The sequence below is a fragment of the Abrus precatorius genome, unplaced genomic scaffold, assembly GCF_003935025.1.
Source record: "Abrus precatorius isolate BTA unplaced genomic scaffold, Abrus_2018 Scaffold2, whole genome shotgun sequence".
Lineage (NCBI taxonomy): Eukaryota > Viridiplantae > Streptophyta > Magnoliopsida > Fabales > Fabaceae > Abrus > Abrus precatorius.
Window position 1 is genome coordinate 38,519,692 of NW_020874362.1, and position 123,926 is coordinate 38,643,617.

A 123,926-nucleotide genomic window follows, 5' to 3' on the forward strand; every position below is an offset into this window, starting at 1 on the left:
TTATCTTGTTCTCTCTTGACTCTTTCATGTTTCATTTCAGAACAATAAAATTTGTCCTTTTAGTTGTTTTGTCACTAGTAAAAAATAGTGATATTTTCGTGAAACGCGAATTAGTAAAATTCAAGGAATAAACCTTCGATCCAACCCTTGATGTTATGTAAGTTGAATATTTTAGTTGAAGGCTACGATCAGATCAGCTAGTGGCAAACGTGACGTATGCGTGAGTTAATTGACTAGTTAATAAGGACTTGATTGAATTATTATTATTAAGTTACTGTAACTTTTAAAAAGTATATTTTTTTAATGGCAAATGAATCATCACGTTCCACTTTTTTAATGAGATTGTTAGTAAAGGAATTTCCTCTTTGTATGGTGCATTGGTGCATATCGGTAGTTAGGTAAGGTTAACAGTAGATACGATACGGATCTTGATTGTCTCTAATTTGCAATTGAACGTTCAATCTATTTTTTGCTTAAATAATTTTGATTTGCTTAAATGAATATAGGTTAATTTTGATTAAACTCATCACAAGATAGCTTGAGCCAATTTTTTTAAAACTAATTCCTTAAAAAAAAAAAAGAGTTAAACAAAACTTAGCTTAAGTGAAAATAATAATTTAAGAAAAAAATAGATAGAGAATTTTAATTTTCAGACATACATAATGTTTAAGCAAATAAAAATAACTTAAATAAATCCTGAAAATATATAAATAGTTTAAGCAAAAAAAAGACAGAAAGCACTTATTTTTAGAGTTTAAAATTGCTTAAACTACCAAAAATAACTTAAGTGAATAATGAATAGTTTAAGTAAATCTATATTAGTTTAAATAAATAGTTTATTAGCTGAAGCGATTATAAATAGTTTAAGCGAAAAATACAGATTTTGAAGAAAAAAACATATCAGAAACTGGTTATCAAAGCCATAATATTATAGGAGTAAATGTAATCAAATTTAAGAGATAATGATATTTTTATATTATAAATAAAAATTTCTAACATTAGGTTGTTCACATTAGATGGCTTGAAACAAAAAAAAAATTGGGAAAGAAACTAAATTAAACATCAAGTTAAATATTCCTAATGAAATAAGGAAAATAGAAAACAAAATAAATGTTTATTCTTCAACAACAACATCATCATGCATTTGATCTCCTTGCTCTATGCTATGGTGCTCTTGATGACCTTTTACCTCTTGACCTTGTTCCTCCTCTTGAGACTCTTGTTTGACCCCTTCGTCAACTGGTTGCCCTTGTTCATGCGCAAGAGACACTTCACATTGGTTGGGTTGATTTGGGAATGGAGGGGTGTCTCCAGGCCATGAGACATGTGTTGCAACTCTTTAAGTGTTACAACTATATCTACGTCCTCTTGCATAGAATCCAATGTATGCTCGATAGTTTGCTGCTAGCTTGTGGTGGATATAGGTATAAGCTTGATGATTGACTTCCATATGATATTGTATTTCAGTTAGATGTTGTGTGAGGTGACACTCCATGGGTGTCATGTTATGAATGGGCAGTGATACTATTGGTGGTGCTGATGAGGAAGGTTGAGAAGCTACATTTCTCTCTTCTAATTAGTTGATGCAATAATTGTTAATGAAATGGACTTTTTTCAATTAAGGGCTCAATGAAGTCTGGTTTGGTATCTCGCACTCGGTCTGATCCTTTTTATTGATGTTCCTCACAGACCCATTATGTAACCTGATCTTATTATGACCTTTCTTTCTTGATTGAAACAATCATGCAAGAGGTCTGCTACATCAATTGAGACTACAATTTGGTAAATCTCATCAAATATAATTGTGGCAATATCCATGGTGATCCTTTCCATGATGTTGTATATAAGGTAGGCCTAAGGCATGCAGAAGTCTGACGTGTGAGTGATAGGGATAATGTTGGTAAACAGAAATGAGGTCCAAATCTGTGCTAAGGTCTTCAAACTTTGTTATATGATGAGACGGTTGAATCTTTTAAATGGCTGTTTGATACTTTCTTAAAAGCGCATAATAAAAAAAAGTCATTAGCAATATTTATTGACCAAGATCAAGTGATGGCTAAAATTGTTGTGGAAATGATGCCTGAGACACATCATGTTTTGTGCACATGACACCTGATGCAAAATGGAATCAAATACCTTAGTAATTTGACGAAAGGCATAAGTCATTTTTTAAGAAATTTCAAAAGATGCATATATGACATTAACACATTAATTTGAGCAAGCTTGGACAAGTATCCTTGAGGAATACAATGTTCCTGAGAATAATTAGATCAAATCAATATATGGAATAAAGGAAAAACGGGTAGCCTGCTACATGAAGGAAGTGTTCACACTTGGGATGCGAAGTACTCAACTAAGTAAGAGTGTAAATTATATTTTAAGGCTTGTATGAAGTCTGGTGTTGACATTAAACAGCTCTTTGCATATTTTGAACATGTGGTAGAAGATAAACATTACAATGATCTAGTTTGTGAGTATGAGTCTCGCTATAAACTAGTAATGTTGAGATATAAGATATCTCTCATCCTATTACAAATGGGTAAAATTTACATACATACTATTTTTAACATATTCCGACAAGAGTTTGCTTCATTATTTGCATGTTGCATGTAAAAAAGGAATGAATCTTCCCCTTTGTTTGAATATGTCATTACTACAGTCAACGGAAATGGATCATGGACAGTATCATTTGATCATACCTCAAATTCTATATCTTGCACTTGTAGAAAATTTGAAACATTTGGCATCCTTTGTTCCTATGCATTAAAGGTTTTTGAAGTGAAAGATGTCAAGGTTGTGCCAAAAAAAATACATCATTAAAAGATGGACAAGAAAGGATCATTCTGGAATTATACACAATATAAAAGGAATAGAGGATTAGGGAGATCCTAAACTAGCTATTACAAGACGATACCAACAACTAGCTTCTAAAATAATTAGACACACATCTGAGGTATCTAATTTAGAACAATACTCTCATTTGGTGGATGAATGTATAAATGCGGTGTCTCATCAAATCACACAACTTCAATTAAAAGAACAACATAGTGAAAGTCACATTGATGAGGTCCCTACATCAGTCATAAATGATGGTCCAAAAGGTTTCAAGCACCATCCAAGCATAAAGAGGAATAGGTATAAATGATTCAAAAGTTGGATTGAGTTACAAGGAAAAAGGAAAAAAATTGGTCCATTAAGAAGTCAATCTCAAAGGCAAAATTTTGAGGTACAAATATTAATGCATCTATCAAAATTTAAAACTTCTCCATTATTATTTATCTTGTGTGTAATAATTTGTTTATGTTTTTAAAAATATCAACCCACCTCTTCTGAACCTTGTGATGTTCATTGTTCGGCACTTCCATCTTATTATTCTCCTCACACTTTCAACAATAATCTCAATTTTACTACATTGTTAACGATATATTAAAAAACATATAAATCCAAAAATTACCTAAATTACATACTTATTTTTCTTACTAAGATGATTGATATTTTATCCAAATTTATTTCTTCTTACATGAACCTTTGGTTGACACAACTCGCTCAATCCTTGATCAACTATAAAGAATTTTGTAGCTTTTTTGTATTATGTACAATGTTCATTGTAATCATGTGTAATTTTCCTTGTAAATGCAATTTTTAACATTATCTGATGAATATAATATATTGCATTTGCTTCTGTTAAGTTCTGATATGCTTTTTTTTTTGGGCAATATTTGCTTAAGCCTTCCAAATTTCACTTAAGCTATCCATATTCGCTTAAACTATTTTGCGTTCGCTTAAGCTATTTTCATCCCGCTTAAACGAATATGAACTTTAAAAACTGGCACTCTCTATCCAAATTTTGCTTAAGCTATTTATAATCGTTTAAACTAATAAACCATTCGCTTAAGCCATTTTTGGTGACTTAAACAATTCCAAACTTTGAAAATGGGTGCTCTTTGTTTCTTTTTTGCTTAAGCTATTTATAATAGCTTAAGCGATTTTTAGGATTTGCTTAAGCTATTTTTATTCGCTTAAGCGTGATGCATGTCTGAAAATTAAAACTCTCTGTATATTTTTCGTTTAAACCTATCATTTTTGTAATATCCTTATTTCAAAATTTGTACAATGTATAAAATATTCTTAATCGTTTAAAACAAAACATCATGTTGCATAATTTAACGGACTAATTATTTCAAATTAATGAAATTTTCTACTGAATTCAGTGGGGTTCACAAATGCAGCAACAAGTTAATTACATGGAGAAATTTTGATTGTAAAATAAGTACATAAGTGGCAGTAAATAAAAAGAAAAATGCAGAAGGGGACTCCCTGAGTGGTGGAGCAATATGAGGCTTGAAACTTGCCTCTGCTCCTTTGTTAAAGCTCATAGACAGATCTAAAAATAGAAAAAAAATAGAGCATCAAATATATAAAAGACTGGAAATTAATAATTTGTTCATGGGCAGCAAGGTGCCTCAAAAGAAGAAACAAAAGTTCAGACTTTTAAACATGAAAAATAAAGATAACAATGAAATAAAGTGAACAATCAAAAGGAACATGAAACAAAAACAACAGCAAGGTCAAATTTCTTCATCCTCTGCAGCATCCTCATCTTCCACTGGGTTTTCATCATTTAGCAACTGCAGCAATTCAGCATAGGAGTGGCCCTCTGGTTCTTCATCATTAACTTGTAGATCTTGGGCAATGCGATCCACTTTTGCCTCCAGCCGCATCATACCTTGCATAAGAAGCTGGGCTTGTTTAGTTGTTGACTTCTGCAGCTGCTCTTGTGATTTTTGAAGTTTAGAAACACTGCTGAGGACCAAGTTTAATTGCTGCTTGCTTGTCATGGTGGATGAAGAAGAGGCTGTAACAGCAAGGTTAATGGAGGGTCTTTCTGGTCGCCTGTGAGAGCTCTCAACAAAAGAGAAAAGGGTGGCTGCAATGATCCACTTTGGCTTTTGGACAGGAACATAATTAGGATCAATGGGGACCCCAACATCTTCACATAATAAAGTGATCAATGAGGAGTAGGCCAATAACTTTTGGCTATCATTGTCCATAATCTGCCTCATTTCTTGATGGATAATCTTGCCCACATTAATTTCCTTACCCATGATAATGTAGTAGAAGAGTTGTGCACGTCGTGTCATGAAGGATAGGCGTGAGAGACCCTATAATGAATTGAAACCATGCTCTTGGGATGGGCAGTAAATCAGGGACGAGTAAACTCCGTGGTTCAGCACTTCCCAGGGGTCTCCATTCAGATCCTAGCTTACAAAGAGTACGGGTGATTGCTTCATAATTTGGAGCTTGTTCTAAAAGTTTACCATAATCATCCCTTGTCGGTTCAACAGTGGCACGGGAAATCTGTAGCACCCTGTTAATGACTCCAAGGGTAAATGAAACTTTTGTGCCCCTTATCATGGTGTGGTAGTGGGAAAGCTTACTGCTAGCTTGAGGGTCAACTTTGTCATTGGCATAGAACTCCATCACTAGGTTTTGAAACCCTTTGCCGATCAAGCCACAGAAAAATTCTCATTTCCTTACTTGAATATTGAGCTGGATAGCATCAGCTTCCCCTTCATTGAATTTGAAACCCTTATTTTCAATTATTTTTTGAAGTTTAATGCTGGTATTGTGAAAATGCTCATGAAACCCTTCATTGATATTGTGAAAAATATATCAATATGAAGTTATCATATCAATAACAGAGGTGCTTATATTCCCAAGTTTAGTGAGTATTCATTCAATGAATGCAACAAGCATGAATCAAATTTGAAGACCAAAAGAGTATATTCAGATTTAATCAATAAAATTTGTGCAGTAAAAGGAATGAAGAATGCATATGTTCACTGTGTACAAACCAGAATTTTGAACATTCAAGACTAAAAATAAATAAATTTGATAGTACTGCATAAGCTAATGTAAAATTCGCAAGGCAAGGTAAAACACAACACCAAAAATTAATAACAGTGAGAAATATTGAGGGAACTGCACTCAAACAAAAATTTAGAATAAATTCAAAGTACAAGTCAAGAAAGGGGAATTTCATAAATTGCTTCCGTTTCAAGTGCAGTAACAAGGTGTAGACAAAAATTTTGGCCCATGTTTGAGTCAATAGTGCTTAGCCCCATTCTCAAAATATAATAATCATGAAATGGACACTTGACAGAGACCCAATCTATGCAAGTCTGACTAATCAATTGCATACAAGAATATTGACAATTATATTGCGATTCACAGTACCCAACTCTTGCTTAACAAATAATGTAATTGACACCTAAAAATTTAGAATGCACAAAATATTTCAGTCAATTTACACACTGGGAAAGTGCACAGCAAAAAGACACAATCGCACAAAAGTGAAGCTTGCCTATGAACACAATGAATAATGAACTTGTTATTGCACAACATATCCAAAAACAAAATCTGCAGTGAAAGGGTTACAAGCAACATGGTGAAGCATCATAAAAGTTTCAAATGACACTTGGGTTACTCAATGAGCTTTGCAGCCATGCAGTGAACACAACAACTAAGGAAACAATGAATTACTTTTATCCCCAAGTGTAATAAAAAGCTTCAACAGAGAATGTAACTAAGGTTCTAAAATATTGGAAAGTTGCAACAGAAGAAGTAATTCATTGATGAAAATATTCTAATTTATCACAGAATTTGGGCAAAATTCACAGAGGCAATAATATGGAACATTGAGAAATTACCCAGTACACCCATAGTGCCTAACCTCATTCACAAAGCACGTAACAGAGACTAAAACTCTGCACTTTACTATGAAAAGCTTCAATCCCACAAACAACAAAATTTTGAAAAACACCATGGAAAGGGGACACCAGAATGTGAAACACAATAGCAAAGCACTCAAGGGGTTAAAATATAAAATGACAATAATAGTTTAAGAACGAAATGGAAGAGGGGAAACAAGAAAAATTGAAAACACCAATGATTTGAAATTGAAATATTTACAGAAAATAAAATGAAAAATTGGAAATACACAAATAAAATTTACCCTACAAGGTGTGAAATGTGCATGTAAAATTGAAAAGAACTATGCCCTAAAGTGCTTAAAACTCACAGCAATCATAAAGAAAGAGACTTTCATCTTCCTAAATTAAACCGTGAAGGGCGTTGTGGTATAAAATGCATAAAAATAGAGCAAAGTATTAAACTTACCCATGTTAACTTGAAAACTGCGTGTACCTAGTTTCTGAAGGTTATCAATATGAATAATAGTAGAGAAACATATACACACAAATTCTATAATGAAGAGGAAGGAACAAGAACTTGCAGCAATTAATAAGAATATTCAGAGAAGAGAATGCAAAACACATACTACAGCCCCAGTGTGGGTAACGAGATAGAAGAAAATTTAAATTTAACAAGAACATAAAAAATCAGAAAAAAAAAATGAAAGCTTGTGAGAAAAATTAATAGGAAAATGAAAATGCACTAATAATTTTACTTTACAAAGACACAAATAGCAAAAACACAGAACAATGGATCTGTTCCCTAGAATGCTCAAATGCACAATAATCATAAAGAAGGAACTTTCAACATTTGTAAACCAAAAGGTAAATTTATAAAAATGGAGAAAGCAAATAAAAGATTTAGGCCAAATGATATGTTTATGTGCAGAACTGGCCATTAAAAGAGAGAAAAATGTAGTATTTAGTGCAAAAATTATGGATGAAGATGAAGATAAGGGTAGAAGAATCACATAGAAAAAATAGAAATGAAAATTGTAAAGGAACATACCTTAGGAAGCTTGAAACTTTTGATTTTAGGGTTCGAAAGAGGAAAATGAAGGCACAGAGAGAAACCAGGGTGGTGAGGGATAGGAAAATGAAAAGTAAAGTGAATGAGTGCTGAAGATTAATGAAGAAACATTAAAATGACAATCCACCTTGGAAGGGAAGGAAGAGCAACTTTTCAAATTTTTGAACATTTTCATAAAGCTGCACATAAATATACCATTTGCAGAAGCGCTAAAACAAATGTCTTTGTATGCCAAGTTCATGAAGGACTTGCTTTCAAAGAAGAGGAAGTTGAAGGAAGATGCTACAATAGCTTTAATCGAAAAATGCAGTGCAATATTGCAGCAAAAGTTGCCTCCTAAGTTGAAAGATCTAGGAAGCTTCACAATCCCCTGCACTATAGGGAATGTGACCATTGGGAAGGCCTTATGCGACTTGGGGGCTAGCATCAACTTGATGCCGCTCTCCATTCTGAAGAAATTGAGAGTGGGAGAAGTTAAAAGTACAAGAATGGCTCTCGCATCCTCTTTTCTGATATGCTTGCCTGAGCGAGATGGTATGCAGAGATCATGATATTTTTGCTGTGGGTCTTCGCCTGAGCGACCCACCTTGCCTAGATGAAAACCCTAGCTCGCCTAAGCGAGACCACTCTCGCCTGGGTCAGGTGACAATTGGGCAACATTTACCTTGCCTAAGCTAGATATCTTGCACCAAACTCCTCTAAAATCCTCCATTTCTCTTTTAAATGCATTTTAATATTACTTAACACTAATCAAAGCATAATTTACTGAAAAATGAAAAGAGGATGTCACAATTTTTGCTTAAGCTAAATTTCGCTTAAAATTTTTTTTCTCTTTTTCTCTTAAATGATTAGTTTTATAAAAATTGACTCAAACTATTTTGTGACGAGCTTAACTGAAATTAACTTATATTCACTTAAGCGAATTAGAATTGTTTAAGCGAAAAATGGATTGGACGTTTAGTTTCCGTGCAAATTGGATCCTATTCAAGTAGATACATGTTATCTTTAACTTTCTAAAAATCTTTCAAGATCGTGTACAAGGTGTTTGATGAAATGTCTGTGCTTGAGAAATGATGGAAACAATAAATGAATTTTCTATCTTGGACATCTATAAGTTATTCACTTTTTTTTTTCTACGAATAAATGTTTAGCCATTATACTCTTAAGAGTAACGGATGTATTGTTCGTCATCTTTGAATAAAAAAAATGAGGGAAAAGAAAGCTAGGTGAACCTTTTGTGGTGTTTGAGAGCCAGGGCATTGCAAAGATAAAATGTTAGGATTCTTGCTGACATTGGATATGCAGTTTCGAATCGTTAAGATTCTCGCTGATTCCTTATTGTTGTGCAGGTATATAACGTTCTAGTCTTTAGGACCAAATAACAATTATTGTGTTAATTAGAATTATATTAAAACACACAAAAAAAACTATAATTTATATATATATATATATATATATATATATATTATAATTGACTTAAAAAAAAAACACAATCAACAAATACTTAAAATGAGATTTTTTACGTGGGAATGCAAAAATGAAATTTAATTATTAAATATTACTTAGAATGATTAAAACACATATAATCATGTGTTTTACATTTGTAATTTTTATTTTAAAATATGTTTTTATTGGATATATATATGTTTCTTACGCATACATTAACCTATTTAATAAAAATAAATTTCAATTATAAGGTTATGAAAAATTTAAATCTTACTGTATAATTATGGATAAACGATTAATGCTAGAAGTTTATTAATAATGAGATAATTACTTAAAAATGCAATGCATTCTTTTTTAATATTAACTTCAAATAAAATATAATTGATATGTTTATTATCATTGCTTTTTTAGGTGACTTTAGTTTAAAATATTATTTTTCTCAATTTGTAGAAATTAGAATTACGAAAAAAACAATGAATATAATTATAATACTCTTAAAATCTAATAGTCTATTTTCATTATTCTTGCTCTTACGATGACCAAATCATTTTTTTTAAATATATATTTCATCCGATAACTATTTATAAATATTAAATTTAATTTATTTAACCAGTGAATAACATTATATATTTATGTTATTCATATAATTTTTTAATTTTAAATTATCAAATATTATAATAATTATTATACTATTTAATTTAGTTTTATGTTAAATTTTGTACACCATAGCTGATATGAAGAGATATTCAGAAAAAAATTTATGAAATTATTTTGGATTCATAAAAGTAATTTATATAAATTATTTTTTAATAAAAAATTTAATTTTTTCAAAAAATAATTTGAAACTTGTTTTCGTAAGTTGTTTTCAATGAGACAATGAATATTAACACTTGAAAAATAAAAAGCCATTTTTCTAACATTTTTTCAAAAACGGAAATAAAATCGCCGCCACAACGAAGTAGGAGCAGTAGGAGAAGAAGAAAGAGTAACAACGCCCACACACACAAAAGCAGAAGCGCAGCCACCGGTGGCGCCACCGTTGCTTTCAATGTCGACCACTCTAACTCCAATCCAAACGCTCAAGTTCTATTCTCCTCATTCCACAACTCTCTTTTCATCCAGTCCAAAACCACCTTCCATCTCACTACCTCACCCCTTCCGAGCCGACAAACTCATCCTCTCCGCCGCAACTTCCGCCGACACCGCCGTCTCTTCGAACGGGCCCCCCTCTCAACCTCCCCCCTCTCGATCCAAGCACGTCCTAGTTTTCCGTTTCCTCTTATTCATTCTATTAGTCAGTCTTTTGATTCGTCACTAATAGTGATTTATTGTTAACAAATAACAATGCAGGGTTCGGCGACACACGGTTTCGGTGTTCGTCGGCGATGAGAGTGGAATGATTAACCGGATTGCGGGAGTGTTCGCGAGAAGAGGATACAACATTGAATCGCTCGCTGTTGGTCTCAATGAGGATAAGGCTCTCTTCACCATTGTTGTGTCAGGAACCGATAAGGTGCTGCGCCAAGTTATGGAGCAGCTTCAGAAGCTCGTCAACGTCTTAAAGGTTCACCGTTCATGACATGCACCTTCTGTAATTAGTGTTTTTCTTATGCTTTTGTGAGGTGCTTTTTATATACATGTAATTTGAGTTTTCATGTTGGGAAAACAACGTTTAACAGTAGAAATGCTGAGATAATTAATCTCTCGGGGAATCGTTCACTTACGGGTTTATGCTGCTCGTGTCATTTGCTGAACAGGTAGAAGATATTTCTAGTGAACCCCAGGTTGAACGTGAACTAATGCTCATAAAAGTACATGCAGATACAAAGGACCGTGCTGAGGTACCTGTTATGCATACATCCGTTACGAGTGTATGTATGTGGATTATTTCCTTGCTTGATTACTTCTCTTTGTTTATTTGTTTCTGCCTGGAATTTCTTAGATAAAGTGGTTGGTGGACATCTTCAGAGCTAAGATCGTGGATATCTCGGAACATTCAGTGACAATTGAGGTTATAGCTGGATAGCTTTGGATGTGCTTTAATCTTTATTTTCCATGTTTTAGTGCGTGTTCTCTTATGCATCTTGTAAAAGTAGTAGTAATTGAAGGGTATGCTCTGTTTGCATTATCATCTATCTCTTTTACCCATCTGTCTTGATGAAGTTTTCTTTCTGGTTTTATTTGTCTCCTTATCATAACAAATTGATTTTTTTATGTATTTATTTATAGAGTTCTTCCAGAGTCTTTAAATTATATAAGGAATAACCATCACAATCATTACTTGTAATTTATCATTAGATATTCTTGGCGATACAATCAGGTCATAATTTCTGGTGAATTGTTCTGCAAATGTTACAGGTAACTGGAGATCCAGGGAAGATGGTTGCAGTTCAAAGAAATTTAAGCAAGTTTGGAATTAAAGAAATAGCCAGAACTGGAAAGGTTGGAAAGTTCAATTGAGTACCAAGGAAATTTCCTTAACTTTTGTATCTTGTCCACTTTCTGAAGCATTATTTTGTAAGATTGTACAAAATTTACTGATTCATTTCTGATGATGTAACTGTACTTAGATTGCATTAAGAAGGGAAAAGATTGGTGCGTCTGCTCCATTTTGGCGGTATTCAGCTGCTTCTTATCCAGATCTTGAAGGAAAAACGGCTGTTAATGCCCTCGTGGGAGCAAAAAGCATGAATTCTGTCGCCAAAAATGATATGCCTGTGGGGGTAAGATCTTATATACTCGTCAGACATACCGTTTCTGTTTCTAACACATGTTTGAACGCTGCAAATTTAAAATCAAAATATTAACTTGAAATTAAATAATTGACATACCTATCAAAAGTGTTTGATTTAGAAATCATGCACAAGCTTAGTTTCCTGAAGTAAAATTACATCAGACTAATTTTGCAAAATGGTTTCAACTCATATACTCATCTTAAACACTATTGACATTCCAGCTAACAACTTTTACAATTGAACAACTTTTGTCCTAAATGCCTTGGAAGAGATTTTAATCTTTTGTTAGAGAGGTTTTGGTAAACACACACAGGTTGAAGTTTTATGGCAGTTTTGGTGTTTTGCAATTCTTTTGTACATGTGGCTGGAGTATAATGGCTCACCTTTAACAATGTAGCTTTTCCCTTAAGCTTGGTATGGAACAGGATTGTGTTTGTCTTCTCTTTGGTATTCTGCTCATTTCCATTTTAATTGAGTGCTCATTTCTGAAATGCACTAGGGTAGTCTCTCTGCATTCTCTCTCTCTCTCTCTCTCTCTTTTTTTTTTTCATATTTCTTATACTTTTCCCTCCTATTTTGGAGAATATTTTAATCTCCACATAGTTGTACTTCTTCTTTTCCTTTCTCATTGTTATTCTAAGAGGCCTTTGGGTTTCTCATATTGATTGGGAATTGTGGATTGTAACTTTGTTCATTGTCCATATATTTTTCTTTCCATGTCTCTACCCTCTCTTATTTTGGAGAATTATATTCTTGTTGGGATTTTTTTTTTTCCATTTTCTTAACATCAATTGTTCTAATTTTTGAGTTTGTAAAATTTCAGCTTGACTTTTGTAGAAAAAATTGGTAAATATTGCACATAATGAAGCTAACATTAGCACAAATGCACTCCATTGCTACGTGTTCAAAATTTGCCTTCCCTTCTGTACTTGGATTAATTTGGTCATTAGTAAATTCAGATCTAGTCTCTGACCTTTTTCATTTTGATGTTTGTTTGTGTGAAGGGAGATGTTTATCCAATAGAGCCGTCAGATGGTTTTACAGTCAATCAAGTGCTTGATGCTCACTGGGGTGTTCTTAATGATGAAGATGTAAGATGGTTTACAGTTGCTTATGGTCCTTAAATGTATCCCTTTTTGTTTCTTTTAATGTATTGTTGATGTAATAATACCTATGTTATCCTCATTTGTAGTTTTTTGTCAGTGTTCTCTTATTTGATCTTTTCCCTCTGTTGTTTAGTGTATAATGAAGTTTCTATTGGAGTTTTTGCTTATGCGTTTGAATATATTCATTGAGTTGCAGAGTTTTATTACCACTGTCCAAGTCCAAACTTATAATTGGTCCATTTAGGTTATGCTCATGATCATTTTGACATGAAGTAGTAACACTTCATATCATTTATAGTCATTTAAAATAGTTCAATAATTAGCTGAAGATTGGTTGAACGAGTTTTATCCAATATCTTCCCATTTCTGTATCGTTGTGTTTTTTTATGGGAGGATATAAAATCCTGCATCTGATGTCCTTCTGACTGATTTAGCTTGAAATGCTATTTAGTTTATTCTGTTTATTTTCCCTTTCTGGGTACAACTTCCTATGTATCTCAAGTGGCTTTGTTTTTTAAAAAATAAAGCTGTTTCACACACTTTTAAGTTTCTTTTTTGATTGAAACTTAAAAAAGTCTTTGTTGGCTGAAGCTTGGTATTTCACTTACAAGCTTGGTATTTCACTTAAAAAAGTCTTTGTTGGCTTGGTGAAATTTCTGATTGGTTTAGATGATATCTTGCCATTTCTCGTATTTAAATTTACTTTAGTTGAGCTAACTTGGTGGGACCAAATTGTGTGAATCTTGTTTCGAAAATGATTCCCAAATTTTATTCTAATTAGAAATGTTTCATGCTTGTAAAGAGCCAAAAATGTAGTTTAATGCTCATATTACATTAGCATGTAATTTTCATTGATTTTCTCCATGACATGCCTGTAACTCTCCCTGTTGTTATATTGTCCTCAGACTAGTGGAATTCAATCACACACTTTATCCATGCTTGTGAATGATTCTCCTGGAGTTCTTAACATTGTTACAGGGGTTTTTGCTAGAAGGGGCTATAACATTCAGGTTTGCTTCTTCAGTGTTGTTTTTTACTTTATAGGTGCGTTCAAAATTGCTAGCATGTGAGTCTAGTCTTTTTACTTTCTCTATTCTCTCATCTGCTCTTTCTTATTTCCAGAGTTTAGCTGTAGGACATGCCGAAGTTGAAGGACTTTCTCGGCTTACTACTGTGGTTCCTGGGACAGATGAATCAATTGGCAAACTAGTGCAGCAACTCTATAAGCTAGTAGAGCTGCATGAGGTTCAATGTCTCTATCAAAAAGAATGCATCACATCCTACAAATAAATTATATGCTTTGAGCTTTATATTTATATTTTTTAGCTGCTGTATGTTGAGTCCTATGCACTTAGTATGTGGGTCGCCCACCAGTGTCCTCATAGACACAGAAATGGACACTTTGGGCTTAGCCAAAGAACATGTAACTCAACCAGAGAAGTCTATGATGTGACCAAACTAATCTTTTTCAAGGACATTTGGGGTGAAACCATGAAGTGAGTAATGCCTGATAAGGCAGAAACTCTAATTTCCTGCAGCATGATACTGTCATATTGTAAAATTAGTAGTTACATTATAGAGTGCACTTCATTTCTGCAACAGCAAGGATTAGCTGTATTGGGTTTGGGATTTCAGCCTTGAGTGGATATTCCTAGTAATCTTCATTGATCGTAGTGACTTTCCCTTTGTTTTAGTCTATGGACATTGGCCCATAGTTCACCGTATATCTGACCATATTAAATTCCTTTTTCTTTTTCTTCTTCTTCCTCTCCCTCTCTCTCTGTTTGTGCACCTAGCTACAACATAAAATTTGTGTTGGAAACCTTTTTTGAGATTTAAACGCAGATGAAATATGAGTGGATTTTGTGTTTCCTGACATTCATGTGAATAATAAGAGTGTTTTTGAGAATCTGAAACTAGTCTTATTTAAAAATCCTTGCTAGTCTTTTGGGTGCCCTGACCTTCTGATTAGTTTTATTCAGTAATCCCAATCGAAAAATTTTCTATTAGATCTATTGAAGCATAAATCCTTAACTTGCTCTAGTTTCTTCCTTTTTCATTTTACCATTGAGAACAAAATTTGACAATGATGGTGCATAAATATTTGACTAATTTTTATGTTATAAAATTCTGGCCATTCTATACTTTTCTATATTTAAGCTGATCTTTCTCCAGGTTCGTGATATCACCCACTTGCCATTTGCTGAGCGAGAATTGATGCTAATAAAGATTGCTGTAAATGCTGCAGCACGACGTGATGTCCTTGATATTGCCAGCATTTTCAGGGCTAAAGCTGTTGATGTATCTGATCATACAATAACCCTAGAGGTGAAATTTCAGCAGACTTTTCTACTGAGTGAAGTGATAGACCATTTATTTAACATCAACTTATATCAATACTCACAGACATGGTGGATACTACTTTACCTCTGAATATTGTAGTAACTGGTGTACTACAATTGCACTAAAACCAATTAGTTTAGCTGAGTTTTACTTTAATACAGGATCACAGGATCCTGCCTGTTGGCATTTTAATGTCTGTTGAATCTTGCATCAAGATTTATTCCAATAGTCAACAAAATTGCCACCCCGATTAGGCAGGCTACTGGATTGCCAGTTGGCCATCACCTTATCATGTAGGTTTTTTCCTAGGTCATGGGAATAGATAACAAACTATTTATTTAGCATCATAACAAGTTAAGAGTCCTGTTATGCCCATTGTCTGCAGCATTCCACATACATTTTCTTTCTTTATTGATGTGATTAGCGGTTATCAATGGAATATTTTTTATTTTTTATTAACAGATATAATTTTAGGTTTGAGTCAGAATTGCACCCCAAACTTTGTATATATGTTACTCTTCTTTCAAATTTAATATTAATTATAAAACTGGGGGCACTGAGATGATGCTTATCCTCAAAAAGCATAATATAGTAGTAGTAGTAGAAGTTAACAACTGATGACGCCATTTTAGTGCAAGCCTGTTGACTTTGCTTCTAAGTTAATCATCAGTTACTACTGCTTTTTGCTTGATAAGGTATGACAGTAATTGGAAACTTGTTCTCTTTTTCTTTCTTTTTGTTTTTTTGGAGAAGGGGGGGGGGGGGTTGGATTTAGTTGTTTGCTTCATGGTATTTACTACTTTTTCACTTTCTACCATAATTACAAATGAAATTACTGACATTGGAACGATGGATTAACTAGCATTTTTAAATTATTTCCTGAACTAACTTATTTCAGATTGCTGGAGATTTGGACAAAATGGTTGCATTGCAGAGATTGCTAGAACCATACGGCATTTGTGAGGTCTGTTTCATTAATCTTTTCCATTTACATGGTAGATATTTGTTGAGACGGTTGACCTAAATAGCTTATTTCATAAATTTCCCGAGTCAAATTTGGTGTTTTGGCTGCATTCATACATGTCCATGTTCATTTAAAATATCTATAAAGGATATTTGTACCCATTATTTAAAAACCAAATTAGTGTGTAAAACACAAACAGTCAAAGGAGGAATATGTATTTTTCATTAAATATAGAAATAATAAAATACATGTGCAAAATATATCCTAATGAATTAATTTTTTTTTACTATATAGGTAAACAAATTATGAAATTAAAATCGAAAATGTAATTTTTTAAATGAAAAGATTTTCACTGTGTAAAAGTATAATTTTTATATGAAACTTGGAAAAAAGCTCCTCCAAATGAATGTCTCCAGAACAAGCGAAGATATATTCACCTTTTTAGTGAATTAAGATAACGATGAGCTCCAGATCGTTTGTTACTTACTTACTTCGAATCTTGTCCGTAAAATTTTGCTTAGGTATAGTGGTTGGCCGTTATGCTTGGGCTTCCCCATGCATGCTATACTGGGTTTAATTTCCTGTATGTGTTGCACTTCTCATCCTAGAGGTCCAAGGTTCAAGGTTTAAATTCCATTAGGAACAAGTGGAATGTGATATGTATAGCCTCTAATTGACTAAGAGAAGACTGTGTTAGGCTGCTGTCATATTACCACACCTGAGCTAGTACTAGTACTATCCCTTGAACCTGCGTCAAATCAACGGTTTGATGGTGATCTGGCCAGTTACCACTGGTTCAAGGCCAGTATTCTTAAATTGCAGTTCTTTAACATATGATTGGACTGGACAACTGGCTGGTTTAGTCTTGTTTTTAGACTGTGATTTTTGGCTCTTGCATCCTATTGCAGCACCACTCTATACTTGCTGATGTTTCTTCTTGCTTCAGGTGGCACGAACTGGGCGCATTGCACTAATCCGTGAGTCAGGTGTGGACTCCAAGTACTTGCGTGGATACTCTTTTCCTTTATAATTTCTTCACCTTGGTGAGAGGGCGTTAAAGTTTTCATCTAGTAGTGCTTGTACTTTCTCTTTTAAGTTGTGCTTACTGACTCTTGCCTCCAAACGTTAATGTTAAACCTTTTAGTGATTTGCAAATATAGGGTTCGAATGACATCTTTGATAAAAAGAAAAACTTTTTTCCTTTTTCTCGACCTTTATTTACTTTTTTTGGTTAAATTACATTTTACCATTCTGTGTAGAACTATGTATATGGGTTGTGATCCTCCGACTTGTTCAAGATCATATTGCATATTTAAATGAGGGTGAGATAAATGGATTGGGTCTCACTGGGTAGATTCTAGGGTCCTCCCAATCTATTCCGGAAGAAAGTTGGAGGATGGCTTCTCCAAAAGCTCCTGACCATTGATCTGATACAGGAAAAATGAAAGGCTAGGATTTAATGGTTAGAAATTGCACAATTTAGGTGATTACTCGTTATACACGCTTAAGGTTGCACAGTTTAGGTGATTACCTGTTCAAGTAGTCAGTGAACATTCTTTTTGCACTATTTGCATTAGGTGGCGGTGGTCCACTTAAACTTGTTTGCCCTTTTAATTTTATGAAGTCCAACTGACCTTGAAATATTGATTGCAAGCATGTCTTTCCCTATGAAAATGCCATTAAGTGGCCTGCAAAGAGCATGAGGTTGAGCTTCTACCATAGCATTTGCGACCTCGTGTTGCTTTGTCCAACTCAGAGAGAGAATTTGGATCCGAAAAAATATGTAGTTTGTGTTGCAATAGTTGGTTGTAATATCTTGACATACCGAGTTTTAGAGTCCACCTTTTTGGTTAAGTAGGAGACAACATCTAAAATGGTAGGGGAATATTTCTTTGTTCTATCTGAGTGGCCATAATTCAACGATGGAAAATTTCACTGGTTTCTTCTATTTGGCTTCTCAAACCTTATCAAATCGGCAAATATTGAATCATCGTAATTATCTTTTCCTTTCTCCCAGCGCGCTTCATTCCATTTCCTATATGTTTGCATAGCTTTGGTTATGATCAAGATGAAAGCAAGCTCCATCCATGATTGCTGGTTCAATTTTGATTTTCTGAGAGCTTCAATCGGACAAAGTGATGCTTTAGACTTACCACTGCTATGGTGTCTGTCCATCTTCCCATGAGTTCTTACATGACTCCAAAAGTTTCCAATGTCAAGGGTTTAAAGAAAAAACAAATAAACACCATCACGGTTGGACTTCCATGCGATTTTTTCACTAATACTACTCGTGTCTTTCATCTTATATAACTTGCACTTCCAGTTGTCCACTATCGCATCTTAACTATAGGATTAAAAACACTTCGAATCAACGGTCAGCAACTTTTGGAGAAATCATCTTTCAAACCCTTCCAAGAAAGAAAGTGAGGACTGTAGAATCTATCGTCTCATTGACCTGCATGTTGTACCGTGGCTTAAAAGCACACAAAAAATCCTCCAAAATATAGATCCAACTTTTAGACTTGGATAATTAACAAAAATGATATCTTAAGTAAATTTAAGTCAAAAGTATATTTTGGCAACGAGCCTTGTTACAACTAATATTTGCTTGGGAATTTTTTTTTATTTGGCTGAAAATTAGTAAAGGACATATCTCAATAAACTCTTTCATGATAATTTGCATAAATTTCTACATTAGCCACATGACATTGTCATTTTATTAGTTTTTTGCCTTTACATACTTCCGTCAAAGTCAAAACTCATCTCAAGTGATTGCAATTTTTTAAATAAATTTTCCCAATTGACTTCTATAGTTTTGCCATAACAACGATTCTTTTGTAATATTTTCCGTTATTTTGAAAGTCCTATTTTCTTTGATTGTTCTGATATAAATAAAATAAAATCGAATATTCTAGATAAAGAAGATATCTATCAATTTAAGACTTAAAGTGATAAAGAAATTAGTTATCTATCAATAAAAGTTTGAAGAAAATAATGCATAAGAAGAGAACTTTAAAGAGCATTTAGTTTGAAAAAGGGTTTTCCATATTTTATTTTTTAAATTTGTATGAAAATATTATAAATTTAATTATTTTTATTTTATTTTACTTGTACAAACTATTAAAAGTAGAAAAAAAAAATTAAATAGTTAAAATTAAAACAAGAAATAAAAAAGAAAACACTTGTCAATCCAAACAGTTCTGCGTCTTCTTAAAAGGATCCATTAATTTAACCTTAGAAAACAATCCAAGACCAGAAAAAAAAAACAGAGAAGACAGATAATACCCACTTCTTACAAAGGATGGCTTAGATAATATTTTTTTTTACATTTTAATATTAAATAATTTATCAAAACATTTAATGTTAAAATGTTATTGTCTCAAACCTTAATTACGTATTTTATTATATTCTTATTCAAATTATTTTTATTTTAAAATTCGTATTTTTCTTAACGCCCCAGTTGCCTTTATTTTTTACTTATTAAAATTATTTATATCTCCCTTATAACTTGAAACAAATTTAAACGTTAACAGAAGTTCTAAAATATTCATACAAATTACAAACTGATCGAGTTAAATGTGATCATGTGTCATCTGCAAACTGCAATGAAAATTGTGCCCCTCAGAAAAAGAACAGCAACGGAAATAGAAGAGACGAGCAATTGGTAGTGTGAAAATAAAACTACATTTTACGAAACATTGCAGCAGACGGTATCCATGTATGTCAACATAATAAATGTACTAAAGCACAACCAGAGCATTTGGAAGGGAAAAAGTTTCCCAGCCACACAATTCTGTTTTACAAGCTTTAGGGTTTTCTGTTTAGAAAAAAAATAAACATTTTATATCATAATTTATTATAAACGTTGATAACATTCATTGCCAAGTCCATCCATACGGATTGAAACAGACACCATAAAGGACATCGCCCAGTTTTCTTTACTCTTCGGCAGCACTAGCAGCACTAAGATCCACACTGAGGTCAATAACCTGCTCAAAATCACCCAATTAAGAATATAACAATCAGCAAATTGCCCAATTACCAAGAAAACTATCCAGAGAATATGATGAATCTCATTATTCAAGATATCCTATGCCCATCAGAAGGGCCACAAACACCAGGTTGCCAGTACGTCCACGGGCTTTCTGTTTACTCATTGATGTTATAACGCAATTGCAACAATATAAAATAAAAAAGAATCTTAGTTTTGAGGAGTGGGAAGGAAGGAATCTAGCATTACACAGAAAAATGATGTACAACCAAAAGCCATATCAAAACCCAAAACGGTGATTCATGTATTTGCTTCCACCGATAACCAACACTGTTAAACTAACATGCATTTACTTGTAGCTAAGCAACTATTTTCCCATAGAAGAATTGGATCCCATGAATAATTGATTCCTACAGTGTGTACTGTACTGTTTAGACTAGAAAATAAGTGATTAGAAGTTATAATATACAATAACTTCTGGAGCAAATGGACATAGTAGAATAATGCAAGTTGCCATTTATGGCACAGACAAATTAATTCACAGCACGGAAAACAAATTGTTAACAGCAGAAAACTTACCTTTCCAGTTATCGATGTATACATGTTGAGGACATCTTCTACAGTTGACTCAAAGTGAGTAGTAGAATCATAACTCTGTTAAAAAAAAAATTTTAAATATAGCACGGTCAACCTATCAGCATAGACTTGAAATATTTGTCAGATAAAGTAACTCACTGTTGATATAAAGCAGTTGTCCAAAGAGGACTCATTGACTGGTTCACATCTGTCATAGATATCAAAAAATATCTCATCAACAGGTCCTAGAAGGTCAATTCCAGGTTTTAGTTCAATTGCAGGCTGATCTGTCTCTGCCTCGGTTGATACAAATGCAATAAATTTCCCCTTTGGAGCAACATTGTGGGAATATGAACAACAAAATAGGTACCTGCCCAGGTAAACAAAATACATTTAATTTAACACGGGAAATTATAATCTATATATAATGGATTGGATATCACATTCACAAAACATTACTAATCATCCCAGGTTTTAAATATTAAAATCATCTTAGCATTTTGGCAAACCTTTCAATGTTGGGATGATTGCAAAATTCCATAGGCCTCAACAAACAACTTTTTATGGTATTGTTTACTAAGTTTAACAAGCATAAACTTTAGCTTAACATTACATTAATAATTGTAAAATAGTAAAGGACAACATGACTAGAGACTGATATTAATATGTCAATATGTAACCTAATGGTCCTACTTAGAAAGCATTTGGAAATGCTTATGAAGAACTGATGAAAATAATTAATAGCTCTCTTAAGCTCTTTTTAGCTTATTCAAATAAGTTTCATGATCAAATAAATTGAGGCCCTTACATGTCTGACTTCCGACCCAACTGCTTTTGTGGTAAAATAATTTGCACTGAATGGGAATCATTGGTGTTGGGGATTGGGTGGCTCATGATGGCTATTGCCCTTGCAACCCTACCAACTTTCCTCACCTGTTGAAAAGATTACAATTTTGTTTTAAAGTACGATGCAGTTTCCCGTCAAGAGTCACTGAAGAAATTAAAACTGGACATTGATTCACTGTTCAAAATTAATTTATTTTTATCAGCAGTGTGGCTAAATTTCAGAGACAACTGATAAATGGTAGTGTATATGGCTACAAGACTTCAGAAGAAAACAATTTTCACACTCTCAGCATCACCTGAATTGACACCAAAAAGTCAAAATAGAAAATTTTTTTACTACCTTGTTGGGCAAGTATGATGGGTCACAGACAACTTTTTTGCACTTTGCAGTTTCCCCTTCAGATGTGACACCAACAACCTTTCCTTCCTCATCAAATTCTACCTGGAATTCAAGTAAAATATAAAAACAAATACTTAAGTAAGATTGTATGTCAGCATGTTGTTCAAATACAAATTAAAATCACAATAGCAATTATAATAACGAGATGAGGTGGGGCATCCCATGTAAACATACGTTGACAAAATAAATACCAAGTCCAATGAATTTAAGAGGTTATATGTATTGGGTTAAGATCTATTGACAGCAATGTAAATCAAAATCAATTATACACCAGTGAACACTATATCAACTTGATGACAAACTTACTTTTAAAAGAAACTAAAATATCAACTACTTGATGACAAATTGACAATATATCAACTTGCCAAAAGCATAGCATCCATGATCTAAATAATAATATCGTTTAAATATTAGATCAATCCAAATAATTTCATACTGAAGTTGTAATTGTGTAAGGTTGCCAAGTCTTAAACTTATGTAATTGAGAGAGAGCTGTTGTATGTATGTATGCATAATAGAGTATATACCTTGCATTCAGGTTTATTCAACATGTATGTTCCACCATAAACAGCACTAAGCCGTGCAAATGCCTGGAAAAATTAATTAAGGAATCATGAGCAAAATGAATTCCAACAGTACATTTAAAGAAAGAGATGGAAGCAGATGGGATAGAAAAATATAGAGAGAAATACCTGAGGAAGCTCTCCTAAACCATACAAAGGATATATGTAAGGTGATCCCCCTTGAAAGCGTGCAAGAGACTCTGCATATAACTACAGGTAGGAAACATAAGCATGAATGGGGGATACAAAAAAGCTTAACAACCAAATGGAACATAAGACACTTTCAATTAAGAAGAATCCATGACTGAGAAAGAATTACAAGTACATAATAATCCAGAAAACTTACCTTCATTCTCTTCACAGTGTCCAGTGCTGGCTCCCCCAAGTAGCGATCATCTCTATGAAGCGCCAAAGCATGACCAATGAAGTCCACAGTGTTATCATCAAGGCCATATTTTCTGTCATAGGTCAACAAGAAAAGCAAAAGGATCTTAAAATATTCATTGTCACCATCCATACAAAGTTCTAATTTCCTTCTCATTATAGGTATCAAGACACCTATATATAATATAACATAAGAAAATGTCTAATCATCATAAATGCAATTACATTGCATATGTACACAGAACAAAAATACTAAATAAGAATAAATCGCACTTAGAATTTGGACTAATAAACATGTACCAAATGACCATATTTAAACTCAATTAAAATTGATCTTTCTAATTCTTAAAGAATATGGGGCAATTTTAATGCCACTTAAAAGTTCAAAGTATTAAGGTCAATAAGACACAGTAACAGTTCCTATATCAATTTCAATATGCTTGTGCAGAGTATCGAGGCAACACACAGGCAGACCCTCCAATCTATAAATACAACAAGAAAACAAGTGTATACATACGCTATCAGTTCTTTAGTAGTTACTCTAGTCAAGTCCATCCCCTCGTGAGTTTTAGGATCATTCTCATCATAATTTTGAACATAAATGAAAAACTTGCGTGCTCTGCGTTTTTCAAACAGTCCCATGAGTGGGGACTTTAAGGCTTCCATATCATTTGACGGTACCTTGTGAACCTGTAACAAGGGAGTCGCCCACCAGAAAAACAATTAAAACACCAAAACAAAATCAAAACCAAAACCAAAAGACATCTTCCAGTAAGACAACCGCGGAAGACACAACCATACCTTTCCTTTATTAAATACAAAGCTCCCGTCCACAGCTTTGAAATATAGATACTTAGTAACATCAGTATGTATGAGAACCCGCACTAAATTTCCATTAGCCATAATAAACTAGCCACAACATAAGAAAACAAACAGATAAATAAATATGGTCAGAAAAAATTGAGAATCTTATCATACTGTGGATCAAATGTATATGCAATTATGCATCATAACTCAGAAGGCCAAAACAATAAAAACAAAAACCTTAGGGTTCATATCGATATTATAGTCCTTGCTAGAGCCCAAATGTGGAGGAGGCTTGTCATCTCCCCTGAATCTCTTCCAAAGCTGAAGAAAACAAAGTAATTAACCATCATTTCACAGTTCAAAAACAAGGAACAACAGTATTTTTATTTATTTTTACTAAAATGAAATTCAAATAAATAAAAAAAAACAAAGCATAGTTCAGAAGAAATAAAGAAAAACCTGAATAAGATTGAGCGACGTGGATTCTCCTCCGTAATAGTCATTCCTATCCATGTGAAGAACCTGAAAACAATGAATCTCAAGAGTTAGCACAATATGCGGATTGGATCGATAGATAGAAGAAAAGATGAATACCTTGAGACCATCGACGGAGAGAAGACCACTGAGAATGCATTCCTTGAGACCCGTGCCCAAAACGATGACGTCGTATTCTTCATCCATCGTCGATCCAAATCTCGATGATCACCGAAAGGGGTTTTTAGGGTTTTCAGAAGCAATGAAACTGAAACGGATCTATTCTTCACTACACTCTTGACCTTCGCAGTTGCAATCCACTTTTTAAAAAGAAAATCGCTATGATGATATCACCCTACGCAACAACACACCCCCTCTTTCCTTACCCTCACCCATCACCCCGCTTTTTTTACTTTCTTTTTTTGCTTTTCTCTTTTTACTGTTTTTAATTATGAATAACAATTAAATAAAATCATTCAATTATGAGGAATTTTATTTCATTGGTCTTAATAAAAAAATTATCTTCCAATCTTTTAATTTCCTGTATATCGATGTTTGCATTTAAAAATTATATTCTAACTAAATTCTCTAACAAGTTTGGACACATTTAAAAATTTAATAACCAAAGGAATAAGTGTTTTAAGACACATTTATGTGGGATATACCTTTCTTCTTTTGTGAAGTTGCTCTTCCAATTAAGCAACAATATAAAAACCCAGTTGCATTGTTCGAATGGTGAGGCTTTAGCCAAGTTTCTAAGGAATTGTGTCTTGGGCAAGTTTATCATTGTTTATCTATTGTTCTTCATCATTTATGATCTTTTATTAAAATGATATTAATAACAATTTAATCATCAAATAAAACAATGTATATATATTATTTTGAAAAATAGTAATAATAAATATTTTTAAATGACAACATACTCAAAAGTGAAAGATATATGGTGAATTTAAATGCAGCAAGTAAAGAGAGTAATGTAATAAGAATTTGGAAACAAATAAAATAAAAACAAGAAAAAAAAATCCAGAATCGAAACATGAATGAATTAAAAATTTGAACTAAATCAGTTCTAAAAACCATCAATGAACCAAATCCATAAAATTAAGAAAAGATAATACTCACAAAATCTACATGTTTATAACAAGTACAACAAATGTAAAAAATTTAGAAATGAAATGTAAATTAATCAAAAATAAAAATAAAAACTACAAAATTGGTTCCAAAAATTACACCTCAAATGATTTCATCACATTCCGGATGGCTAATTAGACAGCTTAAGTTACTATTTAGAATAATTATAGACTCTTATTTTCATTAATCTATTAAGGCTTATTATATTTTTTTAATGGCTAAATAAGACAAAGTCTGCACTTTTTACAAACAATTTTTTAAGAAAACTGCTTATTTTATTTTATTAATTTGTTGGTCTCTTCCCTTAAGTAAGTCAAAGAAAATATAATAAGAGTTTTAGTGGATTATTTTCTCCTTGCTTAACCATATATAAATTTAGCATCCATACACTAAAGATTATGTCAATAGTATTTCTGAATTTCAAATTTTGTTATTTATTTTAAAGAAATAACTAATTTTCACTAAATATTATGTCAATAGTATATTTGAATTTCAATATTTTTATTTATTTTAAAGAAAATAATTAATTAAAAAAAACCGTGTTGCTTCCAAATAACAATTTAAACAAAAAAAAAAAAAAAAACGAAAAACAAGTGTTTGGCCAAATATGAAAGCTGAGTGGAAACAGAGGCTGAAGTAGGGTTTTGGTGTGATCGGAAAGGAAGGAGAAGGAACAGTGGTGGAAAGTGAGGGATGGCATGTTCATCTTCGGCATCGTTGGAAGAGGTGACGCTGAAAGTGAAATGGAGTGGGAAAGAGTACACTGTGCGAGTTTGCGGAGACGACACGGTGGGTGAACTCAAGCGTAGAATCTGCGAGTTAACCAATGTTTTACCTTTTCGGCAGAAGCTTTTGTACCCTAAACTGGCTTCCAAACTCAACGATGACTCTCTCTTCCTCTCTCAACTTTCTCTTAACTCGTCTTTCAAGATGACTATGATCGGGTACGCAATTCAACCCTAGGGTTTAATTCAATTATCTCTTCATTTTCATGTTCATTTTCATTAAATGCAATTAAACAATCTCAGTACTACCGAAGAAGACTTGCTCGTGGATCCCGTGGAGTCCCCTGAGATTCTCGACGATTTCGAGCTTCCTCAAGAAGAAGCTGTTGACATCAAAGACATGGAAGTCAATAAACAAAAATTGGCCAGACGCATTAATCACTTCAAGGTTCAGCTTCAAAATCCCTGTCGCAAAGGAAAGAAACTACTCGTTCTCGATATTGATTACACCCTCTTTGATCACCGCTCCACTGCTGAGAACCCTCTTCAGCTAATGAGACCTTGTAACTTCCCCCCTTTTTTCATTCTCTTAATTTTCAATAATCCACACTAATTTTGTATTTCAAATTACCCTAATGTCAAGGGTTAAGATATTTATCTTTTAGTAATTTTAATAACTAAATTTTAATGCCTAAATTCTTTGGGCTAATTTGGTGCATTACTCTGTTATTTCCTTTCTCTTTTCTCTTGTTCCTTACTTGTTCTTTTGTTTTGTTCTGCAGACCTTCACGAGTTTCTTACGTCAGTTTATGCTGAGTATGACATTATGATATGGTCTGCAACCAGGTAGTGTTATTTTCTCATCTATTCTATCAAATTCTTATTCTTTTGGAAGAGTAGACTCAAGGTCTATATTCTATCTAATCAATGGAATGAATGTTACATTCACTGCCTGCAGCATGAAGTGGATTAACCTGAAGATGGGACAACTTGGGGTTCTGGACAATCCTAACTACAGAATCACTGCACTTCTCGATCACTTGGCAATGATCACTGTTCAGACATCTTCTCGTGGGGTCTTTGATTGCAAGCCTCTTGGTTTGATCTGGGCTCAGTTCCCTGAGGTATATAATAAGAATATATGATAATAACATGCCATTTATCTTCTTTATGTAAAGTTAATACAATCAAGTTAGCTTATTTGTTCTTTCATACATTCCCCATCCGCAGCATAATCTTTTTAGTTTGCTTTTTATATGTGGAGAAACAGTACCAGAAAAAGACTACTGTTGCAACATCATCTTCCTGAAAAACTAAAAAGATGTTTAGTGCTTGTGCGGATGATCATAAGTTAGATAAACCTAGGTGGGTTATGGGATTTATTGATTCAAGGTAAATAAAATTGTAAAATGAAACATTTACATTCCAAGTTGTTGTAATCTATATGTTTTTCATTTATTTTAGTATTTGTTTGAATTTTTGGCATCAGTCAGCCATTTCTATGATCTAGTTGTCATGATGGGTGCTTTCTTTTCTTATTTCAGTTCTACAATGCTTCGAATACTATCATGTTTGACGACCTTCGAAGAAATTTTGTAATGAACCCACAAAATGGTTTGACAATTAAACCATTCAGGAAGGCTCATGCCAATCGAGATACTGATCAGGAGCTTGTGAAACTTACCCAATACTTACTAGCAATTGCAGAGCTTGATGACTTGAGCAACCTTGATCATAATAATTGGGAGTTATTCACAGAGGACAATGCTAAAAGGCGTAGGCACAGTTAAGGGATAATTGAATCCAATAACGAGAATCTGGCGAGCAAGATGCTGCTTATAAACTAGCAAAAAACTGCAGTTCTATAAGAGTCGTTGTTCAGTCAGAGGATTTCAATTTTTGTATCAAGTATTTAATGTTAGGACAGGAGAATGGCAGAAAGAAAGGAGTTTCTTGTAGCAGCCTTTTGGAGTTAGCTTAGATGACATATATTGCTCATGCAATTGCTATCTTCAATTCCTGAACAGATTTTGATTTGATGCATATGAAGGTTCTGTTTTCATAATTTGTTGAGAAATGGGTAGAAAAGCTTGGATAATTTGCAAATGAGAATGAATAATTGTGTGACAACTGTAACTATTATCCAAAGCGATAAATTGATTCTTATTCTCGACAATGTATTATATCTAAAATCAATCACTTTCTGAAGTGTTTATTGGCCTACCATATAAACTGTCTTTGTTATTGTATTTCATGCTTTATTATCAGAAAATGTCTTCTGGTAGTAATTCTGTTCTAAGCAGGACAAAATTTGTATCAACGACTTCTTTAGATTAAGTACGGAGAGAAAGGGGGGGGGGGGGGGGGGGGGGCGTGTCTGAATGGAAGATATGGGAGAGATTATCTACAGATTGAACCAGGTTCATCTAAAATAGGTGAAGATAAAAGTATATAATTGTGCTTCATTTAATAAATTAATGGTTTGTTGTGGGTTAGTTTGCCCAAAAAACTTGTTGGATAAATTAGTTGAAAATTTAAAACAATTAAAAATGAATCAAATTAGTGAAAATTATTATTTTTAGGCCGTAGATATCTTCTATTAGAAATAATTATGTGAAAATCATGTTTTGGTAAAATGAAACAAGGTGAACATGATTTTTTTATTCAGCGATATAGAAAGTTTTTTCGTTTAAAATACGATCTATGCCCTTTTGTTGTACATGTAATTAGATACAAGTATAAACAGTCTTAGAAATTTGAAAGTCAATAATCAAGATAACATTTAATAAATGGGGAAGATGAATCAGGTCAACTTTGTGCGTAAACCTGCCATCACCTAATTCCCTAAGTTCAGTATTGATTTTTAACTTTTAATTTTGGGTGCAACTGGACATAAAACCTGTTTAGTTCTTGACTACATTGCTTTTTTGTTTGAAATACCACGAAACTTTGGACATTAATCTTGACTAGGCGGCAAGTAGAATGGAGTTTTAACAAAGTTAAAAAAAAAAAAAGTCGATTTCAGCGAATAAAGCAACAAGGTTAAATAAACACAGCACTAATTTAACTGGTTCTGTTTGAAAATTGGTCAAGCTACCGTTCCCCCTCCTTTATCGTCTTATCATGGGTCTCAACTAGCCTTCCTTTAATCCCATACAATCAGCTAGCAAAATGACGTTTCATGCGTAAAATACTTTTATTATTCAAATTTGACATTATATATGATAACATATATAATTTAATATTTCTTTGATTTTTAAATTTTTTTTATACATAAATATATGAATAATAGATTTAATACTCTAAAGAACAGAATGTATGAAGTGAAAAAGTAAAATTTCATCTACCGTTTATTTGAATTAAAATATTTATAGATATAATTAACTTAAAATTTTCTGGGAGCCAGGTACCTCAATATATACATTTCAAAATTAAAAAAAGGCACAAAACCTTGACGTTCACAAAACATTTTCCTACATGCAATAGGTTACTTCAAATGTTTGAACACCAACGACATCTTCCAAAGCGTTGCCCAAATCCCACCATATGAATCCGACCCTAACGTTGAGAGTTAGTAGAATGCCCTTTTCTCATGAGTCGTGCCAAGCACATAAATGCACGTCTTCTAGATTCGATTTGATATAACAACACATTATCTCATCAGATGAAAAGTTTAAGTTGTTCTGATTTACAGGACCCACTAAAATGAAAAACAATAACCTATAAAAAGCTTTTAGCCTTTTACTTGGTCTGTAAGTGAAAGCGGAACTTTCAGAAATCAGCTGACTTAAAAAATGTCCTAGGTCAATTTTCTCACTGTTTTATCAAACAATATGTTGAGAAAACATAACTACATAAAAATCACATTACAAACGTTGATTAGCTTAACATTATCCATACAAATAAGGCACATTCAAGTGGCCCTGAGATATTGCTATTTGCACTGGGCCAAATTCCACAATAGTGGAGTTTCACAAGAGGGGGTATACATTACAGCTACATATTCACTGAAATACTGTTGGGGGGGGGGGGGGGGGAGGTTGTTGAAAGCTTGGAAATGTTGAGTTACCACCTCTGGTAGGTCAATTGACAGAAATAGAATAAGATTTCGGCAATGACCACCAGGTGCACATTAAATGGTAATAATATAAGTAAATAGAAAACGGAAAGACTAAGAGAAGGCTGAAAGCAGCAAAGCGGGCAGAGAGAGGGAATATGCTGGAAATCTCTGCACAATCCCACACATGGGAAGGAAACAATTCTATCGCAGGTGTGGCAACACCAGTTGAATGTAGAGGCAGAACAAGGCTACAGCTAGTGCAAATCTAAATTCTGAGTGCTCCAGTAGCAGGGTCATGCCCTGAATTGGTATCCTTGTGTTTTAGAGAAAGATTTGCAAACTGAGATTCAAGGTCTCTGCTGTTTGTGCGTCTATGACTAGCAGATGGTTGCTGTTGTGGCTGATGTGTCTGTGGCTGCTGCTGCTGCTGATACAATGTGCGTAATCTTCCAATCTCTCTTTCCAGTACTTCCTGTTCCACTGAATTTCAAATTGCAGAGTTTTTAGCGTAGAAAACATACCCCTGTCATATCTAATGAAGCTAATCATGCTTAAAAAAAGAACTAAGGAGGCCCAAAGAAAACTCAAGGGGCCAGGATTTCAGTTCATGTTTTCTTCTCATATTTTTTGTCTTCCACAAGGTGTTCCCAAACCCTTTGGGCAAGAGACAAATCCCTGCTCACACATCTGAGTAAATGATGGAGTGGCCCTGGCCACAAGTGCTTCCAGTGGAATTTGAACCCCGCAATGCAGGAAATGTCTGTCCATATGGTAGCTCAGGTGGCCAACAGAACCACACCTCATTTCTTGAAGCTATATCTTAATTCCTAACTTCCATCACTATCCTATATATAGCAATGATTCTGCTAATATAATAATGTGCCAAAGGATGAACATTTTTGTATGGGTTGTCTAATATTATTTTGTTAGTTTATTAAATAGATACAATGGGGGAAGGACAAGATCATCATTTCCACAATAATTCTCTATATAAACAAGACATAATGCAGTATGCAAAGCAGTTTTTCAAAGAAAACAAACAAGCGTCAAATTTGCTCAAAGCTCGATCATGATTAGTTTGCAACTAGAAGAAAAACAAGAATAGAATGCTCAGGCAAGGAGCACGCCCTAGTTAACAACAGTTTGTAACGACAAAACAAATAATTATAACAAATGACACAGTACAAGCAACACTTCTAAGATTTTTCAGAGCCTTGCTTAAAGCATATGAATTTGTTGTTAAAGCTCAAGACTACATTTTTTACATAAACACTTATATTTTTTAATTTTTCCCACACATCAATTTTTTTAAAATTTTCAATCCCTAGTGTGTTTGAACATATAGTAAAACCAACCAAACCAGCAGGAGCAAACCTTATTATCAAATCTATGAGGCAGCACGAAGTTTTTAGAATATCAATCATGCACTGTCACATAATTAATGAAGTTTTAACTATTTCCAGGAAATTATTTCCAGTGTAGCAACAAATAACTAGACAAGTTATTATTAAGTTAAGACAATTAACAAATCAACCATTCTTCAAATATTGTTAACCATTAATTAATAGTTCCTAAACAAGAAAGATTTTAGCCAAGAATTCCTTAATAAAATTCTTCCACTATCATGAATAAGAACTTGTTTGCAGGACTAAAGGAACTCTGACCAACAAAGGATATTGTGACTATAGAAACTTACAATATTTGATAAGCTGCTCCTGTGCTAAACTTTCTAAACGTTGCTTGAGTGCTTTATTCTCCATACTCAGGATAAGATTCTGCTGGTTAAGAAACTCGAGCTCAGCTGAGACTTCAGACCCTTCAGCCTATGTTTAGACATGTAAAGAAACAGAATCAGAACTTTCATCTTTCCTACCTAGTATATACACATATTTTCAAAAAATGTCACTATGAAACCAAGCAGAATATTGCCTTAAGCGGAAACTTACCTGTAAAGCTTGTACATTTCTTTCCAGCTCAGCTATATATTGTAGTTTCCGGACCCGTGATCGTTGAGCAAATTGCCTGCATTAAGAGTGTTTCAATTTTTTTGCCTTTCCACATTTGAATTGATTGGTTTCATAAAAACTTCTGTAAATCATATCAAATAGAAAAAATAACCAAAATGTAAAAACACACCAAATTTCATTATATAATGATAAGCATGGTTTAACTGCTTTCTCTACATGAGAAATAGCATACCAGCTCTAATATGAAGACACCGCTTTGTGCCACAAATAATTGCTATATCCTCCGTCTACATATATTATTAAGAAGTCCTATGGTAGTAAAATATTGAATTATAGACACTATAATCATATGCACTCTTATCTGACAAGGTTTAAAAGGGGTCAATGAAAGGGTATGACATTACTTCATGTGTTTGTGCCATAAGAAAACCATTCAGAACTTGCAGCTTCCAAGTTACATATTAGTGATAATCAAGCAATTACTGCAATAGCCATAAAATAAGAGAAAATAGTGGCATACTGTTTAGCACGTTTTGTATCTGTTTCAGAGGCAGATGACTTCGCATGTGAACCATCCTTTTTTTCAGAAATTGATTTTGCGTCTTGTAAGCCAGATTCTACTGAATCATGTTTCTCATTTGCGATTGGTAGAAGCACATCTGCTTCATGTGTCGTATTTGGCAATCCTGAACCCTGAAAAGTAACAGTGTCTTTCCCAGAAGGAACACCACCTGCATTTGTCACGGCATTTGAAAAAGAGTCCCATGATCTATTTTTCTGTTTTGCTGAGTTTATTTCAGCATAAACAGGTAAATGACAAGCATCTTTGCTGCGGTCAAAGTCTTGAGGTGACCAAGATGGAATAGACATCAAATTCTTATATTTATATTCATCTTGATCGGCATAACTGATGTTAGACATATTAACCATGTCCACGTATGCAAAAGAATCACTTGACGACCGCCGATGACCACCTCTTCGGACAGGTGTCTCTGGCTCATTAAGAAGGTCATCAAGCCATGAAGGCTGCTCCTCTATAACAAGGCTCTCAGATGAAGTACGTTGGTGATGTGTGTTTCCCTCTCTAGGTCTGTTAGCTGCCTTTGAACCAACAACAGGATTTGGGATATAATCCGCGTATGCTTGAGAAACACTAGGAAACGGGCTTTTAGGAGGAAGTAATGCATGCTTTCCCGGGTAAATCAAATTTCTGACACCCGAGGAGCTCTTTGAATTCGCCATAGAAGCAGAGTCAATAATGCCTGTCAAATTATAAATTTGAAACGAATGTGACCTTAAAAATATGTTAATAGATAATGATAAAGAAGAGAATACAATCGATAATTATGGAAGGATCTTCTAATGAAAATCTAAAAATGTGACCCATGATTCAACAAATATGATATGATATGCCTGGGATCTCAATTACAAAATATAAACCACAAATACATGTTATTCAGTACCAAGATCCTTTACGGGAACCAGTATGCTGGTAAATGTTCCAAAACTTGAAAGTTAGCATACATACAAGCACCCACGCTCACAGCACCAAAAGAGTTACTGCACCTGCTCCCACTAGTATCACAAGGAATCCACAAGTAACCAAGGCAGCTTCTTGGTGACCAAAAGAATGAGTCTAGAGATACTTCATTGAGAAAAATGCCTAAGAACTAAATATCCCAGATCTCTGTGATACTACTACATATTTCATTGGATAAAAGTCCACATCGTGTTGGCAGCTTTATCGATCTATCTCTTTCTTTTATTTGCCAAAGTGTAATTCCAAAATTTATCCAGCCATCTCATGAACAATCCCCTAAATTTTCATTTTACACCATAATCTCAGACAGTTGACTAATGTTGTCCAACCTTCCTTCCCTCACGGTATAGGAGCAGCACACACCAATCATTCTATACTTTTTCATCATAAGCAATGTGCACCAGGTATGAAATAGTACCATGCACATCAGCAATCCCACCACACGTAATAATTAACAATGATTTTAAGTTAAAACCATTGCTATATTGCTGAACAAGTTGCCATCTTAATTTTATTTTTATAAAAATCAAACCCAAACACTGGTGTCTACCAAGCCTGGCAAGGCAACAGTTCATTACCAATGTAACAGAAAAATCAATAACAAAGTTTTTAAAAAAAAATAAAATAAAATCCATCAGAAACTAAAATCCAGAATCCGGCAGCCACAAGCCACTAACTGGGGAAAAAAAATCCAATCTATCAAGATAAACTTAATCGTGATAAATTAAACAAAATAAAAATAAAGCATGCACCCAATTGCTGAAGTTTCTGTTTTATACTTTTATTCTCCGAGGACCCAGATGAGGGAAAAAAACAAAAATAGAAACTTTACTATGCTTCCTTTGCTACAGAATCTACCCAAAGCATCCATATACACGCATTAAAAACATAAGAGAGAAAACAAAATCAACACAGAAGGGAAATTAGTATTCGTAGAAACAAGCACCTGCAATGTGCGACACTGTGGCATCAATAGGCCAATGATTTCAAGCTGATCGAACGAATTGGGGATGAAAATGGAGATGGATTCGTTTTCGCAAGCAAACAAACAAAGTCTATAAAACGCTAAAAAGAAAGGAAGAAGAAGAAAAAAAAAAAACTGACCTTTGCAGATTGAAGATTCGAGATCCCGAAATGCAATGGTAAAAGGGCTTGAAATCAAAGCAAAGTTTCTCTCTCTCTCTCTCTCTTAGGGTTCGTTTCTTCAACCACCTCTCTTCGTTTCGCTTCTCTGTCTTCTTGTTGAAGCTGGGAATGGGGCTTGATTGTAAAGCCATGATAAGTATTACTATTCCTAAATCTTTTCCCATTTCACGTTTTGACCCCTACAATTCTTATTTATTCTAAATTGGCCTCAAACCTTATTAAAATAATACATGTTGTTGTATCGCTGTCCCACTTGTGTCTAGAGATGGGAAAATCACCATTAATTCGCCATAAAAATATCTGTAACATGTGAAGATTCCACTCATCAAATTAAATTGACTTCGCGTTAGTTGACTCACTATCATCCCAATAATATTTTTATTTTTAATAATCCCAACTTTAAAATCACCATATGTTGTTTTCTATTTTTTTCTAAATGTCATTTTAAAACTATTCACTATTAAAAAGAGATATAAACAATATTAAAATTTTATACTTTGTCATGCTAGATTAGTTATGAGCTGTAATCTAAAAAGATTTAATTTAAAATATATTATTACCCTAATTATTCGATAATGTTGTTATCTTATCATAGTTTTGACATCAAAAAAATTAAAAAAAATGTATAATTATTCGAATAATGCTTAACTAATTAGTGCAAACCTGCTCTGATTTAACGTGGGAACAACTCGAATCAAATAATTTCTTAAAATTTCATCCAATATTTAATTATTATTATTATTATTTATTTAATAAATAAAAACTATATGATTTAATAAATAAGTTAAATAGTAATCTTAGCATTATGAAAAAGAAAAGAAAGAGAATAAATAAATGTACTGAACGAAAATGTTTTTGTATTATTGAACCTATTTAATGTCTGCTAACATGGTTTAAAATCGCATTAACTGTATAAAAATAACTTTCTACAGTATATGCTGCTATATTCACTTTCAATTCATGGTGGACAAAATTATTTAAGGAGTATTTTATTTTATACTTTTTAAAGATGTGTTTGAGCATGTAGTGTAGTATAATTACAAACCATTTTTTTGAGGATATCAGATTTTAAACTGCACAGGCACAATAAGTTAGATTTTTCGCAGTTTACCGAAGAATGTAGATCAGATTTCAGATGAAGCTTTATTCACTCTTTATTTTATTTGTTTCCTTTGGTTATATATTCACATTAAATTATAATTATAATCTTTGTTTTTTTTTCAGTGCAATAGAAGGTAATATGCATAAATTGTTTTTAATAAAATGTTATAAATAAAGTGTTAAATAATGTGTTGGTAGATTTGAAGAGTGTATAGAAGTGGTAGGAATTGGCGTGAGCTGTAAAGTGGGGAGAGAGGATGATTCAGTGGACAGCAAAATCCACAGAAGAAGTGCAATGCGCATTGGGACAAGTTGTTAGGAGATCCCATGCATGTCCAAAACATTCAATTATATACTCCTACGCCACCATTTATTAATATTTGATATCATAGTGCTGTTGAAAGAGAAAAAATGGCTACGTGAATAGTTGAGCTATAAAGTGCAGTGTTGGAATATGGTAGACAACATACAATTTTACTGCATCACATCCTATCCATTCAAATTATATTAATATAATATTATATTATATTTCAAAATTGCATACTTTTGAGGTGAACATAACACTTGAGATAATTCAATTCTTCACAAACCAGTCTTCATGACATTTCTATAGCACTAAGTCAGAAGTTTTTTTTATTATTAATTTTATATGATTATTTTCTTAACAGGTGTCAATAAAAAATTATGTATGATAAACTTTTATTAACAATAATAAAATATCGTAAAATTTAATACATGAATAATATTAACTACTATCGTTTAAAGAAGTACACTTACGATCCAATGAACTCATTTTCCATTTTGCATGGGCAAAAATAAGCACGAAAATCAATGCGCCCCGAGCAGAAACGCTCCCAGGAAATTAAGATCCAAACTACTCCATTTTTTCAGTCATATACTGAAAAATGAACAATGAATGTTCAAACCAAATCACCAGGTCATCAGCATATGGTGGGGTGTCTTTTTCTTTGGACTCAATCTAGTTGTGACAAGTTATGACTAGTCTCGTGTGTCATCAATATACTCCCTCCCTAACCAGGAAGTAAGAACCATATTTCTCAAGAAAAATAATAAAGAGATAGAGCTTTAACATAAGTACCACTATACTCTTTGCCAATCAATAATAATCCCAACATTTGAAAAGTTTGTTTAGAACGAGAAAATATATAAAATCTACAATCATGTCACATTTACTTGTACACCCACATGATTTTACCATAATCTGGTCATAAGAAAACAGCTATCTCCCAAGTGATCAATAAATAACACTTAACCTGTTACAACTTACAAGTTCCATCCAACTGTACCAAATATGCCTCAAGCAACATCTCTAGATCCTTCACATCATTATCATCCCCAAACTTGCTGGTCACAAATTGATTCACAAGATCCACTTATGTCAGAACAAATTCGACCAAAAACAGTTGTAGTATGAGAAATGTTATTGGTGGTTATGGTACCTAAATGAGCCTCAAATTGCTGATTTTGTAACTAATTGTCAAATATAGTTGTGCAATATTTTCGTTGTCATCAAAGAGATGTTATGATTAATTTGACTTAACTATGATATGGTGCATCATCAGACAACGATGGCCTTGACTATAAATTTGCCTATTTGAGAGCATAATATGACTGTTGAACAGTAACAAAGGAAGCTGAACAATTGGGGGAAAAGGAGAGACAAGATTTGTCACTTACCTTGCATAATAGTACATTTTGTTTTACCAAAAGCGATAGTCAGCAATAATAGCTATGGTTAAAAAGTGAAACAGATACAAAGGGATAATAGAAAGAGGAATAATGACAAGAAAGTAAGTAAACAGTCCAGAACCACTGCATCTATAATTGTTTCTGAAGATTTGAACTCAAGCAAAGAACATATGCAAATGGACATAGTACAAAAATATCATGCACAAATACAACATAAAAAGAGAGGTATGATCTACAATCAAGTTAAAAAGAAACCACTCTATTCATGCAGTTTGTTATTAAGTAGGTCATTGTAGATCTACAATCAGGTTGCAACTGAAAAATTTTCTTTTAACTTAGGATGAAATTATACCGCAAATGTGAACTTGCCTGCCTAGTAACTATTGACTTCGATTTCGTTTCAAGCTAAACTAGCCTGTATGCAAAAGAGTCAAGCATTTCTTCGGCATTTTAAACACTGTAATGTTACAATTGTATTGAACAAGCAAATTTTAATTTGATGGACGAGTTATTCCCCCTGAACCCTAAACCCTCCTATGCTAAGTGCTGTATAACTAGAATGCTCAGTTAGAATGACCCAGTAATCACTATATTTGATTTCTGTGTAAGTTTAAGTAAAATTAAACTGCAAAGAAGAAAAAGGTTAGTGGACTTTATGTCATATACATGAAATATATGAATGAGCATGATAGTTTTGCACTCTGTTTTTTATTTTACTCGCAGCTGCCGCATAGAAGTCCCACCTCGACAATCCAGAAAAGAAGAAGAGCGGGTAACAAGAATAAAAGCCAGAGCCTACCCCATTCCAAAGCATACCTTTCTCGGCCTTTTGGCTAAGATCAAGTGTAGTATCTGTTCTTATCAGTTTAATATCTGATACGTGGACCATTGGTCCACATGATATTAAATTAATTTTTTGAGGGGGAGAGTTCGAAACAATAGCTTGCTATTGGAACTCTCAAGCGTCGCCCATGCCTTGCACTATAGCAAGGGCCTGGCGCACCCCACCAATCCGTAGTCAAAATTTTATCGTTTTATACTCTGCATTCTATGCTCAATAGTCTTAATGGTATACGTGTTTATAAAATATCATAGAACATAGAAACGGTAATATGCTGGAAATGGCAGGTTCCTTTCTATCCGGCAAGCTGTAAAGTAGACCCAAATGCATGTATATTGCAGAGTCCCAAGCATGGTTAAGGCGTTTTCTGCTTGGGTGGCGTGTAATTTCTTGGAGTTGGACCGTCAGAAATATTTCATGTAATTTCATAACTTGAAATGTTTGTTCATCTAACCATTCACTGGTATTAAGGTTCATTAACATTCAAGAGCTAAATGTAATACTTCTATTTTTGATGAATAGAACTTCAAATTTTTTAAAATTAAAGAAATGCTAGTGTAAATTATTGAGTATCTTTCATCTTGTGAGAATTTAGAAGTCCCAAATTTTCCTCACAGTAGTCCATTGCCTGCGTGTAAAGTGAACCGGTGGATTCATGAATGAAGCGCACACAATATTCATTTTCCTTATTCAATCGCCATGCTCATATAAGCTGATCGAGTCAACACACGCACACGACGCCATAAAGTTGCTAAATGAAAATTGCTTTGAATAGTATCAGCTAAAAAGTACATTACGTTAAAAGGAATGTTGGGATATCCTAGACATCAGCTAATAATATTGGGAGTAATTGAGATAGACTCTTCATAAGTCATTTCTGGGACTCGTTTGAATCCGTTCTTCAGATAACCGACAGTGGAAATTTATATTGCCTATTGTCACAACACAATAGCTGATGACCAAGTATGGCTTATGATCCCAATAACTTTTTCCATTTTGCATATGCTAAAACAAGCAGGAAAAGCAATACGCAACCTGCAGTAGTAATCCAAACGAAGGGCCAAAATATTCCATCCTTATTATATAATGTACAAGGAATGTTCATCCCAAATACACCAGCAATCAACGTTTCAATGGCTATAGCAAATGATGCAATAGTCAATGTCAATTGCAGCTGAATAAGTTCATTTCTGTGGTTATCAAGTTGGATATTGACATAGTCTTCAGTGTCATCAATATACTCCCTAACCTGCAAGTCAGTAGCCAAAAAGAAGTAAGAACCACATTTCTGTAGATCAATAACATTGACAAAACATTCAAGATTCTTGTCAAATTCTCATAATATTTGGTATTCCAGAAATAAATGATAAATTCAGCTGACATTTCAAAATCACAAACCCAACATAACTTCCTCCCTCCTAGTATTTGTGATCATCATTAACAATAATCATTCGATCATTGTAAACAAGAAACAGAAATCAACAGTAGGTGGTTACAACTTACAAGTTACAACCACTTGTTTTCCAATAAGTCAGACAATAAGATATTTCTTAAATCCAGAATTAAAGAAACTCGGATATAACTACTAGTGCCATTATCCTATAAACATTATCTCTAAAATCATGGTAATAAAAATTGATGGCCGCAATAAAGGGCAAGCTTAAATTAATTTCTGGAGCTCATGAATCTTAACATGAAGCTCGCAGAAGTGTCACATCAAAACAAGGAAAAACTGAGCTTCCCTCCATCCTCCAAAAAAGAGAAAAGTAAAATAATATAATATTATATCACTAGTATCACAAGTCACAACTTTGTGTGGACAAGTCATGTAAGCAGATGAAATATGAATGTATGAACTTTATTATCTAAAACTAAACGTGGATGATATAAATTAGATTAGATAGCAGAATCAAAGTAGAAAATGACAGTTTCAACCTTACAAATTTGACAGAGACATGATGTGACCAAAATCTGCTCATAAGAACACTTACAGATAATATCTTGTTACGAGTTCCATCCAATTGCATAAAATATGCATCAAGCAACATCTCCAAGTCCTCCACGTCATTATCATCCCCATAGTTGCTGGTCACAAGACTTCCACTTCTGTTAGAACCAAGTCGGCGAACTGTATGTGCAGTATTAGAAAAGTTATTTGATGTTGTGGCACCCAAGTGAGCCTCAAATTGCTGATTCTGCAACCACTTCCTCGTCAAATATAGCTGTGCCATATCTTCGCTGTCATCTAACAGATGTTCAATTTCATCTCGTACCTGCAAAAGTGGGTTATACACTTCCTAAGAATGATATCTCAGATTATGGAATGCATCATTGCATATAAGGTAAAATAACCTACAATAATTTTTCTATATAAAACAGAGAACAAAAGCCTCCATTGGAGAGTTTAATAGCAATATGACTATTGAACAGTATAACAAAGGAAACTCAACAACTCCAGAGTTAGCATGAAATGGCTGTTCATGCTTTGTTCAAGACTGCATAATCGGATGCAGTCCAATTATATGTAAATTCTTTGAAAAATTTTTCAACCATCTCAATGTATAATAAATGTAGAAGAACTGTTCGCACTATTATTAATTTGCACCTCTCATGTGCTATTAACCGGTATCTTGAGCAGTTCAACAAACTACATTAAATTGAAAAAATCATACTTGTGCCAAATTTTAATCCAATAGGTATATCTACAACTTTTCTTCTACTGAAGGTCAATCCTCCAATTCTCAACTTCCACAACCATCTATAGGTAATGAAAGAACAATTGAAAAAACTTAGTTACAACCTTTTAAAATGATAAGATTAGCAGTGGGATAGTAACTATGGTAAGAAAAAGGAAAACCAAAAAGGAAAAGAAACAGAGGAAGAACCACAAGGTACTTATCACGCAATGTACCTTTTGCACGCGAGCCAGCAAACGTGTAAGATTGCTCTTCAAACTTCGCACGTGTTCAAGATTCTTGGTGCTAACATTCCTAGCCAGTTCATCCAATACAGGGTAAGCACCTCTCTCAAGGTCGGCCACACTAGAGTCCAGATAAGTACAGACAACCTCCAAAGCAATTTCCAGCACTTGAAATTCAAACGGAAGCTCAGAATGCAAACCTTCGGCAGATTCCGGCACAGGCAACCACTGTCTGCCATTCGATACCTGCATTTCACTTTCTTGTTCCTCGGCAGGGCCAAGAAGTTTAGGTTGACTTTTATGCGGAAGCTGTAGCCTAAGTTGCTCAACAAACGGAAGAACCTCTTGGCGAAGAGGATCAAGCAATAGGACTTCTTCAGCGGTTACTATAGCCTTTATAAACTCCAAATTAACCACCATCGCTTTCTCTCTCGCTGCAAAATGTAACAGCATACGCAATTCCATTCTTCATCACAATCATAAAACATTCATTATATCTTATAACAGATAAACATAGTCATGCTACCAAAACAAACACAATTCTGATGCGGAATACATCAACAACAATTGAAAACACGCGACTGGGTTGAACCGATACATCGCTCATTTACTGCAAAGTTGAAGCATAACATAACTTGGCTCGGTCAAACATTCACATAAACCCTAATTTTTCAAAAACGATAAACTCGAACGAGAAATTAAGAAGAGAGTTGAATTACCAAGAATATTGGAAGAGTGAGAGAAGACAGGGCCCAAAATCCTCAAGTCTCTGGTGGGAATCGCGGCGTGGCGGACTATTGCGTTCTTCTCCCACTCCACGAGTTCCGACCGACCCAACCGGTCAAACCTCATCCACAACCGTGCACCGCCGGTCTTCTTCTTCGCCTTCGTCAACGCGCCACCGCCACCGCCACCGCTGCTGGCAATCAAGCGATTGTTGGCATTCTCGTCCGGCGAGGCGGCGATTCCGGCCGCATACGGAGGCTGAGGCGGAGACGGCGGCGAAGGTCCGGCGGTCTTCTTAGTTCGGCGACGGGAAGCAGAGCGGCGAAAGGAGAAAGGGCCCTTACCCATAGTTAATTATGATTTATTAACGATAATATGGATTATGGTGTTGTTAGTATGAGAGTAAACGATGTTCTTGTTCTTCCCCTTCGCCTTCTCCACTTTGATCTTCCATAAACAAGAGACTCCTCTGTCTTACATTCCTCTCTGTTTTTTCTTTAGGGCGACTCAACTTTATAAATGTACAGATCACAATCTCCTCCCATTAGCCACTCCATCTCGTATCAACTGTGAAAACTAATTTTTATTTTTAAACAATTTTATTATCATCAATATTTCTGTTCTGTAGATGTGCATCGTTGGTTAGTTTTGATTTTGTTTTTCCTGTAACGATTATATTGTAAGTTTATGGTGGAGAGGATCATCTAAACTATTATTTTAATAGATAATTATATTGGATTAGAGCTTATTATTATTATATCGGTTTGTAAATGAAATAAATATTTTTCTTTTATCCTAATTATCTGTTTTACATGTCATACTAAGTTTTTTTTAAAGATTATTATGTATTCAAAGATTTTATTTTATTGATTTATATATAAGTCTTCGTTGACAACTTGTAAATTTTAATCGATTTAGGCTTTTAAATAATAATTTTTATCTAAAGAGGAGAGTATATAAGATTAAGTTTAGAGGTTTATTTTTGCATCCTATTAAAATATTGTAATTTCTTATATTCCATCGATTTTATTATCAGGAACTCAATTTCATGCACTTGGAGAGAATATTTTGGAAAGAAAAAGCAATTTTATATCCTCTTTCAATAATTTTCTTAATATTTTATAAAAATTATTATTTTTTAGAAAGTTCGTATACTTTGAGAAGTGAACGATGCACATGCAAGTTAGATTTTTGATGTCACATCTCCTTCACTCATCCCATTAGAATTACTGCCACCTAAGCTAATCAACCATGTTAGCATCAGAGGTCCATGTCAATATAATTGATTGCTGACTTTCATTTGACTCACCCAATTGATTCAATTGCAAATAATCAATATCAAATTAGGTAGTAATATCGAAACCAAATCCACAATTACAAAGAACACGAGTCAGTGAAATGAAGAGTAAAAAAGCATTAGCAATCCCAACTTAAATTGCTCCAAATTTTTACGAAAATGAAAGCTTTTAAATTAATGCGACCACAGTGGGAGTCGAACCCACGACCTTCTGATCCGAAGTCAGACGCGCTAATCCACTGCGCTATGCGGTCCCTTTGGTCTAAAGGGTAATAAATATTATATCTATTTATGATATGAAGTCCAGAGCTAAATTTGCCCAGATTGCCTAAACAAAATTAAGTTATCTAATGTGACTTTTGATAAAATTATTAAAATGATTATGAAGAGTTAGGAATAAAAGAAAAGGAGAACCTGAGGCTGAAAAAAGAGTCAAAGAAAGAATTAATGGGATGATAGATATTCCAAAGAAGAAGAGAATTCCACAGTTCAGTCCTACCCTACTCATATCTTATTGATTTAAAGTCCTTTCTTTCATATTATTGTTGTACTCCTTTCTTTCAGTCTAAAACATAATTATTGATATTTTTGAAATTTTTTTACTACTAATGATTGAATCTAAATTTTTTACTATTAATAATTTTTTTTATTACCCTGTGCTTTTGTTATAATTTTTCTTTAACGTTTTGGGCTTCTATTATCCAATGTTTCACTAAAAAAATATATTATTTTTTGTTGTGAGATAAAAAAAATGTTTGAGAGCAATGTTTAAATATTTGGAAATTCGATGCAAGGTCAGGGCACTTCAATTGTTTGGATTAATTTGATTATCATGGACAATAAATTTTAAATGAATAAAGCATATCTATGACTATAAATTTTCTTAAAACTTGTAATATGCTCATCCTTTAAAATAAGCTGACCACGAATCCTTAAAACTTTTATGAAAAAAAAAATGGTATATAACTAAAAGGGAATAAATTTGGCCCCACAAGATAATAATAAAATATAAAAATCTTACTTTATAAATTGTGGTCAAGAATTTTCGTTTGGACCTTTATATATTTTAATTAAACATTCCGATTTACTGTAAAATTCCTAACCTCACAACCTATTTCACTGTTAAAATTAGTGAAATCCATAATCTTAAAATCATGTTTGAAACCAATTTCTTCTTAAGATCTTTTTTAAACATCAATCTCCTTGTAAGATTTGCCAAGCGCATTAATAAATTTATTTGAGGAAAATTCATCTCATCTACTTATCATTTTGCATTTGATTGTAGAAGGATCGAAATATTAATAGGTTTTAACTAATCCACATGCATGGCACCAAGTTTAGCAAGATGGTCAACGCTGGTCAAGTTCCTTTTTTATACTTCAGAATACAAACTTCCATGGTCACATCCACATTGATATTTTTAGGATAATAACTATTATTTTTCTGATGAAGAATATAAAAAAATGATGATATTTTAAGGGCTGTTCAAGAAAAAGCAAGGAAAATTAGAGTCCCAGACGTTTATCAATCATCAGCTTAGCAAACATGAAACTTTTTTGTATGGTTTTGGTATAGCTTCTTTTCTTCTAATTGTCAAAATATACAATATTAAATTGCTATAGGAAAGGAAGGAGGATCCTCTGAGGCTTATTCACTCACTATCAAATACAGAAATTTACATACAAAAAGGGTAATCATTCCATAATGTTACATATTATGTTTCTAAAGGTGATTTTTAAGAGTCTAAATTGGCTTTACCATTGATAATGACCTATTTTGTTGAGCTGAAATTGGTAGCAGCTATCTGTTGGCGAATTTTATCTCTAAAACTTACTTTGGTTAATCATGTGGTCAGTGCATCCGGAAGTGAATTGGCTGATCCAAGAATTTTGCCACCAACATCAGGAAAGCACTCATAATCATCCAGTGCAGTTACTTTTCCAGTCTTGCAGACCTTAACTGGATACTGCATCAAGTGTCCCCTCATTTGATTATTTTCCTCAGACACATATATTTCCCAGTTTTGTCTGGCAATTTTGTTGACATATCTAACACATTCAAGGCTATGAGGTTCACCAAAAATGCCATCAAGACTACCAAGGTGCTCAGCCCACAGTGACATTCGGTATCCATAAACCTACACCAACACCATCTTAGTGGGAATTGCCAATTACGAAAAGATAAAAATTTCATAACCAGGACCTGTTCATAGATATGAGTTTATGCTACTAATCCACAATGAGAGGGTGGTGTCATTAATTTACAATGATTTGTTCTGCTAAAATAGCATACATCCAAAAGATATAAACTATTGAGTGATGGATTGGTCTTTTTTAAATTAAAACAGTTGGCCGTGAAATAAATTTAGAAATGAAATATGACTTTGAGAATTGAGATATATCTCAACGTGGTAGATTACACATTTTAGTTAACTTTTTTCCTTCTCCTGTCTGATTATTTCATGTGTTTGCAATATGTGCTTTATAAAACAAGCTAAGGAGAAATTGGGAATATGTATTTACTTTCATCCTAGATTAATTCGAAATTTTTACGTGAATTCAACGTAAAAATTATAACTAATAACGTTACAGTAAATATAAATGGGAATCCAAACACAAACGTTAAAGGAGCTTCAAACCTGGCCACGTGGATGAGAATTCTTTTGTTTAAACGTATATTTTGGTTGATAAGCACCCATAGCTATTTCAGTGTCTCTTGAACCGTCTAATGATCTCTGGTTGATATTTGCTGATCCAATGATTACGTATTCGTCATCAACAATCATTCCTTTGGCATGAACATAAATCATGAAACGTCTGAATTTTTTAACTGATACCTGATTAAAGAAAGGGGAAAAATAACAATAAAATCATAAATTAACATTTTATGAATTTAATTTACTCTAAGATTGCAATCTTGATTATCTCTATTTTATATAAATTATATTTTATACTAGAAACTGCATGCATGCAAATCCAATGCTAACATTTGGTGAAGGAAACATAAGGATAGTTTAGCATACCAAAGAACGATTTTCAGAAGATTGATTTTGTGTAGGTGGACTTTCTGAGCATTGAGGTTCTCTCTTTCCAAGGCAGTAAAAATTGAGATAATCTTGTGGATGATACTGATCTGATAGCCCTGCTTTTCTAAGGGCATCAGCAATAATCATGTACATCATAGACATTGTCTGTCCCTGTAGACATTCAATTTTCAGATACAAGGTCCTAATAAGACTTTTTATATGAGAAAAACAGATAATAAATTTATGAAAGAAACATGTTGTACCTAGGCTTCCTAATTCAGACAGACTCACATTAAAGCTAACCTGGAAAATTGAACAAGGGAATACAGACTAGAAATTAGTGTGACCTGCCAGAACAAGATTTCTTGAACAGCAGCACTTGTTGGAACACCCTCCGGCCACATCGGTATAACTATATATACAGAAAAACGTTCATCTGCGTAGATCTTACTAGCAATTTTCAAAGCCAACTCCATGGGAATCAAGTGATTTGCACCTGTTAACATAAGGGATTAAAAACCTTATCCAAATGATGTAGAAACTTGGGATCATGAGAGTGCTAGTTACTGCCTAGTACATTGCCTTTCAAAGCACCTTTTTATGCACATAATTACCCAGTAAATGCTTAAGATTAAGAAGCTAAAGGGAAATCAATGCTAGATTACAAAGTTTATAAAGATTCATTTATATCCTCCTTACATTTCACACATGAACCGTACAGACTTAATTGACTTATTTGTATTTGATTTTGATGGGAGAGTTTAGATTTCGGACTTTTTTTAATGACTTCTCTTATAAATGCTTTTATCAATTTCGAACTTCGTCTATTAACCATCCAAAGCTCCCTCTAAGGCCAAGTCTTTATCTTGGACAGTGACACTAATCTGTCTTGTTAATTCCTTCATCGTAGACAATTATATCTTTCAGGTCTGATGTGTTGGACAATGGACATTTGATCCAATGAATATACAGATACATTCTGAAGGCCATAATTTTGATATTCTAACAACGCAAAAACTAGCAAATGGCACCATTTAAAGATGATGATATTGGAAAATTTAGTTTATCTACCTGCATTTTTATATGAAGGCCAATGATATGAGGATCCCAAAAAATATTGATTCTCAATATATATGAAGTGCTGAGCCGATCTTATTGCTTTTACATAAGCAGTATGAATGCTTTGATCTACTTTCAAATTTTTTCCACATAAAAGATTCTGCAGAAAATTAATATTAGAAGTTAAAAGACTAATTTATCTTAAAATAACTTGAAAGTTAAGACCAAATCACAATGAAAAGATAATGGAAATAATAAAACACTCCAAAGAGTATAAAGGGACATCACGTACAACCTTGTTCTCACCTGAGCCTTAGCTTTGTCAAAGTCCTTTGGAAAGCCCTTTACAGATCCAGAATCTATGGACCTAAATACCTGTATTTAATGCTAGTTCATAATTTTTATTGGATTTTGTGCATGTTTGGATTTAAAGGAAATAAGCGACTGTTTCTTCAAGATAAGCTGACCAAACACGAGCAAATATCAACATATTTCCATACCTGCACATTCCAACTCTCAGGATCATTTGGATCAGTTATATGAACAGCTTCATCACCATCAGGACCAAAAGATGGTTTGAGAATCCATGAAATACGATCTAGCCTAAGCAAAGCATCATCGTGCCAATTTGTCACCTTTTTGAGCCGAAAATCACGCCATTTTTTGGCCTTCCTCCATCTTTGCTCAAAGTTGGTCAATATATCATATGCTGCTGGACCATCAATTTTGCAATGTAAGTCATGCCATGGTTGCCTTGGTCCACCAGAGTTTATCTGTTTCATATAGCATACAGTTTCAGCAATTCCATTTGAATTTTTTTTCTTTCTCCTATAGTTGGTGCTAATCTGTGCATTTGCTTTCCTTCTCTGTTTCACCTAATCAAACAGAAAATATCACACCATAGTAGATGATAACGTGTGTATTAAAGATCAAAATTACCACACTTAAACTCATTGGATTGAAGTTGGGTGGATTAAATGAAGACATGTTGACAAACTTTGAGTTGTTATTTGTTTTTGGTGATTGCAGGATGTGTCTCAATCTGAATGCTTTATTGTACTGATTGTTGGGGTACTAAAGTATTAACAAGAGCACAATTTAAGCATATTGTGATGGATAAGAAAGCATAGAACAAAAGATAAAATCAGGATTTAATGTATTTGAGTGAGGGTTGGAATAGCACCAATAAAGTAGAAGCAAATAGAAAATCACCTAAGGTGACTTAGTCATGTGAGAAGACCAAAATATTTTATAAAATTTCCTAGTATAATATTAAGAGAACGCATGCTTTATTCTTGTGAATTCTTCAATTTTGATAACATCCACTTACTTGAAATGTAGGATTATGAAAATCATTATGAAAGACTGTATCTTGATCACAAAAAAGCCGATGCTCTGGTGTATCATATCTGCCATCGCATAGATCTAAACCACCAATAAAAGCTGTTATTTTACGATTATTCCCAGAAGCTTGAGTGTCTACAAGCACACATTTCTGATGATGTGTAAAGAGGGTTCCCACAACCTGGACCAAGAGATTCAATTAAATTAGTGTTCTAACTGAAAAGGAAAAAGTACACGGCTAGATCTTATATCTATGACTATTAATATATGAAGTCTTCCAGTTAAGAAATAATGACATTGGTGGTGATGTGAAATAGTATCTTTATCCAACATAGTTTTAAATTCAAGTGCAGGAACTCCATGCCTGTTGCTTGAAAATGCTGAGCTTATTGCTTGCATAACGTGGAGATAGCACACAATGAACCGTGGAATGTTTAAAAAACTTTTTGGTTTCTTCATCGTGAGTCTGCATGACACCATCCTGCAATCAAGAAAATCAAGCATCATAATGAAGCATGAGTTATAAATCTTAGTGATACAGGAGCATAAAATAACTATGCAACTAACCATATAGATACTCAATAATCCAGGAAGGAAATATCCACTAAAACTAATATTTTAGGAATCTTAACAGCTTAGCATCTTAGTATAGAAGGTCAAGGATACGTAAACCAGTCTAGGAAAATCCACCCATAAAGAAGATAAATAACTATTTTTCACTTCAGAATCCACCCAATTTTCATCTTGAGAGGACTTTTTTTTCCTTTTAAATAACTTCATGGTATGAAAGCAATATAATCAATTTGAAGCAGAGTAATAATTCAGGGTAAAGAAAAAAAAATTACTAGAATTTGATGGGAAAATCAACACAAACTTCTCAATAGTTATCATTCTTAATTTTCTCATCAGGGTAATGAGAATTACAGTTTTCAAAAGAAACTTGTCATGTGAAGTTCTGTCATCCCAAATCAGCATAACCACTCGGAGCCCTTCTTGTGACTTGTATTTCAACAGCTCTCCAAGTGAAAGCTCTCCTCCAGAAGGTAATGGTTTTGTTGGCTCTCTAACAAGCCTTACTGGGTGATAAATCGACCACCCTATAATATATATCAAGTGATGAGCTTCCAAAATTGCGTGGCATATATCCTCCCAACATTTACTGTGCTGAAACACTTTCCCACCCTCCAGTGGAATCTCAGGTAGCATACCATCTGGCAAATGTGCATCTTGATATAGAGTCACACTCCCTCCTTTCCTGAGAGGGAAATATGTATTAGGAACTCCTAAACAAGCTGTTCCATCCTCATAACTGACACTTTCTGACGGCTTTATTCCAATTGGCTTATACTGAATAGAAATATGCAACTCAGGATAAGGTTTTAAGCAATTTCCATACTGACCAATGATGGGAAACCAATCATTAATAACATTTCCTGGGAGTATCCTGTGAACAGGTATTTCCACAACTCCAATGAGTTCAGCCCCAAGAATGTCATTATCCTTCACAAGGAACTCCACTTTTTGAGCAGGGTGAGCAACAGGCACAACAAATTGCTCCTCCCACAAAGGGTTCTCACAGTTAGGAATCACTCTAGTCCTAGCTATGGTAGCCCCAGCTAGGCACACAGAGACATAAGGGTCACTAGTTATCATCTTCTCTTTTCCAGAGTGTGACTTTCGTCCTTTCATAAACGGAGGATGGCACATGTTGCCCATAGTCATACATTTTCTAACAGCTTCACCGGATAAATCTAAATTTGGAAGAGACTTCGCTTCTATTATCAACATATCCAAGTCACCATGTAAGAAAATCGGTTCCTTTTCCTTATGGCCTTCATTGTCCTTGTATGGACTGATTTGGATAATGTCACCACCACGATCCATGTCAACCTGGGAACCCAAAAACACGCATTTTTTCTAAATTACACCCTTTCTTTTCAATAACTAAAAGCCAAACTTGTAGTTGCATGCATAGGATTATGAGCAATGGTTTCAAGAAAGAAAAATAATGTGTTGATCACCTTAAGATCCTTTCATTTATCTCATCTCATGTCATCATCAACGTGCATGGACCCAAGCTCAACATGTTTCTTCAACAAATTGTCAAGTTTTACTATCTTTAAAAAAAGGAGAGACAAAAAAATGGTTACCTGAAAAGAGACACGGAGAAGAAGCCAGTGATAAAGAATAAAAATTAAAAAATGTAAAAAAGAAAAGGCAAAAAAAAGAAAAGAAATTTATATATGAATATAGAGGTTTCAGAGGCCGAAAAAGGTGGCAAACCTCGTGCAATGAGAAGTTTGGAACCCATCACTCTCATTTAGTGTTTTCAATTCCAGAATTGGCAAATTCAAAACGAAATCCATGCATGAGAGAAAATAATAAAATAAAAATAATATAAAGAAGAAAGAGATTGGTGAGGTGGAAGCTGATGGAGAGACAGTGATTGGAGACATTGATATGAATATTATAAGAGTTTGCATGGAACTAACCAAAGAGACTTCATGCTCTCAAACCAAAATATAAATTACAAATTCAATGCAATACGACCAGGCTTTACTTTTTCATTTGACAAACCCTTTACATGAATTAAGAATAACTTTATTAGGAATTGCTTAAAAATAAATCATTATTGTATAGCATGTTTTAGTTTCATAGGATTAAAGGTGTTAATCTAAAAGAGAAAAAAATATTTTATTATTAGTAAATAATTATTTATTTCTAATTTTTTTATAAAGATATTAAAAAAGTGATTTTTAAAATAGGCTAAACCAACGTGCACTAATTATAAAATTAAGTTGAAAAGCTAAATATCCAAAGGAATGAAAATTGAGCAAATTAAAAAGAAATGAGTAAACTGGAATCAACTGTCACTTTAATTTTGAAAAATATCCAATCTAATGGAAATGAATTTATATATATTCATATAATTTCATACTTGTAAATTATTATATTAATTTATTCTTCATAATATTATTATCTAAATTAAAATTTATTATTTTAATATAATTTTTTAATTCTAATTTATTTTTAAATTCGATAAAAGTCAATAATGTTTATGCATATTTATGTTATATGCACTGAACTTATTGTTATATACAATTAAAAAGTAATTGACATGTACCATCAATGTAAAATATTAATAAAGGTCTTGTTAACTGATTTTTAAAGATACTAGTTTAAAAAATAAAAATTGATAATATTTTAAAAAAAACATATTAAAAATACATTTTTTATAAAAATTTTCAATCAATATGCTTAAGACACTGGTCAGCATTTACTTATTAGTAAGTATAAGTTTGAAACCCCTTTACATGCATACTTATTAAACACACAATAATCCCAATGACCCCTAATAAGCCTGGTGAAAATATCGATGTGCTTGAAGATAGGGTTTACAAATGCTACTTCTGAAGGTGCCTGTTTAGTTGCGCACTGTAATCATTTTTTATGTGTTTAATAAACTGGTCTTATATTAATTTTGCCTAATTTTAAAATAAACTGGTCTTATATTTTCTGTCGTATGAAGTGGCATCTCAATATATTTGGCTCATTCACGGGAGACATGATTTGTAAATAAATGCAGAGCCTGCTTAGGCTAAAGATAAAAAATTAATAAATTTTTTTATTAAAAATAATTATTATATTTTTATAACTTTAATAATTTTTTATAAATATTTTCTATTTATATATGCTAGAAGCTAGCCAAACCCTAAATATATGATCGTAAGTGAGTTTTGCTATAGTTTGTGCGTGTTCAATTATTGTCAAAACCCAGACAGGTACGAAACATTAAAACTAGGCCTGGCAATGACTGCCAAAATTAAAACTCTTATTGAACCCCATCAAAGAAGAAAGAGAATGAAGAAGAATTAAAAGGTTCCCTGAAATTGTCTGAGAAATGTGCAATGCATAAACAGATAAGGAAAAGCATCACTAAAATCTAAAGCAACAACAATTTCACTTAAATCAGTAACTAACTCATTCATCAGAAAACGCAAACAACAACATCCTGAGAAAAGGGTAGTGAGTTCAGCTAAGAAGCCAAATTCACAAACAAAACAAAAACACAAGATACTAGATAGAATGTAAATAAATAAAAGCTAGCAAGTAGCAATCCCATCCATATAAGAAATTTAACCAGCGAGTTCTTCCTCCTTGTGGGTCTCAAGAACAATATCTGACCGAGGATAAGCAACGCAAGTGAGTACAAACCCATCACTTATTTGATCATCATCAAGGAAGTTACCATCTGACTGGTCCACTTCACCCTGCACAACTTTGCCAGCACAGGAAGAGCAAGAACCAGCTCTGCATGAGTAGGGAAGGTCAAAGCCTAATTCCTCAGCCTGGTCAAGAATGTAAGTATCATCTGGGCATTGAAATTCTTTTGTTCCTTCTGGGGTGATAAGTTTCACCTTGTAAGAAGCCATGGCAGTGACACGACCTCCCCGCCCACCTTTAACACCAAAAAGAGCCTGACCCACGTTGGGAAATGACTTTAGGCTCGTGGTCACTGGCTTCCTACTAAGGAAGGAGGGGTTCACCATGGTTCCAGAAAGTGCTGGTGTGGTGGCCATTGCTTTGGTGTTGCAAAAGTGTGGGGAAAACGGGAGCAAACAGTGTATGCCAAACAAGTCACTAGCTAGTTTGTGTTGATGATAAAGATTGAGCTTGTGGAAATGGTGTGTATGCAACATGGAGCGACATAAAGGGGCATCGAACGCTATCTGCCACGTGGCAGAATTTCCCTGGTTACATTTTTGTCTCCGTTATCATCACCCTTGTGGATGAGATAAGGAAATTTCTCTAGTACCTTCCCGTTTTGAAGGGTTTAAAAATTCTCTTTTACCGACCAATAATGTTGTGGCATTTTTGAGGATGTTATTTTTAGTTTAATATTTAAAATTTACAACCAAATCCTTAATTAAAATGAAAGTTTGTTTAACGACTCTAAGAACTTGTATAAGAGGGCAATTCTGTTTGCCATCATCACCTACATCCCAACCAAAGCCTTACGCTGGGTATGTTTTTGCCCAGAGGACATCCATGAGCAATGACCATGGGATAATCCGCTTCCCACAGGTTTTCCAAGGCAACAAATTTTGGGCTTTGAAAAATTGATTGCATATTTATTGGCTCTGACAAACAAATTTACAGCCATTTGGAAACATGTGATCGGTCCTGTTAAAATGATTTTCAAAACTCACTATACTTACTGGTAGCGAAGTACGAACATATTAGTGCCACAAAAGTTCAGCTAGCAACCCATTAAATCACATCAGTAGCTAGATATTTCCAAACGTGTACAAGCTCAACAGAATATATTAAAAAGCCAAGAAGAGAGAGAAGAAAAAGAAGTGTGAAATTCAGCCAGCAAGACATCTGTTCCAGCCTACTACATCCTCTGGCTGCTAGCAAGGAATAGATAGCTTGTTTAATACAATTAATTCTTGTTACACGGCAATATTATGCCAAACCCCGCATCTCTAACAATAATACCCATATGTATATCTGGTGCTTTCATTTAAAAATTTTCTTATCACTCAAACTTTCACACTTCAGCAATTGAGAAAAAAGTTTTGTAAGTTTCATTCAAACTATTGCTAAAGACAAATGTACAATAAACAATGGAATGAAGCTTGTTATGAAAAATTGAAATGTTTCTTATTCCAAGGAATATTCTAAAAGGAAGGCAAAAGATACCTTGAATGTTTATCACTGACCTTGGCATGCGGATCATCACACATAGGTCCATTAAAATACTAACAAAACTGACAAAAATAGTGCACTGTCACAACGTACAGCCGATTTTTTTTATCAAGTTACAATTATTATTATTTGCCAAATCCACTGCAATATAGATTAAGAAGCAGAATATAATAACATTAACAGTGCTCTGGTCTCAGGTTCCATCCACAATTACTTTGTCACTTCCAGGATGAGATTAAAAATATTCAGAGTGAAAAGGAGAACTACACGGTAAAGACAAAGCAAGAAATAATTAAACTTATTAAAACATAAATGGGTGCGAAGGAAGCAGATAAGAATGATAATCATATCTTCATACAAAATTCAGACGCACAAAATCCATTTCCGAGACTTCATCCCCTCTTTTACATACATTGAATAGTTGAAACCATGTTGGGGAATTAGACATCAGTTCTTCAATGGGCCCCTATTTTATAAAGGGATGAAACAGTAACCACAAGAGTAGGATATTGTACTAATTATCTAAAATTATGAAGACAATCAATTACAGCCGGGGAAAAAAATCTCAGGGCTTCCCCAATATAGAAAAAGAATACATCCTCATTCTCAAAACCCTGTGATTCTACCTGTAAACATTGTTAGGTTCTCCACACGACCAGAGGCTTCCTCCAAGAATTTATTGTCTCCAGCAACAAACCTATGGAAGTGCTCAGGTCTGACTCAGAAAACCTTAATCGCATTTTATGTTTCTGTAGATCCTCCTCACAAACAAATTTGAACCAAGAAAACCAACAGCTCCTGTAAATATAAAGAAAAATTATATCCCAATTCAAGACAACAGGAAAAAATGGGGTTTATTCAGCACATGATAGGATATCCCGAGATTCCCAACATATCAGCAGGGTGAAAATCTACAATGAAATTGAAGAAGACTTACCACATAAAATTCCTAGTCCAAGAGAAAACATCAAAGTGTATCCAAAGTAGAAACTGGTTTGGAAAAAGCCTGACATCTTTGTCTTCACATAGTAGTAGTATATTGAGTACAAATACACATACACAGATGTTGAGGCAGCTGAGAAGAAAGAAGTCCATTGCCAGTGGTAATTCTCAGCATTTAACAAAAAGTATGTCCCCACAATTGTCACACAAACAGTAACAATGATAAGAATCAGAAAGACCAGCAACATAAATCCATATACATAGTACACCTGTATGCCACATAGGAGGAAAATATATATATAAGCCAATAGTGCACATGTTCACTATGCTACCACTGAAATATGAACATATTTACTTAAAAAGACCATTATCAAGAATTGTTTTCCTTGGCATTGCTCTGAACTGATAATGCATGGATTAACTTTTATAACCAAACCGATATGTAAAAATGAAATTTTATTACTTTAAAACAAGTCATGGTGCAGTGATTCACCTTGTAATTCCAGAAGGAAGTGAATACGAAATACATTTCAATGAATATGCTACCAAAGGGTAGCAGTCCCCCCATCAGGGAAACCACAGAGGGTGTGAGGTACCACTTCTTTTCAGGAATGGGACGTGGAATAGTCTTTACACGACAGGGATTATTTGGAGCACCACTCCAGTTTCTCCCAACAACTGTGCCAAGAAGTGCAAGAGGGAAAGAGATGAAAGCCCAAATGACAAATACAACCACCATTGTGCCAAATGGGATTGCTGCTAGAGACCCATAGAATATAGCGATTGTGTTTAAGATAAATCCAATTCCAAAGCACATGAACGGGAACAGAGATGCTGTAAGGATCATGGATTTAATCCAGTTTTTACCTAACAAACAGATAAAAATAGTTACATAATTATTCAAAACAAAAAGTGAAGGCTGAGACAGCCACCCAAATAAACTTGAAGTGAACATACAGAAATTTAAATGAGATTCTTACCCCCATTTCGTGAGTACATTCCCCCACTCACATAACCAGAAATGAAAGATGTGAGGGCATAACACACAATGAAAGTTGTGACAATTGCTCCTCGCCTGAGACATGCAATAAAGGAATCTTACACGACAATCAGCCAAAAACATCAACGTACAGACAGAATAAAGTCTCAACTAGAATGAAGAATAAATAGTGGAGATATGCAAGCAGCAACTCCATGTGCTTATTACATTGAAAAATTTGTACACAGCTACAATATCATTGAATTCATTATTCAGACTTATGTTTCATTCACTTGAATGTTGTGCACTTACCCGACATACAACATTCCAACAATAGCCAGCAAGATGACAAGGAGAACCAGTAATGCTAGCTGGGCACCTGTGCCAACAACAGCTGAAAGAATAACTAAATTGCGGGGAGGCCGAAAAACATCACCGTGCACAAGTTTCCAGCCAGATTCTTCACTAACATCTCTCTCCTGCAAGCATACAAGCAAAAGCAAAATATTTGACAATAAGAACAACAATTTTTATAGGAAGAAAGAATTCATATTCAATAAATAAATAAAACAGATAGAAGTCATGAAGCCATCACCAGAGTTTCCAAATCATCATCTTCCCGTGCATATTTTGCATAGTCATTTCTCAGAGTTCGCATCAATATCATTGATACCAATCCAGTAAGGAAGATGACCATCATGAAAGAGTTAAAAATGGAGAACCAATGAATCTAGAAACAAAAAGGAGGAACAAAATTATCAGCATTGGAGTCAAGGTAGGATCAACATGGATGAACACAGACCACCCAACCAAACATTAACACCATTTCAATTTTAAAAACAAAGCTGAACCTGATGCTCAAAGAAAGGATAGTCCAGGTAGACATCAAAGCGCCGACCAAAAGTGACATTTGTAGAAACCCATTTGACAGAATATGTCATGTCCAAATTTCTTCCTGCTTCTAAAGGTTTTGGTATATCCTGAGTGAGATTTACATGAATGATCTGCAAGAAAACAGACCTTAATATGAAACTTCAAGGATCCCAAAACCTGTCATAAGATAGCATAAGATACTTAAATAACTTCTGACCTGATCATTATTGTACTTCACAATAATGTTCTTGTGTGTGTAAAGGACATGCTTGCCATTATCACTGTTCTTATCAGGATGTAGCTCACCAACATATCCTTAAAATGAAGAAGTATCTTTGATAATGAACAACAAATGAAAAACAAAATCATATCAAATACAGCGAAAGAGGAAGAGGCAGTTCTAGACATACCCCACAATGGTAGATCATCTGAACTTGTGTTTAGTGCATCACAGAGCAGACCAAAAGAAATAAGAAAGAACAGATGCAAGTAAGTTAGTTAAAAAAGGAAATGAAAACCAAGAATTATCAAAATTAAAAACATAAAAGGAGGAGCAGCCTGCCGAACAAACCCTCACTCGCAACAGTTTGATGATCAAGATAGAATAATATTGATTACCAGACACTAAGCTACTGAAAAATGCTTAAGAAATGACTTCATATAGAAATCTTAATTTCATATTTCTTTCGGTTCAAGATATAGTAATTTGGAAAATTACCTCTTGCCAAGGTATTCAAGAATGCTCATGAAACAACTTCACATAAAAAATTCTTAACAATTCTTTCATTTCTGATGACTATAAATATCACAGAATAACCAGCCTGGTGGATCCTCTGGTAATAGTAATTACAGGATCAAAATGCAATAAGGCATTGCTTCCAGGATGAAGTATATATAGTCAGTGTTTCAAGCATTGCAATGCCAAAACCAAAAATAAATGTCATCATCAAAAATAAATTTCAAGCATTGCGTTGTCACAGCATCAAGAATCAGGTCAAGCTCGTATTTTTAATTTTAAAAACAGTAAATGCAAGCAGCCAATAACTTAATTTAGTAGCACAAAACTAGGCTCTCCAACATTTCCAAAGCAATTGCATTAGTACACGTGTCATCAAAATTTCAGTTAGCACACGGTTTCTGCTATGTTTTTGTACATCTCAAAACTGATTCTAAAGATCACTTCATGGCATGCTCATTCGCCTCTGGGGTTGATTGAAAGGTTTCATGACCCAAAACTACTGCTAGCCTCTTCTAAGGGGATTTTCTTGGTGGTTGATTCTATGGTAATGGTTGTAAAATTATGCAGTAGATTGAACAGAAAAGACAACAAGCAAGGGGCTTTGTGCTGTGGAATGGAAATATTATTTATCTCAGCCTCTTTGGTTTGTATTCTTCACTCAAACGGGTGTTTTTTCCCCAAGTCTAGTACTGCATGTTTCTTAATTTTTAGGCGTTTGTTGCTTCCGTTATAAATTTTCATGTTGTGCTTATGTTATCCTTCATGTTACTACTGTAATGGCCAAGGGAAAAAAATTCTGCAAGTTTCCAGCATTTCTTGATGGTAAAATCATTCTTTAAGTTCTCATAGTAATAAGTAAAAGAAACAATGCAAAACATACCCATGAAGAATTCAAACCAGTAATTATTCTCTATTGCATCCTTGAACTGCTTCACCTTCCCATCATCAAGCACTATCTGGCAAAAGACAGTCTTGTCCACATTCCCTGAAAACAAGAGTATCCATTAAAGCCAATTTGTCTACTGATAGCTCTTCTATGAAATTCTTATAACATCAGAAGCCTCCATACTTAGGAACTTTATCTCAATTTGGCTATCAATGAGTTCATTGCCACCCAGGACCTCACCAAGACCACCCCATTTGTGCGCAGCACTAGCACTACCAGTTGGATGGCAAAAAGGGAGGCTGTAATAGTTGTATGTTTCTTGTGGATTGTTATAAGGACCAACTTTATTCACCCAAAGGGTAACTGGTTCATCTTGTTGATACTGCAATGAAGTAAAATACATCCTTTTAAAAACAGAAGCCAGTCACCATTTAAATCTAAAAATGAAATATATATATATATATATATATATATATATATATATGTTTAATTTTTTCACCAGCTCAGTGAGAACAAATTCTGGAATAACAGTATAAATAGGGGTTCGGTTAAAAGTGACAACTGATTAAGGATATTGAGCTGTAGAAGCCATACCCATAGAGGAAACATGTATATATGAATTGAATCATAAAACTGACTATTAGACAAAAGAGAAGAACGGCTACTAAGTTATTGACATAATTTATAATTCAAGTTCAGTTCGCTGTATAATAATCAGTTATATAATCTAGGGTTGACTTCTGGAACTAATATTAAGACACCACAGATTGACAGAGCATAATGTAAAGCTCAATACTTTAAACCCCCAAGCAGACATGTGATAAAATGATGCAATGGGTGTCCACATCAAGTGAATCTCAAATTTGTGTTAAAAAAAATTAAAATCCAGAGAACATGGTTGTTAGATGAACTAATAAACATAAATAATCTGATGGCCTGATCTTAAACAGTACTAACAACCATCAAACTCACTGTTTAAGAAACTTTTAACCAAATAAAAAAGGGTAAACAAATAGGGTTACCACGCTCCACATCATTCCTTGCAAGACTAGAAAAGATTGCCGACAGATAGCACAGACTACGGAAAAACAATCTTGCTTCCTTGCTGAAATCATGTGTGTAAGCTAAGACTTTTAAACAACCTAGCAAGAACAAATTGTCTCTTCTGTGTAATTTCAGCCGATGCTCTGGTTACACACATCTCTCTGTGGGTCCTTCTATGACTTCAGAGACAAATGCACACATTACAACAACAAACAATCGAAGCCTACTCCCCAAGCAAGTAGTTCCCACCTCACTCCTCCATACAATTTGGTGTTTCAAAACCTCTCCGAAGCTTAATTCCACCCTCAACTAGGAAACTAAAAATAGCTAAGCATTAAAGGGAAATATTTTTAACATTCAAAAAACAAGAAATTATCCAAGATCATCAATTAATAATAGAACTAAACAAGGGAAGAAGAAGTCAAATTGAATCTAATTCGCAAAGAAAAAGGGAAGCATTGAACAGCAGCAAACACGCCACATTGTACAGAGACCTAGGTGAGCACAAGCAAAAACCCAGTTGAGATCTAACACTTTGAAAACTCAAACATTCCAATCTTAAGATAAATTCCAAGGGAAAATCTCAAGCAAAGCTAACAGATTCAAATTCAGTGGCAGTAACAGCTGAAAGCGCACACGTTTAGCAGATCCAAATCCGAATTAAGCAAAGGAAGAGTAGATCGAATCGAAGAGAAAAGAAAGAAGCAAAAAGGGTTTGGGAAATGGGGGAATTACCTTGTGATCTGACTCTGAAGCGAAGGCGGAAGAAAGGAAGAGAGAGAGGAGGAGCAGGAAGAAGAAGGATTGGGATCGGGATTGGAAGGACATGGTGGGGATTGAAGACTTAGGAAGAGAGGGAGAGAGAAAGAGAAAACAAAAGAGAAGACAATGGAAGAAGAGCAGAGAACAGAGAAGTGGAGACAAAAGGGACTATAATGGTAATTTACGTTGTTGAAGAATGAGGAAAGGTTACAAATTACAATTACATCGTATTCAATGAAATGAACGACGATACGATGGGTGAATCAAACGCTGAAATTTTATTTCATTACGGTTTATGGGTAAACACACGAGCGTCAGTGAAATTGTGTTCTGTCACTGATTTTCCATCTTGGGCTATTTTTGTTTTTCAGCCCACTATATTTTCAAAGTCAATTACACCTTTTATGCCCCCAAAAAACACAACTAAACAGACTTTTTATGCCCACTCTTGACCCTAAAAAATATTTTTTCTTAATTTTTTTATTTAAATTACAAGTACCTTTTATTGCAGTTAAGTTTATTTAAATCAGTAGGCAGGAAAATTTTCTTTTTTAAGTATTTAATAAAGTTATTTTTGTCCATAATTATTTTAAGAATATAATATAATGCTTTTAAATAAAAAAAATGTATAAACCCAAAAAGTGGATCACTAACATAAATTTGAATTCAAGTAAATTATAAATATATATCAATTTTAAATTAATTATAATTTGTACCTATTTTATCATTTTAGACATGAAGCTAAGTTCTTATATTTTTATTTAATTTAAAATTTAATGCGCTAATATTATTCTAACGATTACATAGGTACAATACCTTTACTTATTATTGTATTTATGGATGTCTAAAATATATTTGTCATCTTTTTATTTGAATTATTTATAATAATAATATATAAAAAAAAACCATGATACTTGTTAGGCTACTTAACCAACTTAAAAAAGGAATATAAAATAATCTATTGTTCCATCCAAACATAACTTTCCATCAAATAAAAAATATCGATACGAATCACGTTTAGTTGCGTTTGTTAATTAAAAAATGTGTTTGTGATATACTTTGTTTTGTAGTTTTCTTTAACTTCTAAAGAATCCATTAATTTTTTTCATTGTTTTTTTTACCTTGTTTTCATATAGATTATTTAATTAACACTAGTTTTTTAAATAAATTTTTACTAACTTTAGCCTTTTTTATGACACAATTATTGTATTAAAGTTATAAAAATATAATAAATTATTTTTTAATAAAATTTTATTATTATTAATTGTTTATTCTCTATTTTAAAGGTTGAGATGAACAAAAAATTTTGAGTTAAGTTTAAGTATTTATATATAGAAAGTTTTTATGAAAAAAAGTACTTAGTTATTGTATTAAAATTATAAAAATATAATAAATATTTTTTTTAATAAAATTTTACTATTATTAACTAACAGAGGTTGATTTGAGTTTGATTTGAGTGGCAAGCGACTAGTTATTGCTTAAGCAAAGTATTAGATTCAAGTTTTTGTGTATACAAAAAAATCTCTTATAATAACTCACCCACCATATTTAGATGCGTAACCTCGAGTCAATCTCAATTAATAGCCATTAAATGTCTTGTAAGTCACTTCCATAAAAATAAAATTCTTGAATACGAATTACATTTACATAATACATACTAAATACATAATTACAAAAGTAAATTATATTTTATTTTTTCTGAAAGATACTTAAATTATACTTTCTATGCTTATTTTAAAATTATATCATCCGGTTTAGATAAATATATGTTACATTTGAATTTATTATAGTATGCTTTTAATTAAATATTTATTGAATACATTTTTATAGTATGAAAAATTATATTATAAATTTGTTTGGCATGCAACAAAATTATTTAGTTTACGTGGGTTATAAATTATCTATATAAGCTATTTTAAACGATAAATTAAGTATTACTTACACATGTATAAATTAAAATAATATATAATTATAATTAAATAATTGTATTGATATAATTTATTTTTATCTTTTAATTTGAATTTATCCAGTCAGTTTTTTAGTTCGTGTTTTATTCCAACGGAACCCAACAACAAATCTATAGAGAATCCACCCTTACAGGTTTTTTCTTTACGGAACCCAAAAACTTAGAACCAGAAAATAGAAAACACCTTAGCTGTTATTATATTTCTTTTCAAGTAATATGACAGTCTCACTCCCAACTTTTTTTTTTCTATGAAAATTTCAAATTCAGATTATCTTCTATTTAGTTTGCGTATCCTCACCTTCAATTCCAAACAATTTATTTATGTTAATAGACAGAGATTAACACAAAAAAAAATTTGACGAATTGCTCTCTTTGTCCAATTAGGTACCACATAACCATATAAAGGTTATTTGGAGGAAAAATTAAATTCCAATAAAACTGCTACACGTGGAACTCATACTTATTTGTGTTGATTTTGTACATCTATTTAGATATTTTAATTATATATTTTTTTTTATAATTTCCCTCCTCAGTTTAAATTTTTTTCTTCTTTAATTTCTTTATTTAAGGAAATATAATTTCATAAATGACAATAAGAATACCTTTTCTTTTTCTTTAAATCCCCCCCCTTTTCAATTTTACCATTATTTAACAATGACAATATTTTTATCTCCTAACTATTTCTTTCTCATATGTTAAATTTGATTTTTTTAATGTACATAAAAAGACACATGATTAAAGAATAATAAATATTAAATTTTATTAAAATTATAATATTTAATACTATTAACACATTAGATGACATGATCTTTGTAATTTTAAATAAAAAATTACTATATAAAATTTATCATTGTGTATCTTTAACAGATTTGAAAAGTTAATTAAATTTAAAAGTATCCATGGAATAAGAAATTTTGTCTCTGGCGTTTAGAGATCCTATGGGGTGTTTGAAAGTTTGGTTATCTGGGTTTGATTGATGATTGAGGTGTGTTAATTTGAAGAAGAAAAAAGAAAGGTATGGAGAAGTATGAGGCGGTGAAGGATATAATAGGCTATGGGAATTTCGCGGTGGTAAGGCTTATGCGTCACAAAGAGACCAAAGAACTGGTTGCTGTCAAATGCATCCAACGGGGCCAAAGGGTACGTACGTTGTTACTTGTTTTGTCATCCTCACAGCACAACCCACTTACTCTCCCATGCACTTATGTCCATCGCTGCTTCTCGTTCTGCACAAATTTACTTTATTTGTTGTCTTTTTTTCTTAGCAGATTGATGAGAGGGTCACAAGGGAAATCATCAACCACAGATCTCTTTGCCACCCCAATATTATTCGGTTCAAGGAGGTATGGTATGTTAAATGTTAAATGTTCATTAATGCCTGTTATCACTCGTTATACATTATTATGTTCAGATTGTTTGTTTAATATATGGAATTTGATCTCTGCAGGTGGCTTTGACTCCAATTCATCTTGCAATAGTTATGGAGCATGCAGCGGGTGGAGAGCTGTTTCACAGAGTTTGCAAAGGACTACGAGAAGACGAGGTTTACAAATTTCAATGATAGACAATTCCAATGTTCACAACTCATAAGTCATGGTCACTGTTTGTAAACTAACAATTAAAATGATTATGCAATTTGTTTCTCATGATCTTGTTTTGACTTTTAAATATATTTCAGGCTCGATATTTCTTCCAGCAGTTGATTTCAGGAGTTAGCTATTGTCATAACATGGTAAATGACATATACTCCACATTACTCTCATGATCCATTGTTATATTTTTGTTACATTAAAGTGAAACATCTTTTGGTATTTTCTTTAAGTGGTGAGTCTTTATAAGATGCATACATACAAAGAAATAAAAAAGTTAATTGTATATAATTACATATACAGTATCAATTTTTAGATATTGAAATAATAAATGTGATTTAAGAATGTGTTGACACTTGATAGTTGACAGTAATATGATTTTTGGCTTCTTTTGCAGGAAATATGTCATCGAGACTTGAAATTGGAGAACACCTTGTTGGATGGCAGCCATGCTCGACGTCTTAAAATTTGTGATTTCGGCTATTCTAAGGTTCAAATATGGAACTGATAGAATGCTTTAAACAAATAATTAAATACACATTATTTGTTAATTCTGCTTCTGATAAAGTTTATTTTTCTAGTCATATATACTTCATTCGAAGCCTAATTCAATGGTTGGAACTCCAGCCTATATTGCACCAGAGATTATATCCGGTGGAGAATATGATGGAAAGGTAATATAGTCTCTACATTTCCATAATGAAAATGAATCATTGTTCTCTGGAATGGTTTGTGTTCAACAAGCATAGTGACATTTCTTTGTCAGAGTAAGATAGAAAATAAAATGTTTCAATGTGTATGAAGCAGTTAAAATGTCTTGGGGAAACATTTGAGTTTATTTAGTTGGCTCTAAAAAGATTAAAATGTCATAAATTGTTTTTCATAAATCTTTTATAAACTTTTCTAAACAAGAACTTTGGCTAGGACGATTTGTCTATGCATTAAGTGCGAGTTTTGTTAATTAATTTTTTTTATTTGGCTAATTTGTGGTGTTGTGTCTTGTACCTGTTCAGTTGGCAGATGTATGGTCCTGTGGAGTAATACTATATACAATGTTGATGGGAGCATTGCCATTTGAGGACAAAGAGGATCGCAAAAATGTCAAGAAAACCGTAAATGTAACTAGCTTTAATTTTTAAGTACTTCAGTTACTAGAATCATTATATGTTTTGTGCACACTATTTCTGATTATATACGTTAGAGTAATGATAAAAATAATCTCTTTGTAACACATTTCTTATTAATTAAATTTTATTAAAAACTACAAAATTTATATGAGTCTTATTTTTTTTTTCATTTTTAAATTTATATTTTTAAAATTTTTAGTAAATTTTGACCCAAAATAAAGAATGTGTTACTTGTTCATGTGTTACATATATTTTTATCAAGCGAATCGTGGCTGTTCAATACAAGTTCCCCGAAAATGTTAGCATAACTCAAGACTGCAAAAATCTGATATCTCGCATTTTTGTGGCAAATCCAGCGAAGGTATGTCATACTCTATATTCATTTCATTATATTTTAGGGAAAATTGTTACACAAAAAATGAAAACCATGGCATGAAAGATGCATGATATTACTTAGTGTATGTTGTAACAATGCTTTATAATAATTATGTTGCAGAGAATCACCATAAAGGAAATAGAGGGCCACCCTTGGTTTTTAAAGAACTTGCCTAAGGATTTTACAGAAGATGTCTGCTACAAAAAAGAATTTGCAACCTCTTCTCTTCAAAGTATAGAAGACATCATAAACATTGTCAACGAAGCCAAAACTGCACCTGCAACTTCCATTCCAGATCAATAGGAAAATAGAAGAAATAACTAGAGAAGAAGTAGATGCAGAGGTGGATCAAGTCATGTGTGAGATTAGAGTCAACTAAGCTATAAGACCATTCATTTTTGTAGATAGTGAATTATATTTCTGAAAATCAATTTTTTTCTTCTTAATTTTAGTTAAGGAATGAAACGAATTTAAAAGAATGAGTAAATGTATTTAATTCTACTTCATTAGTTTATGTTTCTTTTTTTTTTAATTGAGACGTATGAGATGAAATGGTAACTTTATTTTATTTTATTATGCTTTATATAATTTTTGTCATTAACTTTCTGTGTCTAAATTATTAATGTCAAAATTAGAGCTAGGAATCGAAATAGGCCATATCAATTTTAGTTTTTAGACTTATAATCATAATTATAAAGTAACACTACGAACTTACAAAATATATAACTTCAACTCTTTTCAATTGTTAGTTTAACACCTGAAAAAATTATCAATTCCATTTAAATAGGTGGATATGAGTTTGTGTAGAAGTCAAGAGTGATCAACCTAACTCAACAACTTAAAACTGAAGAAAAAATCAAATTGGGAAGTGTAAAATATAATAAAGCTTATTTAGTTTGAGTTACTAAATATAAACTCATCCAAACTCAAGAACCACCTAATCATTTTTATTTATTAACTTAATAGTTTTTTTCATACAAACCCAACAATTAATGCGTAATATCTAAGTTAGTATAAAGTTAATAAAACATTTTGCTAATAAAACAATTAAGTTCACATTTACTGATGGAAGAAGCAAATTGTGATTACATGGGGAAGATGAATCTGAATTGATGAGAAGAAATAAAAAGGAAACATAAAAAAAACACAAGGGAGGTGGGTGGTACACTATTAGGACATCTGAAATGTCAACTTCGTAGGCACATGCAATGTATTCTCATGAAAAGTGATAACCAATCTTGCTAATAACAATGCAAATGAAGCACTTTTTACAATTTTAATAGAGCAACGAACGTGACTTTGATAGTGACCCTTATTGATAAAGACAAGCGAATTGTTTATAAATGAATCTTTGAGTCGACATTAAGGGGATTATGCTTCCATCTCTTTGCGATTACTGATTAGGGAATATGTCATATCTATTCTTCCCTGCTTCACATTTGTTTTTCTTATCTTTAACCAATGTTCTTTTTCGTCGTTTATTGCAATCTTTTTAAATCTCAATTAGTCCTTCAGTTATCACCTTTCCAAATCCCATTTTTTATCGTACAATTCACTGTGCACCCAAGATTTCCTTTTGCTTCACTCAACTTAAAATTAGGAAAAGATGAACTAGAATCCCTTAACAAAATCTTTGCCTGCTAAACGCTGAGCTATGTAGGATTTGACTTCAGATCATTTTGTTAATTGCATGACACTATTCTGATTAAATTAATTGAAAGCCTAGTTAATTTACTTTGTGTGTGATTATTTTTCTGTTTAAGGAATTTAACAGATATTTGGGTCACACACAAAAATTATTGTGTTTTTTTCTTTTCTTGTAAAGAAATTTAAATGAGTAATCAAACGTACTATTTTAGGTCTTTTAAATATTTACATTTTTTTAATTCATGGAATGAGGAAAATTTAACTGTTAGTGAAAAACTATATTGTAGATTTATTATGGGTATGAAAACTAGAGTTTTCCTCCTTTCAAAAGAAAAGTACAAAAGTGATTTAGTGAGACTATTTAATTACTTTAACACATGTCATCTGTACTTTAAAGTAAGAAAATTAAACGAGAAATAGACAGTAGATATACAAAAAGAAGGTGAAAAGATAAAAAGGTAAAAAAAAGTTTGTAATTTGATTACATAATCTTTTAATGTGTGTTAATAATAAATTAATAAATAATATTTTTTATTAATATATTGAATTTTATGGTATTATAAAAATTTTTGGTATGTTTCTCCTTATGTCTTGTAGGCAGGCAGCATAATCCTATTTTTTATATTATAAATCATCATCATCATATCTACTTTCTTCTTTTCCTAGATCATCAATTTAACTTTAACAAGAGAAGATCTGTCATTGTTGTTGTATTATCAACCACTCTTGAGACTTGAGAGCTTTAATTGAAAGGTAGATTTCACATAGTATTTTTTTTAGGCTTTATGGAGTGTCATTCTTGGAGAAAGTTTTTCTCTTTCTATGTCTTAACAATGTCAGATACTATTAACCTTTGCAGAAAGGCTAGATTATTTTCTATGCATACTTTGTATTCTTTACAAGCTAAAAAGCCTCCATTTAAAGACAATAGAATATAGCAACATAGACATTTGGGTCATGTTTTTTAAATATGAAATCTAAAGAACACAATTTTCTTTAACCTGCAAAAAGCATCTATATTCGGGAAAAAAAATGTTTTTACAAGTAAGCAGTGAAGGTTTGAGTAGATGAACGTGCCGTGCCGCTATAGTTTATTGGTCCAAAATTGCGTTACATTAATTGATTCTTATTGATAAAACCATTGTATATCTAATATAAAATGCAAATGAAACTATTCAATACATTGACAATATAATGGGATATAAAATTTTTATTCAATATTGGGATATTGAGTGGAAATCTCTCACGCATAGATAGACAGGGAAAAAGCATCATTTTATTTTTATTTTCTACTATCTCATTGTTTTGATTTTTTTTTTCTTTTGTAAATTTCATTCTCATGTACCTAATACAGGAAAAGAAGAATACTACTCTTCTGTATAGAAAGATGTTTCTCTTACTTGAAGTCATTGGCATCTTAAAATTCTGGTTTCTCGTCTATTCAAGAGTAATGTTGCTTTACTTCAAAGCAAGAATCACATTCTTTTCTTTGCAAATTTTTTTCTTTCCTGGGTTTTCATTAGAAAAGCTTCTTCAAGGCCTCTACACCAAAGTTTCTTCAAGGCTTCAATTTATTGACTATCAACTAGGCAAATTGGAAAAAATGAAGGTAAGAGAAAAAAGAAACACCGAAAAGAAAATTATGACATTGCTTCCATTTTTTTAACCTATGTCCCCTTTTTATTTTTCCTTAAAAAGCTTCATTTTCTTCTCAAGTATTTTTTTTTAAAATCCTTGCTATGGCTGCACTAGACCGAAAAATATATATCTACTTATGACTACACATGTTCAAAAGCTTCTTCCTTCCTTCTACAATTTCATCAAAGAAATCATCAAGTTGCCCTGTTATAGTCTCAACCCCACATCTCAACAACCCAAAGCAACTTTTCAAGTTGTCAACTTTTGCTTGGATCTCATACTGTGTTTCATAGCCCACCATTCTCTCCAACCCCACTTTCAATTCCTCCATGGCAATCTTTGCTTGTTGGAATTCAAGGAGCAAAATCCCTGGCTGCCCATTACTCTGCTCTATCTCCTCTGCCACTTTCTGCTGCAATCTTGCCATAGAAACCATGAAACTTGATCCATAAACCATGTGCCCTTCATACCCTTGTTGGTCAAAGCACGAGGAAGACCAACAATATGCAATCCCACATAGCAAAATCATCAGAAGCAATGAACTAACACTCCTCATTGCACAAAGAACACCTCTGAAGCCATTGAACTCATTTAACTTCGATTCCATAGACATGTTCTGATTTAGACATTGAGACAATGCCTGAATTCTTGTTTCCATCAAGCTTTTATTTTCCTCTACCATTCCTAGACTCTCCCTTTGACAAATATTTATGGCCCTTATAACCTGCATATATGTGTATGTTTTATAATTTAGACCCAATAGTTAAATAAACTCGATTTGAGTTTTGTAAATCATTAAGCTCTGACAAGAAGTTTGGAACAGAATTTGATGTGTGCATACTATATATATACCAACCTGATGTGAAAGCTCTGGAGTGAAATGATGGTAACCATCTAGTGAGGAAGCTATATTGGAGCCAGCTGAGGAATAGTTCTCTATTCCAGAAATGGCTGATTTGAGTACATGACAAATATCCCAAAGCCTTGAGCTTTCATCCATGTATTCATCAAGCCATTTCCCTCCAATTGGCAAGCAAAGCTTTTGGACCAAAATGGTTAAGTGGGAATGGAAGGATTGAAGGGATGAAAGCACCTCAGAAATGAATTGGATTGACATGAAGTTATGTGAGAGGAAGGATTGGTGAAGCTCATTGAGTCCTTGAGTGAGGAAGTTGTAGAAGCCATTGACAGAAGAGTTAGTGCATGAAGAACTCATCATGATAGGTGGGGAAAAAGGAAGTGTGGTTGGAGGGAAGTTGATGGAGATTGATAGGTTTATATAATTGGAAGATTAAGTAAAAAGAGATGCAGCAATCAAATAAGTGGGTTGCTTAGAGGTTTCTAACTTTTTATGGTGAAAGTTACTGTTGGATGCAATTATGGCTGTTTCCTATAGAGTGGAGAGGATGATTGGGAATCTGCTGTTCTCACTTTTTATTGTGAAATGGGCTCCTAACGTAGAAATTGTTGAGAGAGAGAAAATGATGATAAAAAAAAGAAACTAGATTCTTAAGAATATATAGTATTATGGATCATATATAGAGCATAAAAAAAATGTGATATGAAAACTACCTATTGATTTTTTTTACGCATAATGGTTTTCTTCTTTGTTTATTCCATCAAGGCTTCGGTATAAAAGTTTGACTACTTTGACTAAGATTCTGCTTCTCATTCTTCTATTTTGATTTGGTTCCCTGTTGCATTTAAAGTGCTTCCCTTTGGCTTCTTTTTAATTGTTTTTATTTTCTCTTTCTTCCAAGCCAATGTTTTAACCTCTTCTACATGAGCACACTGCACCTTTTTGTTTTGGTATTCTTAAAAAAAGTGGTACGTAGTCCATTTGGTGTTTTTTGAAAAGAGAAATGAATGATAGGGTTCTGTGTGATGACAGTATTTTACACATAATAGCATGGAGATTGGAGATTATTCCATCACCTTTAGCAACCTAAATTTTATTCTGTGCAGTAAATTAAAGCACCCTCTTCGTACCCAATAAATAAATGATTGAATGAGAAAAGGATCTTTGTGTACAATATGTTTTGGGTAAATAATTTTTCTTTATGAAATATCACGTTATATATAATACGTTGAAAATTACATTAAAGTCTAAAATTATATTTTTTTAAAATAAAAATTTTAACTAGGACACTGGTTAGCATTTTTCATGATAAAAAAATTAATCTTACTCGCAATTTTTATATTTTTTTAACCATTAAAAGAAAAAGAATACGTATATAATAAATTGGTGATGTGATAAAGATAAGCGTAAAGAAAAATGAGTTGTAAGAAAATGCTATACAAAATAGAATAAGTGAATCAAACAGAGTACCCTTACACTTAAACTATACACTTATTTTTCATAAAATTGAAAAAGAATCCCTTTTAAACATTAACAAACCCCTTTCTCTATTGTTAATGAAATTAAAAAATTAGAGTAATATAACAGAATAAATAATAAATAAATTCTAATTTACTCTCTTTAAAATAATAAATATAATTTTAAATTTTTAGGAATTTTTTTAATAAAAAACTTAATTACATGAATTATTGATAAGATATAATAGAAATATTTTTTAAATATATCTTTTTAAGAATTAAATAAAAATAAAATTATATTTTCTTAATTTAATCATTACTGACTGATGTGATTAAGTTTTATTAATTTTTTTCCTACAATAAGTTTAATACATATTTTTTATTTTGAAGATATGAAATGAATATATTTTATTATTTATTTGTTTCTCTTATGATAATGGATTTATTTATAATTTATTTATAGAATAGAAAATATTGCATATTGTTTAAGAAATATAAGATATTTTATTAATGAGACAAAATTTATAATATGTGTATTTTGTTAATTTCGTGCAAAAATAAAGGTTTTGGGTTAATATAATTTTGTTTTCAAAATAGGAGGAATTTTTTGAATTTTTTTAAAAATGTGCTTAAAAAAAGGCTTGAGTGTTTTATTCATATGCCGTATAAAACCTAAAAAACATATTAAGATGTTGACATTTTTTCATTGTCACATTTTAATTCAATCTTTTACTTTCTCTCTAAGAGTGTATTCGTCAACTTATATTTTCTTTCTTCTTAACATGTTATTCACTTATTTGCTATGTCTTCTCAATTCATAATGCTTCAATTACTTAATTGAACGAATGTTGGCATTAGTGACTCCAAATTAATGAACACCAATAACTAGATAACTAATAATTTTATCTATTATTATAACTTATAATAACAATTCAAAGGAATATGGCATGCAAGGTGGTTTTTGAAAATCTCATTATCCCAAATCAATATTACTTAGTAATAGAATGAAAATCTAACTTACCTGTTAAAATAGGTTAACTATTGTACTATTGAAAATTTTTAGCTTCATGCACATTGTATAATAAATTAAAAATAAACAGTAACACATTGCTAAAAGAAATACATCATTCAAATAAATTAAAATTCCATTTTCCCAGAACAAACCCAATTTAATAACTCTTGGCTGCCTCTCCTATCTCTGATGTAAGAAAAGAGATCCCACGTCCATTTTTAGCTCATCATGCCCAAATTGTTTCTATTTTTATTGCTTTTATAATTTGGTCACTTATAAATGATTATATTTCTTTATAATTAAATTTAAGCAAGACAATATGATCATTGGTGATAATCTAGAGATAGGAATTATTAATTTTGAAATTTCAAGAACCCTAAAACTTAATGTTTATCATACTTAAGGGTTTTCAAGAAATTAGGTTCGTTGATTAGAAAAAATAGTTAATTCATTAAGAAATTAAGCTTCAATTACTAATGATTTTGATCATCATTATTATTTTAAGCCATAGATTAAAGCAAACCTTATTGCTTAAATAAATATCAAGAAAGAATCAAACTCTAACGCCTTTCCTATAATACAACTTTACACATTATATACCACTTTTGATCTTAATTTATAAATTCTTTGTTTGCTTCACCTTAATTTAACTTAATTTTCATAATTGCAATCAAATTTTTTGTTTCGTCAAGAAAAATAATAATGGTAAATTTATCAATTGATTTTTGTTTCATAAATCTCTTAGAACAACACACTATTTACTTTATATTACTTGGTATCAGCCCACCCAGTTTGATTTTTAAATCTATGATTATATATATCAATTATGACACTCAAACTGAAGTTAAAATATGTGCCGACACCACTTTCTTATCCTTTTCCCATTCACTATAAAAATATATATGTACTAATCTTAAATTCGGTAATCTTAATATCATGTATCCTATTGTGTTATACATATTAATATTTTTTAAACAAATATTATATTAATCGAGTCAAGCCTAATAATTTTTTTCCTGACAGTACATGCATTTTTCATTTTTTGGGTAGTCACTGTTATGTTTGCAATATGCTCTTGCTACTGACGTTTACACTTTCAATGATAAGGTTGACTTCAATTTTCTCTTCTTTTTTTTGTGAAACAAATGGTTGCACACACTAAGAATAGCCATTTGAATGGTTGAGTTTTAACGAAAGGACAATGCAGCAGTGCAAAATCAAACCAATCTGCCATGAAAGGACAACACTTACATTTCTCTTCTACAGTTTAGCTGATTTTAAGGGTGCAGGAAACCATATCAAATATTCATGGATATTGGTTCTGTACTGTGAAAATATCCCTCGCTTATATATATATTCTTCGTTGAGAGTAATATTAGTGACTTATTTCTGATATTGACTCATCATCGTCCTAGGTGTGTGGCTAGTTCTGCGTATAAATTGAGTCGATTTGACACAAAAGTTAAGACCATGTTCATTTTATTTAGATGATCTATAACAATATTAATATATGGATTTGTTGGTGTCCACACAATTGACATGTCTAGATCTTACATATGATCTCTTTATTTGACATCCTGAGGTTTGCTATTAGGTATTTCCTATCTTGTAACGGTCACTTTCCATAATTCGTGTAATAGAATATAATTATAATGGAGAAAGAAATATATTTTTTGTTACTTTTAATCAGTAAAATTTATAATTAATAAAAATATTTTTTATTTAATAAAAAAATGTAATATCTAAAGTGACCACTTTACATCACTTATTAGTATTAAAAATCTAAATTTTATGACATATACCGATTATTGTAAAATTATATGCAAACGTGGTTTTCGAGTAAAAATATATGATTTTGGCTTAATTTAAATACATTTTTCAATAAATACTTATAAGAGTAAAAAATTAAGTAGTAATATATATTAAACTATTTTATAAACTAAAATTAAATTATACTTATCTATTATTATTATTATTATTATTATTATTATTATTATTTGCAAATTTATTCATAAGTTTAGCCAAATTCTACATTTATGATTTTATTATCAATATTTATACACATAACTTTGACATCCAAAACTCATTATTCATTCCTTAGAGTTTTGAGAGACTATTAACATACTCTCTTTTTTTTTTTTTTCTCATTTTTCATAAAAGCCACGTTTCCTTTAAATTACGAAAAATTCGTGAACAATACCTATACAAGGATTTGAAATTTTATATTATGTTTAATATTTAAGATAATCAACCAAAAAGTTATTTTTATGCAATTATATTCCTTTAAGTTGGTATGTTGGCTTAATGATTAAAATAATACTTTTTTAAAAAATAATTATCAAAATTAAATTAAATTAAAACTTATTCCCTATCTGGAGGTTTTTTTGCCACATCAGCTATGATTTCGTATTTGAGATGGGCGAAATTAAATTTTATTTATTTATTTATTGAATTCGTCTAGAAAAGGGATGAAATGCTGCAAAACTGGACACTTGTAGCATGAATTCATATAAGAATGAGACGAAACAGACAAAAAGTTTAAATTAAATTTTTCCTCCTCCAGACATGTGGCACAATCAATATGTTTCGTCTTTGATTAGGATGAATAGCTGATTTCGTCTTACTTAGAGACGAAACATTGTGATTGAGTCACGTGTCGGCGAAGTAACGATAACCGCATCTCTCCCTTCCCTTCTTCCCTTCCGCATTTGCAAACGAGGAAACCTCCATTTTTTCCGTTCAGCGACCTTGGGTATCATTTTTTGATCTTTTTAGCTTGATTTCTGAGTGAGGATCGTCATCCCTTGCAGAATCGTGTCCAGATTTGCTTGATTTGCAATCAGTGAAGGTATTTTTGGATTGAAATTTGGAGGAGGTTGGGAGAACAGTAATATACTACACAGTCGTTGTTAAAAGACAAGATCAGTAGAAGGAGGTCGTCGGAGAGACGGCGCCGTCCAGACAACTTGCTGCTATCCCAGGAAACTCTCAGTCGCCAGAAAACGCCATCTCCATAGCCTGAAATCTACAACCCAGGTATTTCCATTTTCAATATAATTATTTTGTATATTTTTTATAAATAAAAAAACTTGTAATGTAATATTTTGATTAAAAATTTTAGAAAAAAATAAATTGATTAAAGAGAGAAATTTTAATTGTAAAATTAATATTAAAAATAGAAATTTTAGAACTAAATTTATTACATTTTTAGCTTGTAGAAAAAATCTGATAGTAATATTTAGATTAAAAATATAATAAAAATAATTTTTATAATTTTATAGAAATTAAAAAATAAACAACATTTGTAAAATTAAATACTGATAGTGATATTTATATTAAAAATTAAGCTTGCATTTAGAATTATTTTACTAAATTGAGGTGTAAATTAAAAGATAACTTAAAAATAATTTTAAAAAATATTAAATAGTTAAATAAAATTTAGAATAGAAAATTAGAAAATAATTGTATCAAATTGGTTGATTAATTATATAACAAATGATAATTAGAAAATAGTGTATAAAACTTATAACATAAATTCTATTTTTTATATTAATTATGAATAAAATATGTAAATAGATATATTTATTTATAATTAAAGAACAAATTTAGATAATTACAAAAAAAAAAGTTATAGTTAAAATTGAAAGTATTAAAATTGACAACACTAATATATATTAAAATTGTTGTACTAAATATTTGAGTTTATAAATAATTGCAACAAAAAAATATAATTAATATTGGTTAATTATGATGAAATCAAAAATTTAATGAATTGTTTAGCACTTGAATCAACCATAAAACGAGAAATTATTCTAGATATAACATAATTATTATTAAGATTCAACTTGTCATAAATCTTTTTCTTTAAATTCATATAACTTATTCCTCTTTTTATCTTTATCATTTTTTTGTTACCTTCAAATGTCATTCATCCTATATTTATAAAAAAAAACATATCAATAATTATTTGCAATTATACTTATTTATAAAAAAAAAACATATCGATACAATTTTACTTATTTATATAAATAATATAAATAAATTATTTGTAACACACAAACATATTATTATTATTTACATCATTTTATATTATAAAAAATATAATATTTTTAATACATATTCCACATATATAAAATAAAATATTCACAATAAATATAACATTATTTTTTTAATTAAACAAATTTATATTAAATATCTACTAACTTTTATATTTTTAATAATTATCTAAAATGTTAATTTTTAATTTCAATATACACAAAAATATGGGTATTAAATATTCATAAATTTTAACAATTTCTATTTATAATAATTAAAACTTTTTAATAACAAAAAATTAGAAAAAGTTTTAAATATTACTAACCTCAAAAAATTTTCCAATCTCCAAACGTTTAGGAATCCTTTCACTTTCATGGTGATTTAGATGTCCACATTTTACACATTATATAGTAAAATTTGGCTGGATAAAAGGGTGCAGCAGAAGGGAGGGACCAGTGGGTAAAAAGAGTTTTGTCTGAAGTATAGTCGAAATGACACGCTTTAATGCAAGCCAAATGACATGCTTTTTGTCTTAAATGCAGGCAAAATGAGTGTCCTTTTCATCTCATTTGTGGACGAAATAATTACATTTAAACACGTGTCTAGATCCTATGCTTTCATCTTGAATTGAGATAAATTACTAATATCTTGACACATATCGATTGTTTCGTCTCTCATGTATACGAATTGACTCACAGATGTCAACATGCAGTATATTTCATCCCTCTTTTAAACGAAATGATTAAATTTAAAATAAAAAAATTAATTTCATTCGATTAATATACGAAATACATGCTGAAGTGGCAAAAAAAAACTCTAGACAAAAAATAAATTTTAATTTTATTTTATTTTGATAATTATTTTTTAAAAAAGTATTATTTTAATCATTAAGCTTTGGTATGTTTCTCTATTTAAATATTTTTTGTATCATTTTAATTTTTGTTGTCCTAAAAACACTTGCTTCGTAAACTGCATAAATTCTATTGAACCATAAGGAGAAGTTAATGGACATTGAAAAGGAGAAATGAAAAGTACAAAGTAGGGTTGACTTTTTTTTTTCTTTCTTGTAAAAATGCTTTTGAAAATTTTTTGTTAACACGCGCAGAGAAATGATAATATTGATGCTAAAAGCAAACTAACCCTGTCACTTTCATATTTGCCTTTGTTGAAGTCCATAGGAAAGAAGTCTAGTTTTATTTTCTCATGTATATCTTTTATTTATTTATTTAAACTTATTGAAAGCAATGTGTTTCAACCGTGTGTATGACTATTATTAGTTTATTGTTACAATATTAACTTTTTATATTTTATAATAAAAAATACACATTTCAATAAATATCTATTTTGATAAATATTTCAATTATATTTAATGATTCAAAATTAAGTTATATAAAAATCAAATTTACTCAACTTTAAAATAAATAATTTAATAATTTTTAAAAAAATAAAAGTAAAAATTGATGACTAATATATAATATTAATGAGTTTAGATGACAAGTACAAGTATATTTACCGTGATCAATAATTAAAATATAAGTGTGAGAGGTCTAAGTAAAAAACCTCACAATAAGTAGATACTACAATACAACCTCAAAACTTTAAAACATTAAATACATGAGTTCATCTTTCTAGCTCATATTTTATTCTATGTGCGATTAATTTACACTTAATTCTAACATGAAATTCACTATCATTTTCCTCTGTTGAGATCTTTGAGCCTTTATAATTGGCCAGCAGAAGTGCAAATTTTTACTGCACTCACCATTGTTGAGTTTGGATAATTCAGATGGCGATATGTCAGTCAAGCACTTGCACTACATGCGTCTCTTGTTCATAACTCAACCTTGGAATCCAAATCCTCATTCAATGAATTTTCATTAGTCAAATCCTTTGATTGAATATGGGATTGCATTTGTTCTTGATCATCCCCTAAGATTCGTGTAGTGAATCTTCCACCCTCAAAATCAGGGTCTGGCCAGTGGCCACTATTAATCATCACCAAAGATAAAGTTTCAGAGAAAACACTCCATAAAGTGCCCTCAGTTTTCCTTTCATGTCTATTTGTTGGGTTAGTGGACTGGGAAGGGGCTGCATATTCTTAAACAATTCACTTTGACAAGACATCTACATCACAAATTAAAACAATCATTCTTCGGCCTTTGTTTATGATCTTACTTATTTTTTTGTAACATTGTATCAAAGAACGTGTTGACTAAGGTAACATGGTTAGATTGTTCGTTACACCTCCATCTTATGTAGTTTCAATATACAGTAATCATTACCATGTGCTGGGCTTTCAAGCCAAATTTGGACTGAAAAAACAATTCAACCTTTCTAAACAACTTAATCTTTTTGAAGTAATGATTCTTTCAAAGGTTTAAGGAGTGATCAACTAAACCTCTTACCTGATCCAAGTTAGCTTTAGACTATTTGGATTCTTGTTGAGTGTTTCATAGAAAACTCTAAGATTATCTCCAGCTGCAGCCTCTTGGAACTTCTTTAGATCAACAACATATAAAGCACTGAAAAGAGAAATTGAAACAGTAAGCAAAGAAAATATATTAGACTCCAAAAACAAATCGAATATTGCATTCCTGATGACAAATACTATACGTCCAACTAAATATGAAAAACATAAATACTTTATAACAACGAATCCAAGCAACATACTTTCTAATATATTCTTCTTTAACGCATCTTTAACTGTTATCTAAAATTTATTAAAAATTGAAAATATTATATGGGACTTCCTTTTTAAGAATGTCTTTCGAACATTACTCGCTGTGAGTCTTGGATTTGTAATGTTTGTTTAAAAGATGGTGCTTGAGTAAACTTGCAAAAAAATTGAACGTCCAGAATTTCCCATTAATTAGACACTAAAACCCAAAATTGTACCCTGCCATGGAACCCCAAATCTCTTTATGCTACCGCATAGCAGAGTAATGGACGAAAGTTAACATCCTAGTTAAAAAAACTCATTGAATTCCACCATTCCATGCAATCTGATGAAGTGGGTTTCAGAATTGTTGTTCCATTTGAAAATGCGAGAGATAGGAAGAGTTTAGAATGTTTGGGCACTTCGATGACTCGAAAGTTTTAGGAAAGAGACAACCCAAGAAAGATACAAAGAGAGAGAAATGATAAATATATATATATATATATATTTTTTTACAAATAAATTCCCTGTTCTACGTATAAAAAAACTAGAACAGGAAGAGATGCTCAAGAACACCAAATAAGTTCCCTAGTGCTGTGGGAACACACAGTGTGAATTGATCGTGAAAAAAGAAGCAGCAGCAATCATAATAATATGTTAAGGATTAGTTGGTAACTTTCTGTTGCTGTGGAACAACCTGCAAAATTTGTGTAAGGACATTCTTGTCTAAAATTACAAGAATATTCCTTATTTTGTAATGAGTTTTTGCTAACAAGAGGCGCTTCTCCATGGTGTGTGCTCCAAGTGTTCTTGTCAAATTCTTCAAGGATTGGAGTCTAAAACAGTTAACATCTCATAAGCTTTTGAACCCACATTCTGAGCTCATCCCAGAGCAATCACCATTGTAATACACATAGTGACCAAGAGTCACTGGCCTATCAGGAATTGGTGGAACCTCAATGTCCCCTTCTAACATCTTCAAAGCATTCAAAATTGTTGGCCTTGAACTAACCATTACATGAGAACAAAGAACTCCAACAAGCAAAAATCTCTCCATTATGTTTCTAACAGTATTTCCATCTATTAACATAGAAGCATCCAAAGCCTCTTCTATGTTTCCAGATTTCATTAGTGACCAAACCCAATCTGTGATCAAGAAAACAGGTGCTCCTGATGAAGACAACTCAAGAGCTTTTCTTCCACACATTATCTCCAAAACTACCACACCAAAGCTATACACATCACTCTTCTCAGTCAGCTGACCATAAAGTGCATATTCTGGAGCCAAATATCCACGAGTTCCAGCTACTCGTGTGTTTAGATTAGACCTACTTTCACTGCTTTCCTTGGCTAGCCCAAAATCTGCAACCTTTGCCCTCATATCTGCATCAAGTAGTATATTGGTGGCTTTGATGTCTCTGTGATAAATTGCGGGTTTAACTCCAAAGTGCAAATAAAGCAACGCATTTGCCACATCCAAGATTATGCTTCTTCTTTGAGGCCAACTTAGTGATTTCTTTATATTTTGACCATCCAATATGGTTGAAAAGAGATGGTCTTCAAGGCTACCATTTGGCATATAATCCTGAACAAGATACCTTCTGATTTCAAGATTATCATTAACCACACAACACCCTCTTAATGGTACCAGATTACGGTGCTTCAAGTTGCTAACAATCTCCACCTCACTGTAGGACTCATCTCCTTGAGAATCAAATTCCTCAATCCCTTTAATTGCAACCATTGTGCCATCAGGTAGAATGCCTTTGTAAACTGATCCAAACCCACCTCTGCCAATGAAGTTCTCGGCTGAAAAATTGTCAGTGGCCTTCACAAGGTCCTCAAACTTGAACCAAATTAGCCCTGTATTTGGTCTCAATCTTAGGCTAGACCCTCGTTCCTGTGGATCAGCATAGGCTAGCAAATTTTCAACATTTTTCCTCTTCAACCACAAGGTGTACCAAAAGTACAATCCTAACACAATAATAACCAGGAATGCAAGTGTAGCTGCAGTTAACCCACATACAAGATCACGATGGCCGTTTCTCGAACCCGCTTGAGAACTAATTGACAATTCAAAAATACAAGGCATGGTACCTTTGCTTTCAGGTCCAAGATCATTCACAATTCCAGCAATATAAAGTATTGTGAAATAAAAGCAATTTTCAGAATGTGAAGTATTTCCATCAATAGAATTCAGCATCTGTACAACCTTGAGTCCTTCATCCACACATGCAGCACAATTGGTAAGATCACTAAGGTCTGGTTTACATGCAGTGTTTAACAGCGGTGTAGGACCAAGCCTACTTTGCCAATCTTGCTTATATTGAATATGAGCACAGATATTGGGAGTGATGACAAATTGAAGAGGATCAAAGCAAGAGGACACAATGTTATTGGGAAGTGAAAGGGAAGTGAGTTTGGATTGGAAATCTTGAAGGCAAGATGCGGAGGTAGTGATGTTAGGAAGTTGGAAAAGAGAGTTTTTCTTGAGGTTTTCTGCAAGTGCTATGCCAAAGAGGGATAACAAAGTTTGGCAACAAAGAATTGTGTGTGTTTGGTTTAAGTTAAGGCAGCTAGAGGGGTTCCAAGGTACTGTTAGCACATAATTCATGGTCACTGGGCATGTTGAATTGTTGCTAAAGGGAGAGGGAGCTGCTGAGCCTGGATTTGATGCCACAACAAAGATCACAAGAAGCACAAAAATGGACTCCATGTTTTTTACTTTTAAAGTTGGAGATTTTCTTTCTATTTATGCATGCGTGGAATCTGCTACGAGAATATGGTTTTGACTTTGGAAACATGAAGAAAACTCTCTAGTAGAAAATAAAGGATACGGTGGTTGATGTAATAGAAGAAGATTAGAAAGGTACAAAGAGAATATGAACAAAAAGTGAATACAAAATATAAATGTAAATATGTATTAGTTGGCACCATAATTATCATATAATATGCCTGAAAGCATATTGATAGGTGCATTTTCAACCATAATCTACACTGTCATATTGGTTGGTTGGAAAAAGTGGATTGATTAAGCACAAAATACAACTATGCAATGGGCTTTCTGGAATGTCAAGGTCCTCCCTTGCGGACCCAGGGGCGCCAACCCATAGTTATACTCTTCTTCGCGCTTTTTTTTTCCTACTAAAATGTGTGTTTATTGTTATTTTAAAATAATTATTGTTACTTTTATTTAAAATATTTTTTATAAATATATTAATAGTTAGAGTATTTTATATAAAAAAATTAAATAAAAATAACAATAAAATATAATATGTTTAAGAAATAAAAAATTGAAGTTAAAGACGTATTTTTAAGGCTAAATATTTTAGAATGATATTGTTTAAAAGTTTAATAAAGTTCATTTAAATATGATTAGAATGTATAATTAAATTAATTTTAATCACATATTTTATATTAAAATATATATCATGCTACGAAGAATTAATTATTATAATTTAACGACTGAACACTTTTTTATCCTTGAAGAAACAAAATTTGTAAGGCAAACACTCCATGTCCAGTTAAATGTCATTTCATAAAATAAAATATCTTTATTAGATTTATTGAATGTGATATATACTATTAAATATATGAATTTTCATATCAACAGATTTATTTTAAAAAATTATTATTAAAATCAATTATTAAAAAACCTGACACTTGAAAATGTAAGTATAAATTTTATTATTTAGAAAAGATAAGTTTATAAAACATATTTTAAAATAACGAATTTCAAATGCATATTAATATAATACATATTAATTAATAAACATATAAAAATATACTCTCAATAGTTTTTATTTTAAATATGTTATTATGAGTTACTTAAAGTTTATATACATAAATATATTAAAAATATTCTTATTTTAGCTATTATTGTTCATAAACTGTATTTTAAAGTAAAAATTCAAACACAAATTAATATGTTAACAATTTAATTTAACCAATTTTTTACTCATTGCACTTTTATTCTATACATTCAATTATATAAATTGAATTTTAGTTATTGCAAATAATGAATTGAAAAGCTAACCAAAAAAAAAGCGGCATGGAAAATTTTGTTCAGTATTCCAAGATGATGATGATGATAGATAATCTACTTCAATAAATTCTTTTGTAACGACCCTCAATCAATTTTTTCATATATACTTTACATCTTGATTTTCAATATTCTTTTCCATTGAATCAGCATTGGAAAACATTTGGTGCCCAAAAGTCATTGGGCTATCAGGAATTGGTGGAACCTCAATGTCCCCTTCTAACATCTTCAAAGCATCCAAAATTGTTGGCCTAGAATCAACCATTACATGAGAACAAAGAATTCCAACACCCAAATATCTTCCCAATATGTTTCTAGCAGAATTTCCATCTGTTATGATAGAAGAATCCAAAGCCTTTTCTAAGTTTCCAGATTTCATTAATGACCAAACCCAATCTGTGATTAAGAAAGTTGGTATTCCTGATGAAGACAACTCAAGAGCTTTTCTTCCACACATTATCTCCAAAACAACCACACCAAAGCTATACACATCACACTTCTCAGTTAGATGACCATAAAGTGCATATTCTGGGGCTACATATCCACGAGTTCCAGCCACTCTAGTGTTTACCTGAGACCTACTTTCACTGCTTTGTTTTGCTAGCCCAAAATCTGCAACTTTTGCCCTCATATCTGCATCAAGCAGTATATTGGTGGCTTTGATATCTCTGTGATAAATTGCAGGTTTAACTCCAAAGTGCAAATAAACCAACGCATTTGCCACATCCAAGATTATGCTTCTTCTTTGAGACCAAGTTAGCGATTTTGGAAAGAGATGATCTTCAAGGCTACCATTTGGCATATAATCATGAACAAGGTACCTTTTTCTGTAATCAGGATTTTCATCCTCCTCATCAACCACACAACACCCTCGTAATGGCACTAGATTGCGGTGCTTCAAGTTGCTTATAATCTCCACCTCGCTATAGAACTCAGCATCTCCTTGAAAATCAGATTCTTCAATTTTTTTAACTGCAACCATGGTGCCATCAGATAGAATACCCTTGTAAACTATCCCAAACCCACCTTTACCAATGATGTTCTGGGGTGAAAAATTGTTGGTAGCCTTCTCAAGGTCCTCAAACTTGAACCAAATTGATGTGTTTGGTCTCAATCTTGGGCCTGAAGTTTGTTCCATTGGTTCAGCATAGGCTGGCAAATTTTCAATATTTTTTCTTTTCACCCACCTGGTGTACCAAAAATAAAATCCTAACAAAGAAAACGTGATACCTAGGAATGCAACAAAAGCTGCAATTAACCCGTATACAAGAGCATGATGGCTCTTTCTTCTTGAACCCACTTGGGAATTAATAGGCAATTCAAAAATGCAAGACATAGCACCTCTGCTTTCAGGTCCAAGCTGATTCACAATTCCAGCAACATAAATTATTGTGAAATAGAAGCAGCCTTTGGAATGTGAAGTATTACCATCAATGGAATTCAGCATCTGTACAACCTTGAGTCCTTCATCCACACATGCAGCACAATTGGTAAGATCACTAAGGTCTGGTTTACATGCAGTGTTTAACAGCGGTGTAGGACCAAGCCTACTTTGCCAATCTTGCTTATATTGAATATGAGCACAGATATTGGGAGTGATGACAAATTGAAGAGGATCAAAGCAAGAGGACACAATGTTATTGGGAAGTGAAAGGGAAGTGAGTTTGGATTGGAAATCTTGAAGGCAAGATGTAGAGGTAGTGATGTTAGGAAGTTGGAAAAGAGAGTTTTTCTTGAGATTTTCTGCAAGTGCTATGCCAAAGAGAGATAACAGTGCTTGGCAACAAAGAGTGTTGTGTGTTTGGTTTTGGGTTGGCAAGGGTTGGAAGTTAAGGCAACTAGAGGAGTTCCAAGGGACTGTTAGCACATAATTCATGTCCACTGGGCACATAGCATAGTTGGTAGGGGAAATGGTGGGAGAGGGTGCTGCTGAGTATAGATTTGGAGCCAGGACTAACATCAGAAGAAGCACAAATGTGGACTTCATATTTATGACTGCTTATGATGTGTTAGAAGTTTATACACTTTGATCTATTTATGAATGTGGGGGAACTACTGAGCATGTAGATAGAATACTAACAGAGACACTTTCAAAGATATTATAATTATGATTTTCCAGTCACTTTTACTTTCATTCATTTTTTTGTATTTCTTTTATATCACATCATTCATTGTTTTTTTTAAATCTCTTTCATATCCAAAAGTTGAATTTCAAATTATATTCTTTTCATTCATTCGTAAATATATAGACATATAAATATGAATAAAAAATTTAACAACGTAGACGGTTGGTATATTCATTTATAGTTTCAGATAAAATCTTTCTTGACGTTTAGTATGACAGTATATGATCAGTTTAGTCTTATTTAAAATTAATCTTAATATCGTACTTACACAAACTTCTCTCTTATTATGTAATATACTCAATTTTTAAAAGAATACGTAAACAATTTAAATCTTTGAAATCGATATATTATTCTCAAAAGTATAACGTGCTTATTTTTCACAATAAATATTTCAACAAGTTGTACTTGAAATTTGTTAAAATACTTTAAAAAAACGTAACTTCTTACGTGGGAGTATATTAGCTATCTCTATTTGCTTAACCCGTATAGGCTGCAGTAGAATTGATTGAGGTCATTGAAAGGAACCCATTGATTGAAAAACGAATAACGGTACTGATTGTCCATTTAAACAATAACTTCAAAACAATGACCGAGTAAAGTTGTTGTCTCGTTGCTGAGTCTGCATATAATTTCTCTAGAATATCCCTGGGTCTTGGTCTTCCATCACAGATCAGAACTTCTTCCTAGACTTTATTATTCCAACACGCCAAAGTAAATACGAATTTGACTTCATAATAAAATTGGGTCTCCCTATCAACTCAGCAACCCTTTTAAAGAGAGAAACCAGAAAATCTTAATAAAGTCAGATCTACCTGTACCAGCAACAAAATGGCGATGCCCTAAAGCAATGGAGAAAAAAAATTATGAAGGGAGGAGACAATAATCTAACCAAAATGTCACCAATTGAGCAACGACCTGAATCAAAGGAACCAAACCGAAATGACCTATAGAAGCTAGGTTAAAATAATAAGGGTAAAATTCATATTCTATGAGATTTTAAAAAAAAAAAATTGATAATCTTTCTATTTTCCCAAATAAACTTCCAATTTATATAAAAAATAATATAGTATATCTTTATTTAATAACATATGCCTTTCTTATTTTTTTACAAAATTATATAAATTAAAAAAGGTTAAAGAAATATCTAATTGATGAGAACATTACAGCTTCTTTAAAACGAGATCTGGAATTCTTAATTAATGAGAAGAAACACCTTTGGTTTATTTAGACATGACAATTGGTAAATGACTATTGAGACTCCTATGATGAATGGACTCAAGCTACTTCATTCCAAGTCCTGATAGGTGGGGAAAAAAGACTTGTTCTTTCAAGAATATATGCCCTTGCTACGACAAGGTTACTCAAGGTCAAGCATGCAGAACTCTTAACAATAAGTGGAACAAGAGGTGAACACCAAGAAATGAACATGAAGAAGCTGCCAATCTTATCCAAGATTGGTTCTATTAATCATGGTTGTGTGAAGATACACTAATTTGGACAAAAATGATAGAAGGCTACTACTACCCAACATGATAATACAATTTAAAATTTACTAGTATTATGCACACATTTTTCACTTCTATCAGACAACATTAATAATCACCACCACACTAAGCACAATAACATGCCCAAAGAATTCAAGAGGTTGAACTACTAGATGGTGGGCGCTGATGAGAAAGAAAAGGTACTTCCACCACTGTTCCAATGATGTTGTCTCCAACAATTACAGTGTCTCCTTCCAAAGCAGATTGCCTCTTGATGTAGCCTAATCCAAAGTGTTCAGTTTGTTTCCTTCCAGATGCATAACTAGTCAACTTTCCAACCTGCACCATTCACAAAAATCCATCAATTTTCGTCCACCCCATTCTAGGGGTAAATTAGGATTACAGAATGAAGCCAACATCACAAGCACTAATGCTATTGACACAGCCAAAATTATGTAAGTAGTTATCCATATCTTTGACAAGACGGTTTCTCCAAAAAAAAATGTTGAGTTTTCACCCAGTATTTGTCATCTTCAATTTCAACTGGGAATTACGATGTGCAAACATCCATCTTCTTTTTAACCAAAGAAGCGATAAGGTTTGAAAACAAAAAATAGAATAGTGAACATCCTTCATAAGAAAATTTTATGTAGTACCTTTTTCCCATCAACTGTAATAATGCTGCCAGGTTCTGCAGCTGCAGAAAGACGAAATCCCCATAACCTCTGTTTGACTCCATCATATGTTATGAGCCTCGATATAGTCTCTTGTCCTTTGTAACAACCTGAGAAGATCAGAATTAGACTAACTATCAGGCAAGTCTCAATATTTTATGCAGATATGTAATGACAAATAAGCAGTGTACACACCTTTATTTAGAGAAACTGAGTTCCACAGACAGGCCTCCAGGACATTGAATTCTTTTGTGAGCTCCATTCCAGGAGCAGGCCTTCCTGAGAAGTCAAGTTATGATCAAAAGCAGACAAAAGAATCATAGTGAATGAAACTATATACATATGGCACTAATCAAATACATAAAATAACTAATTACATATTAATTAGATGTCATTAACACCGATATGATATAGACCCTCTGATGCTAAGGTACATGCTGCTATGAAGGGGGTGGGATGTAGTGGATCAGGGGCTCCAGTGCCATAACAGAATGGGAATGACTAAGGTGACAAACTGTAAAGTATGGAAGTCAAGGGATTTGAAAGGGAATTCAGTTAATATAAAAGAAGGAAAATAGGGGGCACGAAATGAGTGGATAAAAAGGTCGGTGGGAGAAAACTGAGCCTCTTGAGTGTCCTGGGTTCTTAGGTTATCTCTGCATTTTTCATCGTAAATTCCATCTTCCAGCTACTGATATCAAACTGTTATTGGTTTCTGCAATTAAATAATATAGCATACATACCTTATTTCCTTTTAGTCCAATCCAGTTTCTATCAAATACATAAAAACACTAAATAATTGGTATACACAAATGGTATATATCCTTACAAAAATAAAAGGAAACAAGCACAAGATATAGATAGAGAAATATGCATGTAATCTAAGCAATTTAGCACCTCGAATAACCCGTAATTTATTCCACGAATTAGAACCCATTGGGATAGCCCCTTGTGCAAGCATAGCTTTCCAGACAGATGGAGCAGCCATTGGAGACATCAATAATGAAAACCCATCTTCAGAAATGAGATTTCCCACCCCTATAGTTACAGGCTGCTTTTCAACCTACAAATTAAAAACATATTTGAGAAATTTCCTTACAAGAAAATTACAGATTAGGTAGGTTTATAAGCTTTTCAACAAAGGGAAAAACAATTAAAAAAAGGGCATACTAACATTTGATATTGCTATTGAAGCTTGAAACTTTACTAATTAAGGTAAATTTAATTCAATATAAATTTGGAAGTTATGTAAAAGATGCAACAATGGAACTAGGTGCCAAAACAAAAGTCATAATTTGTTATTCAAAGTTACTGAAAAGGTAAACAACCAAGATATGCATTTCTCTCAGTAAGAAAGTTATCTAGAAGGATCAAATACATGAAGCTAAAAAACCAGCGCATATGACATCAATGAGCATGTAAGGTGTTTTTGACAAAATTAGACAGGTAAAGGCAGATATAACTATGCATTCATCATCAAATATACATGACCCAGTTATATCTTGTAGTGAGATACTGGTAATATAATTGACAACTACTAATTAGTCATGTACTTCACAAAAAATAATCAGTTCGGTAAAGCTTACGTTAAAATGTTGATGTGTGCCATATGGTTTTCCAACAAGACCACCAAGGTTCAGGTTCTCCATCAGCTGTTCATTTCATTATAATGAAAATTACCAGTTGTGTCTTTCTCAACATTAAATAGGTATAGTAGGTATAGTATGACTCTTACTTGGCCACTTTTGGGTCCCACCAAAACAAAAAAGCTGGTTTGCTTAGTGATGTCTCGAATCTCTACCTTATCAGCAAAGAATATGTACCTGAAAATTATTACACGCAAAATATTTAGTTTATGCATTTGATAATATTCATCAGGAAAGGCAACTATTTTTTTTCTCTCTTTATCATTTTATTAGTTTAACCTTTGTGGGTAAATTCTTACATTACAACAAACAAGCTACCTACTTGTTCAGCATTTCAGTAATGGTTCTACAAGTTTCTGGTGAGACCACTAATGTTATTGCACTTTTCTGTCAAAGAAACAAGAGAAAGTGGTCAGCTAAAACAAAATTAAGTTATTATTAAATTGTAAAAAAGACAACAGCAAACGAATTTTGTGAGAAGGATGAAGAAATAAAATTACCATGACCCATGCATGAGCAATATCTATTGTTCGAGCTGTTGGTGTTACAAAAACAGTGTCACATCCCTAGGGATTTCAGTTAGAGATCCTATTACTTAATCCTGTATTATAATATGAAATATAAAAATAAATTGACAAGAACCTGCAAAAAATACTAATGCAGTAAAACAATAATAATGTTCTTCCAACACATACCTGTCCTTCACGAAGACATTCAAAGTTTGCAGTACTCTGGTTGTGAAGGAACTGAATGCGATCTTCTCCACTAACTTCATTATAGATGAACCAATTTTTTTTTTAATTAAAAATTAAGAAAACATCAAACCATGGCAAAGACCAACTCTCTAAGTAGCTTAAGCAGTAAGGTTAAGGATTATGATTGGATATATATCTCTAACGTGCCCATTCACATGAGAGCTCATTGGGCTTAAAGCGTGGACAATGTACAAACCCACCCTATCTTGTGCTAAAATTCAACGTCTCTTGGAGACTGTGGTACCATGTTAAGGACCAATTCTTCCAATAGCTTAAGCTACTAAATTTAAATGGAGGCCCAATGATTGATTTAATATCTCTAACAAACCATAATAATAACCCAGTGCTCACTTGATTAACAGGTAACTAAATAATTACCATACTGATCATAAGAGAAAAATAAAAGGATCAAAACTACAGCCGCTGCTAATCGCTAGCAAGTGATAAAAATTTGGCAAAATGAACTTGTGTTTTATTTGAATAAGAATCGGCTGTTGTAACAGTGTAACACACAAAGTAAAGCACACAACGTGTATGAAATGTTTAATGAGCATTGGAATTATTTAACCACCTTCTACTATAGCACAAGCACACACCAAGGCAGTAACTAGTGAATTTTAAAATCACAAAATACACAAACATATATGGTACATCTGCTCAGTAAAAAAAACGAACCAAATGAGTAGCTCATGCTTTCCCATCTTAAAATTTACTATGAGCTAATCCATATCAATTTCGAAAAGCTATCATTCTTACATGGGGAGACAATAGCATAGAAAAAGCAAATACCTCTTATCCGACCAAAGTGTGAAAGGTCCACAACCTACGCCAAAGGATGTGACAGAGAATTAAATTGAGTAAACTAAATAAAGCAAAATAGTAATGTAAAAACAGGCAAACATACGGCAACCCCATTGTGAACAGCATCAAGTGCTTCATCATCATTATGAAATGTCAGAATGATTCCTTCCCGAGAAACGTCAGCGCCTGCAGTTCTAACAGTATCCTGCAACGAGTGAAAACATGTGCTTATCTTGTGTTTTCTGGAGCAATATCATATTGAATATTACCAGCAAATCATGGTCGATGGGAGGAGGAGAGAGGTCAAACTCCAAAGGTGAGGGCTCAGCATAAATGGACCAGAAAGACATTGTTTCCTTCTTTGTCAGTTGGTGGGACCAAAACGCAACGTTTCGGGGTTCGCCCAATACACAGGCACGCCGTGTTAATGCTTGGTTTCCAGGGCTCAGGCTGAAGCTCATCCTCATGCTAGTTGCTAGTGACATAGTTGTCATTTCGGATTGGATAATTCGCAGCAATCTCTCTCTCTCACACACGCTCTTCTCTGTTTCGAATTTGAGGGGAATGCTTTGAAAGTCGAATGAATCAAAATTCCAGAGACAAACGACAATTCATTGATAATCCCAATCGGTAAAATTTAGGATTTTCATCCGTTCATTTTGATTTTCCCCTCTAACATTTTTCTATTTAATATAACTTTTTTTTTTTAACTTCTGGTTTTAATTGCATTAGTACTTTTGTTATAATGCTATTCAATTTCACCTAAAAAATTCATTGAAAGTTAAATTTCTTTTATGTAAGAACATCCCGGGTTATTTTAATTCATTTAATTTTATACCTACATGTTACAAAATATTACAATTTTATGATAAAAAAAAATTAAAGATACGAATTTACCTTCTTCTTTTTTTAAGGAAAACTAAATCATAAAAAATATTATTTAATTCTTATTTTAACTAATCGATTTTTTGAGACATTAATTGTAATTCAACGTGTAGAGAAATTTCTCAACTCTAACAATTATTAAAAAAAAAACAATGAAGAGTGTTCAAACTTAAGATTTGCAGAAGAAAAGTGATTAGTGATACCTACATTTTGATATCTTATTTTTGCAGAAGAAAATCGTTCCCTCGATTTCAATAATTATAACAATAAAAACATTGACAGATACAAATATATATATATATATATATATATATATATTAAAAGATTAAATTAAAGTTTTTAAAAAAATAGAAGAAACATCTGTTATTAAAAGATTGCTGGTATTCTTTAATTTCCAAGATATGAAAATATAAACATTGTAACGAGATTATGACAAAAAAGATCTCGTTTCTCAAATGATTTATTTTAGTCTTGATTTTGCTATTTACTTTTAGCCCTTCAGCGTGAAACATTTATAAAGACAAAAATAGTATGATATTCAATAGCCATCAAAACAAAATAAATAATATACTATTACCTTTTATTTTTATGAACTTTGCAATTTTTTTAAATCTACTTGAATTTCATTTAATTTAGATAGAATTATGTGAATCAATTAACTGACTAAAACCGTTCAATTTATTTTCAAAACTAACTAACATTCTTCTAGAGAAAGAAAACTCCTTTTATTTTAGTTTTCTGTGAGCCTAAGTTAGTGAAATTAACTTACCATGATGCATTAGTCTAATATAAAGAATGTTATTGTCATGAAAGAAGAAAAAGTAAAATAAAAAAAACAAATTAATATAATTCAGTCAATGTGACCTCCAGCACAAAAAGATTAAGATATTTTTATTATTATAATTTGTTTATACTACTTTCTACTACACTAAAGAAATGCAATTTTCCATCTTTTAAAGTTTGTATACATATTTACTCATAACTTGGTATAATAATTTATAATTCCTTATTACAACCTATTAAAATAATAACTGCTGAATTCAAGTGACGAGCAAGATTGAGTCATTTACAAATTCAAGAAATTTCAACAGTTATATTCATACATTTAATGATAAATAAAATAAAGTGAAATGAAATAAAATATAGTATAATCAAATAGAATGGATAACTAGTTTATGCATTACGAGCACATTTTCATTCGTCTAGTGGCATGATCCAAAAGCAAACCATCGCAGGACACATCCAACTATCGGGCTAGGCATGGAAGAAGCGTGAGGGAGACACTTTACGCGCTATACAGAATCCAGCTCTGCAGCAAGATGGTGATGTCACTAAGACGTTGATGCACCATAATTCTTCCAGAATGTTGATGCTAACATACTCAACTTTACAAGTCTAGTACATAAACGGGATCCAAAATGTCAAATTAATCTCCTTTAGTAGCCCTGACTCTTTGGCCCAGATTCAATGACACGTGCAATAGAGTTTGCATACTTGTGAAACTGCAAGAATGCCGGCACAATAATTCAATTATTTCTCATTCACTATCACAATAAGCAAAGCACGGATCGTCATACAAAATTTGCAATCAACACGGCAGTGTTAAGAGAAAGGATTCAAGCTAGTCCAGCAAAAAATTAAACAGAAAAAAATAGAATCTACTGAAAGTTGTTGCCGATATAGGCCAACTTCGGAAACTTTAGTTTTAATTTTAATTTTTCTTTCATGGGGGAAGTATGAGTGCAATTTGAAGCTTTTTAAAAATTAAAATAAGCAGGGTGATTAGACCACAGATCACCAAAATATGATAAACGGCCATGTACCTCTTCAACTATCTCTTCACATTTCCTACCTAACCGTTCCACTTTCACTGCTCCAGATTCTTTTACTGATGTAATTTTACTATTTATGGCATCCACCTATAAAATACAGACAAAAAATAAAAATTTATTCTTTCAACAAATTTTCTTGATTCATGAAACTTGAGAAGTAGTACCTCAGATAGCATAGCCTCAACGTTTCTCTGTCTTGTTTCTGTAGCACATCTCTTAGATTCCACTTCTGATTTTTTATTAATTAAGTATTGAGTTGCTTCTTCCCGCGTATGATTGCATTCTTTCTCCAACTGCTCCCTAAATTCTTCCAACTGCTTAACTGAGGAAGGGAAAACAAGTACAGAAGGTTGAAGGTAAAGCACAACATATCTGTATACTTTAAAGGCAGTGCTATATAACTGAGTTTTTGACAAAAATCATTAAAAAATAATGTGGCATATAATGCATTTCAGCCAGAAAATGCTACCGAAAAAAAATAAAAGGAAAAGTAAATTATTGGACAAAAATATACCTGGTCATTAACAGTTTTTGTAGAATATGTATTGTAAGAATTATCATTAGTCATGCTTAAAATTACTATCTGGGAATAGAGACACAGCCTTGCTTGCACAAGAACTTACCTTTACTTTGTCTTTCAACCAATTTGGCTTCAAGTGACTTCTCCAATACTTCTTCATCACTAAGTTTAGCTTTTAATGCTTTAAGGTCCTTTTCAATAGATTTAGCAGAATTTACCTATAGGAGGCATAATTGGCATCAAACAAGAGGCTTTGCATGGTAATAATCTTTGAATGATTGAGAAGAAAAAGTCCATAATAGATCTTATATCTCAAACACGTCCAATTATGAGCCCGATGCAAATAAAAACTACCAATAAGAAAATGCTTCCGTGTCCACGTCCAGTTATGATAAATACCAGAGCAGATGCCAACTGACCAGAGTATTTTTATACCTGCTCTTGGATACCCTGCATCAAATTGTAGTGCTTTGACATTTTCTTGTAAACCTGGGAAAAAAAAAGTAAAGTAATCTCAATTCAAAAACAGAACATTATGAAATTGGTCATGCTTTACTGCTGCATTATTGTAGTTTTTTTTTAAAATGATCAGAAGATCAGTGCATAAATTACCCATGTTGATGATTGAACATTGTAGTTTACTGTTTTTTTTATTGTAGTTTGCTTTAAATGAACAATCTCAACGGCAAATTCCTTAATGCAGTTTAGGCACTCCAGTTAGTCAATCTATGTTGATGTTTGTTATTTAAGTCACATTGCAACGGACAATTCAGCTTACATAAGCCAAACCCAGCTCCAGCAGTAGTACCAGTTAATTGGTACTGAGTTGATAGAGGTGCAATACAACTCAATAGGTTAACAATTCACACAAGTTGAATTGCGTTGCAAGTTACTACTGCATCCTAGAGTAATTATTTCTTAATTCATGTAGAAATTCATTATCATGATAGTCAAATATAAGTGTAATAACATTGGTAGATTACTATATTACATTACCATGACCTAAAATGAAGATGAAGGGGAAAAAAAGACAGTTTGTGACAAAATACCTTGGAATAAACTTCAACAAGGGAAGTCTTTTCATGGAAAGTTTGCATTGCTAATCTTTCAGCATTCCTTGCCTCCTCTCGAGCTAATTTCTTTTCCTCTAAAGCCCTCTTCGTGCCAAATTAGAGGATCAAATTTATTAGAATGAGCAGAGAAAAAATCCTAGAACTTTCTGCACAGCAAAAATATCTAAACCAAGCATGCAGTTTTAGTTCAATTTGGCAAGAATAAAGCATTTCCCATATAAATTCGCACAAGCATTTCCTTCCCACTATGAATTAAAGGAGAAGACCTGCCAATCATTTCCAAAACTAGTATCCAATCATAATGCGGAACCAACAAAAAAGCAAGGTTGTCAAACACAAGCAGATAGGATAGAGAAATGCAAAGTACACCATGTTTTTGGAGTTAAGGACAAAAAACCAATTAACTTTGGTTATTATGCCTACAATACAATGGCATAATAAAAAACATGAATGAATTTGATTTGCAAGCAATTCTAATGACTGGGAAGAATAAATAAAAAAATACCTGTACTTTATCGGGAGATTGAGCAATTTTTGAACGTAGACTTGCATTCTCTTGAACAGTTTGTACCAGTGCAAATTGAGCATTTGAAATCTAGGATAAGAAAAGGAAAAAAAGATGAGAAAGAAAAAATAAATCTATGCACAAAGTAGTCAAACTTTCAAGGGGAACAGGTTTGATGTAAGTAGACCAACAATGGAATCTCAATCATTAAGCTGAGAGAAGAGAAAGCAACAGGCAGACCACAATGTAATATGCAAAAGGTAAAGACCTACAGCCAGAACTCACTAAAATCAAAGCCATGTCAGTGTCTACACAAATAAAGAAACACAAATATCCAACACAATATAATTGATTTGCTTAAGCTTTAATTGCTGATTGTTACAAGCAGAAAAAGAACACCGAGTCTGCCAAACACTACAACCTGCAATTTACTTACAAGCTACACTATCCAAAGTTCCAACTTGTAAGTCTATGCGAATAGTTTACAAAACCTTTTACTCTCCACCGTGTTTCTTTCATAAACTATCCAAAATCCCCAATATCAAGACAAAAAATTCAACAACTCAATACACTTATAACAGACAATTGCTGACCTTCACATCCATTTCCCCGGTCTTCTCCTTCAACTTCCTCGAGGTAGCCCTCACCGACATCTGACTGTTGTTCAGCGCCGCAATCGTTTGATGCAGCTCTTTAACCTTCGCTTCCACCTCCTGAACAAGAAGCATCTCCCTTTCCTTGGCTTCATTGCATTCAGAAATCTCCGCTTTCAACTGCAACAAAAACACTCAGTGAAATTTTCAGTAAAAAAATCCAAAACGATTTCGAGAATTCCAATAGAAACCTGCAGAATCTTATTCTCCTCCAACTCCGCTCGCTGCTCCTCTAGAGCGTTGACTTCTTCCACAAATTCGGAGACAGAATTCATCCTGGCCTCCCTATCGAGACAGAAATTGAGAAGAGCACCAAGGAAAAGCTCGGTTCTGTTAGAATCAGGCATGAGAAGATCATGGAAGGTGAATTTCCGAGGGCACTCGAGCGAGGTGAGAACCTCCTTGATCTTGTTGTAGAGTTTGATGGCACGAACAGAATCGAGGTGGAAATCGGGGTTTTCGAGCTGCTCTAGGGCATCGAACTCAAGCTGCTCGCCGTCTTCCCTGCGGAAAGTGAACAAAAGAGATTGGTGAGTGAGGAATGTAGGGTTGAGGAGAAGAGGGAGAGAGAGAGAGAGAGAGACTCGAGGAGGAAATCGAGGTGAATGAGGACGCGAGTGTAGATGTCGAAAATCAAGTCAGGGTTAGGGTGGATGAGGTCTTGCTCGGTGACGTTAGCAATCTGAAACTGCGCAAGGATTGCTGCTATTTCTGGCCGCCGTAGCCTTGGGTACTCGTAATTCGACGCCGCCATCTTCTTCCCCAGAGACACCGCCGGAAGAGACCACACCCCAAACCCAAAATTTAACTTAACTAAATACACTATTTTCCCGCCCACCACCTTCCCCCGGATAACCCCTATCTTTCGCTCATGTGAAGTTTCAACTCTATATTTTCATTTTTCATTATATTTAATTTGTATGTTATTTATTAATTATAATTATTTTTAAATTAAACATTCAAAAATAAATTTTAGTTAATCAATTAATATTTGATTATATTATTAATATATTAACAAAACTAATACGTAATTTTAATTAATTAATTAATTAATTAAATTTATAAAAGTTAACGCTTTTATTACTCTTATTTTTATTTTATTATTTTTTATGATAATTAGAATAACGTATAAATAAAAAAATTATAATTATTATATGGTCATCAAATAATGATAATTATAATTATTTTAATATAATTAAATAAATTTTAATTAGGTAATATGTGTATAATTATAAAAAAAATTAAAATATCATACTTTCAACTAAATATTTTTATTGATAGGCGATAGCATTGTTTAATATTCAAATAACATTAATAATTAATAATAAGTAGTTATGATTATAACATCAGAAAGAATAATAATGAGAGGTTAAAAATGTTTTTTTATTATAATTGATGGATATATTTGTTTGTTTAAATTTTTTAAAAATTTAATATAAACAATAACTAATTATGAATTTATGAAATGTTTTACCAAATTTGTTAGTAGAAAAACAGTGAAAGAATGCTAAAATCAACTCCGAGTTACGGATGAATAAGGTGAGTAACTTTGAAACTAAATTTTCATTTCAATAAACGATTGTGTAGAGTCTCAAAATATTGCTAATATGCCATTTCGCTTTCTTTTGAAAAAAAATTTTAATTGATAATGTACAATGGAATTTTGAATTTCTTTTCATTCTTATATAAAATTGTAATGGGAAGTGATGTTTCTGCTGTTGACGAGATTAACACTAACATACATTGTCGCAGGTTTCAAATATTGACCTGTAAGTTGATAATCCCAATAGGTGCATACAATATTCTTCTCTTATATTCATCTTAAAAAAAATAATTTGGAGATTTAAATAAATGAACATATAATCATTCAAATTTTTCTTCAATAAACATCATATTATATAAGTTTATTTAAATTTATAGGTTTAGATGCCTATTAAGTATAATTAAGTGATAGTTTACATAGATGGTCACCTACTAACTGATTATCACCAAGTGTATCATTCCATTTTTTTGGTATTAATTATTATTTTCTTACTTAATGAATTTAATAATTTTACACCATTCCATGTTTTACTTTTCTCATTACTTATTTTCACTTATGGTTCTGCGTTTTGTTGCAATTTTAGTATTAATAACATGTGCATGATAACCTTTTCATTTATTCAAATTTCCCTTTAAAAATTATAACTTAGTACCCAAAAATTTAAATCATCCACTTTAGTTCTTGAATTGTGGGTGATTTTCTAATTGATATTGACTTAAATCGCACAATAATCAAGTTTTATGGTGTTACTTTACAATTTTTTAAGATAACCTTTAAAATAAATTAACCGGGATTATTCTCCATGTATATTGAAAACTTCGATGACTACCTTTTAAAAGTTTAAAGACCGACTCAGTTACTCAAATATTAAGATACTAATTTCCAGTTTTCTTTTATTTTAATAATACATAAAGAATTTTACTATTTACAACTTTTTTTGTATTTTTTATAAAAAAATTCAATGTTAAAAAATGAATTTTTTTATGTTATCAACTATGATATAATGATAAAAAAGGGTTAAAATTTAAATTAAACTAATAGTAAAAATAAGTCAAAATTTGTTATAAAATGTGGCGTACATTAATCATATATATATGAAAATTATTTTATTGTTGAACAAAATTTTTTGTTTATTAAATTTTACATTTTAAAAGATTATTTTTTACTTGTGAAATAAACATATATTTGATAATACAAATTTTAGAGTAAACTCTCACTTCTTTCAAAGTTGAACAAACACGTCTAATTGTATTAAGTTATTATATCTCAAGTTATCACACTTTATATGGATTTAATTTCTTTCTATTGTGGTAGAAATTGGACATTTAGTTCTATTTTTATTTAAGCAAATTGTTTATGTAAAATTAACTTAAGCAAATTTTGTATATTTTCCTTAATTATTTCATTTTCTTTTCCTAGTAACTAACACTTAAGTTATGTTTGTTTTCCATTTTTAAAAGAATTTTCAATAAATTTATATTATATTTAAAAAAAATAAAAACTCTTTTTAAAAGATAAATTAAATATAGCTTTACTTTTCAACCTTTTATAATCAACTCTTTTTTTTTTTTTCTCTCCTATTTAACTATTTTCTTTCCTTCACTTCATATCTAACTCGTCTCTTATTTTTCTCACCCCACTCTATACCGACCCCTCTCTTCTTCATATTTAACTTTTTCACCTTCTTCTCTTTCTATCATCACCTCTCTCCTATTTCTACTCGTTTTCAGTCTCCTCTTCTCCCACACTCAATATCCTTTTTTTCACATGTACAAAATTTACTTAAATTAATTTTATGTAAAAAAAAAGTTATCATTTTTTAAATTTTTGTTTAAGTAACAATAGAATTAGACGTCTAGTTCCTGCCACAACGAGAAAATATCTAAATCCTACCTTACACTTGCTCTTAGATCAAAGATACATGTTTGTATCTACTCTAATAAAACATCTACCATAGTCTAAGTTCTTTTACATGAACTCTATATTTAGTATGATCTATATTAATTCAGCATAATTGTAGCTAGTAGCAAATAATCTTGATTATAACTTTTGGAATAGTCACTAAATTGAACTTAATTACATGGATTTAATTAAAATTTATATTATTTATATATAATTTTATGATGTTATTGTAATACAATGTAAAATAACAGTAACAAAAAAGAGACATTTAAGACAAGATGAACATTCGAGCCATTAGAGTATCATGAAAAATTTGCTAATATATTAATACTTATAATAGCAAAATGAACTTTTTTGGTTTTGAATTTTATTTCTTGATTTATTTGTGATTTACAATAAAAAGATTACAACTTAAGGCTCAAGAGAAAAAGAAGAAGAAGAAAAGAAAACACATTCCAAGCAAATACCGCAGACCATGAATTGATCACACACAGAAAGGGGTTTTTGTTCCCTGATCTTATAGCAACTCTCCTCAGCTCCCTTGCATTATTAGGGACAGCAAATCCTACTAATTAATGACAATACCCAAGTCTTTAAACGGAAGAGGACCTGGCAATAAATCATTAATCTAACCCTATTATTAATTTATAAAGATAGTCTATTCGGTTAACTAAAGTGGGAGATTTGGCGAGGGATACATCATTCTCATTAATCTTTTAAAATAATATAAATATTTTTTTAAAACATTTAATATTAACTTTTAAATAATATGATATTTTTAAGAAATCATAAATAAATTTTTAAAAAGATTATAAAATAAATAATTTTTACAATTATTTCCACTCTGAAGAAGGTCGTTGTTCCCTGACTCTATAGCTACTCTACCCATCTCCCTTACTAATTTAGGGATAGCGTCAATAAATGGGAGTTGGGAGAGATCAAATCCTCTGCCAGAAAATCAACCTAACCCTATTATTACTTTACCCATAATTTTTAATATGATGTGCTATACAAGAAAGATAAACAATAAATAAGAAATGTTCATGACAGCATCAAATTGTTCATATTTCGCACGTTTATGATTTTTAAAACTATTTCTTTCATATTTTTTATTGATTTCGACGTGATATTATATCCAAATCTCTTAAAAATTATAAACACGAAGGGTGAAGATTTGATTGGCCACCATATCTCTTAAAAAACTTGTCAACTAGTAGTAAAGAATTGATAGTAAGATTTAGTATATCTTCATGATCTCATCTTAAATATTTTTGTATATGTCTAATCACCAAATAATTTTAACTGCTAATTAATCACGAAATAATTTTTTAGGTGTTGTTAGTACTATTTAGATATTAAAATATACGTTTTATTTTAAAAAACATTTATATTTAATATTATATAATGAAACTTACATTTTATTGTTATCACTCTTTTCTTTTTATATTAAAAAAAATAGACGCACATTAATAGATCATTTGAAAAATGGACTAATATGTATTAAGGAATACGTTTAAAATCTTCTTCCTAATATTATATGTGAAAAGGATAACATAAAAAAATAATTTAATTAGATATATTAATAATATAAAAAATATACTATTATTCAATATATATATACAAAAATAATTAATTTAAAAATATATTTACTATATATTCTAAATGATTATAATATAAAATCTTATTATTAATAATATATCAAAATTAAATTCATTAAAAATATATATTCTAACATCTAACCTTCTTTAATTTCGTCTAAAAATTAATAACTAAAGTGTGAGTTTTATAAAATCAAAGAATATATTGTCACTTATTTGATGGATTAAAATAAATATTTACTCATTGTAAGAATTAAATTATGATTAGTATGTAATTTTAATTTTGTTAATATTTCTATATGAATTTACTTTTTAAATTGCTGCAATCAAGTAATTTTTTATTAACATTCTTATAAAAAAAAATATAAACTCTTTATTTTATTTTTAAACGTTATGTCACCAAAATTTATTTTTTTATTGCAAACTTGTTACCTCATTTCTTTTTAAAAATTTAGTTTTTATAATTTTCTATTTAAATTCATCCTGAAATGATAATTACTTAAATACAAAATGAAACACACGATGACTTTAAATAAAATATTACTGAAAAGATTTGCTTGTAAGATTTAAAAACTAAGGAGGTTGACACTGAGGGAAAAAGATAGTAAAAGACAAAGATCACATAATAATAATTAAAAAACTAAATCATTCTGAAGGAATATTCTTACAAAAAGCATGCAAAAGAACACGTGGAAATTGCTTTTCACACCACCTGTCCTCGTGTTATTATAATTTAGGGTATGTTTAACTTAAATAACTCCGTATTGAATAATTTTTATTACACAATAAAAGTTTTGTTATAAATTTTATTAAAATAAGTTAAATATATTTTAACAAATTATGAAATTTTTAATAAAATAAAAAATATATTCTATGTTTATATATTAAAAAATTCTAAACACTCCTTTAAATTCGTGCATTCGTACGAGTACTCCTAAAGTTTTTTCCTTTAATTCTTTTAATGCGTTTAAACTCATTTGGTGTTTATTAAAATCTGTGTAGGACATATGATTGTATAGTATAATTCTATAAAAGTTAATCATTAATTCATTCAACGAAACATCCTTTTACAGTAATTAAATTGCTGATGCAAAAAAATGCTAATGTGGCATTTTTTTAAGTAATAAATGAATTTTCATAACAGTTGAAATGCAATAATTTGACAAAAAAGAATAATAAAAATCCCAAATAAATATCAAATTTTATTAAATCCAGTATATTTAAATACTTAATATATATAATAAAATTATTTTAAATAATTAAATTTTTTAAAAATTAAACTAATTATATAAATATTTAAAATGTGTCGCAAAATGATACAATTTTAATAAATTTATACTATTTTTATTGTACAGTCTTAAATTATGTGATGTTTAGGGGAACAAATTTTTTATATTAAGTGGTGTTTAAATTTTTAATAAAAAATAATTTTTATTCTAAATAATATTAAATTTTGTTAATTCCAATTTTGATGATTATATTTTAACATTCAAAAGTAATAAATTTTTATTAAAATATTTATTAAGCTAAAAAATTGAAAGAATAACAAATATTTTATTTATTTAAAAATTAATATTGTTTTTTTTTTAAATCCAGTCGTAAGTGTTACTGTCATTCAAATATTAAAATTTATTTAAAATGTGAGAAAATTTAAAAAAATCACAATCTCATTTCTTAAAAATCTTTAAATTTTGCCAATTTTTTTACTATTAAATATTTAAATTTTATTTATTTGATAAATTTACCATAAAATCTTCTAGTATTTAAATAAAAAATAATATTGAAGATTTAAGTAAAATATAATCAATTGAGATTAGATCTAGAAAATTTAAAAAGTAAAAGTAAAACAGGACAAATAAAAATGCTCATGGATAAAATTTAAAAAAACTAAAATTACATTTAAACTTATATATTAATATTTTATTATTATAAATTTATTCAATAAATACATTAATTATGAAATGGTAACTAAGAAAATATAGTTTTATATCATGTAGAAATAAGAATATACTCCACAATTTAAATTATTATATATATTTTATAAATTTATAATATCATAAAGTGAGAATATATTAGATTTAATTATATTTTTTATTTCTATAAAAAGTAAAAAACTTTAAAATTAATCTTTTAATTGAGATAATACAAATCTACCTCATATTTTTGACTTATTTATATTTAAAAGACTTTTGAATCTCTTATATTTCAAATTAGATAATACTTACAAAATTGTCAAAATAAAAAGAAATATCGTTTCGAAATTAAGAATATTTTTTTATTATTAAAAATCAAACTTAAAGACAAATTTAAATTGAATTTTCTATTATTAAGAAAATAAATTTAAATTGAAGTTTTTATAAGAAAGACAAATTCAAGATGAACTTTTTATAAAGAAAGACAAATTCAAATTGAATTATACTTTTATTGTGAGATATAATTGTTTGAATGTGTAATTGGTTATTAATAAAGTAAAAATAAAAAAAAATATTCTTTTAAGTATTTATTTTTGTCACAGTAATTATATTTTAACTAAATAATTTATTTTAATTACCAACACTTATGCGCACAAAGTCATCTCAAGTGCTTGGAACACCCACTTTGCTCCAAAGGCAAAGAGAGTAATGTGCATTTCCTAGGGTTGTTTCTATTTAATAAAAGGATCCAAATGCACACAACAGTGATGATCAGGATAATAGAGAGAGAACCACACACAGGTTGATAGAAATAGCCATAAAGAAAGAAACATCATCGCTCAGTGGTTGGGCTACGTCGGGTTGAAAAGTGGTGTCCCAGTTCGAGACGAGGAGGAAACAAGTTAAAAGAATTAATATTTTGTAAACATTAACTTTAATAAAATATTCAAACAATGGTGATATAGAAGTGATAAGCCGAAAGCTGAAGGTTTTTTATTCAATTAACTAAGATAAACATTTCAAAAATATTACTCACTAAATTTTAATAATTTTTTTAAACGACTAAAATTTAAAAATGAAAAAAAATTCAAATAATTTTTATAAATTTTAATTAATAGTAAAAAATATTTTAAATAATGAATTTGTACCCCATGCATTGTCGGTCGCCCTAATTAATTGTACAATTATTTTGATGAGTGAGCAGTGCATAAATTTCCTTGATTGCGACGAGATATTTCCATATTTTGTTGTTGTTTTTTTGTTTTAAGTTATACTTTAAAAACAGAGCTTTCCTCTTTACGCCTCTTCGAGTTAGAGTTTATTTTTAATAATTTCATTTAATCTTTATAATTTTATTGAGTTTATTAAATTTTGAAGGAGTGAAGTTAACATTTAATTAAAATAAATATACGTGATTAAGATTAAAAGTGTATTTATACGTGTTTATCCAAAACGAAAGAAAGAATTCAAACTAAAACTTTCAATACTCAAGAGGCATATCTTACATCTATTTATATTGGCCATAACCCTTGGTCTTGGTGTCTCAGCCTGGGCAGTGATGAAACTAAGTCCCCTTATTGCTAAGATCGTTGCTCTGTCTTGATTTCTCTCTTTCCTATAAAAGAAAGACGCGGTTCAGGAAACTCTTCACTGTATTTCTTTCTCCTCTAGATCACAGGTATTATGATATTCATGGTTTTTATGATATTCAATTCGTTGGAAGATAAAGAGATAGGGAACTAATTTATTTGAAATGCGTTTTGTGGCAAAGGGAAAAAGAAATCAATGGAGTTGGACTTGACACCGAAGACAGCAGAAGCATTGTTTGAGGGAGATGGTGGAGGTTACTCCACCTGGTCAAGTTCTCAAATGGCACTTCTGGCAAAGTTCAATGTTGGTGCTGGTCGCCTTCTACTTCACCCCCGTGGTTTCGCTCTTCCTCATTATGCCGATTCATCCAAAGTTGGTTATGTCATTCAAGGTCAGAGCCTCGTGATGTCTCCTTTAGTATAGAATAATCACTCTTACTACTCAATATTTAAAACCCCACTTAAACCGTTATAGTTATTCTAAGAAGATCTCTTAATTATTCTAAAAAAAATACAAATATATCTTTAGATCTTGCTTAAACGGTTAAAATTTTTAAAAAAAATCCACCTAATTACTTTAAATGAACTGATGCTTTTTAAATAACTTTTAGTTTTAATCATTTATGAATAATTGTATAATTTAAATTTAAAATTTATTTATTATATATGTTTCTTCAGTATATGTCTGTGAGATGAATCTAGCGAGAACAATTTTTTTATGAGGATAAAAATGATAAATTTAAACCTTATGATCAAATATAAATATTTAAGATTAATTTTTTTAAATTATATAATCACTTAAAAAATTATACAATTTTAAAAATTATCACATGAATTTTATATTTTTTATTATTTATAACAAAATTTAATAATGAATTTTATTTTTTATGCTGAAACAATACAAGTGACTTCACAGATGATGGTTGATACATAAACATTGACTATTGACTTCAATAGTACATGACTATTCAAGAAGCTATGCTGCTGATAAGAAACTATTTTAGAAATATATCACTGAGAATAGCGTCACTAAACGATAGATCAAAAGTCAAGTCACCGATTGCATCAGATACTTCCTTAACGTTGCCGAATTTCCTTAAACCCAAAATCTCAAACAAAAAGCAAACCTTTTCTAGCAGCTAAAGACCCACCATGTAGAACATTCATATAGTACATGCGCACCTGTTACGTTTTGCTGCCATAAACTCTTTAATTCATTATAGCAACTCCAAAATCATAATCATGTTCTGCAAAATGAAAAATGCCACAATCAACGTTTGATTTGTTCATGTTTATATAAACTAGAGAATTTTAAATAAGGACAAAATTTAAGTGCAATTCTATAGGTATTGCTAGTATTGTTTTCCAATATTTGATGTGAAATTTAATCTCAATAATTGTATAATAGAAATAAGTATAATAACATTAAAGGTTATCGCATATTAAAGTTTAACAACAGCGAACAATATTTATAGTAATATGCATCTAAGTTTTGTCCTTTAAATAATAACTAAACTCTTATTTTATTCAAGAAATTGTGAGAATTGTTGTAAATACTTTTTTAACTTTGAAATATACTTTAATTTTAGGGAGTCCTCACCCAACTATCTATACTTTTGATAACAATAATTTTTTTTAATATTATAAATATCTATCAATTTAGTTTTTAATGTCAATGATCAAATTAACTGAAGTTGTCTAATTTCAGAACCAAATTGAACGAAGTTATTATATTCATGAACTACCTTAATAGATTTGGTTATGTTAGAAATTAAATTAATTGATGATGTCAATTTAAAAGATTAAATGACGGATTGTTAGACAAAATTTATTTATTTGTTATAATACTATAAACTAAATTAGTTGGTAGTGTCAATTTCATATAATAAAGTCCAATAATTTTTTTAATAATTTTAAAACGTTTATATTAATCTCAAATGAAACTTACGGTAAATTAAAATCAATTTTTAAATTACATCGTGGAATTTAACTTAACATTAATAACTATTTAATAGAGTAAACGAACATTCCTGCGCACCAAAGTTAACAATAAAAAGAGGTTGCATTCAACGCACAAAATCCCATCTATTGGAATGCAAACATTTTCTTTATTAGATTAAGAAATTTTGAATCAGTTAAAATGAAATCTATATATTAGCATTAAAGTTGTGTTCTTACACATAAGTATTTAATCCGACGATCGCGGTGTCAAATTTCTTAGGACATTGTTGATTACCGACTCAAATTAATTTTCCTGAATTGCATGGAACACAAGCAGGAACTGATGGCGTAGTTGGGATGATACTCCCTAACAGTGGAAAAGAGGTGGTTTTGAAGCTTAAGCAGGGAGACATCATACCTGTACCAATTGGAGCTGTATCATGGTGGTTCAATGATGGAGACTCTGATCTTATCATTGCTTTTCTTGGGGAGACTTCAAAGGCTTTTATTCCTGGTCAATTCTCCTATTTCTTTCTAACTGGTGCTCAAGGAATTATAGGAAGCTTCTCTACTGAGCTCACTAGTAAAGTATATGCCATGAACAAAAATGAGGTGAACAAGCTCACAAAAAGCCAAACAGGGGTTTTGATCATCAAGCTAGACAAAAACCAACCCATGCCTAAGCCCCAAATGGACCAAACCGAAAAACTAGTCTATAATATAGATGCTGCACGCCCTGGCAACGTTGTCAAACATGTTGGATTAGTCACAACCTTAACGGACAATGGTTTTCCGTTTATTAAGGATGTTGGGTTAAGTGTGATCAAAGTGAAACTTGAACCTTATGCTATGAAGGCACCATCGTACCCAACTAGCCCTACGGTTCAGTTAATTTACATTGCTAGAGGAAGTGGCAAGGTTGAAATTGTGGGCTTGAATGGACAGCGTGCGTTGGACACTCAAGTTAAGGCTGGTCATTTGCTTGTCGTGCCACCATTCTTTGTGGTTGCTGAAATTGCAGGGGAAGAAGGAATGGAGCTTTACTCTATTGTAACAACTACAAAGTAAGTTGTTGGAACTTCATATTATGTGAAAGTGTGACACATTATGAACACTTGGCGTTGGCATGCAATAACATTAGAAAAATGATTGATTAAATAATTTAAATTATATGAAAGCACTAAACAAAATAATTGTACTTGTGCTTTGTGCAGGCCCTTGTTTCAAGACTTGGCTGGCAGAGAATCAGTATGGGGAGTCTTCTCACCCGCATTGCTAGAAGTGGCTCTTAATGTGGATTCGGATTTTGGAAAGCTTTTCATTGCCAAGAACGAGGAAACCACAAATCTTATTCCTCCCCCCAAGAAGGCTTAGATGTTGAAACTTGCTTATGTTGTATGTGTGCGTTCTTTCTGTGTTTTTTCTTAAATTTACCTACATGTTATCTAAACCAGACATTTATGTATTTTAAAGAATAAATGCTTTTTAAGTATTTTCATTCAAACTAATCAAATTTGTTATTAAAAATTAATATTTTTGAACTCGTTATATAGTGGTAAAGAAAATACAGACTAATGGGCGAATCTGAATAGCTTGTCCCCTTATATTTGGTTGAGAGGAAGAGAAAAAAAAATGAAATAGAAAAATTTTAAAGTTTGTTTTTAAAATCTATTTATTTTTAATATTCTCTTTAACTAAACAAACAGATATACTGTTATCCATGGTTTTTTAATTTTATTATCTTTTTTCTCATCCAAGAGAGAAAAAGAAGAGAGTGAAAAATATAATAAAAATAAGCGAAAGAAATATTCTTTAGATGAGTAGAAATAGAAAGAAAATCAATGAAAAATTACTTATTTAAATGAGTAAAAAGTTAGAAAAAAAAATAAAGTATAAAATAGTATTTTATAATAAGCTTATATTTTTTCTTATAGTATTTTTTTTAAAACTATTTTAAAGTTTTAAATATTTATATTATATAAAATTACTTAACAATTAAAAATAATAATCTCGCCATTGCTTTCCCTTACTTCTCTACGATTTGGATATTATCGTAGGCCTCACGATAACCATTTTCCCTGTAAAAATAATTTTTTGAATAAGCCATTAACTTAATTTGTTAAAATTTATATTATTACTGCAAAATTTCTGTAGCAAAATAAATCAAATACTATTTTTAAATATACTCTATCGTCTACTATGTAAATATTAGAGTTAGTAAAGTAAATAATTTATATGATATAAACTTGTTTGATAAAATGTAGGGTATGTGCTTTATTTTAAATTTAAATTAAATTTAGATTAAGTCAGTAAAAGCTTATAAAAAAATAAATTTTATCAAATTTAGACATTATTTTTTGAATTCAAATTATATTTAAACTTTTTATTTAATTTATAAAAATTTGTCATGCACATCAAACAAACACGAATGAATCGAGAAACTTATTTTTATTAGTTTTAATATATATTATTTGATTCATATTAATTTTTTATATTTATTGTACTGGATAAGGGAACTGATGGACCCTACATATAGAAAAAAGGAAACTGAATACCTATTCGGCTAGTCTGAATCAGTATCTCTAAAATTTAAAGATAAATAACAATTAGAATTTTATTCAAATCATGAAAAGGGCCAAAAGTCAAGGTTGACTCAGGCCCATTAGTCCATTATAGTGCCTATAAAAGAAAGGCAAAAAGAGCAGGTAGGGGGTTCACTTTTCATTATTGAATACCATTTATTATTTCGAGTTGAATCCTGACTTCAACATTGGAGTGCCTTTTGCAGGTACCCTCCCACGTTAGCAATTGTCAAAAGGACGCCAGATCAGAGGTTTGAAGACAGCCGTTTCTCTAGAAGGAACATTTTGGCGCCCACCGTGGGGTCCGATTAACTTCATTTTTCAGGATTAAACATGGTAATGACGAGAAGCCAGCAGGAAGGAACCTCTCAGCAACAAATGGAGGGCGTCACACCAGAGGAACTAGTACCTGAAGTGGTGATACAGGGAGGAACAGAGGAAAGCATTCTAGTTGTACTGAGGCAGCTTAAGGCAGAAATGATAGAGATGAAGAAGGAGCGCGAAAGAGATGCACTGGAACTCTCGACCCTAAGAAGGGAAAATGCCGGCTTAAGGGAAGAGATAAGGACACATGTCCCCTCCCAAACTACACCCGTCATCCAAGATCAAGGGGAATCCTCAGCGCTGCAAGAGAAATCAAGGCAAGTCTATCAATCGGCAACCAGAAATGACCAGGATGATCTTGTGAACCAGAGCCCATTCGTTCACCACATTCTGGAGGCTAAGCTGCCCGATAATTGGAGAGGGTTGGCAATAGACAAATACGATGACACATCTGACCCTAGAGAACACGTGGATGTCTTTACAACACAAGTCGGTCTCTATATAGAAAACGACGCCTTATGGTGTAGAATTTTTCCTACTTCACTCCGAGGACCTGCACTCAGTTAGTTCACCCGACTCCCCCCTTTATCCATTGACTCTTTTGTAACTCTCACAAGACGTTTCAACTTGCAGTTTGCCACAAGCCGGCCTCATCCCTTAACATCCTTGGCCTTAGTCAATATTCGCCAAGAGAAAGGAGAATCACTTAGATCGTTCATGAAACGCTTTGGCAAAGTGACTCTTTCAATTCATAACTTGGAACCAGTAGTGGCTATGCACCACCTCACAACAGCGTTAAAGCCAGGACCCTTCGTTAATAGCCTCTGCAAAAAACCCCCCGATTGACCTAGACGAGTTAAGGAGTCAGGCTGCGAAGTATATGCAGATGGAAGAATTATCCAAATACCGGAACCAGGTACGGATGGATCAAGGATCCAACTCAAAAAATGAAGAAAAGAGGGAGGCTTTTAAAACAAGGCAGGGAAACGACAGAAAAAATGAGCTTGAACGACCACCTCGGGGACCTAAGTATCCTTCCTACACTACGCTCAACACTAATCAGTTCAGAGTACTTGATCAAGCGTTGGCCACAGAAATATTGAGAATGCCTAGACACGCCAACACTCCTCCTTGGGCAAATAAAAGTAAGTCTTGCCGATACCATCAGAACAGGGGTCACACTACTGAGGAGTGTACAGCACTGAGAGACAAAATTGAAGAATTAATTAAGGACGGATACTTAAAAGATTTCGTACAGACGAATCCCACAAGGAAACCTAACAAAGGAAGATACTGTCACCTTGAATCACCAAGGAGATCTGACGGCAAAAATTTGAACGACATAGGAGCAGGTATGGGGAACCTCTAGCTAGAAGATATGAGCAAGAGAAGTATCCGAAAAAGGGTCATTAACACCATAGCCAGAGGGTTTGCTGGTGGAGGACCTACCCATTCGGCTAGAAAGAGGCATCTCAAGCATGTCCGTTCGGTTAATAATGTTTCATTGGGCAGCCGAATCCGGATCCCGCCTATTACGTTCACTGACGACGACTTTCAAGGAGTCGATCCGGTGCAGGATGATCCCATGGTAATTAGTGTAAACATTCTTAACTGCACTGTTCGAAAAACACTAATTGACTAGGAGAGCTCGGCCGACATCCTGTATTGGAATACATTTAAGCAATTAGGCATCTCTGAAGAAGAGCTCAAAGAATATCACGAACCGTTGGTCAGTTTTTCCAGGGAATGAGTAGAGACTAAGGGGTGTATTGACTTGTATACCTCGTTTGGATCAGAGCACGAGGGAAAACGCATAAGAGTTACTTATTTTGTAGTACATGCGAACACATCTTATAATATACTACTTGGCAGACCATCCCTGAATAAATTGAAGGCCATAGTGTCCACTCTGCACTTGGCCATGAAATTTTCATCTAAAAGAGGCTGAATTGTTATCGTCCATGCTGATAAAAAAAATAGCCAGGGAATGCTACTTTGCAAGCTTACGCCTTAGACCCTTTCATGAGAATGACCGAAATGTCAATATTGTATCCCCTCGGTTGGAAGAAGAGTTGGATGTTGAACTTGATCCCAGAATGGATGAGGAATATCGGGTTGAGCCTAATGAAAACAAGCAACCCTTCCAACTAGGAGCAAAACCAGAACAAGTTGCTTATTTAGGGGTCGGTTTGAATGCACAAGAAAAGCAAATCCTCCAAGGGATGTTATTAGATAACGTCGATTTGTTTGCTTGGACAGCCTCGGATATGCCTGGCATTGATCCAGCATTTCTTTGTCACCACTTATCGGTCTACAAAGGGGCCAAGCCGGTAGCTCAAAAGAAGAGAAAAATTGGTGGTGATAGAGCAAAGGCAGTAAAAGAAGAAACCAGCAAACTAATACAGGCTGGCTTTATCCGAGAAGTCAGGTATTCAACATGGTTAGCCAACATCGTCATGGTTAACAAAGCCAACGGCAAATGATGAATGTGCACGGACTTCACGGACCTCAATAAAGCATGCCCAAAAGACGCATACCCCCTACCAAACATTGATACCTTGGTCGATGGTGCAGCCAGTCACAAAGTACTGAGTTTTTTGGATGCTTATTCAAGGTATAATCAAATACGAATGTATCCCTCGGATGAGGAAAAAACAACATTCATTACAAATTCTGCAAATTTTTGTTATCGAGTGATGCCGTTCGGTTTGAAGAATGCAGGAGTAACATACCAGCGACTCATGAACAAAATTTTTGAAAAACAAGTGGGTAAATGCATGAGGTATATGTGGACGACATGGTAATTAAATCCTTCGCATTGAAGCAACATCTTGACCACTTAGAGGAGGTATTCGGAGAAGCCAGAAAGCATGGTATGAGGTTCAATCCTGAAAAATGTACATTTGGTGTAGCTGGCGGTAAATTCTTGGGTTTCATGTTGTCTGAAAGGGGGATTGAGGCAAACTCTGACAAATGTAGAGCCATCATCGACATGGCCAGTCCTCGAAATGTCAAGGACGTTCAATGACTGGCCGGGCGGATTGCAGCCCTTGCTAGATTCTTGCCAATAATGGCAGAAAGGTCTCGGCCTTTCATTGAATTATTGAAGAAATCCCAAAAATTCGCTCGGTCCAATGAATGTGAGGATGCCTTTGTACAATACAAACATGTGCTAGCGGCGCCACCTGTGTTAATTAAACCAAAACCAAATCAGGAGATGGTTGTTTATTTGGCCGTGTCCGATCATGCCATCAGTTTGGTTTTACTTCAAGAAACACCTGAACCGAATCCCGTATATTTCGTTAGCAGGACACTCCAAGGTCCCGAATCCTGGTATTAATTAATGGAGAAAGTAGTACTTGCCCTAGTCCACACAGCTCGTCGGTTAAGACACTACTTTCAGAGCCATCGGATGGTGGTACGTACAGATTGTTCGATAGCCAAAATTTTGAGGAAACCAGAGTTGGCTGGCTGGTTGGTGGCCTGGACAATTGAATTGTCTTAATTTGATATCCATTTCGAGAACTGACGCCTCCTTAAAGCCCAGGTGTTAGCCGACTTCATCAATGAGTTCACTATACAACATAATACCACTTCAGAATGTGGAATTTGCACGTTGATAGATCATCAAATCAATTAGGCAGTGGAGCTGGGGTCATTCTTGAAGGACCGAATGCATTCGCCATTGAACAGTCTATCCGGTTTGGATTTAAGGCATCCAACAATCAAGCCGAATATGAAGCTTTACTCGCCGGTCTCAGGCTAGCAAAGGAGATGGGAGTTAAACGCATTACTGCTTGGAGTGATTCAAAAATTGTAACCGAACAAGTTAACGATACATATCAGATTAGGGACTCGGTCATGCTTAAATATTACCAGGAATTCAAGAAAATAAGAGCTAAGTTTGAGGAGGTATGTATTCGGTACACACCAAGAAACATGAACACACGAGCCGACAGGCTAGCTAAGCTGGCTAGCCAACGGAAACCAGGGCAGTTGCAGAGCGTGGTTCACCAACAAATCATCCAACCTAGTGTCGCCAAACAAGAATGCATGAACATAGAAAATTCATCCCATAATTGGATGACCCCACTCATTCTGTACCTCACTGATGGCAGCTTACCAGAAGATACAGTTTCAGCTAAGAAAATAAAAGCACATGCAGCCAAATACCTTCTTCTCGGCAAAGAATTGTATCGAAGAGGAATTTCAACACCCATGCTTAAATGCCTAGACGACGATCAAGCTAACTACGTCATGAGAGAAATCCATGAAGGTATTTGTGGTACCCATTCGGGTGGACGAACTATGGCAGCGAAAGTACTCAGAGCCGGATACTATTGGCCAACAATAACTCAAGATTGTCATTTGTTTGTAAAAAAATGCATTCCCTGTCAACAGTACGGTCCTCACCTACACCAACACGCTGATACTTTCGCTACATTAGCTCTCCCTGGCCCTTTACTATTTGGGGAATGGACCTCCTCGGTCCTTTCCCTTTAGCAAAAGGACAATGTAAATTTCTCCTCGTCGCCGTCGATTATTTCACCAAATGGATTGAGGCTGAACCCTAGCCACCATCACGGCCAACAACGTGCAGAAATTCACTTGGAAAAATATCATTACACGGTTTGGCCTCCCTCATGCACTAATTACAGATAATGGGCTTTTTGGCTTCAATTTACAGATCATCGGTTCAATGAGTTTCTGAAAGGCCTGCATATCAAACACAGAGTTACATCTGTTGAAGATCCTCAGACTAATGGTCAGGCCGAGGCCACAAACAAAGTGATCTTACATGAATTAAAAAGGAGGTTGGGTTCGGCAACGGGAGAGTGGGCAGAGAAACTGCCTGAGATATTATGGGCTTATCGGTGCACGCTGCAAACTACAACAAAAGAAACCCCCTTTCGGCTTACCTATGGTACTGATGTCATGGTGCCAGTAGAAATTGGGGAACCCTCATTCCGGAGGGAGAATTTCGAGAAATCGGCTAATGAAGAAGCTCTGGCCGTCAACATGGACTTAATAGATGAAATACGTAACCACGCTGCCATTATGACCGAGGCTAGTAGAAGAATGATGGCTAGAAAATTCAACTCCAAAATCAGTCCACGACAATTTTATAAAAATGACCTAGTATGGCGAGTAACTGGAGACGCACGCAAAGATCGGCGAGAAGGAAAGCTGGCAGCTAACTGGGAAGGCCCTTTTCGGGTAACAGCAAGATTAAATAACGGAGCATACAAGTTGGAAACATTGGAAGAAAAACTAATACCGAGGACCTGGAATGTCACACATTTGAAGCATTATTATAGTTAAAGCCTTGTAATGCATACACAGGTGTACTCTTTTCCTATCCCAGGTTTTATCCTCTTAAAAGAAAGTGGAAAGGAGTTTTCCTGGGAAGGTTTTTAACGAGGCACCTTATCAATAAAATTCTTCTTTTTCACCTATACGGTTTTTTATGCACTGGATATCTTTCAAGCACCATTGAATTATTTCCCTCTCGAGTACCTCCACTCGGTTAAGGACGAATCAATTATATTCCCCTCCCAAGTATCACTTGGCTAAGGTTGAATTATTTCCCTCCCGAGTACCCCCACTCGGTTAAGGATGAATCAATTATATTTCCCTCCCAAGTATCACTTGGCTAAGGTTGAATTATTTCTCTCCCGAGTACCCCCACTCGGTTAAGGATGAATCAATTATATTTCCCTCCCGAGTATCCCCACTCAGTTAAGGATGAATCAATTATATTTCCCTTCCAAGTATCACTTGGCTAAGGTTGAAATATTTCCCTCCCGAGTACCCCCACTCGGTTAAGAACGAATCAATTATATTTCCTTCCCAAGTATCACTTGGCTAAGGTTGAAATATCTCCCTCCCGAGTACCCCCACTCGGTCAAGGATGAATCCATTACAAGTCCCTCCCACATATCACTTGTTTAAGGTTGAATTTTCCCCAACCGACTAACCTTACTCGGATAAGAATGAAGCATTACTAATATTTAAGTGGCACTTAAACTTATATTTAAGTGGCACTTAGTCGGTTAAATTTATTTAAGTACCCCTGCTCGGCTTAACGAAGAAGCTATTAGAACGAATACCGTTATATATCTTTATATGTAGCAGGAAAAGTGGTCAGATAACTTCTTTTAGCAAAAATTGAGAATGACACCAGTTAGAATTTTTATTTCTTTGTCAAAAAGATTACAAAAATTTAGGCACTATTGGCCCATGAATATAACAGAAAAATTAAACTAAATTCCCTTCATCCCCATTATCTGGGCATGAGGTATCAGGACCGGCTGCCTCTACATCAGGGGCTGCAACATCGTCATTTATATTTTTTCTTGGAGGGGCTTCGGCGTCAGGTTCTAAATCTTCATCTACGTCATTGTATGGCAAAAACCGACTGCCAAAAAAATCTCTAGTAAGATCGAAGTGAAAGTCAGGAGGCACTTGGCAAAAACCATAGCACTGGCGAACGGCATGATTAAAGCCCGACTCATGTTCAATAGCCACTTGAGCTGAACACTTGTCGGCAAAAGCTTTTATTTCACCATCAGCCCTGTGCCTTTCAGCAGCTACTGCCTCCTCCATCTCAACAAATTTGGCCCTCAAAGACTCCTCCAATCCTACAGACTTTACCCTCTAAGCTTCCATTTCCTATTCCCTCGCCTTCAGCGCTTGTTTAGTAGCTTGGAGCCGGTTTTCTACTATATGATAATGTTCTTTATATTGAATAACCTCGACTTCCAAAGCCTTATTTGTTTCGGCCAGATTTTGCCGAATCTCCTCATTTTCTGCAAGGGCTTGCTGAGCGACAACATACTCGTTTTGAACCTTCCTCATCTCCCGTGTGGGCTCCAGAGCCAATCGTCGGAGCATCATCATAGCTCGGATTTGAAACTCCGATAAGTATTTCCACAGACTCAATTTCAAGGTTGCTAACCGCTTCCTTTCCTGCGTCCGACAGCAGGTCAGGAGCAACTGCTCGGCCAGCATGAACACCTTGGTTGAGGAAGGTGTCGGTCAAAAAGGAAAGAGGGAAGACACTATTCGAGGAACTCCCAGCGCCGGAGGCCAGCTCACCCCGGCCTTGATGACGGCTCCCATCCGAGCCACTCGGCCTTCCTGAATGAGAGTGATTCCTTCTCTTCTCTTTGTCCGCCTCTTTGCTCTTCTCCTTCTCCTTGCCCTTGTCTTTCCGTTTTTTCGGTTGGTTTTCGGCAATAACAAGGTCTCGGGGAGGAGGTTGCGGCTTGGTTGCAACAGGAATATGGTCCATTTGAGGATGTCAGTGCTCCTCGGTGGGCGTGTTCTCAGGTGCCCTAGACTTCAAAGTTTTCCGGTATGTCGACACGTGAACACCACACTGAGCCATTAAACCTACAATAAAAGCAGACAGTGAAATCAATATCATTTAACCCAAAAATAAAACCACAATAACGTAACATATCATCCATGTCCAGGCGAGGTTGAGGAGATTTTAATACTAAAAGTATATGTCGGGCAGGAAGGTCTCGGGGAAGAGACTTTAAATATTCCAATGCCGCTAACTCCCTAGCCGACAACATATCCTCGGGAACCCAGTCGTACCGGCGAGGCACCCGGGTCTAGTCGAAAGGAAAAAGAGGATTATTTTCACTATCAAAGAAAAAATTTCTACCTACAGGGTGGACGGTTACTTTGAAGAAACCGGTTTTAAAACCCTTAAAAGACGAAGCATAAGGCTTAAACAAAGGCAAGTCTGGTTGCCTTATTAAGGATACCCATCTGGCCAGGTCCGATGGACGAGTACAAAAAAATGAAGAAACAATCCTACACTAGGTTCAATATAATGAAATTTACAAAGTACTCTAAAAGCCTGAATAGCCGCCCACCCATTCGGATGGAGTTGTGTCGGCGCTACATTTAAAACTCGCAACACCCCCATTTGAAAGTCATTAAAGGGCAATTTTATACCTAGCTCCCTAAACATATACTCATACATGAAGAAGGTATCGGCCATCCCGGCACCCCCTCAAAAAACAAACTTGGGGTCTTCGGTTTCGTCCCCGCGACAAGGATTAATGAATATGGGGTAGGGATCGGACGGCTCCCATAATGAAATGTCCATATAATCAACAAAAGATTGAAGATCCTTATTTCATCTATACCGAGAGAAGTAGGCAGCTACCTCACCGTGTACCCACTCGTATCCAGGAATAGTACAAGGGGGAAGTACTGGTCTCTCCCTAGAGAGGCTCATGCTCGGTAAAGGTTCAGAGGAATCAGAATTGGTGGACTCTGACGATTCGGCTTCGTCATTGCACTCCCTAACGCAAATCTCTACGCCTTCATCATCCCCACTAGGTCCTGAACCAAATGCTACCCCTCCTTCGGTTTTCTTAGCATGTTGACTATCGACACTAGTCGGCATGGACGACTCGGACAACGAGTCTTCCCATTCTAAGAATCCAGCCATGATAAAAATAGGGAAAGAACGAAGTGTACCTCATAGTAGTCGGTTTGAAAAAGAAAGTTTGAGTACCCTTCGGTTTGGAGCGATAGTATATACTTCTCGGTATAGAGACAAAGTGCAGAATGAAGCACTTGGACCACCACATATTTATAAAGGGCCCTCGGACATATGAAAGGTCACATCCCTCTCCAACCGATAGATTTGTCCTAGATCGAGCGGTGAAGATTGAGTACCCTTTCGTTTCACGCACACATATTGAGGAAACCCTAAAAAGTACTTGAGATTCTAGAAGAATCCATTTCTATTTTTTATTATTTATTTTTATAAATTTTATAAATTTTTATTATTATTAATTTACTAAATTCTTCGGATTATATTCACTTTATTGAAAACCGAATACCCTCCTCGGTATTCCTTACCACTCATCAAACCGAATACCCCTTCGGTATTCCTTATCACTGATCAAACCGAATACCCCCCTCAATATTCTTGTTCACTAATCAAACCGAATACCCCCCTCGGTATTCTTGTTCACTGATTAAACCGAATACCCCCCTCAGTATTCCTTTCCACTCATCAAACCGAATACCATCCTCGGTATTCTTTTCCACTACACCAAAATACCCCCTCGTTCGACTGTTCCCCTACTAATTTAAAGCCCTCAAATCGTACCTCTTCGGGCTTGGGGGACTAGTGTACTGGATAGGAGAACTGATGGACCCTACATATAGAAAAAAGGAAACTGAATACCTACTCGGCTAGTCTAAATCAGTATCTCTAAAATTTAAAGATAAATAACAATTAGAATTTTATTCAAATCATGAAAAGGGCTAAAAGTCAAGGTTGACTCAGATCCATTAGCCCATTACAGTGCCTATAAAAGAAAGGCAGAAAGAGCAGGTAGGGGGTTGACTTTTCATTATTAAATACCATTTATTACTCCGAGTCGAATCCTGACTTCAACATCGGAGTGCCTTTTGCAGGTACCCTTCCACATCAGCAATTGTCAGAAGGACGCCAGATCAGAAGTTTGAAGACAACCGTTTCTCCAGAAGGAACATTTATGATATTCTATATTATATTATTATATATTAAATTATTACAAACTTTAAATAAACGCTTTCTGAATTTAACTCATTTAGAATCAAGAGAGTTTACATATTTTCTCATTCTTGACCAAATAGTTAAATAATACATATTTTCTCATTGAATCAGCTTAAGGATGTCAAATATTACTAAATAAACCACTTCAACACACCAAAAGAAATTCACAAAATACTAGATATTGCTAATTGCTAATAATACATATTCTTAACTCTAAGTGCAAAGAATAGCAAGAAACTGTGTAAAAATTAATATCTCAACATCTTGTGAAAAATATCAGAAAAATCAATGTGATCAAGAAAAAAGAAACAGGAAAGGAAACATACGAGATATTTAATTCAAAATAAAGAGTGAAGGGTTATTTATAGAGAGGAAATGTTTCTTCAACGTACCCTTTCAAGATTACTACTAACTTTTAAATGAATTGTTATTTATTAATAATTTTCAAAAACTAAACAAATTATTAATTATTTAATAAATAATATCAATTTTTGAAATACAAGAAAACATTTTTATTTTAAAATCCTCGCATTCTATCAAATATGTTTCTTTCTTCGTAAAAAATATATATTTATATTTACCCTTTCACTTTTCAAAGATTAATGTCAAATTAATAATGATACTTTTTTATTTACTTCTTCTATATCGTATTATTTAGCTTTTAAGACAATGCATATTTTATAAAAAAAATATTAATTACACAAATTATTATGCTAAGGTGATGTTTTTTATATATAAAATTACCTTTACTAAAAAAACTGGAAACTTAAAACATAATTCTTCTATCTTATACTAGATTTATTTTTAATATTTCATTTTCAGTTCAACATATTTATTAATTTTTAAAATAAAAACTATGAATTATTTGTTATAATATATTCATTCATTAGTATTAATTCTGCATATATGTATATATATAGATATTGTTTTTCTTATTATTCTATGTTAGTTTTGTATAAAATTAAAATAATTTTCTTTCTTTGGTAGAAAGAGTAATCTTTCCTTTTTATCCTATAAGAATAGTAAAAAAAGTGTGATTTAATAATTTTTATTATAATTTTGAGCTAATTTCAACAATATAAATAACATGATAATTTGATAATCTTTATAACTTTTAGTAAGATTTTATTTAATAAAATATTTAAAAAGTGAGAAAAATATAAATATTTGACACGAGACAAAATTTTTTTATATTATAAGTCTAAAAATCTTTATATTTAATTTGAATTTTTATCTAACTTAAATTTAACATATTACAATTTATTATTTTACTGATTATTAAATTTAAATTAAATAAAAAATTTAAATTAAGTATAAAAGTTTTTATACTTGCACGGCTATAAAAAGTATACTTCTCATTTGTCATTATGTAAAAACTTTTCACTTGTAAGCACATTGAACAGACTAATCAGCAGGGAGGATGAGATTTGTGGTTAGTTTGATATTAGACATGAAATTTTTTTGAAATTCTGAATCCACATTAAGAGCCACTTATTGCACTGAAGGTGACAAGGCACCCCAAACTGATACACTGCCAGCCAACTCTTCAAGCAAAGGCCTGCAAAGAAAAAAAATAAATACACAATTATTTTTTATTTGTACAGTTGCTGTGTGCATATTCTTCCAAATACAATAATCCATCAATTTTACTATTATTCGTGCATAACATATTCTATATTTTAAATCTTATATGCATTTATCTTTATGCTAATTGAAACCTCAACAACTTACTTTGTAGTTGTTACGATGTTGTACCTCTCCATCCCTTCTTCCCCGGCAATTTCAGCAACCACAAAGAATTGAGGCACCACTAGCAAATCACCAGCCTTAACTTGAGCGTCCAATGCACGGTTTCCATTGATGCTCACAATTTCAATCTTGCCACTTCCTCTAGCAATGTAAATTAACTGAACCGCAGGGTTGGCTGGGTATGATGGTGCCTTAATAGCACAAGGTTCAAGTTTCACTCTAATCACACTTAACCCAACATCCCCAATAAAAGGGAAATCTTTTTGAGTCAATGTTGTGACTAATCCAACATCTTTGACCTCATTATCAGGGCGTGCAGCATCTATATTATACACTAGTTTTTTGGTATGGTCCATTTGGGGTTTAGGCATGGGTTGGTTTTTATCTAACTTAATGATCGAAACCCCGGTTTGGCTTTTTGTGAGCTATCACATCGTCTTTGTCCAAGTCATATACTTTGCTTGTGATCTCATTAGAGAAACCTCCTACAAGTCCTTGAGCACCAGTTAGAAAGAAATAGGTGAATTGGCCAGGAACAAGACTCTTGGAAGTATCTCCAAGAAAAGGAATGACAAGATCAGAGTCTCCATTGTTGAACCACCATGAGATAGTTCCAAGAGGTACCGGTATAATGTCTCCCTGCTTAAGCTTCAAAACTACCTCTTCCAGTGTTAAGGAGTACCATCCCAACTACACCGTCAGTCCCTGCATGTTAAGGAGTACCATCCCAATTACACCATCGGTTATTTTAGAATTCCCATTTATTGTAATGCAACCATTCTAGTTTTTTAGGGAGTGATGAATCTCATCTTATAAGAATCGTGTCAGTAATTGTGAGCCTAAGAGTGTACCCAATTACATTTTTTTTTGGGTTATTTTTTCCTTTTTAGAGAGAACTCTAACCTTCACAACATAACCCACTTTGGATGAATCAGCATAGTGAGGAAGAGCGAAGGCCCGAGGCTGAAGTAGAAGGCAAGCACCACCCACTTTGGTCTTAGCCAGTAATGGCATATCAGAACTCGACCAAACGTAGTAACCTCCACCATCTCCCTCAGACATTGGTTCTGCTGTCTTCACCGTTAAGTCCAACTCCATTGATTTTCTTCTCCCTTTCCTCGTCAAAAGCATTTCAAACAAATCATCACTGTTAATTAAAAATATTTATGCTCATTAACAAAAAAATCATGTTAAGTGCTGGATATTTAAACTTTTGGAAAAACCAAATCAGAGAAGTCATGACAACATTAATACACTGTTGGGCTAATTATTCTTTTACCTATATTGGCATCGAGACTAATTATATATTTTGATTCTTGTTGAATGTGTTGTTGACGTAAATTCAACGTGGAAATTATTAAATTTAAATACGCCGGTCAGTTAGGTTGTATGCTTGCACAGATATGTTTTACAAATAACTTGTTTATTTAATAGAATTTTATTATATAAAAATACTAAAAGACATACATGAACCTGTGATTTAGAAGAAAGAACTATAAAGAAGATCGAGTTTACACCCCCTAGTCCTGTTTTGGGTAATAACTAGAATAAGAAGCAACAAACTCAGCAGAAAGGGGACATGGATTCGTCTAAGTGAATAAGTGAAGAAATGCCCATGTCCATGCCCAAACATAACAAATGTGAGGACTACTCACAGAGCTTGGAATAATATGTTCATCCTACATTCCATTTTCAGAATGTAAAAGAAGTGTAAAAAAAATACATGAATGTAAATACTGTAATAAGTGAGAAATAAAAACGACAAAACAAGATTTTTGTTCTGATAAACAAAAGACAAACTAAGTGAACATCACCAAAGAAATAACGACAAGGAGGTGGGTCCTGTCCTAGTCCATGTGTGTAAAAATTAGTCGGCAATGCATGGCGGTGACATTGACACACCAATTGGGTGTCTAATCTAACATTTTCATGTTTATTTCAATTGTAAATTTACAAACTTTTAATCTGAATCCAAAACCCGCTAATGACTTATCTTCCACAACTCTAAATATCTATCTATTTAAGGCCTATTCTGTATGGTCCACCGCCTTGTTGCCCCACCGCTCCGCAAACTTATTTGAACCGTGCCGCAAAACATTGTCATTTTAATATCTATAAATATAAATATTTATTAATTTAATTCTTAAGATTTTAAAAAAATTATTATTTTAATCCAAAAATAATAAATGTTCATTAATTTAGTTCTATATAGTGTAGAAAAATGTGATTATTTTATTAAAATAAGTAGAATTAAGTATGAATATTCTTATTTACGTGTCATTTTAAAAATATCTAATGATATTTTAAAAGGTAGGTAATGACAAATATTAGTGATATATGACTCGACATAATCTTTTTAACACGTTTTTTATTTAATAAATAATTTTTTTAAAATATGTGAATTTTGCTTTTATTTCTTTAGTTGAAATTCCAAGCAAGTACTTTATACACAATCCTATAGTGTAATTCTTTTAAATAACAGAACAATAGAGTAATCTATGTCGGGGAATTGGAGATTTTGTATCTATGTTGTCGTTTTAGAATTATTTTGAAACATATTCTTCAGAGATTACTCGTTCTATCAATAAATACTACATTTTTCACCTCAAATGAGAAATTTGTGGTACATGAACTGAATCAAGTTCACTGGACTAGTGGACTCGACCCCCAGAAAATAAAAGAAACAATTCATATTAGCTCATCAGTTTAACAAGGCCAAATATAATGCATTGTCAAGTTTTGGTTTGAAAATTTTAAAATTGACAAACCTTGACTGGTTTTTCTTTTAGTATTTCCCTTTCAAAAAATATAAATACATTCTGACCACTGAATTTTACTTGAACTTGATTAAATTAGTTCAATTTGAAATGTTAGAAAACAAAAAAGCTTGACCAAAATCTACTTGAA

At 32.6% G+C, this 123,926-nt stretch overlaps 14 protein-coding genes, 2 non-coding genes and 2 pseudogenes across 24 annotated transcripts; 5 read left to right on the plus strand and 13 right to left on the minus strand.

Moving 5' to 3' along the window:
* Positions 1-10,130: 10,130 nt before the first annotated feature.
* On the plus strand, positions 10,131-17,591 carry LOC113858325 (acetolactate synthase small subunit 2, chloroplastic-like). Of its 2 annotated transcripts, XM_027490914.1 has the most exons (12): positions 10,131-10,482; positions 10,579-10,792; positions 10,986-11,069; positions 11,171-11,239; positions 11,587-11,670; positions 11,799-11,951; positions 12,968-13,054; positions 13,975-14,079; positions 14,192-14,314; positions 15,245-15,397; positions 16,311-16,376; positions 17,323-17,591. In XM_027490914.1, exons 1-12 carry the CDS (start codon positions 10,277-10,279, stop codon positions 17,404-17,406), a joined length of 1,428 nt encoding a protein of 475 aa, XP_027346715.1. In that variant the 5' UTR covers positions 10,131-10,276; the 3' UTR covers positions 17,407-17,591. The 2 variants fall into 2 exon arrangements, with proteins under 2 accessions (XP_027346715.1, XP_027346716.1); XM_027490915.1 differs by lacking the exons at positions 10,986-11,069; positions 11,171-11,239; positions 11,587-11,670 and having other exon boundaries at positions 17,323-17,563.
* A 142-nt stretch (positions 17,592-17,733) lies between these two features.
* Positions 17,734-18,551, minus strand: LOC113860011 (annotated as a pseudogene).
* Positions 18,552-20,026: 1,475 nt separating this feature from the next.
* On the minus strand, positions 20,027-24,810 carry LOC113857470 (guanosine nucleotide diphosphate dissociation inhibitor 2). 2 transcript variants are annotated; one of them, XM_027489403.1, is made up of 13 exons: positions 24,538-24,804; positions 24,403-24,465; positions 24,181-24,264; positions 23,938-24,045; positions 23,654-23,826; positions 23,099-23,210; positions 22,882-22,962; positions 22,717-22,779; positions 22,130-22,231; positions 21,752-21,876; positions 21,103-21,313; positions 20,947-21,021; positions 20,033-20,365 (listed from the first exon to the last, which is right to left on the minus strand). In XM_027489403.1, the coding sequence occupies exons 1-13, from the start codon at positions 24,622-24,624 to the stop codon at positions 20,315-20,317; spliced, it is 1,335 nt and encodes a 444-aa protein (XP_027345204.1). In that variant the 5' UTR covers positions 24,625-24,804; the 3' UTR covers positions 20,033-20,314. The 2 variants fall into 2 exon arrangements, with proteins under 2 accessions (XP_027345202.1, XP_027345204.1); XM_027489401.1 differs by having other exon boundaries at positions 20,027-20,365; positions 24,403-24,810.
* Positions 24,811-26,135: 1,325 nt separating this feature from the next.
* On the plus strand, positions 26,136-28,555 carry LOC113858642 (ubiquitin-like domain-containing CTD phosphatase). The gene is made up of 5 exons (XM_027491359.1): positions 26,136-26,492; positions 26,577-26,836; positions 27,056-27,119; positions 27,232-27,397; positions 27,818-28,555. Exons 1-5 carry the CDS (start codon positions 26,242-26,244, stop codon positions 28,061-28,063), a joined length of 987 nt encoding a protein of 328 aa, XP_027347160.1. The 5' UTR covers positions 26,136-26,241; the 3' UTR covers positions 28,064-28,555.
* A 1,297-nt stretch (positions 28,556-29,852) lies between these two features.
* On the minus strand, positions 29,853-35,096 carry LOC113858012 (uncharacterized protein At4g06598-like). Its single transcript, XM_027490406.1, has 5 exons — positions 34,945-35,096; positions 32,821-33,562; positions 32,280-32,355; positions 32,030-32,156; positions 29,853-30,813 (listed from the first exon to the last, which is right to left on the minus strand). The coding sequence occupies exons 2-5, from the start codon at positions 33,540-33,542 to the stop codon at positions 30,599-30,601; spliced, it is 1,140 nt and encodes a 379-aa protein (XP_027346207.1). The 5' UTR covers positions 33,543-33,562; positions 34,945-35,096; the 3' UTR covers positions 29,853-30,598.
* Positions 35,097-38,609: 3,513 nt separating this feature from the next.
* Positions 38,610-38,805, plus strand: LOC113860382. The gene has a single exon (XR_003503835.1). It is a non-coding gene; the product is annotated as a U2 spliceosomal RNA (small nuclear RNA).
* A 519-nt stretch (positions 38,806-39,324) lies between these two features.
* On the minus strand, positions 39,325-42,813 carry LOC113857948 (magnesium transporter MRS2-4). 2 transcript variants are annotated; one of them, XM_027490291.1, is made up of 4 exons: positions 42,278-42,813; positions 41,550-41,992; positions 40,630-40,911; positions 39,325-39,887 (listed from the first exon to the last, which is right to left on the minus strand). In XM_027490291.1, the coding sequence occupies exons 1-4, from the start codon at positions 42,630-42,632 to the stop codon at positions 39,609-39,611; spliced, it is 1,359 nt and encodes a 452-aa protein (XP_027346092.1). In that variant the 5' UTR covers positions 42,633-42,813; the 3' UTR covers positions 39,325-39,608. The 2 variants fall into 2 exon arrangements, with proteins under 2 accessions (XP_027346092.1, XP_027346093.1); XM_027490292.1 differs by having other exon boundaries at positions 39,669-39,901.
* A 948-nt stretch (positions 42,814-43,761) lies between these two features.
* TRNAR-UCG lies at positions 43,762-43,835 on the minus strand. The gene has a single exon. It is a non-coding gene; the product is annotated as a tRNA-Arg (tRNA).
* A 1,272-nt stretch (positions 43,836-45,107) lies between these two features.
* Positions 45,108-53,371, minus strand: LOC113857444 (phospholipase D delta-like). 2 transcript variants are annotated; one of them, XM_027489338.1, is made up of 12 exons: positions 53,151-53,371; positions 51,031-51,159; positions 49,934-50,899; positions 49,374-49,490; positions 48,996-49,190; positions 48,166-48,438; positions 47,972-48,040; positions 47,678-47,825; positions 46,954-47,102; positions 46,604-46,777; positions 46,220-46,417; positions 45,108-45,718 (listed from the first exon to the last, which is right to left on the minus strand). In XM_027489338.1, exons 3-12 carry the CDS (start codon positions 50,891-50,893, stop codon positions 45,425-45,427), a joined length of 2,577 nt encoding a protein of 858 aa, XP_027345139.1. In that variant the 5' UTR covers positions 50,894-50,899; positions 51,031-51,159; positions 53,151-53,371; the 3' UTR covers positions 45,108-45,424. The 2 variants fall into 2 exon arrangements, with proteins under 2 accessions (XP_027345139.1, XP_027345138.1); XM_027489337.1 differs by lacking the exon at positions 53,151-53,371 and adding an exon at positions 51,293-51,581 and having other exon boundaries at positions 45,122-45,718; positions 48,166-48,540.
* Positions 45,121-53,684, minus strand: LOC113857445 (ferredoxin-like). Of its 4 annotated transcripts, none has more exons than XM_027489339.1 (12): positions 53,151-53,684; positions 51,031-51,159; positions 49,934-50,899; positions 49,374-49,490; positions 48,996-49,190; positions 48,166-48,540; positions 47,961-48,040; positions 47,678-47,825; positions 46,954-47,102; positions 46,604-46,777; positions 46,220-46,417; positions 45,124-45,718 (listed from the first exon to the last, which is right to left on the minus strand). In XM_027489339.1, exons 1-2 carry the CDS (start codon positions 53,587-53,589, stop codon positions 51,113-51,115), a joined length of 486 nt encoding a protein of 161 aa, XP_027345140.1. In that variant the 5' UTR covers positions 53,590-53,684; the 3' UTR covers positions 45,124-45,718; positions 46,220-46,417; positions 46,604-46,777; positions 46,954-47,102; positions 47,678-47,825; positions 47,961-48,040; positions 48,166-48,540; positions 48,996-49,190; positions 49,374-49,490; positions 49,934-50,899; positions 51,031-51,112. The 4 variants fall into 4 exon arrangements, with proteins under 4 accessions (XP_027345141.1, XP_027345142.1, XP_027345140.1 ...); XM_027489342.1 differs by having other exon boundaries at positions 45,583-45,718; positions 48,166-48,438; positions 53,151-53,683; XM_027489340.1 differs by having other exon boundaries at positions 45,121-45,718; positions 46,604-47,102; positions 47,972-48,040; positions 48,166-48,438; positions 53,151-53,672.
* A 1,318-nt stretch (positions 53,685-55,002) lies between these two features.
* LOC113857767 (transmembrane 9 superfamily member 1-like) lies at positions 55,003-61,319 on the minus strand. Its single transcript, XM_027489954.1, has 12 exons — positions 60,920-61,319; positions 59,324-59,522; positions 59,135-59,239; positions 57,926-57,943; positions 57,733-57,830; positions 57,494-57,646; positions 57,238-57,372; positions 56,955-57,121; positions 56,644-56,738; positions 56,157-56,530; positions 55,659-55,932; positions 55,003-55,519 (listed from the first exon to the last, which is right to left on the minus strand). The coding sequence occupies exons 1-12, from the start codon at positions 61,010-61,012 to the stop codon at positions 55,452-55,454; spliced, it is 1,779 nt and encodes a 592-aa protein (XP_027345755.1). The 5' UTR covers positions 61,013-61,319; the 3' UTR covers positions 55,003-55,451.
* A 2,610-nt stretch (positions 61,320-63,929) lies between these two features.
* Positions 63,930-69,977, plus strand: LOC113860012 (serine/threonine-protein kinase SAPK7-like). Its single transcript, XM_027492645.1, has 10 exons — positions 63,930-64,052; positions 64,181-64,255; positions 64,360-64,455; positions 64,591-64,644; positions 64,899-64,991; positions 65,083-65,175; positions 65,515-65,619; positions 65,891-65,989; positions 66,125-66,283; positions 69,915-69,977. The coding sequence occupies exons 1-10, from the start codon at positions 63,930-63,932 to the stop codon at positions 69,975-69,977; spliced, it is 960 nt and encodes a 319-aa protein (XP_027348446.1).
* Positions 69,978-80,161: 10,184 nt separating this feature from the next.
* LOC113860013 (probable receptor-like protein kinase At1g11050) lies at positions 80,162-82,024 on the minus strand. Its single transcript, XM_027492646.1, has one exon. It carries the CDS (start codon positions 82,022-82,024, stop codon positions 80,162-80,164), a length of 1,863 nt encoding a protein of 620 aa, XP_027348447.1.
* A 1,426-nt stretch (positions 82,025-83,450) lies between these two features.
* Positions 83,451-85,337, minus strand: LOC113860014 (probable receptor-like protein kinase At1g11050). Its single transcript, XM_027492647.1, has one exon. It carries the CDS (start codon positions 85,335-85,337, stop codon positions 83,451-83,453), a length of 1,887 nt encoding a protein of 628 aa, XP_027348448.1.
* Positions 85,338-86,900: 1,563 nt separating this feature from the next.
* On the minus strand, positions 86,901-91,507 carry LOC113858190 (putative transferase At1g60990, chloroplastic). Of its 2 annotated transcripts, none has more exons than XM_027490705.1 (12): positions 91,106-91,507; positions 90,940-91,041; positions 90,825-90,858; positions 89,976-90,049; positions 89,781-89,846; positions 89,603-89,667; positions 89,370-89,457; positions 89,221-89,286; positions 88,532-88,697; positions 87,830-87,913; positions 87,617-87,744; positions 86,901-87,299 (listed from the first exon to the last, which is right to left on the minus strand). In XM_027490705.1, exons 1-12 carry the CDS (start codon positions 91,328-91,330, stop codon positions 87,114-87,116), a joined length of 1,284 nt encoding a protein of 427 aa, XP_027346506.1. In that variant the 5' UTR covers positions 91,331-91,507; the 3' UTR covers positions 86,901-87,113. The 2 variants fall into 2 exon arrangements, with proteins under 2 accessions (XP_027346506.1, XP_027346505.1); XM_027490704.1 differs by having other exon boundaries at positions 87,107-87,299; positions 90,792-90,858.
* Positions 91,508-92,698: 1,191 nt separating this feature from the next.
* LOC113859177 (kinetochore protein NUF2 homolog) lies at positions 92,699-97,083 on the minus strand. The gene is made up of 10 exons (XM_027491992.1): positions 96,889-97,083; positions 96,496-96,808; positions 96,245-96,424; positions 95,652-95,741; positions 95,123-95,230; positions 94,509-94,562; positions 94,177-94,291; positions 93,718-93,875; positions 93,545-93,640; positions 92,699-93,223 (listed from the first exon to the last, which is right to left on the minus strand). Exons 1-10 carry the CDS (start codon positions 97,056-97,058, stop codon positions 93,158-93,160), a joined length of 1,350 nt encoding a protein of 449 aa, XP_027347793.1. The 5' UTR covers positions 97,059-97,083; the 3' UTR covers positions 92,699-93,157.
* A 7,792-nt stretch (positions 97,084-104,875) lies between these two features.
* LOC113860016 (11S globulin seed storage protein 2-like) lies at positions 104,876-108,164 on the plus strand. The gene is made up of 4 exons (XM_027492648.1): positions 104,876-104,938; positions 105,032-105,241; positions 107,128-107,854; positions 108,005-108,164. Exons 2-4 carry the CDS (start codon positions 105,046-105,048, stop codon positions 108,162-108,164), a joined length of 1,083 nt encoding a protein of 360 aa, XP_027348449.1. The 5' UTR covers positions 104,876-104,938; positions 105,032-105,045.
* A 12,510-nt stretch (positions 108,165-120,674) lies between these two features.
* LOC113860017 lies at positions 120,675-122,120 on the minus strand (annotated as a pseudogene).
* Positions 122,121-123,926: the final 1,806 nt, after the last annotated feature.

Excerpts from the sequence above, each read along its gene's own strand:
- LOC113859177 (XM_027491992.1), bottom strand. The coding sequence starts at position 97,058 with ATGGCGGCGTCGAATTACGAGTACCCAAGGCTACGGCGGCCAGAAATA. Across the intron at positions 96,809-96,888 it reads CACCTCGATTTCCTCCTCGA|GGAAGACGGCGAGCAGCTTG; the intron begins GTCTCTCTCTCT and ends CACTTTCCGCAG. Across the intron at positions 94,563-95,122 it reads TTGTTGAAGTTTATTCCAAG|GTTTACAAGAAAATGTCAAA; the intron begins GTATTTTGTCAC and ends TTTTTTTCCCAG.
- LOC113860014 (XM_027492647.1), bottom strand. The coding sequence starts at position 85,337 with ATGAAGTCCACATTTGTGCTTCTTCTGATGTTAGTCCTGGCTCCAAAT.
- LOC113858325 (XM_027490914.1), top strand. The coding sequence starts at position 10,277 with ATGTCGACCACTCTAACTCCAATCCAAACGCTCAAGTTCTATTCTCCT. Across the intron at positions 10,793-10,985 it reads AGCTCGTCAACGTCTTAAAG|GTAGAAGATATTTCTAGTGA; the intron begins GTTCACCGTTCA and ends TTTGCTGAACAG. Across the intron at positions 11,952-12,967 it reads AAAATGATATGCCTGTGGGG|GGAGATGTTTATCCAATAGA; the intron begins GTAAGATCTTAT and ends GTTTGTGTGAAG.
- LOC113857767 (XM_027489954.1), bottom strand. The coding sequence starts at position 61,012 with ATGTCCTTCCAATCCCGATCCCAATCCTTCTTCTTCCTGCTCCTCCTC. Across the intron at positions 57,373-57,493 it reads ATCCTTTCTTTGAGCATCAG|ATTCATTGGTTCTCCATTTT; the intron begins GTTCAGCTTTGT and ends TTTTGTTTCTAG. Across the intron at positions 55,520-55,658 it reads TGGACTAGGAATTTTATGTG|GAGCTGTTGGTTTTCTTGGT; the intron begins GTAAGTCTTCTT and ends TTATATTTACAG.
- LOC113857444 (XM_027489337.1), bottom strand. The coding sequence starts at position 50,893 with ATGGATCGTGGTGGTGACATTATCCAAATCAGTCCATACAAGGACAAT. Across the intron at positions 48,041-48,165 it reads CTGAGAGTTGGAATGTGCAG|GTATTTAGGTCCATAGATTC; the intron begins GTATGGAAATAT and ends CATTAAATACAG. Across the intron at positions 47,826-47,971 it reads TTGACAAAGCTAAGGCTCAG|AATCTTTTATGTGGAAAAAA; the intron begins GTGAGAACAAGG and ends AATTTTCTGCAG.
- LOC113860013 (XM_027492646.1), bottom strand. The coding sequence starts at position 82,024 with ATGGAGTCCATTTTTGTGCTTCTTGTGATCTTTGTTGTGGCATCAAAT.
- LOC113860012 (XM_027492645.1), top strand. The coding sequence starts at position 63,930 with ATGGAGAAGTATGAGGCGGTGAAGGATATAATAGGCTATGGGAATTTC. Across the intron at positions 64,053-64,180 it reads GCATCCAACGGGGCCAAAGG|ATTGATGAGAGGGTCACAAG; the intron begins GTACGTACGTTG and ends TTTTCTTAGCAG. Across the intron at positions 66,284-69,914 it reads ACGAAGCCAAAACTGCACCT|ACATTGAGACAATGCCTGAA; the intron begins GCAACTTCCATT and ends GTTCTGATTTAG.
- LOC113858012 (XM_027490406.1), bottom strand. The coding sequence starts at position 33,542 with ATGGCGAATTCAAAGAGCTCCTCGGGTGTCAGAAATTTGATTTACCCG. Across the intron at positions 32,356-32,820 it reads GATACAAAACGTGCTAAACA|GCAATTTGCTCAACGATCAC; the intron begins GTATGCCACTAT and ends CTCTTAATGCAG. Across the intron at positions 30,814-32,029 it reads GGAGCAGCTTATCAAATATT|TGGAACAGGAAGTACTGGAA; the intron begins GTAAGTTTCTAT and ends TTTGAAATTCAG.
- LOC113860016 (XM_027492648.1), top strand. The coding sequence starts at position 105,046 with ATGGAGTTGGACTTGACACCGAAGACAGCAGAAGCATTGTTTGAGGGA. Across the intron at positions 105,242-107,127 it reads AGTTGGTTATGTCATTCAAG|GAACTGATGGCGTAGTTGGG; the intron begins GTCAGAGCCTCG and ends GAACACAAGCAG. Across the intron at positions 107,855-108,004 it reads TCTATTGTAACAACTACAAA|GCCCTTGTTTCAAGACTTGG; the intron begins GTAAGTTGTTGG and ends TGCTTTGTGCAG.
- LOC113858642 (XM_027491359.1), top strand. The coding sequence starts at position 26,242 with ATGGCATGTTCATCTTCGGCATCGTTGGAAGAGGTGACGCTGAAAGTG. Across the intron at positions 26,493-26,576 it reads TTCAAGATGACTATGATCGG|TACTACCGAAGAAGACTTGC; the intron begins GTACGCAATTCA and ends AAACAATCTCAG. Across the intron at positions 27,120-27,231 it reads ATGATATGGTCTGCAACCAG|CATGAAGTGGATTAACCTGA; the intron begins GTAGTGTTATTT and ends CACTGCCTGCAG.
- LOC113857470 (XM_027489401.1), bottom strand. The coding sequence starts at position 24,624 with ATGGATGAAGAATACGACGTCATCGTTTTGGGCACGGGTCTCAAGGAA. Across the intron at positions 22,780-22,881 it reads GTTTAGGAGAGCTTCCTCAG|GCATTTGCACGGCTTAGTGC; the intron begins GTATTTCTCTCT and ends TAATTTTTCCAG. Across the intron at positions 21,314-21,751 it reads TTGGGTCGGAAGTCAGACAT|GTACCTATTTTGTTGTTCAT; the intron begins GTAAGGGCCTCA and ends TTACCTGGGCAG.
- LOC113857445 (XM_027489340.1), bottom strand. The coding sequence starts at position 53,589 with ATGGCCACCACACCAGCACTTTCTGGAACCATGGTGAACCCCTCCTTC. Across the intron at positions 51,160-53,150 it reads CAAGGAGGAAGAACTCGCTG|GTAACCATTTTTTTGTCTCT; the intron begins GTTAAATTTCTT and ends GTCTCTTTTCAG.
- LOC113858190 (XM_027490704.1), bottom strand. The coding sequence starts at position 91,330 with ATGACAACTATGTCACTAGCAACTAGCATGAGGATGAGCTTCAGCCTG. Across the intron at positions 89,847-89,975 it reads AATGTCTTCGTGAAGGACAG|GGATGTGACACTGTTTTTGT; the intron begins GTATGTGTTGGA and ends TGAAATCCCTAG. Across the intron at positions 89,668-89,780 it reads TTGCTCATGCATGGGTCATG|AAAAGTGCAATAACATTAGT; the intron begins GTAATTTTATTT and ends TTTCTTTGACAG.
- LOC113857948 (XM_027490291.1), bottom strand. The coding sequence starts at position 42,632 with ATGGGTAAGGGCCCTTTCTCCTTTCGCCGCTCTGCTTCCCGTCGCCGA. Across the intron at positions 40,912-41,549 it reads TGCTGGCTCGCGTGCAAAAG|GTACGAGATGAAATTGAACA; the intron begins GTACATTGCGTG and ends CCACTTTTGCAG. Across the intron at positions 39,888-40,629 it reads CTCGTAACAAGATATTATCT|GTTAGGGAGTATATTGATGA; the intron begins GTAAGTGTTCTT and ends ACTGACTTGCAG.